This window comes from Homo sapiens, chromosome 3 (genome assembly GCF_000001405.40).
Source record: "Homo sapiens chromosome 3, GRCh38.p14 Primary Assembly".
Lineage (NCBI taxonomy): Eukaryota > Metazoa > Chordata > Mammalia > Primates > Hominidae > Homo > Homo sapiens.
In genome coordinates, this window is record NC_000003.12 from 197,360,302 (window position 1) to 197,500,449 (window position 140,148).

General features: G+C 47.3%; 2 long non-coding RNA genes across 4 annotated transcripts, besides 20 other annotated features; one reads left to right on the plus strand and one right to left on the minus strand.

Moving 5' to 3' along the window:
* Positions 3,597 to 4,165: an enhancer, noted in NCBI's record as "OCT4-NANOG hESC enhancer chr3:197090769-197091337 (GRCh37/hg19 assembly coordinates)". NCBI's record gives its function as "activates a minimal SCP1, AML or CMV promoter by ChIP-STARR-seq in primed H9 embryonic stem cells {active_cell/tissue: H9 hESC(primed)}" and the evidence as "EXISTENCE:reporter gene assay evidence [ECO:0000049][PMID:30033119]".
* Positions 17,670 to 18,183: an enhancer, noted in NCBI's record as "H3K4me1 hESC enhancer chr3:197104842-197105355 (GRCh37/hg19 assembly coordinates)". NCBI's record gives its function as "activates a minimal SCP1, AML or CMV promoter by ChIP-STARR-seq in naive H9 embryonic stem cells {active_cell/tissue: H9 hESC(naive)}" and the evidence as "EXISTENCE:reporter gene assay evidence [ECO:0000049][PMID:30033119]".
* Positions 18,184 to 18,696: an enhancer, noted in NCBI's record as "H3K4me1 hESC enhancer chr3:197105356-197105868 (GRCh37/hg19 assembly coordinates)". NCBI's record gives its function as "activates a minimal SCP1, AML or CMV promoter by ChIP-STARR-seq in naive H9 embryonic stem cells {active_cell/tissue: H9 hESC(naive)}" and the evidence as "EXISTENCE:reporter gene assay evidence [ECO:0000049][PMID:30033119]".
* Positions 33,455 to 33,504: an enhancer, noted in NCBI's record as "active region_21108". NCBI's record gives its function as "activates an Ori minimal core promoter by ATAC-STARR-seq in GM12878 lymphoblastoid cells {active_cell/tissue: GM12878}" and the evidence as "EXISTENCE:reporter gene assay evidence [ECO:0000049][PMID:35858748]".
* Positions 33,769 to 34,270: an enhancer, noted in NCBI's record as "H3K4me1 hESC enhancer chr3:197120941-197121442 (GRCh37/hg19 assembly coordinates)". NCBI's record gives its function as "activates a minimal SCP1, AML or CMV promoter by ChIP-STARR-seq in primed H9 embryonic stem cells {active_cell/tissue: H9 hESC(primed)}" and the evidence as "EXISTENCE:reporter gene assay evidence [ECO:0000049][PMID:30033119]".
* Positions 33,769 to 35,077: a biological region, named in NCBI's record as "P300/CBP strongly-dependent group 1 enhancer GRCh37_chr3:197121050-197122249".
* Positions 33,878 to 35,077: an enhancer, noted in NCBI's record as "P300/CBP strongly-dependent group 1 enhancer chr3:197121050-197122249 (GRCh37/hg19 assembly coordinates)". NCBI's record gives its function as "activates an origin of replication core promoter dependent on BRD2, BRD4, P300/CBP, MED14 and CDK7 cofactors, with strong dependence on P300/CBP, by STARR-seq in HCT116 cells {active_cell/tissue: HCT116}" and the evidence as "EXISTENCE:reporter gene assay evidence [ECO:0000049][PMID:35650434]".
* Positions 33,995 to 34,874: an enhancer, noted in NCBI's record as "active region_21109". NCBI's record gives its function as "activates an Ori minimal core promoter by ATAC-STARR-seq in GM12878 lymphoblastoid cells {active_cell/tissue: GM12878}" and the evidence as "EXISTENCE:reporter gene assay evidence [ECO:0000049][PMID:35858748]".
* Positions 34,397 to 34,691: an enhancer, noted in NCBI's record as "tiled region #14311; K562 Activating DNase unmatched - State 20:ReprD". NCBI's record gives its function as "activates a minimal TATA promoter and a strong SV40 promoter by Sharpr-MPRA in K562 cells {active_cell/tissue: K562}" and the evidence as "EXISTENCE:reporter gene assay evidence [ECO:0000049][PMID:27701403]".
* Positions 34,885 to 34,934: an enhancer, noted in NCBI's record as "active region_21110". NCBI's record gives its function as "activates an Ori minimal core promoter by ATAC-STARR-seq in GM12878 lymphoblastoid cells {active_cell/tissue: GM12878}" and the evidence as "EXISTENCE:reporter gene assay evidence [ECO:0000049][PMID:35858748]".
* Positions 49,392 to 50,591: an enhancer, noted in NCBI's record as "BRD4-independent group 4 enhancer chr3:197136564-197137763 (GRCh37/hg19 assembly coordinates)". NCBI's record gives its function as "activates an origin of replication core promoter dependent on BRD2, P300/CBP, MED14 and CDK7 cofactors, and independent of BRD4, by STARR-seq in HCT116 cells {active_cell/tissue: HCT116}" and the evidence as "EXISTENCE:reporter gene assay evidence [ECO:0000049][PMID:35650434]".
* On the minus strand, positions 55,286 to 97,987 carry LOC105374308 (uncharacterized). Of its 3 annotated transcripts, none has more exons than NR_189108.1 (5): positions 97,884 to 97,987; positions 97,327 to 97,482; positions 84,720 to 85,022; positions 60,679 to 60,777; positions 55,286 to 57,928 (listed from the first exon to the last, which is right to left on the minus strand). It is a non-coding gene; the product is annotated as an uncharacterized LOC105374308 (long non-coding RNA). The 3 variants fall into 3 exon arrangements; NR_189109.1 differs by lacking the exons at positions 55,286 to 57,928; positions 60,679 to 60,777 and adding an exon at positions 79,066 to 79,278 and having other exon boundaries at positions 84,720 to 84,863; positions 84,971 to 85,022; NR_189107.1 differs by lacking the exons at positions 55,286 to 57,928; positions 60,679 to 60,777; positions 84,720 to 85,022 and adding exons at positions 88,472 to 90,281; positions 90,843 to 91,007.
* Positions 57,610 to 58,125: an enhancer, noted in NCBI's record as "NANOG hESC enhancer chr3:197144782-197145297 (GRCh37/hg19 assembly coordinates)". NCBI's record gives its function as "activates a minimal SCP1, AML or CMV promoter by ChIP-STARR-seq in naive H9 embryonic stem cells {active_cell/tissue: H9 hESC(naive)}" and the evidence as "EXISTENCE:reporter gene assay evidence [ECO:0000049][PMID:30033119]".
* Positions 57,737 to 58,031: a silencer, noted in NCBI's record as "tiled region #1192; HepG2 Repressive non-DNase unmatched - State 23:Low, and K562 Repressive non-DNase unmatched - State 21:Repr". NCBI's record gives its function as "represses a minimal TATA promoter and a strong SV40 promoter by Sharpr-MPRA in HepG2 and K562 cells {active_cell/tissue: HepG2 | K562}" and the evidence as "EXISTENCE:reporter gene assay evidence [ECO:0000049][PMID:27701403]".
* Positions 87,603 to 87,803: a silencer, noted in NCBI's record as "peak4993 fragment used in MPRA reporter construct". NCBI's record gives its function as "represses an SCP1 promoter by STARR-seq MPRAs in K562 erythroleukemia cells {active_cell/tissue: K562}" and the evidence as "EXISTENCE:reporter gene assay evidence [ECO:0000049][PMID:32103011]".
* Positions 102,352 to 102,554: a silencer, noted in NCBI's record as "fragment chr3:197189524-197189726 (GRCh37/hg19 assembly coordinates)". NCBI's record gives its function as "represses an EF-1alpha promoter that drives an FKBP-Casp9 reporter gene in an ReSE screen in K562 erythroleukemia cells {active_cell/tissue: K562}" and the evidence as "EXISTENCE:reporter gene assay evidence [ECO:0000049][PMID:32094911]".
* LOC105374309 (uncharacterized) lies at positions 117,685 to 119,350 on the plus strand. The gene is made up of 2 exons (XR_924902.1): positions 117,685 to 117,807; positions 118,887 to 119,350. It is a non-coding gene; the product is annotated as an uncharacterized LOC105374309 (long non-coding RNA).
* Positions 117,997 to 119,196: an enhancer, noted in NCBI's record as "BRD4-independent group 4 enhancer chr3:197205169-197206368 (GRCh37/hg19 assembly coordinates)". NCBI's record gives its function as "activates an origin of replication core promoter dependent on BRD2, P300/CBP, MED14 and CDK7 cofactors, and independent of BRD4, by STARR-seq in HCT116 cells {active_cell/tissue: HCT116}" and the evidence as "EXISTENCE:reporter gene assay evidence [ECO:0000049][PMID:35650434]".
* Positions 129,659 to 130,204: an enhancer, noted in NCBI's record as "H3K27ac-H3K4me1 hESC enhancer chr3:197216831-197217376 (GRCh37/hg19 assembly coordinates)". NCBI's record gives its function as "activates a minimal SCP1, AML or CMV promoter by ChIP-STARR-seq in naive H9 embryonic stem cells {active_cell/tissue: H9 hESC(naive)}" and the evidence as "EXISTENCE:reporter gene assay evidence [ECO:0000049][PMID:30033119]".
* Positions 129,659 to 130,750: a biological region, named in NCBI's record as "H3K27ac-H3K4me1 hESC enhancers GRCh37_chr3:197216831-197217376 and GRCh37_chr3:197217377-197217922".
* Positions 129,937 to 130,231: a silencer, noted in NCBI's record as "tiled region #14551; HepG2 Repressive non-DNase unmatched - State 7:EnhWF". NCBI's record gives its function as "represses a minimal TATA promoter and a strong SV40 promoter by Sharpr-MPRA in HepG2 cells {active_cell/tissue: HepG2}" and the evidence as "EXISTENCE:reporter gene assay evidence [ECO:0000049][PMID:27701403]".
* Positions 130,205 to 130,750: an enhancer, noted in NCBI's record as "H3K27ac-H3K4me1 hESC enhancer chr3:197217377-197217922 (GRCh37/hg19 assembly coordinates)". NCBI's record gives its function as "activates a minimal SCP1, AML or CMV promoter by ChIP-STARR-seq in naive H9 embryonic stem cells {active_cell/tissue: H9 hESC(naive)}" and the evidence as "EXISTENCE:reporter gene assay evidence [ECO:0000049][PMID:30033119]".

Below are 140,148 nucleotides of genomic sequence, written 5' to 3' on the forward strand. Positions count from 1 at the left end.
GCCAGGCCCAGGGTCTCTGTGCTGTGTGCAGCCTAGAGACTGACTAAAAGGGGCCAAAGTACAGCTTGGGCCATGGCTTCAGAGGGCGCAAGCCTCAAATCTTGGCAGCTTCCACATGGTGTTGGGCCTGTAAGTGCACAGACGTCAAGAATTGAGGTTTAGGAACCTCTCTCTGCCTGGATTTCAGAGGAGGTATGGAAACACCTGGATGCCCAGGTAGGAGTTTGCTGCAGGGGTGGGGTCCTCATGGAGAACCTCTGCTAGGGTAGTGCAGAAGGAAAATGTGGCGTTAGAGGTCCCACACAGAGTCTCTACTGGGCCACCACCTAGTGGAGCTGTGAAAAGGGAGGCACCATCCTCCAGATCCCAAAATGGTAGATCCACCAACAGCTTGCAACGTGTGCCTGGAAAAGCCACAGACACTCAACAACAGTCTGTGAAAGCAGCCAGGAGGTAGGCTGTACCCTGCAGAGCCACAGAGGCGGAGCTGCCCAAGACCATGGGAACCCATCTCTTGTATCAATGTGACCCAGATGCAAGACACAGAGTCAAATGAGATCATTCTGGAGCTTTAAGATTTGACTGCCTTGCTGGATTTTGGTCTTGCATGGGACCTGTAGCCCCTTTGTTTCGGCCAATTTCTCTCATTTGGAATGGCTGTATTTACCCAATGCCTATACCCCCATTTTATCTAGGAAGTAACTAACTTGTTTTTAATTTTACAGGCTAATAGGTGGAAGGGACTTGCCTTGTCTCAGATGAGATGTTGGACTGTGGACTTTTGAGTTAATGCTGAAATGAGTTAAGACTTTGGGGGACTGTTGGGAAGGCATGATTGGTTTTGAAATGTGAGGATATGAGATTTGGGAGGGGCCAGGGTGGAATGATATAGTTTGGCTGTGTCCCCACCCAAATCTTATCTTGAATTGTAACCCCCACAATTTCCGTGTGTCGTGGGGGAAACCCAGTGGGAAGTGAGTGAATTATGGGGGTGGGTCTTTCCTGCACTGTTCGTGATAGTGAATGAGTCTCACAAGATCTGATGGTTTTAAAAAAATGGGAGTTTCCCTGCACAAGCTCTCTCTCTTTGCCTGCCACCATCCCCATAAGATGTGACTTGCTCCTCCTTGCCTTCCACCATGATTGTGAGGCTTCCCTAGCCACGTGGAACTGTGAATCCAATTAAACCTCTTTCTTTGGTAAATTGCCCAGTCTCAGGTATGTCTTTATCAGCAGCATGAAAATGAACTAATGCAACATGTTTATTGTTTTAAAGCTGCTAAGTTTGGGGGTATCTTGTTACACAGCATTAGATGACTAATACAAGTACCTAACATATAATAAGTACTCAATCAAGGTTAACTATTCTATCTGTGTTAATATTAATGAATATCTAAATTACTAAAAAAAAAATCCAATTGGCCCTAACATTAAAAACAAATTTAAAAGTTTACGGAAACCCTCCATGCATCAAAAGATCTTTTTTGTTATACAGGCTTTAAATTTTAACCATGTTAGTTCGTATTAAGCACATAGAGCCTCAGTTATACAAAAAGAGGTACATGAAAATGGAGTCTTTGCAAATTAGTTCATATTTTAATGAAAATAATTTTGCTGAGAAAGTCACTTTGTTTCCTCACCTAAGAATTGAGGAGGTTGAAATAGATCTGCTCTTCCAATATGACAGCTACTAGCTGTACATGGCTATTTACATTTACACCTAAATTCATTAAATGTAAATAAAATGAAATATTCAGTTTCCTAGTTGTACTAGCCACATTTCAAGTGTTCAATAGCAAAATGGGGCTAGTAGTTGCAGTATTAGCATATATAGAGAACATTTTCATCATCACAGAAAGTTCTATTGGATAGTGCTGGTCTCGATATCTAGTAAGAATTGAATATGTGGCTTGTGTAGACCATTTGGCACAGTTCCTAGAACATACTAGGTTCTCTTTCTTTCTGCTTCCTCACAGCTCTGGGACAGGGGCAGCTGGGCCTTTGTCCTGACATAAACAGCTGAAAGACACAGAAACTAGTCTTAGGGCAAACTTTCCCACCCTCACTTGCTCACCATCATCTCAGATTTCTATGTTTCTATTACAATAGTCTTATCGAAGACTGAGTCTTACACCTCCAATAACCAGTTGTACAATCCTGCCTGTTTGTCTAGATGACACCTCAAAAATGCACAAAATCAAACTCAAACTGTCTGCTCCAGTCAGCACATCCTTTCAACATCTGTATTTCTTTATTTTTATTTTTATTTTTTGTTGTTGTTTTTTGAGATGGAGTTTCCCTCTTGTTGCCCAGGCTGGAGTGCAATGACGCGATCTCAGCTCACTGCAACCTCCACCTCCCGGGTTCAAGTGATTCTCTTGCCTCAGCCTCCTAAGTAGCTGGGATTACAGGTGCCCGCCACTACGCCCGGCTAATTTTTGTATTTTTGGTAGAGACGGGGTTTCACCATGTTGACCAGGCTGGTCTCGGACTCCTGACCTCAAGTGATCCACCCACCTTGGCCTCCCAAACTGCTGGGATTACAGGGGTGAACCTGTAACCACACCTGGCCTACCTCTGTTTTTCATCCATGGGACCGCCACCCTCTCTTGGAGGACTTCCCTTTGCCTCCTCTCTCCCTTCTCCACCTTGTGTCTCTACTGACCACTCACTCCAGGTCAAGTTCTCCTGATTTAGCCTTCAGACTACTTTTCATTCCTGTTCTCTCCTCTCCATCTCCCCCGCCAGCACTCTACTGCATTAGAGGGCCTCATCGTCACTGTTGCAGGAGAGGCCTTATGGGTGTCTTGCTTTGTTAAAGATTTAGTGGAAAAGAAGGAATGGAGCTTGGAAAGGCCTGTTTTTGTTTGTTTGTTTGTTTTTTGTTTTGTTTTGTTTTGTTTTTCCAAGGACCAGTCTGGGAAAGATTGGTCTTGTAGAGAAGGAAATCGGGCATCTGCGAGGAAGCCAGACACAGGAGAGTGACTTCACGACCAGGAGGTCTTTTCTGAGAGCAAGTCATCTGAGCAGTTGCCAGGGAGAGTGAGACTCCCTAGGGGTCTTCTCGTCTTTTCCTGCTGCTCAGCAGCTCTCCTCTCACCCCTAGAAATCAAACCCTACTCTCCTAACATTTATTCATGCATTCACTCAAGTAACACTTCCTGAGCCTTTACCTTGCCTAGGGCCCTGGGTTGGACTCAGTCATAAAGGACCCAGAGATTAATAAGAGGTGTATCCTGCCCTCTCAGAGCAAATGATACAGTTGGGAAAGGTAGGTGTGTTGTTGGGAGACCAGGGCTCCCCAGAGAAGCAGGCCTCATTTTCTTCTGCCTCTATCTTGCCCCGTCAAAAGGAACCCAGTGAACTCAGCAGGAACACTGACTGCCACAGCAGGAACCTGAGGGAAAAGGTATGGTCTCGGGGCTGAAAGGCAGAAGGAAAATGCGCAACCTGTGCAACTGTTCCTAAAGACCCTGCTGCTGACGCATGCAGAGAATTGACCCTGAGCTGCCTGGAAGAGCAGAATCAAAGTGGTGGGAGGCTATGAGGAGGGAAGTCAGGAGCCAACGCTCGAGGGGAATCAAATCCAAGTGACTCTCGCCGACCTGTGGTCAGAAAACCAGCCCAGGAGTCAGAAGCTGGGAACAGGAAGAAGGCAAAGAATGGCAAAGAATGTAATAACATGGGCAATAGGAAATGCTTAGCTGGGAGTATTAAGGGCGTTTCTTATGGGGTTTGACTTCCTGGTGCAGACAAATGAGTGAGGCAAGAAAGGAATAGCTTATTGTGGAGGGGCTATTTTTTCTGTTTCTTCTTTTCTTACCTACAAATCTGTAGGGCAACAGGGGGCAGAAGCCGAATCAATAGTGGAAGTTACAGGGGTCTAATTGCAGCTAAACAAAAAGAGGAGATTGCTAGAACAACCACAGCTCCCTCACAATGAAGAGGCTCTCGGGGCCCGTCAGCTCTGTCATTCCTTTAAAGTGCTCAGACAGAAGCTGGGTAGCTCCCGTCAGGGATGGCGTGTGGTGGGGGAGTCAGGGGGCTGCTGATCATGGGCTCTGAGGGGATTCCCACTCTTACATTGCATTGAAGTGGGTTTTTGTTTGTTTGTTTCAGACACGGTCTTGCTCTGTCATCTAGCCTGGAGTGTAGTCACGAGATCAAGGCTCACTGCAGCCTTGACCTCCCAGGCTCAAGTACTCCTCCCACCTCAGCCTGCCAGGTAGCTGGTACTATAGGCACAGGCTCCCATGCCAGGTTAATTTTTCTTTTTTATCTTTTGTAGAGACGGGGTCCCACTGTCTTGCCCAGGTTGATCTAGAACTCTGGGGCTCAAGCGATCCTCCTGCCTCAGCCTTTCAATGTGTTGGGATTACAGGCAGGAGCCACTTTGCCCAGACACGTTAGAGTTTTGAGTGCCGTGTTTGACACAGTCTCACAGGATCGTCAGAGGTCTGTTCGACAGTTTGATGGCAGGGCCAGACTCAATAGGTGCTTAGAGTATGTGTGTGAATTCTTCTTAGTCTTTGATCTAGTTTAGCAAACATTTCCCTCTGCCCTTTCTCAGATCTCCAGCCTAATGGAGCACAAACAAGCTAGGGATGAGGGTAGAGGGCTGGGTGGCTGAGAGTCATCTCCATGCTGGCACCTGGCCCAGGGCATCAGGCTGGAAGTGTTTCCCATGTGCCGTAGTGGGAAGTAGTGGGAGGGTAAGGCTGGAAAGCACTGTCTAGAGAAGCTGTTTAGTTGCATCTCTGTCAGGACCACAAGCCCACAAAATGCCTTTGCATGGACTAGAAAAAGCACCCTTCTCACCGCCATATGGACACAGCTCATTTTGACTCAATGAGAGGAGGAGGTCTGGATTTCAATTCTTACTTGCCACTTCTCGTGCAGTAGATAACCTGCACAACGGTACTCAGTGGGCCCTGTCCACCATCCCACTGTCCCCTCCAATCTGTGTTCCTCCATGTGCTACAATCTCAGGACTGGACTTAAAGGAGAGCTGGAGCAATGAATAAGAATGAACGGGAGGCTCCAGGAATTGTTCCTTCTCAGAAATCAGCCATCTAGAAGGCACAAAGCCACACTAAGTCAGTGTCTAATATTAAGACTGCTATCTCTGCTTTTCTGGGCCTTTCCCAGAGCTGCCGAACACAGGGGAGGCTGAGGATAGAGGGATCCCTTCCAGGAACAAATTCCCAGATGCCTTCTTCCCTCACTAGTCCATTAAATGCACTTGCCCCTTTACTTCTACTGAAATACTTACGTGTTAAATAGCTTTCATTTATGTATAATATAGAGCTTCAATATCTGTCCATAATTTTATTCTGTCCTAAATTTCAAGTTCCTATAAAGTGCAGACTCTGCAATACATGAGTAATCGTGCTCAGTAACATGCCTGACAACTTGCCATTGGTGCTTTTAAATGATAATGATGATGGTGAAGCTCAAATTCCTCACCCTGTCATTCCATACCTTCCATCATCCAGCCCCGTAACCGACTCCCCTTCCTACCCCCATCATTTAGTTTCAACATCCTATATAACAGCCAAACTGGCCTGCATTCCTTAGACATCCCATCTCTGCTGTCTTAAGCTGTTTCTTTTATCTGCATATCCCTTTCGCCTTTCTTCTCTCCCTGAGTGTCTAAATCCACTCCTGAGTGTTTCTCTGGAGGGTCAACTCTAATACTGTTCCCCATGATATCCTTCCAGATTCCTTGTGCAGGAATGACCTGGTGTCTTTGCTCTCCCACGATTCTTCATTTCAACTTTTTTTTTTTTTTGAGACAGAGTCCTGCTCTGTCGCCCAGGCTGGAGTGCAGTGGCATGATCTCGGCTCACTGTGATTTCAAGTGATCCTCCTGCCTCAACCTCCTGAGTAGCTGGGATTACAGGCACCCGCCACCACGCCAGGCTAATTTTTGGATTTTTAGAGAGATGGGGTTTCTCCATGTTGGCCAAGCTGGTCTCAAACTCCTGACCTCAAGTGATCCACCCGCCTTGGCCTCCCAAAGGCCTGGGATTACAGGTGTGAGCCACCGCGCCTGGCCATTTCAACTTTTTATGGATAGAATTACATTTTCCCTTGTATCGTTGCTCTCTGAGCAAGTGACTGCTTCCCCCGGTAATCTGGGGCTCTGAGAGAAGAGGTTGTGTCTCTTCCACCTTCCTCTCTATAGGGTTCACCCCAGGGCTGGGCACCTGGTATTTAGTTCTGTGACCTGGACAAGTCCCATCCCTGCTCGTCAGTTAAGTGAGGGGTTGCATGAGATAATCTGTAAGGTGCAGGGTGGCTCTCTGGTCTGTAGCTCGCTAAATGCTCACTGAATGAATACAAGGTTGGAAGAGGGCAGCCCCCATCAGAGGAGGGAGCACTGGAGGATTTGCTATTTATAGAAGCCTGAAATTCTTGGATTGCCAAGAAGTTGGAAATTCAAACTGGTTAGTCCTGTGTACCAGATTTTTCTCTTCTCGTGAATGGGAATGGCATTAAGTGACTCAGAGTAGTTGGCACAAGGACACAATCTCTGTTCTTCAAAGTTGGCACTAAGAGCTCCTCCTGCGGTTCCCCTTCCTCTCCTCGAGCAGCAAAGGCGTGGTCCACAATGCCCACCCTGTGGGGTCTAGGGGTGCCCGGCTTGCTGACCTCCAGGCCCCCTCTGTGGCGAGGTTTGGACTGCATACATGGTGCAGGCCCCTCATCACTGGAGCTGCCAGGACAGCACTGGAGACCCTAAGCCAATACCTATTTTTGGCAATAATTATCAAGCATTTGTAAAAGCCCGGGTATGCTGGCAAATCTTTTTAAAATAAGAGCTTATTGTCTCCTCAGATTCCTGGCAGTGACCCAGCACGGTACAGTAGCTGTGATTCAAAGTGTGTAGGCACCCAGGGCCTGCGATGAGTCTTGGCAGCTGTTTAGTTCTCCCTCCTTGAACCCAGAGGGTCACAGCCACCGAGAGGAGGCATCCACACCCCATTCCCTCAGTCTTCCAGAATGCCACTGTGACCACATAGCTGCGGGCTTCTCTGCCTTGTAGACACGGGCAACCATCAAGGCCAAGGCATTTGGCGGGAAGCTCCAGAGCTGGGGTCGGGGCAGGGAGGGGCCACGCTGGGACTCTGCTGGCCCAGTACGGGGGCAGATGCTGTCTTAAGGGCTGGCAGAATGGGGAGAAGGGGTCCAGAGGGGAGAGGAGATGAGGGATGCCCCAGCTGACAGAGGCCCAGCTGGGCTACTGACTCACTGTGGCTCTTAATCTCCTGTGGAGGGCAGGCCCAGCTCCTGGGAGCCTGGAGGGCTTAGCAGTGTTTGCACAGCTACAGAAGTAGGGCCTGTGGGCTGGCACGAAGCCCTGCTGGGCCACAGACAGGAGGGTAGGAGAGCGGAGCAGGGCAAGAGAGAGGAGTGAGACGCAGGATGAGTTCCCTGGAGAGGGAGAAGTGAGCCTCACCAACCTGCAAAGGGAGTGTTTGCAGAGAGACTGACAGAGAGATGAAGCCTGGGTGGGGGTGGGTGGGGGCGGGTGGGGGGGAGAGTCAGGTAAATCAATATGCATGAGGCCAGTCCAGACTGTGCACCCCGGTCTAGAAAGAGACGGGTTGTGCATTTTTCAGCTTTTCATAACTGGGCCAAAGACTTCAATTTTCCCAATAAAATGTATGGGACCTGCTCAAGAGCCTAATAAGTTGAATACATAAACAGAAACTCCAGGTCCACTTCTGAACCCTCATTCTCTCCCTTTCTGTCTCCTTCACTCCACCGCCTGCCCTCTGACGGCCCCTGGTCGTCACTTAGTTCTCTCCTCTGTCTCATTGTACAAAAAAGAGATGGGAATAAAAATGCCTCCCTTTTACCTTGCTCTCCAAATGCTGAGAGAGTGATGAGTAGAGACCCAGAATGGAGCACGTGTGTTCCAAGGCTCTGTGTACAATGCTGAGCTTTGGCACAAAATGTGTGGCATGGAGATGATGTTCGAAAGAGTTTCAGGAGGGTTTCTCTTCTTCAGGAGGGTTTCTCTCTCCTATACATCTTGTTGCTCTGGGGCTTCCCATTCAGGGGGTTTCAATGCTTCAGGGAAGGAGCTCAAATCTGCCATTGCTGAGGTTTCACTGTCGAATTAAATTTTCGTGAATCCCAAACATGACAATAGGCTCAAAAGCCAAGTGCTAAGGAGAGGGGATTTTCTAGAAGCCTGGAGGATTAGATCACAGAGTTTTGTGTATGGGAGATCCCTGCAAGGCAGGAAGGGGGAGGGGGAGGCAGCTCTTTTATTTCCAAGGATGGTGGGAAAGGGGGAGGTGGGCATTCAGATGAGCACGGGTCTTCCTGGGTTCCAGTCTGGGAGGAGATGTGTTCAATAAGTTGAGGGGAGCACTCTGTTCTCGGGTATTTGGGGTATTATTTGCAAAGGATATTTGGTCTATTTGCCAAGGTATTTGGGGGTATCTGTGGCCACATCAAAGAAAATGCAGCATATACCATGGGAAGTCTCTGCATACTCTAGAGGCTGATATGGAACTTAGCTGACAGCCCGGCTGGTATCTTGGGAGTTGGGGGAGAGGTTTGTGCCTGGTATTGTAGCCAAGAGCAGACGGCCTGAGTAAGTCTGTATGGAAGTTCAGCCAGACCTCGGGACCTGTGGGGCACAGAGAAAATCCTGAAGGAGACAAGTCAGAGACAACTGAGCCCTGGCCAGACGGCAGCAGAACATCCATCTATTACCTGTGGCCCAGAGCAAGCCCTTGGGCTAGAAGCTGGTAAACCCAGCTGCACAGTTGACTCCCCTGTGGATGAGTCCCAGATGCCCAGGCTCCATGCCTAAAGGTTTGGATGGAATTGGCCTGGCACTGGTATCTTTTTAGAAAGCTACCCAGGGCTTACACACCAGTGAAGTGAACTACTTCCTTCAGGAATAGAAATATCCTCCAAACCGGCTGGGTGTAGTGGCTCACGCCTGTAATCCCAGCACTTTGGGAGGCCGAGGCAGGTGGATCACTAGTCAGGAAATTGAGACCATCCTGGCTAACACGGTGAAACCCTGTCTCTACTAAAAACACAAAAGCAAAATTAGCTGGGCATGGTGATGGGCGCCTGTAGCCCCAGCTACTGGGGAGACTGAGGTGGGAGAATGGCGTGAACCCAGGAGGTGGAGCTTGCAGTGAGCCGAGATCGTGCCACTGCACTCCAGCCTGGGTGACAGAGCGAGACTCCATCTCAAAAAAAAAAAAAAAAAAAAAAAAGAAATATCCTCCACACCAGGGCAAACATGAGGGTGAGGCAAGTGAGGCACCTAGGATGCAAAATTGACAGATGCACTTACTGTCAAGGTCATGTAAGTGCTGTGGTCATGGGACCTTGAGATCACCTCCTTACCTATTGAGGTTAGATGCCTCACTGCCTCGTCCAGCCCTGGCCCTGCTCCACTCTCCTCTCCAGGTAGGTCCCTTCCCTGGGCCCAATTTTTCTTTTTCTTCTTTTCCTTTCCCTTCCCTTCCCTTCCCTTCCCTTCCCTTCCCTTCCCTTCCCTTCCCTTCCCTTCCCTTCCCTTCCCTTCCCTTCCCACCCCCCTCCCCCTTCTCTCCCCGCTTCCCTTCCCCTCCCCTTTCCCCATCCATCCTTCCCTTCCTTTTTCTTTCTTTCTGACAGGATCTCACTCTGTCGCACAAGCTGAAGTGCAGTGGCATGATCACAGCTCCCTGCAACCTTGACCTCCTAGGCTCAAGTGATCCTCCCACCCACCTCAGCCTCTGAGTAGCTGGCACCACTGTGCCCTGCTAATTTTTTATTTTTTGTAGAGATGGGGTTTCACCATGTTGCCCAGGCTGGTCTCAAACTCCTGGGCTCAAGCCATCTGCCCGCCTTGGCCTCCCAAAGCACTAGTGTTAAAGGAGCCACCGTGCCTGGCCCCTGGGCCCAGTTTTTAGAAGTAACCCCAGCTATGAGTCCCTCTACTTTGGAAGCCATCTGAAGAGCACAGATGAAAGTTTCATGGGGCCAAGGGACCAGCTGGGGAATCGGTTTGGGAAAAGAGTTGGCAGAAAACCAAAAAATGAGCAGATTAAATTACTACCTTAACCACTTTGCTGGTTTCTGGGATGAGAACGACATGACATGACTATTAGCTGCCAGATGCAGCTTCGTCATTTCTACCAGCTCTCCAAAGCCATGACATTTTGGTTTACTGACTGTAGGGGAGGGTGGACTAGGTCCAGGGTTCTTTAGAAAGGAATTCAAGTTACACAAACCAATGTGTGTTCACGGTCTGTTGCAGTCTCAAAGAAAAAGTGTGTGTGCCTGCCTCCAAATAGCATGTGGGTGAGACTCGGGGGGCCTTGCATGGCTCCTGGTTGCTCATCATCTGTCTCACCCAGAAATCCATCCCAGCCATGGTGAATCAGAATTGTCACCATGGAAGGCAGACCTTTGAGAAGCATTTGGAACCGCTCAGTTTGTTAGTGTGAGCTCAGGGCTCCAGTGAATGGTCCAGTACTGTGCATAAGCCCAGGGCTTGACACGCTAGAACAAATGTGTCCTTTGTAAATAAGAAGTGACCTTTGTTTCCCTCTGCCCCAGCGTCCCCCTACCCTTGCTTCATCCTGGCCTCAGTACTGACCCTGGATCCCCCAGACAGAAACCTGACCTGGCCTTGCCAATGGAATTGGACACCCTAAGCCACGAGAGAGCTGGGATGGGGGCATCACTCCGTGTTCGAATACAAAGTCCTTCTTATTGGGATAAGAGCGAGGGCCCTGGCCTGTAGGAGCAGAACTGTGTTCTAAACTGCCAGAGCACCTTCTAAAGCCTGGTTTTGGCCGGGCACGTGGCTCATGCCTGTAATCCCAGCACTTTGGGAGGCTGAGGTGGGTGGATCACCTGAGGTCGGGAGTTTGAGACCAGCCTGACCAACATGGAGAAACCCCTTCTCTACTAAAAATACAAAAAATTAGCTGGGCGTGGTGGTGCATGCCTGTAATCCCAGCTACTCAGGAGGCTGATGTAGGAGAATCGCTTGAACCTAGGAGGTGGAGGTTGCAGTGAGGTGAGATCACGCCATTGCACTCCAGCCTGGGCAACAAGAGCAAAACTCTGTCTCAAGAAAAGCCTGGTTCTGTTTCTATCACCCCTTTCTCAGCTTTGGCAGTGGTAGGAAAGTTATCGCAGAGGAAGGGTTGGTAGACAGGGGACTAGCATCTGGTCACGCCACTGACTCCCAGCTGCTGCTTAGGGTCCTGTCGGCAGCCTCTGGCCCAGGTCACAAACCTTCAAATCCTGAAGCAATTTCCTTTAGAATAATCAATCATTTGAGGTCTGACTTCCTTCAGATCTGATGGCTTATTCAGGTCTACTGTAGAGGGGATCTGCCTGTTCTCTGGGCTCTGGAGGTGATTAACATGTGAGCAGCTGTGGAAGCTCTCTAATGAACTAGGCCACTTAAGCTCAAGGAGTTCTTTCTCTCTCTGCGGTAATTTCTGCTGAGAGAAGCAGCATCAATGACCCATAAAACTCAAGAGCTTTTTCCCTTACCCATTTGCTGGGATCTATTAATCTCATACCATAGCCAGCAGCTAACCCATCTGCAAGACACCTGGTCTTGATTTAATTAATGTGCAAAGCCAAAGAACATCAGGCAGGTAAAAATCTGCAATTAACAACTGTCTCTCAAGATTTTCTTTGTTGGGTCCTGCTTCTCCCCCTTTCAGGCAGAGGGAGGGATGAGAAGGAATCAAAGGCAAATACAGTTTAATTCCATCTTGAGTAATTGCTCCGGAAAGGCTCTAAAAGAATTGCTGGCTGTTTAACTCAGCAATTTGAACTTGCATTTAGGAACATCATCAAACTGTAAGTGCTTTGATCTTTTTTATGCTTCTGTACATAAGAAAACCAAACACGCCCAATTCCTATGCTGTGTTGTCATAAGAATTAGAAACTCTTGGCACACAGCTGTCAGTAAGAGGTTCGGGAGGGGCTGGCTTTTCTTGAAGGAGGAAACAGCTGAATGCCTCAGAGTGAGCATCAAAAGACAGGCCAGGAGGCTGGAGCTCTGGACTCTGTTCCCAGTGGCTCCCGAGATGACACTGGGCAGGACATGCCCCTTCCTGGCCTTCATTTTCTAGTCTGTAAAAGAAGGGAGTGGAACCAGATGGTTTCCATATTTTGAAGTCCTCCCTCCCCAAACCCCTAGGCTCTGCCATTCTTTGCTTCTAGGAAACACATTCCTTTCTCACACCGCAAACCCAGAGGTGAGGGAGGTTAGGCAATGGCAAAGGTAACTAGGCACAGAAACTTGCTCTGCGGGCTCGATTAGCAACACATTTCAGGAAAAGGTCAGCAACTGTGGATTCTGAGATTTCTTTGAACAGTTACACCTTGGATAGAGTGTAGAACCTGTAGCCACAGAGGACAGCAAAATTAACTGGCCTGGGTCGGGGATGTTTGGGGCACCTGTGAGCTCAGCCTTAATCAGCGTCACATGCTCTGCAGAAACACTAGAAACCCACCAGGGTTTTAGGCAATCAAAAGCAATGCCATTGCTTTCCGTGTTATTGTACGCTCTTCTTCTTTTGGGGTGGGAGAGCAGAACTGGGACAACAGGGGCAGTAACCTGTTCATTCATTTCTCTGCTCATGCATTCACTCAGCAGATGCTAAACACCTACTATACACAGGCCCTAGGGATGCGTAGGAACTGGATGAAGCATGGCCCAGAGGCTGCCAATGGTTCTCTGAGCTTCGCTTCTTTGACACTTTCGGGTTATGTATTAGATCTGTAATAAGAGGCTGGGCGCAGTGGCTCACACCTGTAATCCCAGCACTTGAGGAGGCTGAGGCAGGAGAATCGCTTTAGCCCAGGAGTTTAAGACCAGCCTGGGCAACATGACGAAATCCCATCTGTAAAAAAAAAAAGCTTTTTTAAAATTAGCCAAGTGTGGTGGCACGTGCCTGTAGCCCCAGCTACTCAGGAGGCCGAGGTGGCAGCATCACCTGAATGTGGGGTCGGGTTGGGGTCGAGGCTGTAGGGAGCTGTGATTGCACCATTGCACTCCAGCCTGGGTGACAGAGTGAAACCCTGACTCAAAAAAAAAAAAAAAATCTGTAACAAGAGAAAGCCATTCACAAGGAAACGTATCTTTTTTCTAGCTCTTAATGAATAATGAGCCGGACAACCACAGGTCCTTAACTAAGTACGCTTATCACTGTCGGTAGAGTTCCTATTTGTCCTTCAGAGTCCACCTACTTCCCCTGGAAAGCCTCTCCTCGTATTTCCGGGCAGACATGATCTCTCTGTCTTCTGGTCATCAGTAGCATTTGGTTGGTCCCACTCAGCTGGCTGACGCTCAACTAGCACGATTTTTTATTGTGCCTGTGTTTTTCCTCCTTTAGACTGGTAGCTCCTCAAGGGCAGAGACTATTGAGGCAGAAGAAGAATGAGACCATGAGGAAGTGGTCAGTATCCTGGCTATGAGTCTGTATTAGTCTCTAAGTTTTACCATGCAGGGAAACTGGGTAAAGAATACAAAGGATCCCTCTGGGTTATTTAGTACTACTGCGGATTCATCTACAATTATTTCAGAAAGTTTCATTAGAAAAAGATGCATGGACTCATAAAGCCTCAAAGTTGAAAGCAACTCAAGAGGTCACTTAGCCCTGTCATTCTCCAACATGTGAATTTCTGTGACTGCGTCTCACCCACAGATTCACCCAGCCTCCTTTTCAAATTCTAGTAAGGGAGAATTCACTGTCTCATGAGAAACAGCATTACTTTTTAAGACAATTCCATTTTGAGACAAAATTGGCCAGGCTGTAACTTCCTTCTTGGGCCCACGTGAATGCATTGGTCTCTTATCCCCATGACAACCCTTCGGGTATGTAAAGGTGATCGTTATGGCCTTCTGGGTCTCCTCCAGGCTGCAGGGTTTCAGTTCTCTGAATTTACCTCCATAATTTTGAGTTCTTGTAGCATCCTTGAGTCTTTTTATCTGCATGCATGCACTTTTTTTTTTTCAGACAGAGTCTCACTCATTCGCCCAGGCTGGAATGCAGTGGCATGATCTTGTCTCACTGCAGCCTCTGCCTCCCGGGTTCAAGCAATTCTCCTGCCTCATTCTCCCGAGAAGCTGGGATTACAGGCGCCCACCATGATGCCTGTATTTTTCTATCTTTAGTACAGATGGTGTTTCACTATGTTGGCCAGGCTGGTCTTGAACTCTTGACCTCAAGTGATCCACTTGCCTCAGCCTCCCAAAGTGCTGGGATTACAGGCGTGAGCCACCACACCCAGCCTATCTGCATGTTCTTTATATGTTACTATGATCCGAAGCAGGATTCTGTTTCAGATCATAGTAACGTTTGAACTTGCTAATGTAGTCCTTACCTGTATTCAAGCCAGTAGCATCAGTAGCGTTCTGGCCAGTAAAACACTACTGGTTTGAATACAGTTAAGAACTACATCAGCAAGTTCATACTAACTCTATACCATTGACTCATATTAAATGTGAAGTCCACAAAAACCTTTCAATCTTTTAGTTACACCAGCTGCACTCAAACTCTGCTTCCCTTATGTTGGTGATTATTGTTTCGTTTTATTTTGTTGACTCAGATGTGGGACTTTATATTTCTCTATACCTGGCTGCAGTGCCACAGATTCATCAGCTGAAAACATGCGGGAGGTAAGTCTGTGTACATGCTGCGTGGGCTGGACTGCACCCACAGCAGCGTGCCCAGAGACATATGAGTACTTCCAGCGCTGGCAACCCTGGGGTATCGCTCATTGTTGTCGAATAGCAGAATCAGTTTATTTTTATTGCAACTATTGACTGTGGAACAGCTTAGCAGAACCTCCTGGGTTTCACAACTCTTCCGGCTCTATTACATATGCGTAACGATGCCAGCCTGGCTCCCATCCTCTCTCCCCATCCCCACAGAGATGCCTACGGGGAATGAGAGCATCGGGTTAAAGCCCCGTGTTAAGCATCTGGGCTCAGGGAGACAGGGAGGATGTGTCTGTGGGAACTTAGAGGGCACAGCCATCTCACCCACAAATAAATGAGAGGAGAAGGCAAGGATTGTAGCCTGTTTGGAGCACAGCGGGAAACATCACCTGCTTATGTAAAACCTGTGAGATTCAGCTCTTTCTGGGAAGGCATAAACTCAGTCTAGAGCCCCAAGCTTCATCTTACCCTGTGTTCTTTTCCTTTGCTTATCTCAGCATCAGAGCACTGTTGTGTTGGCCCATGAGAGAGCAGGGGAAGTATATCCTCATCTCTCCCCGCATTTAAACACCTGCAAATGCATTTGAACCAGGGCCTGAAGTAGAGGCGGGATTCTGACAACAGCTAAAGAGGAAGGGCACACCAAGAAGACAGGTCAGTTGTGTCAAGATTGTGGCAGGAATGGAATCCAGGATAATAGGAGCCTGGGAGGCCAAGGCTGCAGTGAGCCAAGATTGGACCACTGCACTCCAACCAGGACAACAGAGCAAGACCCTGTCTCAAACAAAAACAAAAGCCCCAAATGCATGCCTACATGATGCCTTCCTGAGTTCTTTCGATGAGTGTAATCTCTCTCTTCTCTGTGTTTCTCTCTTCTGTCTGAGCAAAGCCATCATTTGCAAGCTCCACCATCCTGACAGGGTTCACAGAGGAGTGTTACACTTGGTATTGGGACTTGCCTCATGTGGACCCTATTTTGTCCCGCTTCCAGCTAGTCTATGTCTGTGGCCTACTGCTTGGTGTCCCCCAACATCCATTCTTCCCTTTTTCCATAGCAGTAGACATTTTAGCAGAGCACATGGTCACCCAAAATAAATAGGATTCCCAGGCTTCCCAGCTAGGTGTGGCCATGTGACCAAGTTCTGGCCAACAGGATGTGAGGTGCCCGCATGGGGAAGGGGCCTGTCCAACCTGGTTCCCTTCTGCCTGTCCACGGGTGGAATGCGGATGTGGTGGTGAGTTATGCTGAACAATGCACATGAGGGCGACAATCTAGACATGCCAGAACAAGAAGAGAAAAGAAGCTTGAGCCTCCAATGACTTCACTGAGCAGGGTCATTTTATCAGACTTCACTTAATAAATACATGTCTTTTTTTTTTTTTTTTTGAGATGGAGTCTTGCTCTGTTGCCCAGGCTGGAGTGCAATGGCACGATCTCAGCTCACTGCAACCTCTGCCTCCCGGGTTCAAGTGATTCTCCTGCCTCAGCCTCCCAAGTAGCTGGGACTACAGGTGCCTGCCACCACGCCCGGCTAATTTTTGTATTTTAAGTAGAGATGGAGTTTCACCATATTGGTCAGGCTAGTCTCGAACTCCTGAACTTGTGATCCACCCGCCTTGGCCTCCCAAAGTACTGGGATTACAGACATGAGCCACCGCACCTGGCCCACGTCTATCTTTTTAAAACCACAGTTACTCTGGGTCTCTGTGCCATGTAGCTGAGCCTGTATCCTAACTAATATAGCATCCCACCCCACTTACGCTTGGCCTCCATGGGCTTCCCCCTCTCCGTGCCTCTCTACCCTCCAGCCCACTGCCTTAGCTCCCAGCCTCTTGGCTTGTCCCTCCTGCCTTGCCCTGACCCAACCTCCTGAGAGGCTTTTCTGGCACTGCCCTGACAGGCAGGCATGTCAGGGGCAGAGTACTGGGGGTCAGGCTGGCATTTCCAGATTCTGTTTGCTTTCAGCTCCAACCCTTGCTCGTTGGGTATTAGACACTAAGCACTTCGTGTCTCCTGAGCCATCATCTCGTCAACTTGGTCTCCCAGTAACTTACTCATAGCAGGCCCTTAATCAACGTGTCTAGATCCCCATCCCAGGATTCCTAGAGCTCCACAATGAGTCCTGAATGGTGCCAAATGCTGTGGGCTCATTACTAGCTTTTCCCAGTTATTGAAGCCTATCCAGCTGGAAAACGCAATTGGATCAATAAATCAACTTGCCAAATGCTTCCCAACTGGGGCTCTTCCAAGAAGTTTTTCTCTCCAGTAAAACGGGGAGCATTATGGCATCCAGTCCTACTCAGTCCCAGGCACCTCAGCTTCCCTGAGATGAGCTATGCCCACCTACGACCTTGAAGTGTTAAGTGACACACCCAGAGCAGGTTAAGTCTTAATCACTGATCCGAGAAGAAAGACTTGGTTAGTACTGTAATTCCAGTAACACTTAAAAATAACTTCTCCTGGGGAACTGAGTGGGAAAATTGACTGGGAAATACAATGGAACCCCTTAATTAAGCAGCTGATAAGAGAACAGGTGCACCCCCTGTGCTAGACTTTCTAGGGCGAGGAGAGCTGGAAGACTTGCTCCTGTGTACCAGAGGGCATGGTTTCACCTGCAGCATCAAATCGGGGGAAAAGGAGACATGTTTGGGTGGGACTTTACCACCCCCTCTTCCAGTGACTAGTGTGGAGAAGATGCAATAGAGACTCAGAAGTCATTGGATATAGGCCAGGCATGGTGGCTTACGCCTGTAATCCCAGCACTTTGGGAGGCCAAGGCAGACGGATCACTTGAGGTCAGGAGTTCAAATCCAGCCTGGCCAACATGGGGAAACCCTGTCTGTACTAAAAACACAAAAATTGGCTAAGCGTGGTGGCACATGCCTGTAATCCCAGCTACTCAGGAGGCTGAGGCAGGAGAATCACTTCAACCCAGGAGGTGGAAGTTGCAGTGAGCTGAGATTGCGCCACTGCACTCCAGCCTGGGTGACAGAGCGAGACTCCGTCTTAAAAAAAAAAAAAAAAAGGAAATCATTGGATATAGAGGACAGAGCATCAACTCAGAAGTGAGAAAACCATGTCCCGAGTAGCAGCTCCGCACTTCCTGCTTCCTGGGTGGCCATAAGCAAGTCCCCGAAGCTTCCTGGCTCATTCTCCTCATCGTCCTAGTGGGAGGAGGCGATGACGTGTTCTCTGAGCCCCTTGCAGTTGCAGCATTCTGGGAGGCTGGTGCTTTTCCATGGTCATCTGCTTCATGGTTTCCTTCAGCAGCTCTCTGCCTTTACCCCAGCCTTGCTATCCACACTTTCCGATGACTCCTCACTCCTCCCTGCCGTCTGCTCCTCCTGTCGCTGAATTAGACATTCAAGCACACTCAGAGTTTTCCATAAACACAGAATCGCATGAACAGCAAACAGAGAGGGCCTGGAGGCGGACGCAGCACGGAGCCAGGTCGCTGTGAGCCAGGCTCTGTCGCTGCCTCTCGGGCCTGTTATTTATTGGCGCCGGCTCTGAGCCCAGCCCCGTGCCGGAGCGTAGGGAAGGCAGGGAAAGGTGCTGGGGTTCCTCTGTTCATTTCAGTAATTTCTTCAGGACTCTTGAGTTGTTTTCGTTCTATTTTTCCAGCCAGTTCCAAAGTCTTACCACACATCCTCACCACCTCATTCAGTCATTGACATGGTCCTTCTCTTTTTTTTTTTTTTTTTTTTTTTTTTTGAGATGGAGTTCTGCTCTGTCACCCAGGCTGGAGTGCAGTGACGCAATCTCGGCTCACAGCAACCTCTGCCTCCCGGGTTCAAGCAATTCTCCTGCCTCAGCCTCCCGAGTAGCTGGGATTACAGGCACCCGCTACCATGCCCGGCTAATTTTTGTATTTTTAGTAGAGACGAGGTTTCACCATCTTGGCCAGGCTGGTCTGGAACTCCTGACCTCGTGATCCACCCTCCTCGGCCTCCCAAAGTGCTGGGATTACAGGCGTGAGCCTCCGCGCCCCGTCCACAGTCCTTCTTTAATTCCTCTTTTTCCCACCTGACTGAATCATTGTAAGCTCTCCAATAATGGCTTATGAGCCGGTAATAATAGTGACTGGCTCCCAAAGGAAAGAGTATCAAAATGATCAGTATCTGGATGCCGCCTGCCGGCTCCGAGCGCACTTACTCAGGTTCTCTGTGCCACAGCAACAGCTTGGCTTTATTTCATTAAATCCCTGTTTTGCCCGTGGCAGATGGCAAAAATAGCCACAAGAGTTTCACCTCGTCTCATCAATAGGGGAGCCTATTTCCCCACTCCTTTTTTTTTAAATTGTGATAAGATATACGTACCATAACATTTACCATCTTAACCATTTCAGCACGTACCGTTTCGTGGTATTTAGTATGTTCACACTGTTGTACCATCGTCACCACCATCCATCTCCAGAACTTTCTCATCTTGTGAAACTGAAAGCCTGCACACATTAAACAGCCTCTCCACTTCCCCCTCCTGCAAGGCAGGAGAACTGCTTGAACCCGGGAGGCAGAGGTTGCTGTGAGCCGAGATCGCGCCACTGCCCTCCAGCCTGGATGACAGAGCAGAACTCCACCTCAAAAAAAAAAAAAAAAAGAGAAAGACCATGTCGATGAGTGAATGAGGTGGTGAGGATGTGTGGTAAGACTTTGGAACTGGCTGGAAAAATAGAACGAAAACAATTCAGAGTCCTAAAGAAATGGAATAATACAATATTTGTCCTTTGGTGTCTGGCCTATTTCACTTAGTGTAATACCTTCAAGGTCCACCTATGTTTTAACATGTAGTAGAATTTCTTTCCTTTTTAAGGCTGAATAATATTCTGCTGTTTGTATACAACACCTTCTGTTTATCTATTTATCTGTCGATGGACATGTTGATGGCATCCACCTTTTGGCGACAGTGAATAATGCTGCCGTGAATGTGTATGTCGAATCCCTGAGTCCCTGCCTTCAGTCCCTGGGGTACACATCCAGAACTCGAATTGCTGGATCATATGGTGATCCTATGTTGAATCTTTTGAGGATTCACCATTTTCCACAGCAGCTGCACCATGTGACATTTCCCACCAATAAGCATTCCAAGTTTTCCATATCCCTGCCAACACTTATTTTCTGTTTGTTGTTGTTGTTTATTTTTTATTTGAGTTTTATTTTTTTCTGAGACAGAGTCTCGCTCTGTCACCCAGGCTGGAGTGCAGTGGTGTGATCTCGGCTCACTGCAACCTCCACCTCCTGGGTTCAAGCAATTCTTCTGCCTCAGCCTCCTGAGTAGCTGGGATTACAGGTGCGCGCCACCATGCCCGGCTAATTTTTGTATTTTTAGTAGAGACGGGATTTCACCATGTTGGTCAGACGGGTCTCGAACTCCTGACCTTGTGATCTGCCCGCCTCGGCCTCCCAAAGTGCTGGGATTACAGGCGTGAGCCATCGCGCCCAGCCTGTTGTTTATAATAGCTATCCTGGTGAGTGTGAAGTGGTATCTTGTGGTTTTGGTTTGCATTTCCCTAACAATTAGTGATGTTGAGATTTTCATGTGCTAGTGGCCATCTATATATCTTCTTGGGAGGTTTATAAGTTCCCCACTCCTTGGGGAGTGTGAGCCACTAGAGTGACCAACCATCGTGGTTTGTCCAGAGCTTTATCAGTTTTTGTATTGAAAGTTTTGCATCTTGGGAAACCCCTCCGTTCTGGGAAAACCGGGATAGTTGATCACCCAGCTGGCCTGTACCTTCCTTGATCAACAGAGTGCATTAGAAATGACAGTGTACAGGTTCCCAGCCTAGGCCTCAAGGGGCTTTGACGCTTCCTCCCTTGCTGCTCTTGGGAATCTGCTGCTGCATGAACAAACCTGTGCTAGCCTGTGCTGGTTGATGAGAGACATGTGACTGGCCAGCCCATAACTCTTGCTAACAGCCTGCTAGCGGCCAGACATGTGAACGGGGCCATCCTCAATCATTCAACTGCCAGCCGACCTGCCAGCTGACTGCAGGTGCATGAGAGCCCAGCAGCACTCAGCCAAGCTGGCCCAGACCAGGAGACCTGCCCAGCCAGCCCACAGAACTGAAAGCTAAATAAATGACTGTTGTTGTAAGTCGCTATGTTTTGGAATGATGTGTTACTCATACAGGCCCACATAAAAGATGCTTTGGCCATTGTCCCCATAAGATCTTTGCTGTAGACAGGATACTCCTGCCCCACCATATTCCTATTCAATCATTCTTCATGAGAAAATCTTTACCTACTTTTTTATAATAGCCTGGCCACGGAAGCAGCCAAGAGACCATTCACTATCTCTGCCAAAAGCCGACAAAATCCTTCCTCTCATCCAAGCTCTTTGTCCTTCCCTCATCATCCACTTTTTACTGAACAAAGAGAGATGTGCTCACTACATTTAAGGGCTGAAATGGCAGGAAGAGCCCTTTCTGGCAGTGTTGCCAGACACTGTTTCTGACAGGGTCTATTTTTCTCTTGCCTCTATTTTTCTTCCTGATTACAACACACCTGGGAGAATTTCTGACTTGCTTGAAATGCTCTTTCTACAGTTGGCTGCAGCTTCTGTGCCAATACTCCTGTTCAGCCTGCATGGTTCCCTGCACGGTTGTGATGGAGATGAACTGTTTTCACACAGGAGCCTGATCATTGTAGCTTCTGTGACTGTTTCAGAGCTCTTCACAGTGTCTCACTCGGGAAACTTGAAGTCAAGCAAGAGTCTCAGGAGTCTTCTTCTGAAGGAGATCTGCTTTCTGCTGGAAAGTTCCGGCTCTTAACCCTTTCAAGAAACACTGAATTGTTACTTATTTATTTGATAATGAGGGCACAAAATATGCAGAATGTTTCGTTTTCCTTTTTTTTTTTTTTTTTTTTTTGAGACAGAGTTTCACTACTGTTGCCCAGGCTGGAGTGCAATGGCGCGATCCGGGTTCAAGCGATTCTCCTGCCTCAGCCTCCCGAGTAGCTGGGATTACAGGCATGCGCCACCACGCCCGGCTAATTTTGTATTTTTAGTAGAGATGGGGTTTCTCCATGTTGGTCAGGCTGGTTTCAAACTCCTGACCTCAGGTGATCTGCCTGCCTCAGCCTCCCAAAGTGCTGGGATTACAGGCGTGAGCCACTGCGCCTGGCCAGAATGTTTCTTTTTCTTCCTCTATTCAGCCCTTGAGGGACCCTTTCACCTGCAAACTAGCTGCAGCACTGCCCTGGCCTCATGGACTTTGGATGGTGGAACTGATTCTTAGCCTCAGAGTGATAAGAATTCCATTCCAGGGTTCTTTCCCTAGTCCTGGATCAAGAAAGATAGAGCCATACAAAGTCAGAATTTCAAGAACTTTTGAAATCAACTGTCCCAATATTGCCACATTACAGATGGAGAAACTGAGGGCCAGACGTGCTCAAAGTCTGGAAGTGACCTGCCCAAGGCTGCCAGCAAGGTGGTGATGCCTAGAACCATGACCCTCTGACCCCCAGTTTGTACCATCTCAACTACCAATTGCTGCCTGCATTCTCCAGTTTTCCAATAGTGCTTTGGTTGATTTTTGAAAAATGGATTAGGAGAAGTAAAAGGAAGCCAAGGGTTTTCTGCAGACCAGCCTGTTGGGCAGCAGAGCAGAGGGCAGTGCCACCAAGGTGAGAGACCTCAGAAAGCCTCCTTCCATCTTCTCCTTGATGTGAGAATATCCATAGGACAGAAACTCAGAAAGGAAAGGGAACGAGGTCCTTCACCCACGCCAGCATATGAACAACTGTAAGGAGGAGAACACCTTCGCCTCCTTGCCTTTTAATTTTATTTAGTAAACACATTTCTTATGAATGGACACAACTTTTCCAGAGGAAAACCCCTTAAAGAGTAAATGTCTCTGTTTCTGTTCCTTTTTTTTTTTACTTTTTTTTTGAGACGGAGTCTCACTCTGTAGCCCAGGCTGGAGTGCAGTGGCGTGATCTTGGCCCACTGCAAACTCTGCCTCCTGGGTTCAAGCGATTCTCCTGTCTCAACTTCTCAAGCAGCTAGGATTACAGGTCCCTGCCACCATGCCCAGCTAATTTTTGTATTTTTAGTAGAGACAGGGTTTCATTATGTTGACCAGGCTGGTCTCGAACTCCTGAACTCGTGATCCACCCGCCTCGGCCTCCCAAAGTGCTGGGATTACAGGCGTGAGCCACCGCACCCGGCCTTCTGTTCCCTTTTGACTCTTCTCAAGTTTTCATGTTGTGTAACCAGTGTGAATACTTTTCAGCTACCTTTTTTCTTTAATATCATTTCATACTCAGAAATTGTTGTGTGAATACAGTCCTCATGTTTATGAGGTTTTTTGTCTGTTTGTTTGTTTCTGAGATGCAGTCTTGCTCTGTTGCCCAGGCTGGAGTACAATGGTGCGATCTTGGTTCACCGCAACCTCTGCCTCCCCGGTTCAAGCAATTCTCCTGCCTCAGCCTCCCAAGTAGCTGGATTTACAGGTGCCCGCCACCATGCCTGGCTAATTGTTGTATTTTTAGTAGAGATGGGGTTTCACCATGTTGGCCAGGCTAGTCTTGAACCCCTGATCTCAGGTGATCCTCCCATCTTGACCTCCCAAAGTGCCAGGATTACAGGTGTGAGCCACTGTGCCTGGCCTGTGAGTTTTAATTATAATACTGTATTTATTATGTGAGTGCATCCTAATTTGCTTTCCAATTTGCATCAGGTTGAATATTTGCAGTAGTTCTAATTCATTAGTATTAATAACACCAATATGATTATTTTTGCATCCATAGCTCCTTTATCCCTTTGGGTTTATTTATTCAGGGTGTGCTTCTGTATCCGTAGGTAGAATGATTCAATCAAGGTGAGGTCTCGGCTCTTGCTATTACCTTGCCAGATTATTATCCGGAAAGATGCAACCAATTTGTAGGGTCTCCAGTACCATTTATTTATTTATTTATTTATTTATTTATTTATTTATTTATTTATTCATTTATTTTTGGAGACATCTGCAAAGCATTTGGAATAGTTCACGATCCATAGTGTATTTGTGATAGTTTACCATCTACTATCTGCAGCTCATTTGGGATAGTTTACCATCTGCAGCGCATTTGGGATAGTTTACTATCTGCAGCGCATTTGGGATAGTTTACCATCCGTAGTGTATTTGCGAGAGTTTACGATCTGCAGCGCATTTGGGATAGTTTACCATCTGTAGTGCATTTGTGATAGTTTACCATCCGTAGTGTATTTGCAATAGTTTACTATCTGTAGCACATCTGGGATAGTTTACTATCTGCAGTGCATTTGGGATAGTTTACTATCTGCAGCGCATTTGGGATAGTTTACTATCTGCAGCTCATTTGGGATAGTTTACCATCCGTAGTGTATTTGCGAGAGTTTACGATCTGCAGCGCATTTGGGATAGTTTACTATCTGCATTGCATTTGGGATAGTTTACTATCTGCAGCGCATTTGGGATAGTTTACCATCAGCAGCGCATTTGGGATAGTTTACTATCTGTGGCACATTTGGAATAGTTTACTATCTTCAGCACATTTGGGATAGTTTACTATCTGTAGCACATTTTGTATAGTTTACTATCTGTAACACATTAGGGATAGTTTACTATCTGCCTTGCATTTGGGATAGTTTACTATCTGCATCACATTTGGGATAGTTTACTATCTGTAGCATATTTGGGATAGTTTACTGTCTGTAGTGCATTTGGGATAGTATACTATCTGCAGCACATTTGGGAGAGTATACTAACCATAGTGTATTTGTGATAGTTTACTATCTGCAGCACATTTGGGATACTTTACTATCCATAGTGTATTTGCAATAGTTTACTATTTGCAGTGTGTTTGGGTTAGTTTACTATCTGCCTTGCATTTGGAATAGTTTACCGTCTGCAGCGCATTTGGGATTGTTTACTGCCTGCCTTGCATTTCGGATAGTTTACTATCTGCAGTGTATTTGGGATAGTTTACTCTTCATAGTGTAGTTGCAATAGTTTACTTTCTGCAGCACATTTGGGATAGGTTACTCTCCATACTGCATTTGGGATAATTTAATATCTGCACCACGTTGGGGGATAGTTTACTATCTGTAGCCCATTTTGGATAGTTTACTATCTGTAGCATATTTGGGATAGTTTACTATGTGCAGTGCATTTGGGATAGTTTACTATCTGCCTTGCATTTGGGATAGTTTAATATCTGCCTTGCATTTGGGATAGTTTCGTATCTGCCTTGCATTTGGGATAGTTTAGTATCTGCACTGCATTTGGGATAGTTTACTATCTGCAGCGCATTTGGGATAGTTTACTCTCTGCACTGCAGTTGGGATAGTTTACCATCCATAGCACATTTGGGATAGTTTACCATCTGCAGCGCATTTGGGATAGTTTACCATCAGCAGTACATTTGGGACAGTTTACCATCTGCAGTGCATTTGGGATAGTTTACCATCCATAGCACATTTGGGATAGTTTACCATCTGCTGTACATTTGGGACAGTTTACCATCTGCAGCGCATTTGGGATAGTTTACTATCTGCAGCACAGTTGAGATACTTTACTATCTGTAGTGTATTTGTGATAGTTTACTATCTGCAGCACAGTTCAGATAGTTTACTATCTGTAGTGTATTTGTGATAGTTTACTATGTGCAGCACATGTGGGATAGTTTACTCTCCATAGCACATTTGCGATAGTTTTCTATCTGCAGTGCATTTGGGATAGTTTACCATCTGCCTTGTATTTGGGATAGTTTACTATATGCCTCGCATTTGGGATAGGTTACTGTCTGCCTTGCATTTGGGATAGTTTACTATCTGCAGGGCAGTTGCGATAGTTTACCATCTGTAGTGTATTTGTGATAGTTTACTATCTGCAGCGCATTTGGGATAGTTTAGAATCCATAGTGTATTTGCGATAGTTTACTATCTACAGCGCATTTGTGATAGTTTACTATCTGTAGCACATTTGGGATAGTTTACTGTCTGCAGCACATTTGGGATAGTTTACTATCTGTAGCACATTTGGGATAGTTTACAATCTGCAGCACATTTGGAATAGTTTACTATCTGCAGCACATTTGGGATAGTTTACTATGTGTAGCACATTTTGGATAGTTTACTATCCATAGTGTATTTTGATAGTTTACTATCTGTAGTGCACTTGGGATTGTTTACTATCTACAGCGCATTTGTGATAGTTTACTATCCATAGTGTATTTTGGTAGTTTACTATCTGCAGTGCACTTGGGATAGTTTACTATCTGCAACACATTTGGGATAGTTTACTCTCTGCAGCACATTTGGAATATTTTACTATCTGCAGCATATTTGGGATAGTTTACTATCTGTAGCACATTTTGGATAGTTTACTATTTGTAGCACATTTGGGATAGTTTACTATCTGCACCACATTTGGGATAGTTTACTATCTGCAGTGTATTTGGGATAGTTTACCATCTGCACTGCATTTCGTATAGTTTACTATCTGCTCTGTATGTGGGATAGTTTACTATCTGCAGCGCATTTGGGATAGTTTGCTATCTGCAGCAGATTTGAGATAGTTTACTATCTGTAGTGCATTTGGGATAGTTTACTATCCATAGCCCATTTGGGATAGTTTACTATCTGCAGTTCATTTGGGATAGCTTACCATCTGTAGTGCATTTGGGATAGTTTACTATCCATAGCACATTTGGGATAGTTTACTATCTGCCTTGCATTTGGGATAGTTTAACATCCATAGTGCATTTGGGATAGTTTACTATCTGCAGCACATTTGGGATAGTTTACAATCTGAAGTGTATTTGTGATAGTTTACTGTCTGCAGCACATTTGGGATAGTTTAATCTCCATAGCACATTTGGGATAGTTTTCTATCTGTAGCACATTTGGGATAGTTTACTTTCTGCCTTGCATTTTGGATAGTTTACTCTCTGCATCACGTTTGGAATAGTTTACTATCTGCAGCACATTTGTGATAGTTTACTGTCTGTAGTGCATTTGGGATAGTACACTATCTGCAGCGCATTTGGGATAGTTTACTATCTGCACCACATTTGGGATAGTTTACTATCCGTAGTGCATTTCCAATAGTTTACTACCTGCAGCGCATTTGGAATAGTTTAGTATCTGCAGCACATTTGGGATATTTCACTATCTGTAGCACATTTTGGATAGTTTACTATCTGCAGCACATTTAGGATAGTTTACTATCTGCAGCGTATTTGGGATAGTTTACCATCTGCACCGCATTTCGGATAGTTTAGTATCTGCACTGTATTTGGGATAGTTTATCATCTGTAGGGCATTCGGGATAGTTTACCATCTGCAGTGCATTTGGGATAGTTTACCATCTGCACCACATTTGGGATAGTTTACTATCTGCTCTGTATTTGGGATAGTTTACCATCTGTAGTGCATTTGGGATAGTCTACTATCTGCAGCACATTTGGGATAGTTTAGTATTTGTGGCACATTTGGGATAGGTTACTATCTGCCTCGCATTTGGGATAGTTTACCATCCACAGTGCATTTGGCATAGTTTACTATCTGCCTCGCATTTGCCATAGTTTGCTATCCACAGCGCATTTGGGGTAGTTTACTATCCACAGTGCATTTGGGATAGTTTACTATCTGCTCTGTTTTTGGGATAGTTTACAATCTGTAGTGCATTTGGGATAGTTTACTATCTGTGGCACATTTGGGATAGTTTACTATTTGTGGCACATTTGGGATAGGTTACTATCTGCCTCGCTTTTGGGATAGTTTACTATCCACAGCGCATTTTGGGTAGTTTACTATCTGCAGTGCATTTGGGATAGTTTACCATCTGCCTTGTATTTGGGATAGTTTACTATCTGCCTCGCATTTGGGGTAGCTTACTATCTGTCTTGCATTTGGGATAGTTTACTATCCAGAGCACATTTGGGGTAGTTTGCTATCTGCAGTGCATTTGGGATATTTTACCATCTGCCTTGTATTTGGGATCATTTACTATCTGCCTCACAATTGAGGTAGTTTACTATCTGGAGCGCAGTTGGGATAGTTTACCATCTGCCTTGTATTTGGGATAGTTTACTATCTGCAGTGCATTTGGGATAGTTTACTATCTGCAGCACATTTGGGATAGTTTACCATCCATAGTGTATTTGCGATAGTTTACTATCTGCAGCACATTTGGGATAGTTTACTATCCGCAATACATTTGGGATACTTTACTATCTGCAGCGTATTTGGGATAGTTTACCATCTGCACTCCATTTCGGATATTTTACTATCTGCACTGTATTTGCAATAGTTTACCATCTGTAGCGCATTTGGGATAGTTTACCATCTGCAGCACATTTGGGATAGTTTACTGTCTGCCTTGCATTTGGTATAGTTTACTATCTGAAGCGCATTTGGGATAGTTCAGCATCCATAGTGTATTTGCGATAGTTTACTATCTGCAGCACATTTGGGATAGTTTACTCTCCGTAGCACATTTGGGACAGTTTACCATCCATAGTGTATTTGCGATAGTTTACCATCTGTAGCACATTTGGGATAGCTTACCATCTGTAGCGCATTTGGGATAGTTTACTATCTGCCTTGCATTTGGGATAGTTTACTATCTGCACTGCATTTGGGATAGTTTACTATCTGCAGCACATTTGGGATAGTTTACTATCCATAGTGTATTTTCGAGAGTTTACTATTTGCAGTGCTTTCGGGATCGTTTACTATCCATAGTGTATTTGCAATAGTTTACTATCTGCAGCGCATTTGGGATAGGTTACTATTAGTAGTGCATATGGGATAGTTTTCTATCTGCACCGCATTGGGGATAGTTTACCATCCATAGTGTATTTGGGATAGTTTTCTATGTGCAGCGCATTTGGGATAGTTTACTCTCTGCCTTGCATTTGGGATAGTTTACTATCTACACCGCATTTAAGATAGTTTACTATCTGTAGCATATTTGGGATAGTTTACTATCTGTAGCGCATTTGGGATAGTTTACTATCTGCCTTGCATTTGGGATAGTTTACTGTCTGCACCGCATTTGGGAAAGTTTACTATCTGCCTTGCATTTGGGATAGTTTACCATCTGTAGCGCATTTGGGATAGTTTAGTATCTGCAGTACATTTGGGATAGTTTACCATCTGCACCACATTTGGGATAGTTTACTATCTGCTCTGTATTTGGCATAGTTTACAATCATTAGCACATTTGGGATAGTTTACTATCTGTGGCACATTTTGTATAGTTTACTATTTGTGGCACATTAAGGATAGATTACTATCTGCCTCGCATTTGGGATAGTTTAACATCCACAGTGCATTTGGGATAGTTTACTATCCACAGTGCATTTGGGGTAGTTTACTATTCGCAGTGCATTTGGGATAGTTTACAATCTGCCTTGTATTTGGGATAGTTTATGATCTTCCTTGTATTTGGGATAGTTTACTATCTGCCTCGCATTTGGGATAGTTTACTGTCTGCCTTGCATTTGGGATAGTTTACTATCTGCAGCACATTTGGGATAGTTTATCATCCGTAGTGTATTTGCGATAGTTTACTATCTGCAGCACCTTTGGGATAGTTTACTATCTCTAGCACATTTGGGATAGTTTACTATCTGCAGCACATTTCCGATAGTTTACCATCTGTAGTGTATATGCGATAGTTTCCTATCTGCAGCACCTTTGGGATAGTTTACTATCTCTAGCACATTTGGGATAGTTTACTATCTGCAGCACATTTCCGATAGTTTACCATCTGTAGTGTATATGCGATAGTTTCCTATCTGCAGCACATTTGGGATAGTTTACTATCTGTAGTGTATTTTGATAGTTTGCTATCTGCAGTGCCCTTGGGATATTTTACTATCTGCAGCACATTTGGGATAGTTTACTATCTGCAGCACATTTGGGATAGTTTACTATCTGTAGCAAATTTTGGAGAGTTTACTATTTGTAGCACATTGGGATAGTTTACTCTCTGCAGTGTATTTGGGATAGTTTACCATCTGCACCGCATTTTGGATAGTTTACTATGTGCACTTTATTTGGGATAGTTTACCATCTATAGCACATTTGGGTTAGTTTACTATCTGCTCTGTATTTGGGAGAGTTTACCATCTGCACCTCATTTGGGATAGTTTGCTATCTGCTCTGTATTTGGGATGGTTTACTATCTGCGGTGCATTTGGGATAGTTTACTATCTGCAGCACATTTGGGATAGTTTACTGTCTGTAGTGTGTTTGCGATAGTTTACTATCTGCCTCACATTTCGGATAGTTTACTGTCTGCAGTGCATTTTGGATAGTTTACTATCCATAATGTATTTGCGATAGTTTACTATCTGCAGCGCATTTGGGATAGTTTACTATCTGCAGCACATTTCGGGTAGTTTACCATCTGCAGCGCATTTGCGATAGTTTACTGTCTGCCTTGCATTTGGGATAGTTCACTATCTGCAGCACATTTGGTATAGTTTACTATCTGCAGTGCATTTGGGATAGTTTACTGTCTGCCTTGCATTTGGGATAGTTTACTATCTGCAGCGCATTTAGGATAGTTTACTATCCGTAGTGTATTTTTGATAGTTTACTATCTGCAGTGCATTTTGGATAGTTTACTATCCATAGTGTATTTGCGATAGTTTACTATCTGCAGCACATTTGGGATAGTTTACTATCTGCAGCACATTTCGGATAGTTTACTATCTGCAGCGCATTAGCAATAGTTTACTATCTGCCTTGCATTTGGGATATTTCACTATCTGCAGCACATTTGGTATAGTTTACTATCTGCAGTGCATTTGGGATAGTTTACTGTCTGCCTTGCATTTGGGATAGTTTACTATCTGCAGCGCATTTGGGATAGTTTACTATCCATAGTGTATTTTTGATAGTTTACTATCTGCAGTGCATTTGGGATAGTTTACTATCCATAGTGTATTTGCGATAGTTTACTCTCTGCAGCACATTTGGGATAGTTTACTATCTGCAGCGCATTTGGGATAGTTTACTATCCATAGTGTATTTGCAATGGTTTACCATCTGCAGCGCATTTGGGATAGTTTACTATCTGCAGTGCATTTGGGATAATTTAGTATCTGCCACACATTTGGGATAGTTTACTATCCATAGTGTATTTGGGATAGTTTACTATCTGCAGCGCATTTGGGATAGTTTACTATCTGCAGCGCATTTGGGATAGTTTACCATCCATAGTGTATTTGCGATAGTTTACTATCTGCAGCGCATTTGGGATAGTTTACTATCTGCCTTGCATTTGGGATAGTTTACTATCTGCAGCGCATTTGGGATAGTTTACCATCCATAGTGTATTTGCGATAGTTTACTATCTGCAGCGCATTTGGGATAGTTTACTGTCTGCCTTGCATTTGGGATAGTTTACTATCTGCAGCGCATTTGGGATAGTTTACCATCCATAGTGTGTTTGCGACAGTTTACTATCTGCAGCGCATTTGGGATAGTTTACCATCCATAGTGTATTTGCGACAGTTTACTATCTGCAGCACATTTCGGATAGTTAACTGTCTGCCTTGCATTTGGGATAGTTTACTATCTGCAGCGCATTTGGGATAGTTTACTGTCTGCCTTGCATTTGGGATAGTTTACTATCTGCAGCGCATTTGGGATAGTTTACCATCCATAGTGTGTTTGCGACAGTTTACTATCTGCAGCGCATTTGGGATAGTTTACCATCCATAGTGTATTTGCGACAGTTTACTATCTGCAGCACATTTCGGATAGTTAACTCTCTGCCTTGCATTTGGGATAGTTTACTATCTGCAGCGCATTTGGGATAGTTTTCCATCCATTGCATATTTGCGAAAGTTTACTATCTGCAGCGCATTTGGGATAGTTTACTATCCATAGTGTATTTGCAATGGTTTACCATCTGCAGCACATTTGGGATAGTTTACTATCTGCAGTGCATTTGGGATAATTTAGTATCTGCCACACATTTGGGATAGTTTACTATCCATAGTGTATTTGTGATAGTTTACTATCTGCAGCGCATTTGGGATAGTTTACTATCTGCAGCGCATTTAGGATAGTTTACTCTCCATTGTGTATTTGCAATAGTTTACTATATGCAGCGCATTTGGGATAGTTTACTATCTTCAATGCATTTGGGATAGGTTACTGTCTGCCTTGCATTTGGGGTAGTTTACTATGTGCAGCGCAGTTGGGATAGTTTACTGTCTGCCTTGCATTTGGGGTAGTTTACTATCTGTAGCACATTTGGGATAGTTTACTATCTGCAGCGCATTTGCAATAGTTTACTATCTGCAGCGCATTTGGGATAGTTTACTGTCTGTAGTTCTTTTGCCCATTAGCTTGGATTCCTTGTCGTAGGGTCTCTTTTTGTCTGCTTTGCAAGCAAAAATCAGAGCCCCTGAGTCACAAAAGTGTGTAGGTACCTTTCCACACTAGTTTCTCCTCATTCAGGGACCCCATGGCTTATAAGAAGGTAAAGCTGAGTGGCTCTCAAGTGTCCCAGGAAAACAGTCCTTTCTGCATGTTTGATCTGCCAAGTTGCCAATATCTGATCTGAGCTCCTCAGAAGCTCCTAGGAGAAAGAGGTGACTCAGGGAGCAGAAATGATGGGCCAGAGAGAGAACCCTAATAGCTAGCTTCACAGGCCCATCTCTGTCTTTGCCCACCTTTCCTCACCCAAGTACAACAGTGTTTGGAGTGGCTTAGTGTAACCTAACTTTCAGTGGTCCCCTCAGGACTGGTAGGCCAAATTTAGAGCCCACACAAGGAAGTCTATTGGTCATGTGGTGTGCCTTGAAGCCTGCAGCATGTAAAAAGTTATATTTAATACCCTGGGAGAGACCAAATACAGGAAAGCCAGTTTGTGGGATACAATTATTTTTTCATAAGAAGCCTCTCTGCCTATGTGTTTGGTAAACTGTTAGCCCTCTAAGAGTTGGACTGTGGATTCTCTAGTCTTATAGTTAGACACGTGGACAAGCAGAACGTTTAAGAGTCAGAGGAACATTCCAGGATCTTCAACAGCCCTAAACAAGGTCATTGGCATCCTGCTAGATATGGTTGGCACAGAGCACACTCTGTGACTGACCCTCTCAATCAGCCCAGCATCCTGTCCAGTGGCCTGACCGAGGGCTGCACTGTAATCCTTGTTTCCTTTGAAAGTCTGGAATTCATAAGGAAATAGGGTGGGGGTAAAGAATGGATGATCTAATTTTCCAAGGGAGTATTGGATTAGTCAACAACTTGATCCCCACTGCTGAGATAGCTCCTTTTGTGAATATTTTACCTACCCACCTGCTAGGTCTCAAGGCTTCTGAAAGTACTCTTCCTAGACAACTACACTGAGCATCTTAAAACAGCACAGTCTGCTTCCTTCCCTCACTGATTCTGAAAAACGGAGCCGCTCCCAGTCCCTTTCGTATCCACCCTGACTCCAGGCAGGATAACACTGGATAAAGTCCCCTATATCCTTCAGCATAAAAATCCCAAAAGTCCACTCCAAGGCCTTCTGCCTGCTCTTGTTTAAGACACAGTGGCTGGTCTCTGAAGCAGCCTCTAGAGGCTCTGATGCCAGCCAGTACATTTAAAGATGAGCTAAAGGAAACAGAAGGGTAGTTGGTACACTTCTTTATCTCCCGACATTTGCCTGGAGCAAAAGAAAGAGGAGAATGATGCTGAGATTAAAGCCTCTCCCCTGGAGTGATTCTATGTGGCCTGTTGCGTTGGTGCAGAGAGGCAAGGCAATAAGGCCTTCTGGGGTTCAGCAGAGAGACAGGTCAAACAAGGGTACTGCCCAGGCTGCTGGGGCCCCAATCAAGATGTGACTCTTCTCCAAAGGGAGCAGATGACACGGGCCTCCTTGTACCAGTGTGGCAGCCAGCATGTGTGCAGGATGGGGACAGACACTCAGGATAGGCAGAGAGAGCCACATTACCAAGTAATCAGACTTGTTTACCACTCTTGAGGTAAATGTGGGAAGCCAACAACCAGCATTTTGTAGAGTCACTTGGCGGAAGAAACACCATCCACACAAGTCAATCAAAAATATATATTCTTGGCTGGGCGTGGTGGCTCACACCTGTAATCCCAGCACTTTGGGAGGCCGAGGAGGCGGATCACCTGAGGTCAGGAGTTCAAGACCAGCCTGGCCAACATGGTGAAACCCATCTCTACTAAAAATACAAAAAATTAGCTGGGCATGGTGATGGGCACCTGTAATCCGAGCTACTCAGGAGGCTGAGGCAACAGAATCGCTTGAACCTGGGCGGCGGAGCTTGCAGTGAGCTGAGGTTGCGCCACTGCACTCCAACCTGGGCCACAAGAGTGAAACTCCGTCTCAAAGAAAAAAGGTCTATTTTTAAAAACTACTAACTGAGAAAGAAGTAAGAGCCTTGAAGAAACAGAAAGAAGGAACCTGAGCATGCCACGGCAGGAGAGGATGAGAACGGCATGGAGAAGGGGGAGGCGCAAGCAGCTGGAAGCCCACGGCGGAATGGGCCGGTGCTCGGAGAGCTGTTCGGATGGCACGGGAGCTGATTGTCTTGACGTTAAGTTCCTCGGTGAGGAGAGAACAGAAGTTAATGGCACCCACCGGGCCTGGGTGGAGCCTCAGCACCACCAAAGAAAGCAGATTCTGCATTTGGAAAGCCTAGGCCCTCTCCTTGAACCTGGTTCTCAAGGTTTCGGTGATGAGTCACCTCGTTCCCCCTCACCAGCTTCTGTCTTTAGCCACAGCACTGACGTGTCTGAACCCGCACGCACCTCCTGAGCTGGAGCACCCGTCATCTTCACACCACAGATGACTAACCATGGCCTGCTCACAGTCTCCTCATTATCACGGAATGAAAATGCTACATGCCTGAAAGCTGAGGTTTTGGGAACAGGATGAGAAGAGCTGCGGAAGGAATGGAGATGCAGGTGGCAATGAGCTAAGCTTTTGACAGGCCCTCGCAGTCCTCGGGAGCAGGGGCCAAGTGACCACAGATCCAGAGAGAGTGCTCTCCTTGGCAGGGCCGCATGAAATCTCATTCATTACAGCCTCCGATTAGGTTCCCAGGCTCATTAAAATCTGTGTGCCATTCACTGTTTCTCTTGGATCAGACTGGATTCTACTGTGCAGAGAATTGCCAGGGCTTCCAAGTGTCCAGTGCAGGCCAGATAGCATCTCTTGGCTTCACTTCTTCCTGAAGTTTCTCCCTGTGCTTCTGTGTGCTCACTGCCAAGAACACAAGTCAGCATTCAGGCCCACGGCTGCCAGCTGAAACAAGGGCTTCTGACCCAGACAAAGCCCGCAGATAAAGTCCAAAGCACTTGAGCTAAACTTACTCTAAAAACTATGGCAGTACAGGACAAAGGAAGACACTCGGGTTAGACACAAAGAACCACAGCTAAGGCAACCTTTAAAAAAGGAGAGTGGGCTGGGCGCAGTGGCTCATGCCTGTAATCCCAGCACTTTGGGAGGCCAAGGTGGGCGGATCACTTGAGCTCAGGAGTTCGAGACCAGCTTGGGCAACATGGCAAAACTCCATCTCTACCAAAAAAAAAAAAAAAAGTTAGCCAGGCACAGTGGCATGCACCTGTGGTCCCAGCTACTTGGGAGGCTGAGGCAGGAGAATTGCTTGAGCCAGGAGTACAGAGGTTGCAGTGAGCTTCTCGTGCCATTGCACTCCAGCATGGGGGACAGGAGTGAAACCCTGTCTCAAAAAAATAAAATAAAATAAAATAGGAGAGTAAAGAGGAGCTTTTACTCTATCTGATAGAAAGACATATTATAGCCAGGTGCGGTGGCTCACGCCTGGAATCCCAGCACCTGGGGAGGCTGAGGCAGGAGGATCACTTGAGGCCAGAAGTTCAAGACCAACCTGGGCAACACAGTGAGACCCCATCTCTACAAAAAATAGAAAAAAATAATTAGCTGGTCACGGTGGCACGTGCCTGTAAGTCCAAGCAACTCAGGAGACTTAGACGGGAGGATTTCTTGAGCCCAGGAGGTTGGGGCTGCAGTGAGCCGTGGCTGCACCACTGCACTCCCCAGCCTGGGTGACAGAGTGGGAACCTGTCTCAACAACAACAAAAAAAGACATATTAAAAAGCCATCATAATAAAAACAGTAGTTTAAAAACCATAAAAATAGATCACCAGAACAGAATAGAGAGCTCAGATTCAGTCCCAACTTAATGTAGGATGAAGGTGAGGCCGGGCGCGGTGGCTCACATCTGTAATCCCAGCACTTTGGGAGGCCGAGGCAGGTGGATCATGAGGTCAGGAGTTCAAGACCAGCCTGGCCAAGATGGCAAAACCCCGTATCTACTAAAAATACAAAAAATTAGCCAGGCGTGGTGGCATGCACCTGTAATCCCAGCTACTCTGGAGGCTGAGGCAGAGAATTACTTAAACCTGGAGGGGCGGAGCTTGAAGTGAGCCGAGATTGCGCCACTGCACTCCAGCCTGGGCGACAGAGTGAGACTCCATCGCAAAAAAAATAAAAAATGATTAAAAAATAAAAAATAACATATAGGATGCAGGTGGTCCCGCACATCACGGGGAAGGACAGATTATTTAGTAAATGGCATTTGGGAAACAGGCTCATTGTATAGAGAAAAATAAAACTGGACCCCTACTTAACACTAAATACAAAAGAGGACTCTGCATGCTTTAAAAACCTAAGTATAAAAGGTTAAAGAAAAATAGTGGAAATAAAATGGGCAGAAGAGAGTGCAGGGACGTATCTTTGTGATCGATCCTCCTCAAAACAAAATTTCAAAAGCATAAGGCAAATTTTTACGAATATGATTAAATTAAAATTAGGGGTTTCTAATCAACAAAAGTCCCCATGGACAAAGTTAGTAGACTGTTAACAGAACAGGCGTAGATATTTGTAACATCTAAATCAATGAGGGATTGATACGAAGAATATGGAAAGATCTTGAACATTTATGACTGTAATTAAAAATGGGGAAAGGGGCCGGGCGTGGCTCACGCCTGTAATTCCAGCACTTTGGGAGGCTGAGGCAGGCAGTTCATGAGGTCAGGAGTTCAGGACCAGCCTGACCAATATGGTGAAACCCAACTCTACTAAAAATACAAAAATTAGCCAGGTGTGGTGGCATTTGCCTGTAGTCCCAGCTACTCAGGAGGCTGAGGCAGGAGAATCACTTGAACCCGGGAGGTGGAGGTTGCAGTGAGCCAAGATCGTGCCACTGCACTCCAGCCTGGGTGACAGAGCACGTATCCATCCCCCCACCAAAAAAAGAAAAAAAATTGTGGAAAGGATATAAACAGATTTATACAGAAGATGAAATTCCAAAAAGCGAACAAGGTGGCATAGGTCAGTTGTGCTGAAGCAGACTCGGAGCTAGGGAGTTGTGAGCAGGAGGTCTATGTGGGAGTGATCTCAGCAGCAACGCGGTGAGGGAGTGAGGAAATCAGGATAGGACTGGGCAGAGCAAGAATCTGAACGGTGATGTGGGTACAGACAGGCCTTGGCTGATCCCACTGGGGAACGCTGATGCTGGCATGTCTTTTCAGAGATGTCCTGAATGTAGGCAAGGGACTGGGGCTTTGTACCCCTTCATTGACTAGCCTCTGGATGGACACTGCCCCCACGGAGAGCTCATAAGTGTGGGTGAAGCTGCTTACTTGGACTGAGGGCAATTCCCAGGGAGGGTCTCACCTGTGAGCCATTCACAGCCGGCACTCTGGCAGGGAGGGGTGGAGAGGGGTAAGGGGAGGCATAGCTTTTAGTCCTGAAGCAGGAACCGGAGCGGTATACCATGCATCTACCATGAAGAGAGACTCAAAAGTTTTAGTAACACAAAAAATGAAAATTAAAACAACAGCCGGATGTCACTGTATGCCTTTTATATTGGCAAAATATAGAAATACAGGTAGTGCCAAGTATTGGCAGGGATGTGGGACATAGCCACTCCTGTACCCTGCTGGCGAGAGGACAGATTGAGAGGAGTCGGCATTGGCAGTGTTCCGGGGCACACACAGGCATTGTTAGTCACATTCGGTATAACATGCTAGCAATGCCTCCACGAGGTATACATCCCAGGCCGCTCTTATGCAATTCTGTAAGGAGAGGTGTATGCAAATGTTGCCTGCACAGGAATTAGTGGTGGGAGCTGGAGACTCCCTGAGTTTCCATCACTGAGATGGAGAAATAAAATACAGTGAATGCACGCCAGGGAGTACGATGAAACAGGACTGAGGCAAAATAATAGACGTACACATAGCAGCATAGACGGATCTTAAGAACAGTGAAAAATGGGGGAAAAGCATGTAAAAGCGTTAGAAATAATGAGATAGAATATGTACATAAATTTAAAATACTGCAAATGCTATTTGTATGAAAATATGCGAACAAAACGATACACATGAAAGAACTAGGAATCATGTGCAGTGAGAGAAGGAAATGGAATTGCAGGATGGGGACTAAAAGGAATAAGGAAGTAAATAATTCACGAGGGGGTTTCCCAGGGACCAACGATGCTGACATCCAGGGGCCAAGGAGTAGGAGTAACTCAACTCTGTACATCTGACTTCTAAGACTAGCAGCAGCAACCACCACCATTTGAGCCCCAAGAAAGCAAGCTCAGGTTCTGCACCTTCTCTTTCTCTGAGATCTCCCCTCAAAGGTCACAGGCTGAGTCACTGGAAAATGGCAGAGCCCTGCCCCACATCACTCCCCACTCTTACGTATAAATGAAATGACACACACCTCTGATCTCCAGTGGGCTAAAGAGGTTGGCACCTGCATGGAGGTTCATGCCCCTTGAGGCAGAATTGACTTTGCTGCAGGGAAGGATGCTTTCCATTCTCTTTCCCACCAACTCTCCCACCTTTGATTCCAATCAAGTCACCAACCAAACTGAAATGCAATAGGCATAAGCTCAATGCTTGCCTTTGATCAAGACCCTCATGACAGACGGAGGAAACACAACCAACTCAGAGTGATGTCTTAGATCTTGCCCACCTGGGCCAGGCGCGGTGGCTCACGCCTGTAATCCCAGCACTTTGGGAGGCCAAGGTGGGCGGCTCACCTGAGGTCGGGAGTTTGAGATCAGCCTGAACAACATGGAGAAACCCCGTCTCTACTAAAAATACAAAAAAAAATAGTTGGGTGTGGTACACATGCCTGTAATCCCAGCTACTTGGGAGGCTGAAGCAGGAGAATTGCCTGAACCTGGGAGGCAGAGGTTGCGGTGAGTGGAGATCGTGCCACTGCACTCCAGCCTGGGCCACAAGAGCGAAACTCCATCTCCAAAAAAAAAAAAAAAAAAACAATTTTGCCCACTGGGAGAGGGCCCAAAACAGTGAGGTGACATCTGGCCTGACACTTGCCTGACAAGTTCTCTGGGCTGATGGAGAATGAGCTTGAACCCTCTTATGAAATCTATCCTGCCTGAACTCTCAGTCCCAGAAACCCTGGAGGCCCTGAGAGAGCCGGAAAAATCATGAGGCTTATCAGTTGTTCTTGGGTCCCATTTCCCACCGTGGCTATTCCAACCCCCAACTGCTACCCCTGACATCCCCAACCCTATCCCACAAACAATTGAGAACCAAGGCCAGGTTACCAGTCCAAAGTGAGGAACACAGAGATTGAGATCCAGGGATGCAGAGGAGAGCTGGGGTGGGAAGAGTGAGGGAGGCCCTGCCACTCAGGCTCATAAATGTGTAAAAGGAAAATAAATCTTGGGACCCAAAAATCACTAAGCCAAGAGAAAAGTCCAGCCGGGAACTGTCAGGCAAACCTGCCTCCCATTCTATTCCTGGATAAGATAGCTACAAAGACAAGAAGCTACAGACCTCCCTCACAATTTGCCCGTGGGAAAATTCCCTGTGGACGAAGGCCAGGCAGAGCTCCAAGTCTCCCTCTGAGGCCCACCAGACACAAACGCACATCTGATGGCTGCCTCTGCCCTACCGTTTATGTAAAAATGCAGATTCACTGAGCCAGACTAAATTGTGTATTCAGTGGAAGGCTGATCAAGGACTCAAAAGAATGCAACCTTTTGTCTCTTATCTGCTTCCTACCTGGAAGCCCTCACTTCCAGTTGTCCTGCCTTACAAAATTGAACCAATGTACATCTTACACACATGGATTGATGTCGCATGTCTCTCTAAAATGTACAGAATGAAACTGTAAGGCCGAGTACGGTGGCTCACGCCTGTCATCTCAGCACTTTGGGAGGCTGAGGCGGGCAGATCACCATTGGTTGGAAGTTCGAGACCAGCCTGGCCAACATGGAGAAACCCTGTCTCTACTAAAAATACAAAATTAGCTGGGCGTGATGGCGCATGCCTGTAATGGAGAATCGCTTGAACCCGGGAGCCAGAGGTTGCGGTGAGCCGAGATCACGCCACTGCACTCCAGCCTGGGCAATAAGAATGAAACTCCGTCTCAAAAGAAAAAGAAAAACGGTATCCCCGACCACCTGGGGCACATGTCGTCAGGACTTCCTGAGGCTGTGTCACAGGCGTGTCCTTAACCTTGGCAAAATAAACTTTCTAAATTGACTGAGACCTGTCTCAGATATTTGGGGTTCACAGATGGAAACAGAAAGTCAAGTGGTCATAATAGTGCTGCGAACCCCCTGGCCAGCACCGGGCCCTGACTCCCAGGCCAACTCTCACTTTTCCTCACTATCATGGTGATGACTATACAGTTATTACTATATAAGGAGTCTCTTCTAGGACACCAGCATTGCATTCCACAAACAAGTCTGTAATAAATAAGATCCCTAGGAAAAAGGAGAGTCTCAGGATCCATGGTAATGGAGTTTGTGTAGGTAGAATTTTTTAATCATGTTTTCCTTCTGGGTCCAGAAAGTCAGCTTCTGTGCCTGCCTTAATGCTTCATCCTGGAAAGCTCAGGGTAAGCTGGGTCTTGCTGCTGAAAGGTGTTCTAAGGACAGCAGTTGGTCAGTGATGGTATAAAATGCCTGTGCACAGTAGGCCTCTCCAAATGTTAGCTCCCTTCCCTACCTCCATTTTCCTTCTCCCGCGTTGTTTTCACTGAGGAGTCATGCTGGACCCCAGGAGATCTGGCCTCTGGTCTTGGCTCAGGTGTCTTTTTACAGCCTGGTCTTAAGCAAGAGGCTCTCCCTCCCTGTAGCCTTCTGTTTCGCTGACTCTAGTTTCTCATGTTTAGAAACGGAGCTAGTATCATCTATCTTGGTGGTACCCAGCTTGGTCCCCACTCCCTTTTTTCTAGCCTTTGGAAAATGAAAAATATTAAATTTTAATTTTTTAAATAGAAAACTATAAAAAGAAGCTATAATTAACCATGATCCAGGTAAGCTGTGTTGGCATTAAAAGATGGGAAGGAGGCACATGATTAGAAAATAGAATCAAGGGCAAGGTGTGGTGGCTCACGCCTGTAATCCCAGCACTTTGGGAGGCCAAGGTGGGTGGATCACCTGAGGCCAGGGGTTCGAGACCAGCCTGGCCAACATGATGAAACCTGTCTCTACTAAAAATACAAAAATTAGCTGGGCATGTGGCGTGTGCCTGCAGTCCCAGCTATTCATGAGGCTGAAACAGGAGAATCACTTGAACCCGGGAGGCAGAGGTCGCAGTGAGCTGAGATCGCGCCACTGCACTCCAGCCTGGGTGACACAGTGAGTCTCCGTCTCAAAAAAAAAAAAAAAAAATAGCATCAACATGGAAACATACTAAATGAAAATTGAGGAGTTACCTTCTCCCATTCCCACTTTCCATAGTAACTACCTCCCAAAAGTAAACTATTAACAGTTTCTTATCATTCCATCCAGAAAAATTATGCATATATATTGACATGCCCTGTTTTTAAAAAGTACACAAAATTGGTCATATCCTAAATAGTATTCTCTAATTTGTTATTTTAAACTTAATAATATATCTTTTATACATATATATAAATCTATTTTATTCTCTATAACAGCTAAATAATATTTTGTGAAATGGACATACGATTCAGTCCAGGAAGATTTTGAAGTTTCTCTCTTTTTTTTTTTTTTTTTTTTTGCGAACACTCGCTCATCCTCTTGCCCCTTGATTTTCTCCTGAGAGTCTGACTTGGCCAGGAGCTGTGATTCAGGTGACAAGTAAGATAGAGAAGTTTCTGTGTACCCAAACGTCCGCGGCAAAATTGCTGTGAAACTGTTATGGGTGACAGTGTTTGCTTGTTTCCCTTACTAGAGAAAAGTTCCAAAGTCAATAGCCAGTTTGCCATATATCTTGATGGCTGAACATTTTGGACAAACTTCAATGTTTTCAACAATAAAATTCCAGATTTGGAAAGGACCTGTAGGTCATTTGGCTTAACCTCCTTGAACTCACTGTAGAAATTTCTTCTACAAGCCTCTGTGTTATCTTTTTTTTTTTTTTTTTTCTGAGACGGAGTTTCGCTCTTGTTACCCAGGCTGGAGTGCAGTGGCACAATCTCAGCTCACCACAGACTCCTTCCCCCAGGATCAAGCTATTCTCCTGCCTCAGCCTCCTGAGTAGCTGGGATTACACGCATGCGCCAACACACCCAGCTAATTTTGTATTTTTAGTAGAGACGGGATTTCTCCATGTTGGTCAGGTTGGTCTCGAACTCCTGACCTCAGGTGATCCACCCACCTTGGCCTCCCAAAGTCTGGGATTATAGGCATAAGCCACCGTGCCTGGCCTGTGTTATCATTTACTGTCACTATATCATAATATCGAACAACTTTTACTAACAGAAATTCTTCCTCATTTCCCCAGACCAGTCACCATGCAATGTCCCCGCACTGGCCCCACTCTGCCCTTTAAAACATCCTTGAACATGTGTGTTCCTCTTCCCACACAGCTCTCCAGATGATTGAGGACCACACTCACATCCCTCTGAATCCACTGTTTATTCCTTTAACAAATATCTCTCTAGAGCCTGCCATGTTTCCAGCACGGAGGCAGGCACCTTGTAAACTCCACGAAGGCAGAGAGGTCAGTCTAACTTGCTTCATGTGGTAACCACAGCACCTAAAAGGGCTTTCTGTGCAGTAGGCATTTAATACATATTTGTTGAATAAATGAATGAATACGAAGGTGGATAACATAGTCTCTGTCCTCAAGGAACTCTTAGTGTAATGGGAGTGGGGGAACAGAACTATAGGCAATTCTAATCTAGGAGCCATGAGAGAATGTGAGTAGCAGAACCTCAAAGGACAGGCCCCTAACCCAGCATTCGTTACCTTCCCTTCTCCACTGTGAGGGATCATCCATTACCTTCCCTTCTCCACCACCTCCCTCATGCACTGTGATGTCAGCCACATCATTCTGTCATGGTATGTCTGCGTGTCTGTTTCCCAATGAACTGTCAGCTCTTTGAGGACAGGGACTGAGTTTTATTTAGCTTTATAACCCTAATGCTTAGCACAGGGTCTGGCCTAGAGGATGCATTTCTTATTTATTTATTTACTTAGATTCATTTTATTTATTTATTCGCTCTTGTTGCCCAGGCTGGAGTGCAGCGGCATGATCTTGGCTCACTGCAACCTCCACCTCCTGGGTTCAAGTGATTCTCCTGCCTCAGCCTCCCAAGTAGCTGAGATTACAAGTGCCCACCATATGCCTGGCTAATTTTTGTATTTTTTAGTGGAGACGGGGTTTCACCACGTTGGCCAGGCTGGTCTCCAACTCCTGACCTCAAGTGATCCGCCCACCTCAGCCTCCCAGAGTGCAGGGATTACAGGCGTGAGCCACCATGCCCGGCCCATATTCGTTAAATGAAGTGACTGACGGATGAATGGATGGCTAAATGAATTAATATATTAACACTCCCACAGAAAAAAAATGAAGTATCTGCTTTCATGGGATTAAATTAGTCTTGCCTGATATTTTATCAATACAAAAACTTAGTGAAATAGAAGTGACAGCAATCTTGGGAGGAAACGACCATGACACCTAGGGCTCCACAGAGCCTCACTGTTTCAACCAACATTGAATGAGCACCTACTCTGTGCCAGGTGTGCTGCCAGACTCTAGGTCAAGACAAATGAGACACAGCTCCTGCCTTGAAGGTGCTCCCCGACTAGATGAGGAGATGCACATGGAAATCACGAGGCCGCAGGTGACTCTGACAGGGTGACAAGGGTGCTGTGCAGGGTGGGATGGTCAGGAAAGCCACTTGGAAGAGAAGACGCCTGAACGGGGTCCCGAGGAAACTGTCCGGGTAAGGAGATGAAGGAAGGCCATTCTAGGTGGAGGGAGCAACAGGGGCAGAGCCCGAAGGGTGAGGACAGGCCGTTTGCAGGTACTGCATAGCACCTGGGGAGAGCAGGGAGTGGAGGGAGGGGGAGCGGTGGAGGTGGGGCCAGATCGGGAAGGGCCTTATAGGGCTGCTAAGGAATTTGGACTTGACCGTGATGAGGCCATGAGGGAGCCATTGAAAGAATTCCAAACTCCCAGGATAATCAGATTTTTTGCGTTTTAGAAGATTGTTCTTACAGCACTTTAGAAAATGGATTAGGCTTGCACGGTTGGTGGCTCACACCTGTAATTCCAGCACTTTGGGAGGCTGAGGTGGGAGGATCACTTGAGGCTAGTCGGCCTCCCCAAGTGCTTGGATTCCGGGTGTGAGCAGCACTGTCTCCCTGGCTGCTTCAGTCTTCTGCAGACAAAAGGCTCTGTTAAATTTGCAAGTTACAAGCACCTGAGCCACACAATGGGCCAATCAACCAAATCATGTGTAAAGCTATCTCCTGGCTGTGAGGAATAAAATCAATATTTTAAGACCTTAATTTTTCAAATGCTATACCCCAGAGGTGATTCATAACTTGAGGAGCGCCTCAGTAGGAGAACACGGGCTAAGGATTTGTGTGAACATGGCTTAGCCTGCAATTTCCCATATGCAATCGGTCAAAGGGCTGACAAAAGATAAAATCACAGAACTGTTCTGACACAGCTTCCCAGGGAGATCCCAGAGGAGCCAGGCTGCTCCCGCTAAGAAGCCTAGACTCAAAATAAGGAGAGAAGAAACTTGCACTAAGGAAGGAGCTGCGGCCCCCAGGGCTCTCCGAGTGCTGGTGTCTTCAAGAATTCCTGCATCCTTTGCACAAAGTGGGGCTGGTAAAGTGGCAGGGGTGGGGTGGGAACGGGGGAGAATGGGACTCTTCCAAACACTACCTTTAGAATAAAGTGTAAAATATTGGCCGGGCGGGGTGGCTCACACCTGTAATCCTACGAGGTGGGCGGATCAACTGAGGTCAGGAGTTCGAGATAAGCCTGGCCAACATGGTGAAACCCTGTCTCTACTAAAAATACAAAAATTAGCTGGGTGTGGTGGCGGGCGCCTATAATCCCAGCTACTTGGGAGGCTGAGGCAGGAGAATCATTTGAACCCAGGAGGCGGAGGTTGCAGTGAGCCGAGATTGCACCATCGTGCCATTGCACTCCAGCCTGGGGGACAAGAACGAGACTTCGCTAAAAAAAAAAAAAAAAAGTAAGCTATTTTCTGAGAAAGTGCCAGTCGTCTTGTATCCCTGCCCCTAAATCATCACTTCATGCAGGAAATTAGCCTCCTGTCCGTGGTGCATGTGCCATTAGGACCATGTGTCACTGAGTGGACTGGCATGGGGGTGGCGGATCAAGTTAAGAGTGTGGATGGAGGCCGGGTGCGGTGGCTCACTCCTGTAATCCCAGCACTTTGGGAGGCTGAGGCGGGCGGATCACTTGAGGTTGGGAGTTCAAGACCAGCCTGACCAACATGGAGAAACCTCATCTCTACTAAAAATACAAAATTAGCCAGGTGTGGTGGTGCGCGCCTGTAATCCCAGCTACTCGGGAAGCTGAGGCAGGAGAATTTCTTGAACCCGGGAGGCGGAGGTTGCGGTGAACCAAGATCGTGCCATTGCACTACTCCAGCCTGGGCAACAAGAGCGAAACTCCGTCTCAAAAAAAAAAAAAAAAAAGAGTGTGGATGGTTTGGTAAAAACTCACCTCACTAACGGAGGAAGCAACCAAACCCAGCCTAGAGAAATGGAGGCGGCGTAGCATCGTGGATGCTCCTGGATTGGCATGAAGAAGCCTTGAGTTCTGAGTCCCGGGCTCTGCCACTGTGTGACCTTGGACAAGACAACGATCCCTCTCAGCATCAGTTTCTGTAACACTAAAATAATGATAATAATCTCCTCCGTACTGGGTTCTTGGGAAGATGAAATGCGGTTAAGAAGATTTGCAGGAGCACTTTGCTGTTCCCTCAGACTGTGTATTAGTCAGGACACTGCTTTGGTTTCTGTAACAGAGACCAAAATAATAATGGCTTAAACGAAATAGAATTTATTTTTCTCTCACATGAAGCCCCACGCTGGTGTGGCTGCTCTGGCCTGTGAGGTCATCAGAGCCCCGCTTCTTCTGTCTTACTGGCTTCCTTAGCCTGCTCCAAGATGGCTCCCTGCCAGGACCACATGCCAGCCAGCAGAAGGGGCGGGGGGCCGAGGGAGGGCAACCCTGTCCACATAACCCAGCACTGTCTACACGCTTCCTCCCTCTTCCTGTTAGGGTCCAGCGTCACATCCACCTCTAAGAGAGGCTGGGAAATGCAGCTGTTTTCTGGGAAGCCTATACTCAACTAAAAATTCTGTGATTATGAAAGAAGAGGAAATGGACTTTTTTTTTTTTTAGATGGAGTCTCACTCTGTCGCCCAGGCTGGAGTGCAGTGGCGCGATCTCAGCTCACTGCAACCTCCACCTCCTGGGTTCAAGCATTCTTCTGCCTCAGCCTCCTGAGTAGCTGGGATTATAGGCGACTGCCACCACGCCTGGCTGATTTTTGTATTTTTAGTACAGACGGTGTTTCACCATGTTGGCCAGGCTGGTCTCCAACTCCTGATCTCAGGTGATCTACCCGCCTTGGCCTCCCAAAGTGCTGGGATTACAGGCTTGAGCCACCATGCCTGGCCCGAGGAGATGGACTTTGAGGGACAATTCAAAGTCCGCACGATCTCCCCTATTTGTTTGTCTAATTCCCTTACATCCTCAGGTCTCGGGTTTATGTCACTTCCTTGGGGAGGCCTTTCCAGACCCTCAGTGCTCCATGAGCCGCCCCCATTGCTCCCTCACGCCTCCTTCACAACACTCGCTGCGCCTGTAATTTTTGACTGACTGTCTATTTTCCCATGAGAAGGTAATTCTGTACCCATGGACTGTGCTTCCTCCCGAGGCCTGCCTGTGGAGGCACAGAGTGGATACTCGATACATCACTCTGACGGGTAGCGAGGTGCGATCCCCAGAGGGCTCTGGGAGCTCCTCGGGCAGAGCTTCACGGCTTCGGGCCACCACCAAGTCCTCTCCAACCCAGGATGTGTTTGGAAAGAAACTGGTGCCTGCTACTGCTTCCTCAGTGGTGGGCGTGCCGGCACCGTGTCCTTTTATCTGCTAGTCCTCTCTTTGTGTGGGCCTCTAGAACTGCTCAAGTCCAGCCTCAGATAGTCCGTGAGGGGGTAACTGTGCCTTTTCGTAATCTTGCTTCTCAACTCTGTTGTTCAGGATCTGGGAATGAACAGAGGGTGTTGTGGGAAGAGCTTTTCCCAGCACAGAGGCCAGAATGAAGGACACAGGGAGAGATTTGGTTTTCCATTCCCGGTCTCTATAATGCAACTAATGGGCCCGAAGCCTGCCCTGTGAAGAGGTGGGGAAGGAACCTCAGTAGAGGATGTCACCAGGGAGTTGACCCCCACCCCCTCTGTGGGGGCAGATGGCTCCCCAGGGTCTGGGCACTGTTTGGCTCCTGGGCAGCTCCCTGGTGCTCCACTTCAGTAACCTCTAGCTCACTCTGGCTTTTTTCTTTCTTTTTTTTTGAGACAGTCTCACTCTGTCGCCCAGGCTGGAGTGCAGTAGTGTGATCTTGGCTCACTGCAACCTCCACCTCCTGGGTTCAAGCAATTCTCCTGCCTCTGCCCCTGAGTAGCTGGAATTACAGGTGTGCCCCACCAGGCCCAGCTAATTTTTGTATTTTCAGGAGAGGCAGGGTTTCACCATGTTGGCCAGGTTGGTTTCAAACTCCTGACCTCAGGTGATCCACCAGCCTTGGGCTCCCAAAGTGCTGGGATTATAGGTGTGAGCCACTGCACCTGGTCTCACCCTTGTTTTGACATAAAACGCATCCTTTTCTAAGAAATCTTCTTAGCTCATTTTCTTTGTTCCGAAGAATGTCTTTTGGGAATTTCGTCAAACATGACTCTGGTTCTCGTGTTGAGTGGAGGGCTATGCCCTGGGGTTGACCTTTATCCCATTACATTCTCGGCACCCTCCATTTTTCTTTGATTTAAACTAGAGGGAAGCTTGGCTTGGGCTTGGAGCAGTCAGCTCTTTCTGGCAGTCTGCAGAGCTGCTGAAGGGGAAGTCACCAGACACCAAGCCCTGGCGGTTGCTAGGTGCTCAGGTTACACTGATACACAAAATGAGCGTATTCAAGACCCAAGTTCAAGTTTCCCTGCTTATAATTTTCTGGAGAGTCAGGGAGGGAGCAGCCATATCCTACCCACAGCCCCTGGGAACTCTGCCTCATGTCTGGCATCAAGGGAATCTTTCCTCCCAACGGTGGCACAGGACTGACCTGGGAACCCACACAATTGCAGCTTCATTCTGGCAGCTGGGGTTTTTGCCCCATAAAATGGCAGTGTCCCTTTAATTCCCTGCGGGTCTCCTCTCCGGGCTGGCAGTAGGTTAAATGGATCAACTGACCAGCCCTTTCTCACTGGGGGTTGTGGGATGGAAATTCTTCTTACTTGCTTCAGCTTGTGTCCAGGAACAAAGAACAGTTAAGCAGGGATTAACTTTTCCCTCTGTTGGTTTCTCTGTCCTTTCTCAGAAGAGTACACGTCTAATTCAGGGACATAGGTTCCTCTTGGAGCCCCACTTCTTTCCTTCCTTGACCATCCATGGAGCTATTGACTGTCCCAGCTGTTCTAGTCTTCTATACTCCCACTGTGGGGAGCAAAGTGTCTCTCTGGGTTGATTTCCCAGCGTGGCTCCTTGCAACTCTGATTTTAGCTTCACCTATTTCTCTCCAGCACATACCCTGGACTGGCCCTCTACACATTCCAAAAACTTTCTATTAGTGATGTTATTTCCCCAAGTAGCCTTCTTTTCTGAAAAGAGAATATATTGAACATCTTATACACACATTCTTGTTCTCATTGAGATTTGACAGCAAAGGGTGGTAGAAAGCGCACTGATTTGAGAGTTGGGGTTTCTGGGTTCTCATTCTACCTTTGGCATTAACTAGTGTGTGACATGGAGAAAGTCGCTTCCCTTGGCTCACGGTCCCCTCTATAAGGCCAGTGAGTCCTTCCAATGCTAACTCTCTAGTGTCTATATTGAATAATCTTGCCATCTCTTGTGGGTTTGATCAGCATTTTGTCAATCCCCATGACAAACCAGTTTCCAGTTTGGCATGTTTCTGGTGGAGCTAAGGCTGTTGGAACGTGGGAACTGGTCATGATCCATTCTTCATTCTCTCCATTGAGGGCACCCAAAATAAAAGCCAATGGTTTAACGACAGTACTCGGGATGGGGACAGCTGAGATTAGGCCCAGGACGCAACCTCCTCACACTGATATTGAGACCACAGGAGACTGTGGTATCTTGTTCTTGCGGATTCCATGACAACCTGAAGTGTCCATCTCAAAAATGTCATCCTACCACACCATATCCCTCGCCTCCTAAACTCACACCTTAGGCCAATCCTGAGGGCAGCATAGTAACTGGACATGACCCACCAACCATGCTCCAGAAGAGACATCCTGGCTGCCACAGGTCTGCACCTTCCCTGCTGAGGCAGAGCCTTCTTTCCTGAATTTGTTTGCCAAATTCATGTGTCCCCAAATGGTCCTTCTTATAGAGATGTCTGATTTGCAATCCTTACAACACCTTCATTGCTTTAAAAGAATGCAGGAATGGCTGAATAGGAACAGCTCCGGTCTACAGCTCCCAGCGTGAGCGACACAGAAGACGGGTGATTTCTGCATTTCCAACTAAGGTACCGGGTTCATCTCACTGGGAAGCGCCAGACAGTACGTGCAGGACAGTGGGTGCAGCGCACCATGTGCGAGCCAAAGCAGGGCGAGGCATCGCCTCACCCAGGAAGCACAAGGGGTCAGGGAATTCCCTTTCGTAGTCAAAGAAAGGGGTGACAGACAGCATCTGGAAAATCGGGTCACTCCCACCCTAATACTGCGCTTTTCCAACAGGCTTAAAAAACAGCACACCAGGAGATTATATCCCGCACATGGCTCCGAAGGTCCTACGCCCATGGAGTCTCGCTCATTGCTAGCACAGCAGTCCGAGATCAAACTGCAAGGCGGCAGCAAGGCTGGGGGAGGGGCGCCCGCCATTGCCCAGTTAGTTGTTTGATTAGGTAAACAAAGCGGCTGGGAAGCTCCATCTGGGTGGAGCCCATCACAGCTCAAGGAGGCTTGCCTGCCTCTGTAGGCTCCACCTCTGGGGGCAGGGCACAGACAAACAAAAAGACAGCAGTAACCTCTGCAGACTTAAATGTCCCTCTCTGACAGCTTTGAAGAGAGTAGTGGTTCTCCCAGCATGCAGCTTGAGATCTGAGAACGGGCAGACTGCCTCCTCAAGTGGGTCTTTGACCCCCGAGTAGCCTAACTGGGAGGCAACCCCCAGTAGGGGCGGACTGACACCTCACACGGCCGGGTACTCCTCTGAGACAAAACTTCCGGAGGAACAATCAGGCAGCAGCATTTGTGGCTCACCAAAATCCACTGTTCTGCAGCCACCGCTGCTGATACCCAGGCAAACAGAGTCTGGAGTGGACCTCTAGCAAACTCCAACAGACCTGCAGCTGAGGGTCCTGTTTGTTAGAAGGAAAACTAACAAACAGAAAGCACATCCACACCAAAACCCCATCTGTACATCACCATCATCAAAGACCAAAGGTAGATAAAACCACAAAGATGGGGAAAAAACACAGCAGAAAAACTGGAAACTCTAAAAATCAGAGCGCCTTTCCTCCTCCAAAGGAACGCAGCTCCTCACCAGCAACGGAACAAATCTGGACGGAGAATGACTTTGATGAGTTGAGAGAAGAAGGCTTCAGATGATCAAGCTACTCCGAGCTACAGGAGGAAATTTGAACCTATGGCAAAGAAGTTAAAAGCTTTGAAAAAAAAAATTAGACAAATGGATAACTAGAATGACCAATGCAGAGAAGTCCTTAAAGGACCTGATGGAGCTGAAAACCAAGGCACGAGAGCTACATGACAAATGCAGAAGCCTCAGTAGCCGATGCGATCAACTGGAAGAAAGGGTATCAGTGATGGAAGACAAAATGAATGAAATGAAGCAAGAAGAGAAGTTTAGAGAAAAAAGAATAAAAAGAAACGAACAAAGCCGCCAAGAAATATGGGACTATGTGAAAAGACCAAATCTACGTCTGATTGGTGTACCTGAAAGTGACGGGGAGAATGGAACCAAGTTGGAAAATACCCTGCAGGATATTATCCAGGAGAACTTCCCCAATCTAGCAAGGCAGACCAACATTCAGATTCAGGAAATACAGAGAACGCCACAAAGATACTCCTCGAGAAGAGCAACTCCAAGACACATAATTGTCAGATTCACCAAAGTTGAAATGAAGGAAAAAATGTTAAGGGAAGCCAGGGAGAAAGGTTGGGCTACCCACAAAGGGAAGCCCATCAGACTAACAGCTGATCTCTTGGCAGGAACTCTACAAGCCAGAAGAGAGTGGGGACCAATATTCAACATTCTTAAAGAAAAGAATTTTCAACCCAGAATTTCACATCCAGCCAAACTAAGCTTCATAAGTGAAGGAGAAATAAAATACTTTACAGACAAGCAAATGCTGAGAGATTTTGTCACCACCAGGCCTGCCCTAAAAGAGCTCCTGAAGGAAGCACTAAACATGGAAAGGAACAACCCATACCAGCCACTGCAAAAACATGCCAAATTGTAAAGACCATCAAGGCTAGGAAGAAACTGCATCAACTAACGAGCAAAATAACCAGCTAACATCATAATGACAGGATCAAATTCACACATAACAATATTAACTTTAAATGTAAATGGCCTAAATGCTCCAATTAAAAGACACAGACTGGCAAATTGGATAAAGAGTCAAGACCCATCAGTGTGCTGTATTCAGGAAACACATCTCACCTGCAGGGACACACATAGGCTCAAAATAAAGCGATGGAGGAAGATCTACCAAGCAAATGGAAAACAAAAAAAAGGCAGGGGTTGCAACCTAGTCTCTGATAAAACAGACTTTAAACCAACAAAGATAAAAAGAGATAAAGAAGGCCATTACATAATGGTAAAGGATCAATTCAACAAGAAGAGCTAACTATCCTAAATATATATGCACCCAATACAGGAGCACCCAGATTCATAAAGCAAGTCCTTAGTGACCTACAAAGAGACTTAGACTCCCACACAATAATAATGGGAGACTTTAACACCCTACTGTCAACATTAGACAGATCAATGAGACAGAAAATTAACAAGGATACCCAGGAATTGAACTCAGCTCTGCACCAAGCGGGCCTAATAGACATCTACAGAACTCTCCATCCCAAATCAACAGAATATACATTCTTTTCAGCACCACACCACACCTACTCCAAAATTGACCACATAGTTGGAAGTAAAGCACTCCTCAGCAAATGTATATTATAACAAACTGTCTCTCAGACCACAGTGCAATCAAACTAGAACTCAGGATTAAGAAACTCACTCAAAACCGCTCAACTACAAGGAAACTGAACAACCTGCTTCTGAATGACTACTGGGTAAATAATGAAATGAAGGCAGAAATAAAGATGTTCTTTGAAACCAACGAGAACAAAGACACAACATACCAGAATCTCTGGGAAACATTCAAAGCAGTGTGTAGAGGGAAATATATAGCACTAAATGCCCACAAGAGAAAGCAGGAAAGATCTAAAATTGACACCCTAATATCACAATTAAAAGAACTAGAAAAGCAAGAGCAAACGCATTCAAAAGCTAGCAGAAGGCAAGAAATAACTAAGATCAGAGCAGAACTGAAGGAAATAGAGACACAAAAAACCCTTCAAAAAATTAATGAATCCACGAGCTGGTTTTTTGAAAGATCAACAAAATTGATAGACCGCTAGCAAGACTAATAAAGAAGAAAATAGAGAAGAATCAAATAGACGCAATAAAAAATGATAAAGGGGATATCACCACCGATCCCACAGAAATACAAACTACCATCAGAGAATATTATAAACACCTCTACACAAATAAACTAGAAAATCTAGAAGAAATGGATAAATTCTTCAACACATACACCCTCCCAAGACTAAACCAGGAAGAAATTGAGTCTCTGAATAGACCAATAACAGGATCTGAAATTGAGGCAATAATCAATAGCTTACCAACCAAAATAAGTCCGGGACCAGATGGATTCACAGCCGAATTCTACCACAGGTACAAAGAGGAGCTGGTACCATTCCTTCTGAAACTATTCCAATCAATATAAAAAGAGGGAATCCACCCTAACTCATTTTATGAGGCCAGCATCATCCTGATAACAAAGCCTGGCAGAGACACAACCAAAAAAGAGAATTTTAGACCAATATCCTTGATGAACATCGATGCAAGAATCCTCAATAAAATACTGGCAAACCAAATCCAGCAGCACATCAAAAAGCTTATCCACCATGATCAAGTGGGCTTCATCCCTGGGATGCAAGGCTGGTTCAATATATGCAAATCAATAAATGTAATCCAGCATATAAACAGAACCAAAGACAAAAACCACATGATTATCTCAATAGATGCAGAAAAGGCCTTTGACAAAATTCAACAACCCTTCATGCAAAAAACTCTCAATAAATTAGGTATTGATGGGACATATCTCAAAATAATAAGAGCTATCTATGACAAACCCACAGCCAACATCATACTGAATGGGCAAAAACTGGAAGCATTCCCTTTGAAAATGGGCACAAGACAGGGATGCCCTCTCTCACCACTCCTATTCAACATAGTGTTGGAAGTTCTGGCCAGGGCAATCAGGCAGGAGAAGGAAATGAAGGGTATTCAATTAGGAAAAGAGGAAGTCAAATTGTCCCTGTTTGCAGATGACATGATTGTATATCTAGAAAACCCCACTGTCTCAGCCCCAAATCTCCTCCAGCTGATAAGCAACTTCAGCAAAGTCTCAGGATACAAAAATCAACATACAAAAATCACAAGCATTCTTATACACCAATAACAAACAGAGAGCCAAATCATGAGTGAACTCCCATTCACAATTGCTTCAAAGAGAATAAAATACCTAGGAATCCAACTTAGAAGGGATGTGAAGGACCTCTTCAAGGAGAACTACAAACCACTGCTCAATGAAATAAAAGAGGATACAAACAAATGGAAGAACATTCCATGCTCATGGGTAGGAAGAATCAATATCGTGAAAATGGCTATAGTGCCCAAGGTAATTTATAGATTCAATGCCATCCCCATCAAGCTACCAATGACTTTCTTCACAGAATTGGAAAAAACTACTTTAAAGTTCATATGGAACCAAAAAAGAGCCCGCATTGCCAAGTCGATCCTAAGCCAAAAGAACAAAGCTGGAAGCATCATGCTACCTGACTTCAAACTATACTACAAGGCTACAGTAACCAAAACAGCATGGTACTGGTACCAAAACAGAGATATAGACCAATGGAACAGAACAGAGCCCTCAGAAATAATGTCACATATCTACAACTATCTGATATTTGACAAACCTGAGAAAAACAAGCAATGGGGAAAGGATTCCCTATTTAATAAATGGTGCTGGGAAAACTGGCTAGCCATGTGTAGAAAGCTGAAACTGGATCGCTTCCTTACACCTTATACAAAAATTAATTCAAGATGGATTAAAGACTTAAATGTTAAAACTAAAACCATAAAAACCCTAGAAGAAAACCTAGGCAATACCATTCAGGACACAGGCATGGGCAAGGACTTCATGTCTAAAACACCAAAAGCAATGGCAACAAAAGCCAAAATTGACAAATGGGATCTAATTAAACTAAAGAACTTCTGCACAGCAAAAGAAACTACCATCAGAGTGAATAGGCAACCTACAGAATGGGAGAAAATTTTTGCAACCTACTCATCTGACAAAGGGCTAATATCCAGAATCTACAATGAACTCAAACAAATTTACAAGAAAAAAAAAACAACCCCATCAAAAAGTGGGCAAAGGATATGAACAGACACTTCTCAAAAGAAGACATTTATGCAGCCAAAAAACACACGAAAAAGTGCTCATCATTACTGGCCATCAGAGAAATGCAAATCAAAACCACAATGAGATACCATCTCACACCAGTTAGAATGGTGATCATTAAAATGTCAGGAAACAACAGGTGCTGGAGAGGATGTGGAGAAATAGGAATACTTTTACACTGTTGGTGGGACTGTAAACTAGTTCAACCATTGTGGAAGTCAGTGTGGCGATTCCTCAGGGATCTAGAACTAGAAATACCATTTGACCCAGCCATCCCATTACTGGGTATATACCCAAAGGATTATAAATCATGCTGCTATAAAGACACATGCACACGTATGTTTATTACGGCACTATTCACAATAGCAAAGACTTGGAGCCAACCTAAATGTCCAACAACGATAGACTGGATTAAGAAAATGTGGCACATATACACCATGGAACACTATGCAGCCATAAAAAATGATGAGTTCATGTCCTTTTTAGGGGCATGGATGAAACTGGAAACCATCATTCTCAGCAAACTATCGCAAGGACGAAAAACCAAACACCTCATGTTCTCACTCATAGGTGGGAATTGAACAATGAGAACACATGGACACAGGAAGGGGAACATCACATACCAGGGACTGTTGTGGGGTGGGGGGAGAGGGGAGGGATAGCATTAGGAGATATACCTAATGCTAAATGAGGAGTTAATGGGTGCAGCACACCAACATGGCACATGTATACATATGTAACTAACCTGCACGTTGTGCACATGTACCCTAAAACTTAAAGTATAATAATAATAAAATTAAAAAAAACAAAGAATGCAGGAGATATCTCCTTCTAATTACATTTACAGCTCACTTTCTCTCCTATAGCAAACAGACCCAGGTGTTGTCTTTTTTTTTTTTGACTTGCAAATATTTCGGATTTGTTTGGACAGCAGATTTCTTTCCAGGTTTTTGGAACGCTGAAGTCACTGACACATGGCTATGGAGATATACTGTAGCTGAGTGCAAACATCCCTGATTCCTAGTACAGTCAAACCTGCGTTTTAGGCCATGGTGGGTACAGGGAGGGATGAGCCTGACGTGGAACTGTCCCGGGGGCTGCCGAGAATGGCACTTTTCTGTCTGCAGAGACCTTGAAGAGGAGATCTGAACAAGGTGTATCATCATTTGTCTTGAGCCCTCTCACTCCCCACCTCTCCCCTTACCCTGTCCCAGGGACAGGCTGATTCTACTTCAGATCTCTATTCAGCATTGTTCCCCTTTTGGGAATAGTAATGGAACAGCCTAGATCCCGGGGCATCGTCCTGCCAAATTTCTAGTCTGAGTCTAGCCCCACTTACCATTAGGCTCCCATTAGCCTGTTAGGCCCTCTTATCTAAAGGGCACATATGAAGCAAGACGCAGTCTGGGGAGAACTGGCTGCCAAAGCCAGACACCTTGGGATCCTGCTCATTATTGTGACCTCCCTCATCCCTGAGTTAAAGTCTTAATCTGTGCATACTCGGTGGAAACTTATTTGTCCAAAGTTGTTTGTCTATGTTATTGCTTTAGGGCCTCCAAAGATCTGGCCAAGTTAGGTGGCATTAGAACAAGTATCTTGGCTGGGCGCAGTGGCTCATGCCTGTAATCCCAGCACTTTGGGAGGCTGAGGCTGGCAGATCACGAGGTCAGGAGATCGAGACCATCCTGGCCAACATGGTGAAACCCTGTCTCTACTAAAAATACAAAAATTAGCCAGGTGTGGTGGTGCGTACCTGTAGTCCCAGCTACTAGAGAGGCTGAGGCAGGAGAATCCCTTGAACCTGGCAGGTGGAGGTTGCAGTGAGCCAAGATCGTATCACTGCACTCCAGCCTGGTGACAGAGCAAGACTCCATCTCAAAAAAAAAAAAAAGAGCAAGTATCTCTATTTTTGTTCTCTTCCTGTGCAACTTGGTTGCACTATATAGTTGTACCTTTCTGTTGGTTTTATTTGATTCCAAGAGTGATGATCTTAAGTTTTATATAAATATTAAATATTAAATTTGCCTGCTTGGTGTGCAAGCAAAACCTCTAATCATTAATTTTGGTCAAGTTTAAAACAGAGATTCCCATTTATGGCGCACGTCGGTATAAACACGGCAGCTTTATAAAAATTCCCATGCCTGAGGCCCATCCCCCCAAAATCTATTTTAATTGATTTGGAGTAGGGCCTGGGTATTGATTTTTTTTCTTTTGTTTTTAAAAAGCTCCCTGATGATTCTGTTTGCAGCCAGAATTGAGAGCCGTTGTTCTGAATGATGCCTGAGAAGAGTGTTAATCTGGCGTGTGTCGGGGCAAGGGGAGGCACGGTCGAGGGAGGTGTTAAACTGAGTTGGCTGACTTGTTTTGTCTGTCTTCAGCCCAGTAGCTGGACAGGAACAAAGTCAAGACTACAGTGCAGTTATGTAAGGCTTGAGGATAAGCCTCTTCCACTAAAACTGACTCATTACTGTGTGTATATTCCATTTAAAGCAATCTAGAGCAATAATGTGGAAATACTGGGTGAGAGCCACGTTTTGTGAATATGGTTAGGGCCCAATAATGGTCAATAATCATTCTATGACCAGAATGGAGAAGTGACAGTAAAAAAGAACTCTCCCATTTAAAATAATCTGCACTGGAAATGCCCCAGTGTTTCTCGTAATACCGGCTGATACTGAGCCCAGTAACACACTCATATTGCCTTGAATTTCAAGACAGCACTGTGGTGATCTCTGATGATTCGAGGCTCACATTTTGCCATCTCTTGCACCCGAGCTGAACTTCTGGCTCAGTGTGTCTGAAGGCAGAGTGGGAAGACAATTCAGGTAGCAGAGAAGTGAACAAAGGACATTCCCTGAATAGGCGAATTCAAGCTCGTTAGCAGTTAGTTAGCCTGGAATGAGGCTGATCATCTGTCGGCGGAATTTTTCAGGAGCTGCAAATGGTTGGAATCTTTGTTTTCCTTTTCCTGGGAAAGAGAGGTCCATTAGCTCTCCAGCTGCATTAGAGCTTAATTTATTTTGTTTTGTTTTGGTTTTTAACACTGTAGAGGGGACAGTACATTCCAAATGTTAGAGGACAGCTAAGGGAGATTCGTCCTCTTTAGAGGGTATCATTAAGCATATGGTGCCTCACAGGGATGGGGAAGGCAGTGCACAGGCAGGAGCCAAGACAGGGATTAGCTCATAGAAGGCGGCTGGCTGGATATAGGAAGAGCTGCCAGGTAAAGGGACCCAAGCTTGGGACTTAAAGCTCAGGTCTAGTCGTGTTTTTAAAGAGTTGTCATCTTTCAAACATACAAGGGTAAAGATTTAGGAACTGCCCTCAGGAATGAGATGCATGAAACTCACAGACAAACCGAAATCCCAGAATCTTTGGTACCTAGTGGACATTTCCCTGGGGCTGACTCCTGGGCGGGGTGTCTGCTGCCCTCCACTAACAGCCAGGGAGCCCAGCCCTTGGTATAGGATTCCTGGGCAGGGTGTCTGCTGCCCTCCACTAACAGCCAGGGAGCCCAGCCCTTGGTATAGGAGTACAGGCTGAAGTGCCCAGGGGTTTACCCGATCCCACAGTTTTAGAGGCAAGAAGCTGACATTTAAGGCTTGAATAGTGCTCCTTTTCTAAGTAAATGACAACCTGGAGAAAGGTCTAACTGAGCCAGGTGTTCGACATTTTCAAACTGACTTTCTTTTCAAAGAGACCTGGAAGATTGACTCCCATCGTACTCTCTCCCAGCCTCCCGGTGGAAAGGGAGTCCCTAGTCCCATTGTGGCTCCAGAATGTGACAAAGGCACAGGCACAGGCTCAGCTTGGCTTAGCCTGCTGTCCCTTCCCGAAGGCTGTGTCTTCAGTGGGATGAGAAAGACTTTGGCAGAGGCTTTTAGGCTATGAACAGGCCAGGTGCATTTAGTCAGCAGTGTAAGCTAATACCAGAAAAGATGAAGTAGAGAAAGGCGCTGTGAAATTGCCACCTGAGGCAGAACCATATGAGGCTGAATCCAGGGGAGACCCTGTTTCTCATGGCCCTTGCCTGATGGTCATGATAAATTAAATACAAACACCTACCCATATGCTAGAAATTGATTTCAACTCCTTTACCAAATAAGCAAAATATCGGCATCGATTATGTATAGTTAGATCTCTGTTTGCCAATCAATCTTCTTCTGCAATCCCCGATCTGCGCTAGACAGAGCAAACCCCTTCTCTGTGCCACCTGAGCAGTGCTTTAGTTGGACTCTGCTATGCTCACTGCTTCGGACAGGGAAAGTGACTCTCCCAGGCTACAGTGGACCTGTAACTTACTCATCTTGCATCCTCAGCAGTGGAAGGCTCTTGGTGAACGTCAATGGAATGAACCTGTGTGTGCATGTAGTCCATCTATTATCTCTAATAAACACTGAAAGCCAAAGAACAAGGATGGAGTAATCAGGAAACAGAGAGAGAGGTATCATCAGGTAACCAGGAGGAGTAATCAGGAAATAGAGAGAGAGGTATCATCAGGTAACCAGGAGGTAGAGGCGTAAGGTTGAAACATATGAAATCATTCATAGCCAGTTAGTTTCTCTTCTAACTGACCTTCTAAGTGACCTTCTAAGTGACCTTCTCCTGGTCACCTCACTCCCCACATCCCCAAAGGAGGAAGTGCAGTGGACAGGTGTTGGCTGAGAGTCCAGAGGACCTGGATCAAGAGTCAGGAGGGTGGGCTTCTCTCTAATTGAACGTGTGGCTTGGAGTCAGTTCCTCTCCTTTTCTGGGCTTCAGTTTCCCCTTCTCTAGAAGAAGAATAGACTAGGTGGCCTCTCAAAGTCTTTACAGCTCTGATATTTTGTAATTTTATGTATCTAATGCTATAATTCCAAAGTATTAAAGAAAAGGGCAGTGCCCCATGGTTTGAGGGGCAGAGACTATAGCACAGATTGCACCAAACCCTGAATTTACCCAGCAGCCTTTGGCCCTGGAGGACCTAAGTGAGTTTCAGCCTGAAAACACTCAGTGTTTCCAATGCCAGACCCCAGCTGCACAAAATAGGAAAAATCTTGTTAGGAAATGACCACAGTCCCCTAGAGCTGTGGAAAACATTGCCTCAGACAAAAAGGACTTTTCCATTGGGAAAAAAAAATCAGCAGTATTGTGTCTGCTGATGCTGTCTGCCCAGGCGGTTCTCATCGAGTCCTGCCTACTCAGGTCCCTGGCTCTGGGGCAGTTCTTTTCCACTTCATGTTGGTCCTAATGGTAAATGCAGGTTGTTCTCCTCTTCTGGCCCCAACTGTCCCAGGAATCAGACTTGGAAGTCATTTTAAAATTCATCTTTGGACTGTCTGACTTTTCAATACTTCCTCCAGAGGCAAAAATCACAAAATGCTTTCACCGCAATGGGTCTCAGAAGTTATCTCGTGATACCTATTTAATCCCCTGTCTGTGGAGGAACATGACGTCCCAGGTAGGGAAGTGCATTGCTCAAGGTCACATAGAGAGGTCAGGGGACCTGGTCCTGAGCCCAGTTCAGGGTTCTTTCCATTTCCAAGCTGTCTCTAGCCACAGGGCCAATTCTCTTCTACCTTCCCACAGCAGATGTTTCCCAACCAACCAACTAGCCAACCAGCTAACCAACCTGCAAGTATTTCCTATAAGCCTTGGACTGTGCATTCTCTGATGCTCTGCTGTAAACGATTATTTTTTTACTGTTCCAAAATGCAGCAGTAAAGAGTAAGCACTCACCTTTGGGGGCAGAGCAGAACTGGCCTGCTTCTTTGAGTCCTGCTTCGATTTCTGGAGCTTAAACATAGTGTCCCATCATTCCTTGAAGACATGCAGCTGCTAAGAAAGAGTTGCATATTTGTAAGTGGGGGCCAGTGAGAGATGTCTGGTCAGACCCCAGTTCTGGGGCGGGGTGGCTTTGGTCTGAGTGGTGGTCAGACCTATGCAGGAAGCCGCACCAGGCAGAGAGGAGGCCTCGGCCCGCCCAGGTTCCCACCCAGGTGTCCACCCTGGTGCAGTCCCCTCTGTCTGCCACCACGAGGACCTCTTCCTGAGGTTCCAAAGTTGAGCCGAGTGTAGTCCTTGCCCAGTCGATGCTTTCTGGGCTCACTCTCTCAAAAAGGAAGTAGCCCCTTTTATTCTTAGACCACCACAGATGCAGACAAAGCCCGGATTTTAAAGAGGAAATTTCTACTAAAATAAAATAGAAAATAAACAAAACCTAGATAAGATTATATTTATAGACTATAATTTTCTAAATAAAATGTAAAATGCACATTTATGGTAGAAAACGTGGAAATATATGTTTTAAGAATTCATAAGCCCACCCATCGCCTAGCCCAGTGCCGCCTCTGACACGGTAGCAAGTAAGCATGCGCTGCTCCCGAGCATTGGAAATGCGGCTGATCTGAACGGAGATGCACTGTAAGTATAAAATATACACCGGAGTGGAAGATTTAGTTCAAAAAATGTAAAATATCTCATTAATACTTTCAAAAATACTCATTACATGCCTGAGATGATAACATTCTGGATATATTGGACAATACATAATTTTTTTTTTTTTTTAGAGTCCAGTGGCATGATCTTGGCTCACTGCAACATCTGCCTCCCAGGTTCAAGCAATTCTCCTACCTCAGACTCCCGAGTAGCTGGGATTACAGGCATCCGCCACCACACCCAGCTAATTTTTGTATCTTTAGTAGAGACAGGGTTTCGCCACGTTGGTCACGCGGTCTCAAACTCCTGACCTCAGATGATTCACCCGTCCTCGGCCTCCCAAAGTGCTGGGATTACAGGTGTGAGTCACTGCACCCATCCAGCCAACAAATATATTATTAAAATTAATTTGACCTGTTCCTTTTTACTGTTTTCAGAAGCTACTAAAAACCGTAAAATCATATATATGACTCACATCACATGTCTGTTGGACGGCCCTGACCAAGAGAAACCACGGATAACATTCTGGCGCACCTGCTCCATTGTGGGGTGTATGTATTTGACGAGTCTGGCTCCTGGTCAAACACCTATGTGTGATTTTTCAGGTCTGACTGCAAGCAATGGCAGAGGCTTGACCTGGCAGCCCTCCTGGGGAAGCTCCCCTCCCCACACCAGACCTGGTGCCCAGCCAGCACACAGGAGGCTCTGAGGGGAGTTAAGGACTCAGCCCTGCTATGCTATGCTCTTCACATATTTGCATTCCTAGCCCAGTGTCTTCATTCCTAAATCTCTTTCTCTGAGGCCTTCGGCTGAGGTTTTTTTTCAGGTGCCTCTTCCGAGGCCTCTTTACCAGGGGGAGGAGGGCGAACCCTGAAGACATGCTTCCCCACTCTGAATCAGCACCCAGGATTTTTCCACTCTACCCCACACCCCGACCCCAGGGTCCATAAAACTGCTGGAGCCTTTGGTTGGGGGCTCCCTCAACAGTGCAATGTCCGCCACATCTGCACGGATCCACCTGACCCTTGAACGGTGCACTGTTTCATGGGGAAAATGAAACAGGAGAGCCAGCGGCTTCTCTGGCTTTAGCCTCCTGTTTATATTAACACTGTTATAGCAAGTGATTAAAGGCTGCACTGTTACTTTTTTTTTTTTGGCTCATTCTTGCTGTGATGGGCTACTCTGACACCTGACAGCTCAGCTCTCTCTCCCAGCTTAGCAGAACTCCCAACAGTATTTTTTAAATTTTTTTGGGGGGGCTGGACAGAGTCTCACTCTGTTGCCCAGGCTTGAGGGCAATAGCGCAATCTTGGCTCACTGCAACCTCCACCTCCCAGGTTCAAGTGATTCTCCTGTGTCCGCCTCCTGAGTAGCTGGGATTACAGGCACCTGCCACCACGCCCAGCTAATTTTTGTAATTTTAGTAGAGATGGAATTTTGCCATATTGGCCAGGCTGGTCTTGAACTCCTGACCTCAAGTGATCCGCCTGCCTCAGCCTCCCAAAGTGCTGGGATTACAGGCATGAGCCACAGCGCCCAGCCCTCCCAACAGTATTTTTAAAAACAAAACAGTAATCATATTGAAATACAATTATATCTGTATCAGTCAGGATCCCAACAGGAGACAAATGGCACTGTCAAGTTAGGGTAACTCAGGGAGGTTTTATTTATAAAAAGCTAACTAATAATAAACTTAAGGTTGGAGTGTAGGAGAACGAAAAAAATAGCTCAGAACCTCAGGGCTGGCGGCGGCAGACCTATGACCATCCCTAAGTCCTAAGGGACCCGAGGAGGGATGGGCTCCCAGAACCAGGAAAGCGAGGCAGCTGTGCTTAGGACCCGAGGAGGGATGGGCTCCCAGAACCAGGAAAGAGAGGCAGCTGTGCTCAGGACCCGAGGAGGGATGGGCTCCCAGAACTAGGAAAGAGAGGCAGCTGTGCTCAGGACCCGAGGAGGGATGGGCTCCCAGAACCAGGAAAGAGAGGCAGCTGTGCGGAGCTGGGGGGCACTTAAAGGAAGAAAACGACCAGCCCAGGGCACGGGCATAGGAATGCAGCCAGGGAAATAAGCACCCTGGAGTCCCTTTTCTCCTTCCCCCTGATTTGCTAAGGCTCTTCATTGGCTGAATCCAGTCAGAAGCTGGAGGAGATGGAGTCCCTGTTGCCCTAGTCCTCTTTCAGTGCAGGAGGCAATGGAGGTGGCCGGAGATGGGAGTAGGAGGATGGGGTGAATCTATACAGGCAAAGAGCTGACTGTGACCAGCCTGGACAACACGTCGAAAACCCGTCTCTACTAAAAATACAAAAACTAGGCAGGTGTCGGGAGGCTGAGGCAGGAGAATCACTTGAACCCAGGAGGCGGAGGTTGCAGTGAGCCAAGATCGTGCCATGGCACTCCAGCTTGGGCGACAAGAGTGAAACCCCATCACAAAAATTAGCCAGGCATGGTGGCGCGCCTGTAATCCCAGCTACTTGGGACGATGGGGCAGGAGAATCACTTGAACCCAGGAGGTGGAGATTGCAGTGAGCCGAGATCGAGCCACTGCACTCCAGCCTGGGCGACAGAGCGACAGAGGGAGACTCCATCTCAAAAAACAAACAAACAAACAAAGAGCTGTCCGCACTTCTGCACTTTTTCCTTGCAGCATTGCCCTAAGTCGTAGCCTAATTGCCCTATTTCCTTGTTAATGTAACAAGTCTTAGTCCCTACGGTGACCGAGTGGGCGCAATTTACCAAACACCCCACCCAATGCCTCTATCCTGTCTGGGTTTCTAGCCTGAGCTAGATTCAGAGGGCACTATCTGATGGGGTGTGTCTGCACACACACATGCACGCGTATTGTACTCTTAGTCCCTATCAGAATACGCTTCCTTCAGTCTTAGCGGTGGGTGTGAGCCCCCGGGCCTCTGTGTCTCTAGCCTTGTAGAGCTCATCCACTGTGTCTTCGATGGGCTGCTTCCTTTGAATCCTGCCCTCATTTCCACTGTCCTCAGCCTCTGCTTTATTGAGATGAGTCCCACACCTCCCACCCACTCCACCCCACTCCTTGCTGGCTAAGCACAAGTGCCTGGTACCCTCCAAAAAAATCGTTAGTCTACGAAAAAGGGGGAATCTGGAAAAGATGGGAGTGACCTCTGTAAGCTAAGATTTCCAGAGCTAAGTGCACTCCCCTGGGAGAGCACGCAGACCTCCACTCCCTAATTGAGTCTTCAATTGTCTAGTTTAAGTTTGCTGGAAAATTAGATGAAAAAACTCCCCAGGCTTCACACTCCTGGAGCCAAGGGCCGGGAGAAGGAAGGTTGCACAGACTCTTGTCGTCTACATAAAAGGCAAGGGGGTGCTGAGCTGGGGCTGAGATCCACCAAAGACCAGGTCAGGGTTTAAGGGTGAGTTGGGGGACCTGTGCTCAGGGACAAGGAGGCTCATTTGCACAGGAAGAAGGAGCCTAAGAGAGGGGCATAGAAAACACTGAGAGAAGGTAATGCTGTGGCAGGGATGTGGCGAGCAGAAGGGAGTCGTTTTATAGAACAGGAAACAATCTGTTGCGGGGATTATTATACCTCCTGAGGAAGAAAAGGCAATTTAATTTTTTGGGAGAAGGCGATTGGAGTGTAAACTGACGAGGATGCCGTCTGAAAGAGCATTCATTCTCTGCTTGTCAAGACTCTGGAAATGCAGAGGGCCCCGGTATCCTACCAGAAGCAAGCCCCAGGGTGCAAGCAAGTCTTTCTGGCTGGAAGGAAGGTGCAGGCGCAGCAGTGATGTCCTTCCAGCACTGTGCCTGGCACAAGTGGGCGCCCAGCATGTTCATGCCCACCTGGCTGTTGCTGTCTGCCCTGTCACCCGCATCCACATCAGATGCATCTCCAGACTCCTTCATTCATTCCCTCATTCGTTCACTTGTCTGACAAATGCTTACGGAGCTCCTTGCTCTGTGCTGAGCATAGCGCTAGGCACCGAAGGAGATGAAAGAAAAATAAGTTAGGGTTTTCACCTCCGGAGAGCTGATAGTCTAGTGGAGAAGCAAACCAATGAACACATTTCTAAGTCTCCAACGCAGTCAAGGACGGCGACAGGGAAGAGCTCGATGTGATGGTGTAAGGACTAAGGAGGGGTTGAGAAGGCTTCTCTTACAAGTGGAGAGCCGAGAAAAAAAAAAAACAGGGACTGAAAGAAAGTCCTAAGAAGGAGGAAGAGAATTAGAGGAGATTTATTCCCCTAGTCCAGTAGGCAGAAGCTCAGCAAATATTTTTTGGCCCACACCCAATAAAAATTGAATCCATAAATCATAAAGATTTAATAATTAGTCTTGTGAATCCTGTGACGAATACAGCTTTTCTCTTGAATTTATGGAGGAAGATGGAGTTTCCGTGTTCAGTTTTCCATGGATAAGGATAAGGGACCCTGGGTTCCCTTTGTGTTCCCCACTCCCCTAGGGACGGTCCTTGAGCAGCTGCGGAAGAGTGTACGGATCTGAGGAACTGGTAACAGTGAAGAGCTGTGGAATGATCCCTGGGTGGGGAGTCCAAGTTTCCAAGCCAGGGCGACTGAGAAATTGCCAACCACAGTTCAGGGTCTTTGAAGCATTCCTGAGTAAGAACCTGAGAAGCCGGTCCCGCTAGGCCTTGAGATTTCTCTTGGATGGGAGGCCTTTGCTTCTGTCTCCCTTGTCCAGCTTCACCCTCTGGTTTAGACTCAAATTTGCCTCCTCCACCTGGGAAATCTGCTCCCCCTGGAATGGGGCTCAGAGCACCTCCCATTCCCAGTCCCTCCACCCTGTCATAATCCGCTTCCTGGATGTCTAGCAAAATACCCCCACCTAAGGCAGAACTGGCATGGCTCCAGGATCCACTTCTGTTAAGCTCAGAGGAATCTGGCCACAGCAGAAATAATGGCCTCTAAAAAGTAGTCCCTTTTTCTTTTTTTCTTTTTTTCTTTTTTTTTTTTTTTTGAGACAGAGTTTCACTCTTGTTGCCCAGGCTGGAGTGCAATGACGCGATCTCGGCTCACTGCAACCTCTGCCTTTCAGGTTCAAGTGATTCTCCTGCCTTAGCCTCCCTAGTAGCTGGGATTACAGGCACTCGCCACCACGCCCAGCTAATTTTTTGTATTTTTAGTAGAGAGAGGTGTTCACTATGTTGACCAGGCTGGTCTCAAACTCCTCACCTCAGGCAATCCACCCGCCTCAACCTCCCAAGTGCTGGGATTACAGGTGTGAGCCACCATGCCCAGCTAGAAGTCTGTTTTTCTAATATATCCTCCCATTCTCTTTCCCACAGGACTGGGCCCACTGGCCTTCCCACTGTCATTCACCACCACCAGCCCTTTGAGAGCCTGCCATTCTGGAACCTTCTTTTCCAGCCACAGTCTTAAGATGATGAGCAACCTCTGCAGAAAGAATGTAAAGTTACAACACGCACACAGATCCCATCAAGATGAGAGTGAGTGGAGATGATGCCCTATTTCCAAGCAGCTCAGAGTGCATGTGTGCCAGACACGAGCGGACTGCCGGAGATAGCTGACACAGATCCGAGGACACAGAAGGAGGCTCTTTAAAAAGCCAGAGCAACAGCTAGCATGTGAGAGGTCTGATTAATCCACCAAGGGCTTATCTATGCATCAACAAACAGCGATGGTCTGTGTCTTGTTCCCTGGATACTTCCTGGCTCATGCAAGACACTCGGTATTTATTTGTTAGATGAGCGATAAATACATGAATACTTAGACTCATTTGTCTCAAATTGCCTGAGGTTTTAACTACCCCAACCAGATATTTTGGAATCATAAACACCCAGGCATTGAATATTTAAATACATATGCAAACACCTGGAGTTCACTAATTTCCTTGTGATTTGTCCCCTGGGAGGCTGTGCACCGCTAGGCAGAGAATGGAAGAAAATCTCTGGTGCTTGTTGATAATCACAGAGAAAGATGAACTTGTGGTATATGTGTATGATAGTGTGTAGCCAAGGACAGGAAAAACGAGACAATGATTCTGTAATGGAAAAAAATCTCAAGTCTTCAATATTTGTCTTTACGAGGACTCCCCTGATCAGCTCCTGTGAGCAGGGCCCCATCCCTTGCTGTCAGTATCAGCCTCCAGGAACCTGCTGTAAGTTTAAATGGGCCCTCCAGTTCTCAAGAGGTTGCTGTCCACTTTCCCAGCCCTGGGACCCTCGCATATGGCTGTCGGTGACTTGTGCAGGAATTTAGTTCTGTCGCCATCTCACCGCAAGAAAGAATGTCCTAACTGTCCAGCAGATGCTGGTTGTCCCCACTCGGAGACAATGATGGACTGGGTAATTCTGTAATTGGGCTAGACCTGCTGCCGACCCACTCTCTGGGCCCCATGGCTCAATGTTGGCTAAGGGAGTAGTGGATTCTGCTTCCACCTTAGTGAGGGCCAAAGATGCTGGAGAAGGAGGTAGGTACCAAGAATCATAGAACAAAGGTGCTTATTAGACAAGGAAGAGATTGCTCCACGTGACTCCAGTGGGCTTGGAATGGGCCTGGGTGGCAGCTGAAATGTGACAGATGCCAGGCAAGCTTTCCAGCTTCACAGAGATCTGACTTAGCCTTCCAGCTGATGCACACGCAGGGGAAGCCAGGGCTGTGGCAGGAAAAGGGGCGTTCCCAGGGTGTGGCAACTAGTGCGGCTTGGGGACAGGGCTGTTCACAGCTATGCTGCTTGAGAGAGCAGGGCTCACTGAGCAAGGAGAAGGGCGGTGGCTACAACCAGCCACATTGAAAAGACGCTTGCTTCTCCTAAATCACAAACTTTCCCTCAACACTGGCGGGAAGCTGTTTATATTTCCCAGCAAAAGACTGAGCAGAGTTTAAGATGAACAACAGATTGCAAACTTTCCTTCTCTTTGAGTGGTGATGGAGGTGGGAGGGGATAGAGACGTGTGGAAACACACAGAGATACAGCCATGATGAATCAGTTTGTCTGCGAAGTATTTGACCACACACATTAAACAAATTGGAAATTAGCAGTCAGCTCTAACATCTCTTTATACCCAAGTGACAAAACTCAGACAATTAAGCTTCTGTTTCTCTGACGTTTTAACAGCAGGAAATAAAAATCTAGCAATAATAGACAGCAAATTCCTTCTTTTGTCTGGAGGGCAGGGGAATGGGGAATAAAAATATATCTTGTACCTTCATCATTTAATAGATTTTAGTGGAATTACCAGGCCAGAAAGTATCCTATTACATGGAAAGAAACAGACTGGGTTTCCAGTTTATTACTAACTTAGGGATCGCTGCATGATTTGAGCTGATGTTTTCTTTTTCTTTTTTCTTTCTCCTTTTTTAATGAAAACGAAAGTCCTTTGTGTGCAGTCTCTCTGAACTTTCAGAACAATGTAAGAACTTTAAGAACAATGTTCTTAAGTCACACGATTCCTTCGGGGACACACGAAGCGCACTTCTAAACCCATAATCCTGGGCTATAAAAAGGATCTGGGGCGGGTGATCAAAGGTGAACTGCCCATTTACAACCTCTCTTTCAAGCCCCCTTCCCATCTCCCTGACAGTTTTATAGAAGTCCTTCTCTTTTGCTCCAACCCAGATCAAAGACTTGGATAGAGGGGTCTCCCCACCCTCCTGCCTGGCATGGAAGGAAGGGATTACCCCCGAAATTAGAAACCCCAGTGCAGTGGGCTTACCCTCCTACCTGGGGGATAGGGGGTGAGACCTGGAGCCTCTCTTGTCAATAGGAACAGACCAGGACAAAGATGGGATAAACTCAGGGTGCCCCGCTCTGTTCTGGCAGCAGAGGAGACAAACTTGCTCTCTCTTCCCTTCAGCCTTCAAAAGAGAAATTCTCTGATCTTCTGTGCACAGGTTTTAGTTAACATCTACAAGTTGCTAGGATCATGTTTATGTTATCAGTAAACCTTCCCTTCCCTCCCACCCAAGTAATAGTCCCCATCCAGAGCATCAGAAGCTCCCCCTAAACTCTGAGTCTGAGATATCGGGGAGCTGAGGGAGGCGGGAAGAAGCTGCAAGGTGTGTGGCATCAATTCAGGTCACAGCCTCATCCATTTGTTCATTTGTTCTCAATACGACTCCCTACTTTTGCCTGGACATGCTGGGATCTGCTTAGGACTTGGGGGTGAAGGTACATTTCCTGGGAATACTTATTCGAGGGCTGGAAGTGCCTCAGTCCCCAGAGACTCCCCACCTAGTCCTGAAAGGAGACACCAAGAGTTAGGTAGGAGCAGGAGCACCAGGAAGCCGCCATTACTCTGAGACTCTCCAGGCCTACTTCCCTCTTCTATTCAGCATGGACCCAGCACACTAGTTAGTGCAGACCCTCCATGACAGGGTGTTCACAGAGATGAAACACACAAGCTCTCCAAATCCTGGCATCTTCTCCTTTGAAGGGACTTGAAAAATTATCTAAGACTCTCCCACTGTGGTATAAAAGAATCTTAAACAGAGAAGCAGCACAATCCCAGTTCACCCAGAGTCACCTGCTCAAGCCACATCCTGAAGCCAGATACCCTGACTCAGCAGGACCTCTGCGGCCAGGCGCGGTAGCTCATGCCTGTAATCCCAGCACTTTGGGAGCCCAAGGCAAGCAGATCACGAGGTCAGGAGAACAAAACTTTCCTGGCCAACACGGTGAAACCCCATCTCTACTAAAAATACACAAAAAAATTAGTGAGGTGTGGTGGCAAGCGCCTGTAATCCCAGCTACTTGGGAGGCTGAGGCAGGAGAATCACTTGAACCTGGGAGGCGGAGGTTGCAGTGAGCCAAGATCGTGTCACTGCACTCCAGCCTGGGCGACAGAGCAAGACTCTGTCTCAAAAAAAAAAAAAAGAAAAAGAAAAAGAAAAGAAAAAAAGAAAAAAGAAGGCCCTCTGCTACCCCAACTGCTGCCTTAGGTCTCCACATACGTTGCCCCACAAAGGAAATTCGGCTCCTAGAGAGCTTCGTCCCTCTGGGGCTGCTAGGGAACTCATTTGACGTTCTCTCTGTCACTTGTAGGAAATGTTACAAAATTGTGTTTGCATTGAAGCTTTTCTTTCTTCCAGACGTATTGTGTCATCATCTAGTAGGCTAACTAGTTGTTTTAACAGATGATATTATGGTTTGAAAGTGGATTATGCCTGTTCTTTCCCTGTTCTTCTACACACAGTCAAACGGGTCTTTTTGATGATTTATCTTTAGCTTCCCTCAACCCTTGAAACGTCAACCTTCTCTATGCTTTTGATTTCCTCTGAGATTCGTAAGAGTTTGTGACATTCTTCTGTATACACCCTTGATTTTGTGCCCCTCCTTCCATCTTTGTGTGTGTTCTCTTCAAATTGGCGCTCATCAGCAGAAATGCTGTTTTCTTTGGATGTCTCTTTTCTTCCTCATTAGGATCATTTGCAATTTTAGGTTCTGAATTTTATTTTTAGAGCCATCCTTTCTTAGCCATACTCCCTTTCAGAGGTTCTCACTATGAGATCATCTGTTTTGAATGTTTTGAAATCTGCTTTCCTCAAGTCTGTAAGTCTGAAGACACACATCCTGCTTTAATAGGATGGACACTGGCCCAAGCTGTTATTATTTTCACATAACTCACAGTTCTTTGCTGGTCCTCTTGCTGTTACTTGTTTCTTTCAAGTGATGAAAATTATAATCAGGCTACTTAAAACTTTACCAAGTGCTCTGCTTTTTAAAGAAATAGGAGGCTTATAGGCTTCCACACAATGTATTTTTTTAAGTCAACATTTGTCATTGTATTTTGCCGTGATGCTAGTTTCCAAAGATGTCTGCAACAACAACTCCCATCCAATGTTATCTTCTAACTATGTGACTCTGACATTTCTCCCCTCAAAATGTGGGATCTCCACTCCCACCTCCTAGGGTGGGCAGGCTTGTGACTGTGGCAGAAGGAATGCCATGCAACTTTCAAGGCTGGATCATGAAAAGTGATGCAGCTTCTATCTGGCTCTTTCTGGGGATGCTTGTTCTTAGAACCCAGCAGCCACGCTATGGGGAAGACCCATTAGGTCATGTGAGAAATTACATGAAGAAGTCAAATGTAGGTATTCTGGATGATGGCCCAAGCGAGGTCCCAGCGAACAGTCACACCAGAGCGAGACATATGAGCGGAAGGCAGCCCCCAGATTATTCCAGCCCTCAGCCACACCCAACTGAGGTCCCAGATATTGTGGGGCAAAGACAAGCCATCTCTGCTTTGGCCTGTCTGAATTCCTGATCCACAGAAACCATGAAAGATAATAAAATGATTTTTTTAAACCACTGAGTTTTTTGAGATGATTTGTAATGCAGCAATGGAGAACTCATGCAATAATTAAAACCCATTAACTAAGAAATAAAAATTAAGACTCATTACGGATACATCATCTATACTCTTCTTCTGATTGATTGGTTCTTAATTTACTCCCATTCCAAAATTCTATCCCTGTAATTCAGTTCCAATTCCACCAGACGGAAGGGCAGCCATGACTGCATTGGTCCCAGTCATTGGACAGAGACAGGACAAATTGGAATCACTTACTCTTGGCTATAAAAGCAATTAGATCATCCTTGCTTAGTATACTGTGTGAACTTTTAAAAGAGCAAAATTAAAACATCTCTCACATACTTCTGTAGCTGATTAACATAACACAATTCTAGCAGACCCCCTATTGGAAAATATTCCTTCATTTTCCAACTTCTTGAGTCAGAGAGCATTTAGTTGCAATGAACAGAACTCATTCAAGCTAACATAAGCAAAAAAGAACATTGATTAGAAATAGAGGGATCTGGTGGAGCCCCAAGACAGGAAATGAGGCCAGGCTTCATAGGAATTAATGCCAGAAACTGCAAAGCTGACAAGAGCCAGACTGGCTTGTCTCTCCAAATCTCTTTCTCTCTAGAGCTATATTGTCTTTTATTTCTGGCTCTCTAAGGCACATGCCTTCTCAATCTCTCTCTCTCTCTCCAGAGAACAGTTTAGCATGTGGTATGTGATTAAGGGCAGTCTCCAAGCCAGGGTGCTAAATGCCAGCCCCACGACTTAGTTATTGGTGACTCTGGGCAAGTTCCTTAAGCTTCTGTTCTTCAGTTTCCTCATTTGTAAAGTGGGAATAAAGATAACAATGGTACTTTTACCTCATAAGATTGTTGTGAGATTGAATCAATATATGTAAAGTTCTTTGAACAGTGCCAGGCACGTTGCAAGCGTTTGCTTTCATTATTATCTTTCTTTGCTCACTTAACCATGTCTGAACATGGGTGCCTTGATACTAGCTTTTTATCTGTCTCAGTCTGTTTGTGCAGCTGTGACAAAATATCTTAGACTGGGTAATGTGTAAATAATAGGAATTTGTTTCTCACAGTTCTAGAGGCTGGGAAGTTCAAGATCAAGATGTCAGCAGATTAAGTGTCAGGTGAGGGCTCACTCTCTGCTTCCAAGATGAAGCCTTGTTGCGTGGTGGAAGGCAGCAAAAGCGATGAACTGTGTTCTTATACAGCAGAAGAGATGGAGGGGCAAAAAGGGATTAGGGTGCCCTCTTCAACCTCTTTGATGAGAGCATTAATCCCATTCATGAGAGTAGAATACTCATGACTTAATCACTTCCCAAAAGACCCTACCTCTTAATACGATCGCGTTGGGTATTAGATCTGAACAGTTGAGTTTTGGAGGTACACATACATTCAAACCATAGCAATAACCAACCCATAGTTCAAGTGCTTATCAGAAACCTAAGTTTCCAGCCGGGCACGGTGGCTCATGCCTGTAATCCCAGCACTTTGGGAGACCAAGGCTGGTGGATCATGAGGTCAGGAGTTCAAGACCAGCCTGGCCAACATGGTGAAACCCTGTCTCTACTCAAAATACAAAAATTAGCCAGGTGTGGTGGTGCATGCCTGCAATCCCAGCTACTCAGGAGGCTGAGGCAGGAGAATGACTTGAACCTGGGAGACAGAGATTGCGGTGAGCAGAGCTTAGATTGTGCCACTGCACTTCAGCCTGGATGACAGAGCGAGACTCCATCTCAAAAAAAAAAAAAAAAAAAAATCTAAGTTTCCGCGACCCAAATTTACATTCCTAGGTCAGAACGTGTCTGACTGGACCAGCTGGAGTTACGTGCCTGCCCACGATCTAATCAGCTGTGGCAGACGGTTAAGGGAGTGAGTGCTGAGGGGACTCAGCAGGGAGACAGGGAGTTGATTCTCTGAGAAGGGGCTGTGGGCTGGGCTGGGAAGAGGGCTTGCCCGCCACTACTCCCACCTCCATTTTCACATACGGCAGCTCTGCTATGTCAAACCTCAGCTTTAGCTCCCTGCTAAGCAGAAACTCTTCCTATTATTGACTGACCCAAACAGCATGAAGAAGGTGTCTTCCTTTAGCCAACGAGCACTTCTCTCTCCACATAACTCTCTCCACGTAACTAGTCTCCTCTCTCCACATAACTAGTCTCCTCTCTCCACATAACTCTCTCCACATAACTAGTCTCCTCTCTCCACATAACTAGTCTCCTCCCTCCACATAACTAGTCTTCTCTCTCCACATAACTAGTCTCCTCCCTCCACATAACTAGTCTCCTCTCTCCACATAACTCTCTCCACTTAACTAGTCTCCTCTCTCCACATAGTCTCCTGTCTCCGCTTGGCAATGAGGGCTCTAGTCCTCTGAGAAGCCAAAACACAAGTATCTCTTTATACTAGAAGATGACTTTTACAAATCTTCCCCTAGATTTTCCCCTCAGAAGTCAGCAAATTGTCCCTCTCACAGGGAAGACAAAAGGAAGAATCACTTCAGATCCCTCCCATTTGGTATTGTACTTTTTTTTTTTTTTTAATGGAGTCTCACTCTGTCGTGCAGGCTGGAATGCAGTGGTGCGATCTCAGCTCACTGCAACCTCTGCCTCCCAGGTTCAAGCAATTCTCCTGCCTCAGCCTCCCAAGTAGCTGGGATTACAGGCACGCGCCTCCATGCCCAGCTAGGTATTGTGCACTTAAGCTACTGATATTACACGTGGTGACTGTTAACTTGTTGAGTCTCCCACCAGTAATAGCAACTTCGAGAAACAACACTTAAAGTTATTGATCTCACCATACAGAAAAAGCAAATTAAGCAGAATGTTGAACAGAATGTGAATTGGCTAATCAAAAGGATAATGAGGTTTAAGGGAATACGGTGCCTTTCATTTCTATATATTATTCCAATCTCTATTCGATGCGGCCATTTGGGGTAAAATGCTATGAAACAGCATATTTCAAACCCTGTTCTTCAGAAATACTTGAATGTCACGGACAAATCGATAGCTCTTTAAATCACAGAGCTGCGCTCATTAGTGGTCCTCCCTTGGGGAGGAGATGGCTGCATCTGCCTACTCGGCGGGAATAGGCCAGCCTCCAAACTGGCATGAGCTGACCTTTCCTTGGGCTTGTTACTCTCTTATTGGTGATTCTTTCTGTAAAGTCTCAGAAACCTTAGTTTGCAATTGCCAATATGCTTGTTGTTTTAGGGTGTCACCATTAGACTGAGTGTCTGAGCAAGGCTATTAAGCATTGTGTATTCCTGAGAGGATCCTTTCAGAGAAAACAAGAGGTTGTTTTACGGGGAAATGACCCATGGCTCAGTATTAGCTCCATTAAATGACAGACAAGAAAGGAGGTATAATGTTCCCATCAAGTAGAATGAGAAGATTGCTCCCAACTTGTGGTCCCTGTTTCCTATATCCAATGCCCTCATTTCCTTTCCTCTGATTCCTCCTTTAGTGAATTGATTGCTTCCCCCATTTTTCTTCATGGAAATTGCTCTCTATGCAAGGTTATCAGACTTATTTGCAGTTTGAGCCAAAGAAGCAACATCTTTCACTCCATCCACTTCTACTGGAAGTAGACTGGACTATCTTAATCCAATATAATAGAAGCTTAAGAGAAAACAAGCGTGGCCTGTTATTAAATTATTGCCAAATACTTTACAAACTGTAAATGTCAGAAAAAACTACACACAAAAGCTCTAAGGCATGTGGAGACAAGTAATACAATTTACTTCAATAATAAGTATAGAGTTACTTATGCTCAACTCAGAAGCCCACAAGAAGTATATTTTTTGCCGAACTTCGCTGACCAACTCCTCCAAAGGGGCCACTCAACTTCTCTCTAGCCCATCACTCTATTTTAATTTTTTGCATAGCACTTACCACTCTGATATTTTTATAGTTCATGTTTATATTTGTTTTTTACTTATTTATTGTTTATATTTTCTACTAGAATGTAGTCCTTTTCTGTCTCTCTCTCTTACCACTGTATTCTCAATGCCTAGAACAGAGCCTAGTATATAGTAGGCACTCAATAAATACTTGTTGCATTAATGCACCGCCGAGTGCTGGGCCTCCTGGCTTCACCACCAGCTCCTAAAGAGAGTATCTTCCATCTTCCTTCCCCTCTTTAGCGTGGAGCCCTGCTGGCTCTTCATAATCCGTGTCTGGGGTTAGAGTGGAGCCCTGCTGGCTCTTCATAATCCGTGTCTGGGGTTACAGTGGAGCCCTGCTGGCTCTTCATAATCCGTGTCTGGGGTTACAGTGGAGCCCTGCTGGCCCTCCATAATCCGTGTCTGGGGTTGGAGTGGAGCCCTGCTGGCTCTCCATAATCCGTGTCTGGGGTTGGAGTGGAGCCCTGTTGGCTCTCCATAATCCATGTCTGGGGTTACAGTGGAGCCCTGCTGGCCCTCCATAATCCATGTCTGGGGTTGGAGTGGAGCCCTGTTGGCCCTCCATAATCCATGTCTGGGGTTAGAGTGGAGCCCTGCTGGCTCTTCATAATCCATGTCTAGGGTTAGAGTGGAGCCCTGCTGGCTCTTCATAATCCGTGTCTGGGGTTAGAGTGGAGCCCTGCTGGCTCTCCATAATCCATGTCTGGGATTAGAGTGGAGCCCTGCTGGCCCTCCATAATCCGTGTCTGGGGTTAGAGTGGAGCCCTGCTGGCCCTCCATAATCCGTGTCTGGGGTTAGAGTGGAGCCCTGCTGGCCCTCCATAATCCGTGTCTGGGGTTAGAGTGGAGCCCTGCTGGCTCTCCATAATCCGTGTCTGGGGTTGGAGTGGAGCTCTGTTGGCTCTCCATAATCCATGTCTGGGGTTAGAGTGGAGCCCTGCTGGCTCTTCATAATCCGTGTCTGGGGTTACAGTGGAGCCCTGCTGGCTCTTCATAATCCGTGTCTGGGGTTACAGTGGAGCCCTGCTGGCTCTTCATAATCCGTGTCTGGGGTTAGAGTGGAGCCCTGCTGGCTCTTCATAATCTGTGTCTGGGGTTAGAGTGGAGCCCTGCTGGCCCTCCATAATCCGTGTCTGGGGTTAGAGTGGAGCCCTGCTGGCTCTTCATAATCCGTGTATGGGGTTAGAGTGGAGCCCTGCTGGCCCTCCATAATCCGTGTCTGGGGTTAGAGTGGAGCCCTGCTGGCTCTCCATAATCCGTGTCTGGGGTTGGAGTGGAGCCCTGTTGGCTCTCCATAATCCATGTCTGGGGTTAGAGTGGAGCCCTGCTGGCTCTCCATAATCCATGTCTGGGGTTGGAGTGGAGCCCTGTTGGCTCTTCATAATCCGTGTCTGGGGTTACAGTGGAGCCCTGCTGGCTCTCCATAATCCGTGTCTGGGGTTGGAGTGGAGCCCTCTTGGCTCTCCATAATCCGTGTCTGGGGTTAGAGTGGAGCCCTGCTGGCTCTCCATAATCCGTGTCTGGGGTTGGAGTGGAGCCCTGTTGGCTCTCCATAATCCATGTCTGGGGTTAGAGTGGAGCCCTGCTGGCTCTTCATAATCCGTGTCTGGGGTTAGAGTGGAGCCCTGCTGGCTCTTCATAATCCGTGTCTGGGGTTACAGTGGAGCCCTGCTGGCTCTTCATAATCCGTGTCTGGGGTTACAGTGGAGCCCTGCTGGCTCTTCATAATCCGTGTCTGGGGTTACAGTGGAGCCCTGCTGGCTCTTCATAATCCGTGTCTGGGGTTACAGTGGAGCCCTGCTGGCCCTCCATAATCCGTGTCTGGGGTTGGAGTGGAGCCCTGCTGGCTCTCCATAATCCGTGTCTGGGGTTGGAGTGGAGCCCTGTTGGCTCTCCATAATCCATGTCTGGGGTTACAGTGGAGCCCTGCTGGCCCTCCATAATCCATGTCTGGGGTTGGAGTGGAGCCCTGCTGGCCCTCCATAATCCATGTCTGGGGTTGGAGTGGAGCCCTGTTGGCCCTCCATAATCCATGTCTGGGGTTAGAGTGGAGCCCTGCTGGCTCTTCATAATCCATGTCTAGGGTTAGAGTGGAGCCCTGCTGGCTCTTCATAATCCGTGTCTGGGGTTAGAGTGGAGCCCTGCTGGCTCTCCATAATCCATGTCTGGGATTAGAGTGGAGCCCTGCTGGCCCTCCATAATCCGTGTCTGGGGTTAGAGTGGAGCCCTGCTGGCCCTCCATAATCCGTGTCTGGGGTTAGAGTGGAGCCCTGCTGGCCCTCCATAATCCGTGTCTGGGGTTAGAGTGGAGCCCTGCTGGCTCTCCATAATCCGTGTCTGGGGTTGGAGTGGAGCTCTGTTGGCTCTCCATAATCCATGTCTGGGGTTAGAGTGGAGCCCTGCTGGCTCTTCATAATCCGTGTCTGGGGTTAGAGTGGAGCCCTGCTGGCTCTTCATAATCCGTGTCTGGGGTTACAGTGGAGCCCTGCTGGCTCTTCATAATCCGTGTCTGGGGTTAGAGTGGAGCCCTGCTGGCTCTTCATAATCTGTGTCTGGGGTTAGAGTGGAGCCCTGCTGGCCCTCCATAATCCGTGTCTGGGGTTAGAGTGGAGCCCTGCTGGCTCTTCATAATCCGTGTATGGGGTTAGAGTGGAGCCCTGCTGGCCCTCCATAATCCGTGTCTGGGGTTAGAGTGGAGCCCTGCTGGCTCTTCATAATCCGTGTCTGGGGTTACAGTGGAGCCCTGCTGGCTCTCCATAATCCATGTCTGGGGCTGTTTGAGCTCTAGCTGTATCTTAAGCTGTAGCTGTAGCTGTTGCTGCTGCTGTCAATGATGAAGCATCATTGCTGCTGTCAATGATGAAGCTGGGAAAAGGGGAGGTGAGCTCTGGGTTTTCAAAAGCCATTTTTGTCTTTTTGGCAAACGCTGAAAGAGTCAAGTTTTGCTATGGACTTGTTTTCTCTTTAAAAACCAGTCAGGCATGTAGGGGGCAAATCCACGCATCAGCCTCATGTGCACTGAACTCCGAGGAGCAGCCAGGAACGAGGCCTGGTGTGTGGTGAGCAATTAGAGCTACAATTCTAGCAGCAGAGCATACAAAACCAAACCAGATCACCTCCAAACCTCCATATGCCTGACATCCAGTCTTGAAATCCTAGTCATTTTAGTCATCTGTGACTTCTTCAATCCCCGTTCAATTTGCATCTCATTCAAAGCACACCAAGTCCTCTTGCGTCAGCTGTTGCACTGCACCATGCAAGCATTTACAATTCCTGCTGCACCTCCGTTCCTGGTTTACATTTATCACAGTTCATAGAATGTTAGTTCCTTGGGGGCTGAGACCATGTCTTATCATTTGTTTTCCCCTTCCCCAGTATAGTGACTTTCATAGAGTAGAAATTAAAAATATATATTATCTGCCTAACATTTATGTCTTCCTAGACAACAATACTCATCTGGAGAAAGACTAGGAATCATACATAAATGTAAAACATAATGGAGCTATTCGGGAGATAGTAAAGGAGTGCAATTGTGTCTTTATTTCCTGTTTGTTTGGCATCTCCCATACCAAAAGACTGGGGGCCCCACCTCATGATTTCTTCCATAGTTTAGAGAAGATGCCTGCTTTTCTTGTGGCCAAGCCATGAGGGTCACTGCCCTATGGACGATGGAAGACATAACAGAAAGCAAAGAGGTGAGAGCCTCCCCTTCTTGCTCCAGTGGACACTGCGAGAAGGAAAAGAGAGAAATAGGGGAAGGAAACAGACCTGAGATTTTTGGCCCCCCAGCCCCACCCCCAAGCTTGAAATCCAAGACTGTGGATTAGGATTAGGGGTTGTTAGGTAGTCTTGGGGGAAAGCAAAAGCAAAGATTTTTTTTTTTTTTAACACGCCTTCCATTCCACGGTGGCATTTGTGAGATCAGCTTGCAGGCCCCACCACTAAGAGGGGGTAGCCATACTAAGAGTGAAAAATGCTCACATACGGTGGTGAGGCGGGGAGAGGCCTGTGTCAATGCTCCCGCAAGGGAGCATAGGTTCCCTATGGAAGAGCCCAGAGGTTCCTATGTACCCCTTGGGACATAGAGATGGTCATTGAGGCAAAAGCCAATGGGCCTCACATGCGGGATCCACGTTGAGGAATAGGGTGGTCTTAGGCTGGAGGGGTATGTAGCTGAGACTCAGAAGGTGTTGAGTCAGCAAGGGGGTGCGCTAGGCACTGACTGAACCACAAGGTCCACTGTGGAAATCATAAACCAATCAAATACCTGGCCAGCAACAGGAACCCACAAAGACCCAGAGGCCAGCACAGGACAAGCAAGAACTCCAAGGCTACTCCCCATCCACCCTGCTGCCATCTTGGGGAAGAACAGGGGGACGGGAGAGAAATCAGCACTTCTGAGCATTTGCCCCAGTGAGCCTCTCAAAACTGAAGTCAAATGAGTTACTGTTCATTGTCAAGTGCTCATGATCTTTACTTGCACTGTACAACAGGGAGAGGACTCTCAAGAAAGATTAGGCCAGTCATAGAACAACCTCCACATACTCTTTTTCACCTCTGAGCAGTTGTACATAAATTTGCCACTGCATTACATATCTTTATCAAGTATTTGGTCTTTCTTTATCTAAGAGTTCCTTAAAATATGGTCTAGTGTTATGACTACTCGTGACACCAAATAATTGGGGTGTCTTCAGAACTAAAAATTGATATCTAGTCTGGGTGGCTCACACCTGTAATTCCAGCACCGTGGGAGGCCAAGGTGGGCAGATCACTTGAGGTCAGGAGTTCGAGACCAGCCTGGCCAACATAGTGAAACTCCATCTCTACTAAAAATACAAGAAGTAGCCAGGCATGGTGGCCCGCTGTAATCCCAGCTACTTGGGAGGCTGAGGCAAGAGAATCACTTGAACCTGGGAGGTGGAGGTTGCAGCAAGCCGAGATCACACCACTGTACTCCAGCCTGGGTGACAGAGAAAGACTCTGTCTCAAAAAACAAACAAACAAACAAACCAAAAAGATATCGAGCAAATGGATGTGGTTCCAAGATAACAAGAAGTTTGAAAGAATACTTCAGCGTATGACATCATAAGAAGACAGGACATCTCGCTGCTTGACTTAGGCAAAGTCATGGTGGGGGTCCCCATGTGTAATGCACTAAGTCCCCTCAGGGATGTCTTCCACCCTCTTACTGTCCCCTGTGAATTGCAGCAAGATGGGTTCTAGAGAGAAAAGGAGGGCAAGGTGGCCTGGAAAGACAGGGAGCTCAGACAGAAGGGCAAGCTGATAAATACACCTATTTATCACTGCACAATCCTTGGTCTTTCTCGTCCTATTGATTTTCATGCTTTGCTGTATATGCTGCTGTGTCGGAAGGAATGCGTGTACTTGCAAACAACCTTGCAATGGAGTGATCACAGCTTCAGCAAAAGGCTTCAGGCAAAACCTCCCCTAACCCTAACTCGGCCTCTAGTCCCATTTTTCCACCACTGTGTGTGTTAGAAGGGGATGGGCCCTGTCTCCAGATCTTCAGTCATCATTATCTGGAAGGCCAGGTCTTTGCACATACCCATCTTGGAATCCTTGAGCTATTTCCCCTTATGTTTGATGAGTGAGTGAATGCATGAAAGGATGCATGCCAGCCTGGGCAACATGAGGAAGCCCCATCTCTACCAAAAACACACAAAAAATAGCCTGGCATGGTGGCACACTCCTGCGGTTGCAGCTACTTAGGGGGCTGAGGTGGAAGGATAGCTTGAGCCCGGGAAGCGGAGGTTGCAGTGAGCTGACATCACACCACTGTGCTCCAGCCTAGGTGACAAAGTGAGACCCTGTCTGAAAGAAAGAAAGGAAGAAGGAAGGAAGGAAGGAAAAGAAAGAAAAAGAAAAAAGAAAGGATACATGAGTGAGTCTAGGCAGAGGTGGTAGCCTACAGTTCTTAGAAAAAAAGAAATCCTTGTGGGCTTGATTTGACAGGGGAAAGGGTGAGAGGCATAGCAATCTGCCATAGAAGAGATTTGTTGGTTCCTGTCTTCTCCTAGCCTAAGAAGCAGATCTGGGGAAGACCTAGAGGACTCTGGGGTAGCCTGTGATCCTGTGTGACCATGAGAGCTCCAGGGTAGCCCAGAATTACTCCTGATCAAGAGAAGCCCCAAGAATTTGAGGTGGTTTCAGGGCAAATCAAGTTACTTCAAAGCACTCGGCTTCCACTTACTTGATAAAAACCTCAGAGGATTGTGTGACTGAGAGGAGGGTCAGGAGAGGTCAGGAGAGGAGGGGAGACCCTGCATACCGAGAACAGTTGTTTCCATGAAGGAGGCTAGCAGGGTATGAACATTTCTTAGGAGAAAATGTATCTGAGAACGAACAGGGGAGAGAGGTGAGAGGTGAAGGCTGGGAGCTAGAGAGGCAAGAGGGGCTGGTGGAGGGTTGGGATCAGAAAGGGGCATAGTTAAAGTGGGGAGGGAGAAGGCAGATGGCAAAGGAATACCAAAGCCTTTGCAAAAACACAGATGTGAAGAACCAAAAGATGGCCAGGTGCGGTGGCTCATGCCTGTAATCCCAGCACTGTGGGAGGTCGAGATGGAAGGATGACTTGTGCCCAGGAGTACAAGACCAGCCTGGGCAACATAGTGAGACCCCCATCTCTACAAAAAAATTAAAAAATTAGCTAGCTGTGGTGGCGCATGCCTGTAGAATCAGCTACTTGGGAGTCTGAGGTGGGAGAATTGCTTGACCAGGGAGGTCAAGGCTGCAATGAGCTGTAATTGCCCCACTGCACTCCAGCCTGGGTGACACAGAAAAATCCTGTCTGAAAAAAAAAAAACAAAACAACTCAGAAGGCCTTAAATCTCCAACACTACTCCCTACCTCACTCCACCTGTCTTTTAACAAGAAAATGGAGGCTTTGAGAGTTTCAACCAGTAGTTCAGCATCACACAAGCCATGGAGACAGGTCAGGGTCCAGGCCAGGACCACTGGCTCCTGGTGTAGAGCTCCTTGAGTCTTGTGCAACACCTCTGGACCTCCCAAAAAGAGACGGTTTGACTGAGAAAGTTGAGGAAGTGGCCTGAGCGAAGAAGATGGACCAGGACAATGAAGATGTCGGGAAATCCATACAACTTTGCCCACTAGGAATAGACAGCATTCAGTGAATAGCGTTCAGTCCTATTAAAGCTCCTGTTTGCGAGGAACTGGCAAACCATGAAGCTCTTCTTGACTAGAAGACAATTACTGATGAAAAAAATTAATGGAGGCCTATGCCTTTCCTCATGTATGAGCTCAGAGCAGCCATGAAAATCAAGAGTAGCTCTTCTGAAGCATCAGCAGAACTCCCTGAGCCTTCTCCTCACTCCCCACTGACAAAAAGAGACCCAAGTCTCCTCAACAGGATTCCAAGGGCAGGGTGAATGTGTGGTTGATGAAGGAAAGATTCCTTATGGCTTTAGACTGTACTGTTTCTGAGGGGGGAAACGTGTTTGCCTTTGGAACACGTGCTTTCTTTATTCAATCAAACGAAGAAAGCAACCTGAGCCTGATACAAAAACTCACAGAAGAGGCTCTTATTGTCTGAGACCAGAGGTCTAGAAGCCTCTTCCCTGGGGCCCCAGGAGAAAAAAGGTGGAACAAACATTAACGCTCATTCCTATGCCGCCTGGGTGTTACTGTGGGCTTCATGACTCAAGAAAAATCTAAGAGAGAGAGAGCGCTTTGTGAGTTTTCAGACTCAAAAGTTAGAGACTGCACGGACCAACCTGAGAGCAGGTGAGTCCGGTTAGGAGGGAGCAGAAGTGCTTTTGGAGGGTGCTCATTGCCGTGTTGTTACTCGTGGCGGGGAAACTGAAAGTCACCCAGAGTGTGTCACGGGGAAAGTGAAGAGGGAAAGCTGGCTAGAACAACACACGGCAATGTGGATGGATCATAAAGGCAGAGTGCTGGGTGGAAGGAGGAGGGAAAGAATGCACTATGTGAGACAACACCATTTAGGTACAACAAAAACACATGAAAATACCACCATATGGTTTGCAAGAAATATACAAAAGGATATATACTAAATCCATAATTGCCTATGGGGGGAAGGAGAATGGGAGGGGTGCATGGAAGAATAAACATAAATAATGAACACAAAAGCAGGCCCTGCACAGACCAAAGAGGACAGCATGCCTTTGTACTTGAGGTCCAAATGTGTAGGAGTGGAGGGGGACTCCAAGTAGGCCCTCCTTATAAAGATCTAAGTCTGTCCTTGTGAGATTCAGGAAAAATTCTAAGTAGATGCGTGCTCTAGGTTCTGTTGCTACTCTATGAAATCACCCTGATCCTTCAGGAAAGAAATCTACATGTGCCTGATGTGTAAGCTTGTGGGGCCTGAAGAGTCAGTGGGTCCGGAGGAGAGGGCTCACTTCTACCCACTGGCCGCTAAGATGTCATCCTATCTGGGGGCCTTTGGCTCAGAATTCCAGGTGTTGTGGGGGGGGTACGGGAAGGCGGCCTACACTGAGATAGCCACAGTAGGAGGAAGTGCTACTATCTACAAGAGAGGACGCCTGGCCAAGACACTGATGGAACTTTCTGATATCTCAGAAACAACTGTTATCTTCAAGAAGCAGGCAGTGGCCCCCGGCAAGCTCTTGTGGTGTGTATTATCAATGTGCAGGTGAGCCAACTGAGGCTTAGAAAGGTTAGGCAGTTTGCCCAATGTCACACAACTATCTAAGTGGCTGGGGCAGAATGTAAACTAGGTGTGTATGGCTCTAAAACCTGAGCTCTTTTTTGTTTGTTTGTTTGTTGTTTTTGCTTTTGTTTTTTTGAGACAGAGTCTCGCCCTGTCGCCCAGGCTGGAGTGCAGTGGCGCGATCTCAGCTCACTGCAACCTTTGCCTCTGGGTTCAAGGGATTCCCCTGCCTCAGCCTCCTGAGTAGCTGGGATCACAGGCGTGAGCCACCACACCCAGCTAATTTTTTTCTGTATTTAGTAGAGATGGGGTTTTACCATGTTGGTCAGGCTGATCTCAATCTCCTGACCTCAGGTGATCCACCCGCCTCGGCCTCCCGAAGTGCTGAGATTATAGGCATGAGCCACCACAACCAGCCAAACCTGAGCTCTTAACTGCCATTTTATAACGGGCCCAAAATGTCCATACACACACGTGCACACTGTCACATGCACACTTACCGGGGTATGTTGCAAAAGGTACATGTCATGAAATGAATTCATACTCTTGGAACTTCCATCCTGCTCTTGAGGCGCTGTGGAAGGGGATTCTCACGGGCAGACAAGGGCAGCTGGGATGGCCTCAGAGTTCCCGTGCAAAACCAACTAAAAGTGACAAGAAGGAGACAGACGGGGGGAGAAGCAGGGTAGAGGAAAAGGGAGGAGTTTCTCAGGGTGTGATGTGGCTTCAGAAATAGCAACTGAAGACGAACTTGGAGAAAAGCTTTGACGCAGACATGTCCTTGAGTGCAATTCCATCCGAGGCTGGAAGAGATGGAAAAAATGAAGGTCATCGGAAGAGTTCTGATGAACCCACTCTTATCTCTCATGCACCTCTCATGGCAAATGATGATGGTAGAAGAAGTGGTAAGATTTCAGAGTCTGAAGGGACACCCAGAGGTTGTCTCAGCCGATGCCTTGGAGGGCAGTGGAGAGGACAGTGACTTGTTCCAGGCCACACAAAGACAAGAACGGAGGCCTCTGGCTCCTAGGCCAGTGCTGGCCGACCTGTGCCAGATTGCTGTCCTCCTAAGTCAACTTGGATGGACAACACCCTCTGCCTACCCAGCAGGCCCTGTTCCTTCTTCTGCTCCTTCTCCTTCCAGTGTTTTATTCTTTCCAGGAGCTGTTTCTTCTCAGGAGTAGGATAAGAGGCAGGGAGGCCAAATACTGCCTCCCAGGACTAGAGGGCAAGTGCTCAGGGGAGAAGTTCTGGACAGATGGGCAATTTGGCCATGGTTGAACTCTCATGGCTTGCCTTCTTTTCCGGCCTCTTCCTTATGTATCCCTGTCCAACTTCTAAGCCCTCCCATTCTTTCATTTTAAACCTGAGGTGGGGAGCTGTGGCCTTAATTTTGAAAATTTGGTTGAGTTTCTTCTTCAGGGAGAGACCTGGACCCTGATGCAACCACAGCGGGGCCTCCCTCAGCAGGAGAACCAGAGTCTGTCTCAACAGATTTTCTTTCTTCCCTCTGAAGCAAGAGCCACTCCCAGAACACAAAAGACACAGAGACTCCTGTCTCCTTGGGGGATTTAATTACTGACATTAGCTGATATCCTCTTCAGTAGCAGCGTCTCTGCCTCACTGCTTCTGAAGAAGAGGGACGTGGAATTTAAATTCTTATCCAGGCTGGGTAGGAGACATTCCCCCACAGGCACACGGAGAGTGTAGGATAAGTGGCCACCTACACAGTTTCAGAGGCTCTGAGCCCCCGAACACAGCCACCATTCACTAGCAGATGCCTGAAGTCCACCACCCAAGTTTTTGCAGGTTATTGGACCGTTAAAATTCAAATATTCCTGGAAGGGATGATAGTGATGACCAGCCACTTGCAACTTGGTATAATTTATGTTCAGATCACACTCCAGAAGCATTTTTTAGAGGGACAGGGGCTGGCGGGGGGAGAAAATCATCGGATGACTGACGAGGGAAGGAAGTGAAGCAAGAGCAAGGTCCATAGATTAGAAGGGGAGAGCCCAGGAAGAGGCCGGGGGCTCAGAGGGTGAGCCTGGCCGGCCCTGCCAGCTGGCCTGGAGCAGTGGGTCTCCGTGTGGCTCCAGGATCAGCAGCACCAGCATGGCCTGGGGTCCTGTTAGACACGCAGATTCTGGAGCCCCCCTCCAGATCTACTGAATCAGAAACTGGGGGTGGGGCCAAGCAGTCTCTCCATTTTACCAAGCCCTGCAGGTGATTGATGCATAGTCAGGTGTAAGAACCACTGGCTTACAGCCCGTTCTGTGTGCAATACGTCACCAACCTCCCAGCTCCCCATCCCCGGCCACTCATCAAGCTCCCTTCTCTGACCTGCCTTACGACGACTCCTTGGCTTTGCTAGAGGGAGGCACGAGAAACCACCATGGGCGTGGTTAGGAGAGTGGCAAAGTAAAGCTCTTTAGCCGTGAAAGCTCTGTGGCATAGGAGATGGGCTGGTGACAGAGAACATGGCTGCCTTTGGCTATAAGGGCAAAGGGTTTGGGGCGGAGCTGGGGGAATAGCTGATGAGGTGAAATTGCAAGTGAAAACGAGTGATCATCCGAAGGAAGCCCCCCAGAGCAGCCCCCTGGGCCTCCGAGACACTCAGGCAGGGATTGTACTACGTGAGCAGGTAGAAAAACAGAGACAGAAGCCTGCTGAAGAAGGCTGAAGGACTGACTGGGGCCCCAGAGGGTGTGGGTTCTGAGCTGGGAGGTACCATGGGGTGGGCGAGCTCACCTCCTCCCTCCCTCAGCATTTCCTCCCTCTGGGTGCTCAAGATGCATTTCTTAAGCCAATTCATTTCCTGGTTAATCCCCACCCCCATCCCCAACTCCCACCCCAATGCTTGGCCCAGGTAACCCTTGTGGCAGAGACAAGAAGGAGATCCAGGGACTCTGACGGTGAAGGCTGAACGAGTCCTCTGCAAGCTGGACACTTCCTTACCTGGCTCTATTTTTCTTTACAGCACTTGTCAGCATCTGAAATACCACATGTTTTTTCTATTTCCTTCCACTAGAATGTGAGCTCCATGAGGGCATTGTATTAGTTCATTCTCACACTGCTGTAAAAGAAATGCCTGAGGCTGGGTAATTTATAAAGAAAAGAGGTTGGCTGGGGGAGGTGGCTCACACCTGTAATCCCAGGACTTTGGGAGGCTGAAGTGGGCAGATTGCTTGAGGTCAGGAGTTCAAGACCAGCCTAGCCAACATGGAGAAACCCCGTCTCTACTAAAAATACAAAAATTAGCTAGGCATGGTGGCACATGCCTGTAGTCCCAGCTACTCAAGAGGCTGAGGGCGGAGAATCGCTTGAACCCGGGAGGTGGAGGTTGCAGTGAGCTGAGATTGTGCTACTGCACTCCAGCCTGGGTGACAGAGCGAGGCTTCTTCTCAAAAAAAAAAAAAAGACGATGATTTAATCATGTGATTATAGATGACTTTCTCTTCTCTACACTTTGTCACTGTAGGGAACAAAGAAAAACTTCCTCTTTGCTCTCTGAAGGTTTGCTGACAATCAACTGACAAAAGGCAGATGAATCAGAGACAAAGACAGTACAAATTCATTGTACTGTGCGTAGCATGGGGGACTTGCAGGAGAATGATCACCCAATAACCCAATGGAATCCAGATGTTTATATAACTTTCTTCATAGGGGAGGGAGCAAATGGGAAATGTAGGTAATTCTTTCTTATTTTTTTCTGAATCTAATTTGAAAAGCCATGTTATTTCTTTTGAGGATCAATAAATTATTATTAGGGAGAATGAGTGGATCAAAAGTTAATCTGTAAATGATTCTCTTTGGAATGTGAATGACCCTGAGAGACAGATATCTGATGAAAAGGTCCATCCTGGTGTGGTTACATTCCTCAGCCTTCATCTCTGTCATAGACATTGAGATTTCAGGGAGGGGATGGGAAGCAATTGTTCTCCTTGGTGGGTCCAGTTTTTATGTAGCTAAGAAAAAACCCATTCCTGCATCTGCTGATCTCTAAGAGCCTTAATTCAAAATACTCATCATACTGCGGCAATGTATTTTGGTGTGAAATTATTCTGGTTTCCTCCACCACCATTCCAAAAGGGCTCCAGTGTAATTTAGTACAGTGTATTACAGCTGAGAGATTTGAAGACACAAATTCTTTCTAAAGAGGAGACAAAAATAAGGACAATAGGAATTTGAAGCAAGGCCCTTGGCCCCCTAAAGGCTTGCTGAAAACCATCATTGACATGAGGCAGATTGATTAATGGGAGAAAAGGCATACAGATTTATTTAATGTGTATACATGGGAGCCTTCAGAATGAAGACCCAACCTCCCAGTGATGTACAAAAGCTTGTATACCATCTCGAGGTTACCGATAGAATGGGGGCTTGCATCCTGATCAAACAGGCTATGGTAGCGGGCAGAAGAGGAATTCTCTTGAGAGGATTACTAGGAAGAGTGAATCGATTCAGGACTCTGAGACAGTCACTGTACCTGTAACGTGTCTGTTCAGGTGTGCTTAGGTTGTTGGACTCATTTTCCACAGTAGATAGGCAGATAAAGGAACTTCAAGTTATATGGCAGAGAAAGTGATGAGGGAGGTCAGAGAGACCTGGAAGCTTCTTCAGCTCAGCATGTCAAAATGCCGTATTTTGGGGTATTGGTTTCTAAGCCCCAGCATACAGAAAACATTATACATGGCCCAACTTCTAGCCAGATTAACATAAATCTCACACTGATGGGCTATTTACATCAGTTTCTATTACTCAATTACATCATTTTTGGCTTTCAAAAAATGTTATAAGCTATGCTAAAAGGCAAGAAAAAGCAAAGTCTGAAGAAATGAGCAAGCACCAGAACCAGATCTGGATATGATGCAAATGCTGGAATGATCAGACAGGGAATTTAAAATGACTATGATTAATACATGCAGGATTCTACTGCAAGGACATAGAGTTAATGTAAGCTCAGAGATGGAAACTCTAAGAAAGAATCAAAAGAAAACACTAGAAATTGGCTGGGTGCAGTGGCTCACGCCTATAATCCCAGCACGTTGGGAGGCCGAGGAGGGTGGATCACGAGGTCAGGAGATTGAGACCATCCTGGCTAACATGGTGAAACCCATAAAAAATTAGCTGGTCGTGGTAGCACACACATGTAGTCCCAGCTACTTGGGAGGCTGAGGCAGGAGAATCGCTTGAACCCAGGAGGCAGAAGTTGGAGTGAGCTGAGATGGCGCTACTGCACTCCAGCCTGGGTGACAGAGCAAGGCTCCATCTCAAAAAGAAAAGAGAAGAAGAGAAGAGAAGAGAAAAGAAAAGAAAAAAAAGTTTAATTGGCTCATGGTCCTACAGACTGTACAGGGAGCATAGTGCTGGCATCAGCATCTGGTGAGGGCCTCAGAAAGCTTTTAATCACAGTGGAAGGTGAAGCAGGAGCTGGGTGTCACATGGTGAGAGTGGAAGCGAGAGAGAGAGGGGGCAGGTGCCACATGTTTTTAGACAACCAGATCTCATGAGAACGCACTCACCGCCTCTAGGACAGCACCCAGCCATTCATGAGGGTCCACCCACGAGACCCAAACACCTCCCACCAAGCCCCGCCTCCAATATTGGGATTACATTTCAACATGAGATTTGGAGGGGACAGTCATCCAAACTATATCAGGCATTATCGACTACTCTATCTGCTTTATTTACCAACCAGTCCCCAAGGGCCTAGGACAGGGCTGGCACATAGTAAGCACTCAATAAGTATAAATTTTTAAAAAATGAATGAATCTTAAAGTCATTCCAACCTTAAACTTTGCTCCTTGTCTATCAACATTTCTGCTAATATAAAAATGATTTTTCTCCAAATGGTAGAGTAAAAATCAATGTCTCGTGTCTTCCACAAAGCTGGGGTTTCAAATGACTGCATACATCACAGCTCCAGGCACCACCAGAGCAAAGCTTCCCTAGGATCAGGCAGCAAGGATGAAAGAGGATGGGGCTGTGAGGGCCAGGGCCCCTTTGTGGAGGAAGAATCAGTTTACAGAGGCTCATGTCTCCGTTCAGCCAGATGAGTGTTTCTGGGAGGTGGGAGAACAGAAAAGTTACAATCAAGTGTTAAGATGATGTCAACAAACTTGTCTACCCAGTGCCTGGCCCAATAAGGTTATCAAAATCTCCATTTCAATCTGAACTCCAGTGAAATTTTGATGAACAAGATATTCAGGGAACATTCCTTGCAAGACAAGGCTCTCCTTGACCTCAGGAACAGAGCCTTAGTCCCTTTGTTCTAGTACTGGGCACAGGATGTACCTAGAAAGCCCTAAATGAATGCCTGATGAATGAAAAATATTCATTTCAATTCATTTTTTTCTGATACGAAATTATATTTCAGGCCTTGTCTTTAAAAGTCATTCTAAGATGTATTCAGTAACATTTTTACATTAGCAAGTGAAGAGTACTGACTTCCTTGCATCTTCCCATGAGCATAAAACGTCACGCAAATGGCCATTTGCAAGCACCCTGACTCTCCCTGATCATGTGTCACTGTGGGAGGCTGTGGGCAGGATGCAAAAGGGGTATGAGATTGAATTTATTTTAATCCCCAGAAATCATGGACCATTAAAAGTATCTCTTGATACCTTTTTCCACAGCCTAATTTGACACATGGAGAACCCAAGGCTGAGAGAAGGGAAGCGGCTTCCCCAGGGCATTCGGTATGTGAAGGGCATCATCAGAACTAGAATCCTGGTCTCTTGACTCCCAAGTTCAACACTTTTTCCATTTTGTAGATTCATCTCTATCTCCTAAGAGTAAAAGGCAGGAGAAATTCAGATTAATTCATGTTTAAATTCTATACTAAGGTAAAGAGATATCAGTTTGTCTATAAGGATATGTTTATTGAGATTCTACTTTATATGGTACTCAGTTAGTACTATCTTTGTTACTACAGGGTAATAAGATTAAGCATATACAAAGTTGTTCCTATCCATTGCATAATGCTATCAATAATAATAGTAAGTTTCCATTTTTTGTCCCTGCTTATTTAGTCCCTGCTTATACGCCTTATAGGTATTACCACGAGTAATTCTCACAACAGCCTGATACAATATATTTCTGTATTAAGCCTCTTTGGGTTGCTCATGACAGAAACCCAACTCAAACAAGCTTAAGAAAAAAAGGAATTACTGGTGCACATGAATGAAAACATCAGGAGTTGTCCGGTTTCCGCCCAGGCTGGCTCCACGGGCTCAGGTAACGTCAGAAACCTCTCTGTCTCCCTTCATTTCCACTATGTTAGCGTCACTCTCCAGTATGTTCTCTCGTATATTGGGAAAGATGACCCCCAGTAGCTCTGGATTTCATGAACTTTACATCTTATGACAGAGTCTCGCTCTGTCACCCAGGCTGCAGTGCAGTGGTGCAATCTCGGCTCACTGCAACCTCCGCCTCCCAGGTTCAAGCAATTCTCCTGCTTCAGCTTCCTGAGTAATTGGGATTACAGGTGCCCACCACCATGCCCGGCTAATTTTTGTATTTTTAGTAAAGACAGGTTTCACTATGTTGGCCAGGCTGGGCTTGAACTCCTGACCTCAGGCGATTCGCCCACCTCAGCCTCCCAAAGTGCTGGGATTACAGGTGTGAGCCACTGCGCCCGGCCTTTTTTTTTTTTTTTTTTTTTTTTTTCTGATGGAGTCTCTCTCTGTCGCCAGGCTGGAGTGGAGTGGTGCGATCTCCACTCACTGCAACATCCACCTCCTGGGTTCAAGAGATTCCCCTGCCTCAGCCTCCCAAGTAGCTGGGACTACAGGCACACACCACCACGCCCAGCTAATTTTTTGTGTTTGTTGTTGTTGTTTTTGAGACAGAGTTTCACTCTTCTTGCCCAGGCTGGAGTACAATGGTGTGATCTTGGCTCACTGCAACCTCCGCCTCCCAGGTTCAAGCGATTCTCCTGCCTCAGCCTCCCGAGTAGCTGGGATTACAGGCACGCGCCACCACACCCGGCTAGTTTCGTATTTTTAGTAAAGATGGGGTTTCTCCATGTTGGTCAGGCTGGTCTCAAACTCCCGACCTCAGGTTACGCCTGCCTCGGCCTCCCAAAGTGTTGGGATTACAGGCGTGAGCCACTGCGCCTGGCAATTTTTTGTATTTTAGTAGGACAGGGTTTCACCATGTTGGCCAGGATGGTCTTGATCTCCTGACCTCATGATCCGCCCGCCTCAGCCTCCCAAAGTGCTGGGATTACAGGCGTGAGCCACCGCTCCCCAGGCTATGTCTTATGATTTTAGAAGGAGAGAGCCCTATTTTGACCCAGCATCCACATTTCCCCTCCTCACGAATCTTGACTGAGCATCTTTGGGTCTTGTGAGCGTGTCTTCATCAATTATTGTGTCTAGGAGAATTGGGATATTTTGATCAGCCGCTCTCTAGGGTGGGGGTGGAGAGTTTCTTTTATCAGTGGAATGAAAGAAGGGCAATTCATAATCCCATTCTACATAGGATGAAGTGGAAATTCAGAGAAATCAAGGACTGGACCATAATTGCCTAAAGGCCAGACGGCCTGTTAAGGGCAAAGCTGGGACATAAACTAGTTGTCTCCAAAGCCTATTTTTAAAATTTTTCCTGTTGTTGTCATTGAGCAGGGGAAGGACTCATTCACATACCTTAAAATTCACCGTTTTAAAGTGTGTAATCCAGTGAAAACCCTGTTTAATCAACAGGCCAAGTGTTTTCAACTTCGGTGTGATCACTGTTCACTTGTGAAGTATGTGGTAAGCAATGTGTTGCTATTAATAGCTGAATTACCAAAGTTATTAGAATGATTTACTTCAAAAAATGGAAATCAGAATTAACAAAAGATTACCCTGTTCATAATGCCATCCCCATTTCCAGGCCGGGCTTGTTGGCTCCGCCTGTAATCCCAGCGCTGTGGGAGGCCGAGGCGGGTGGATCACCTGAGGTCAGGAGTTCGAGACCAGCCTGGCCAACATGGTGAAACCCCGTCTCTACTAAAAATACAAAAAATTAGTCAGGCATGGTGGTGGGTGCCTGTAGTCCCAGCTACTCAGGAGGCTGAGGCAGGAGAATCGCTTGAACCTGGGAGGCGGAGGTTGTAGTGAGCTGAGATCACACCATTGCACTCCAGCCTGGGCGACAGAGCGAGACTCTGTCTCAAAATAATAATAATAAAACAATGCCATCCCCATTTCCTTGAACTCTGATGTCCAGCACAGCTCCTGCCTAGAGGCGTTGGCACCCATTTGGAGTGGTTCCAAGGAGAAAATGGCAGAGCACGTGACACAGCCTGCCATAAAGCTGTCTCCATCACAAGACAGAATGGGTAAGCACCCCAAGACAGTACAGAGTGTTCCAGGAAAACTACTTAGAAATGGCAAATCAGTTCAGCAACGTTTCAGATTATAAGAAAAAAATTAAATCAATACACCGTTTCTAGAGTCCAGTGATGAAGACTAGAAGGAAATGCAATAGAGAGAGCTCATTCCCTGAAGAATCCAAATCATTAAGTATTTTGCAATTCACGTAAAAGGACATGAAGAATGCATTCAAAGAAAATTACAAACCTCTAATAGAAAAATAAAAACGAATAAATGGAGCTTCTGCCTGGGAAGATTCTACATGGTAAATGGCACATTCAATCTGCAGTGTAAAAGCTCATGCAACCTGACCATGCCATCTGCTGTAGAAGGAGGGAGGTGACACTCTTGCTGTCCCCTGAGCTGATCACAGCACACTCCAAGAAAGACCTAGACAAACTCAAACAAGGTGGGACCAGGGGTGGAGTCGGGGGAGCAGGCTGGCAACAGACCTGGAAGCCAGTCACACAACACAAGGAATGAGCTGGTTGAATCTGGGCATTAGAGAACAGGAGGCATTTTTTGCAGGTAAGAGGAGATTTAGGGGCAGGGTTGAAGGGTTGTGGTATGGAAGAAGTATTAGATTTGCCCTATGGAGCAACAGTGAGTAAAAATGACAGGAAAAGAGATTTCTGTCTCAAACAAAGTAGCAACTTTTTGGAAGTCAGAAGTGTCATTGATCTAAATTAAATGACGCTATGAAGCAGGCAGAGTAGGCGATATTATCACCCCCAACAAAAAGATGGGGAAAAGGTCCAGCAGGCAGAAATGACTTGTCTATCATCACCCAGGAGGGGCATATGAGGCTGTGGACACCCCCTGTGCTGTGTCCAGTGCCCCAGGCTGCTTCTGGAGCCAGCACTGAGCTTCCACAGATGTGGCAAAACAGGTGTGAACAGCCGGCAGTGCCCTTCTCCTCTCCCAGCAAGAAAGTCACAAGAAAACTACCAAAGTCAAAGGATGACGAGCAACTCTGAATATTCTGGGGAAAGAAGGATCAGGCAAGGACCAGTGATTCCCTACGGGAAAGTAATGACTTCTGACTGGAAGCTCCTACCAGGAATTTCTGACAGGAGACCAGGGATTTCTGACAGGAGACCAGGAACTTCTGACAGGAGACCAGGGACTTCTGACAGGAGACCAGGGACTTCTGACAGGAGACCAGGGATTTCTGACAGGAGACCAGGAACTTCTGACAGGAGACCAGGGATTTCTGACAGGAGACCAGGGACTTCTGACAGGAGACCAGGGATTTCTGACAGGAGACCAGGGACTTCTGACAGGAGACCAGGGACTTCTGACAGGAGACCAGGGATTTCTGACAGGAGAGTAGTGGTTTATGACAGGAAAACAGGGATGTCTGATGGAAAATGTTGGCCTCCAGTGGGCTATGCATGGAGCTCTGACAAGAAAACAAGGATTTCTGAAAGAAACTGATTTTTCTCAGGACGGTGATTTCTAAAAGCAAAGTAGTGATTTCTCAGCCAGGCACAGTGGCTCATGCCTGTAATCCTAGCACTTTGGGAGGCTGAGGCGGGTGGATCACTTGAGGTCAGTAGTTCGAGACCATCCTGGCGGACATGGTGAAACCCCGTGTCTACTAAAAATACAAAAATTAGCCGGGTGTGATGGTGCGTGCCTGTAGTCCCAGCTACTCGGAGGCTGAGGCAGGAGAATCGCTTGAATCTGGGAGGCGGAGCTTGCAGTGAGCCAAGATCGCGCCACTGCACTCCAGTCTGGGAGACAGAGTGAGACGCCACCTCAAAAAGAAGAAAGAAAGAGAGAGAGAGAAAGAAAGAAAAAGAAAGAAAGAGTGATTTCTGATTTCTGACAACAATGATTTCTGACAAGAAAACAGGTTGCTGATAGGAGAGCGTGAATTTCTGACAGGACGCTAGTGTCCACCACGTAGCAAAGGGGTTATTCCTGACAGGACGTCTTCCACAGGAATGAGGGTTTCTGTTAGGAAGGACCAAAAGCAGCAGCACAGAACAAACTGAAAAATAACAGGAGGGAATGAGACCCCTTCAGGAAATAGCTTCTTGGGTGTGGAGGGAGGTCCTCAGGAATAAAAAGCCGGGTTGGGGGAGGCTGAAATTGGGGAAGACCTGGGGTCCAGTATCTCCTCTGGCAGAGTGGGGCTGAGTGGGCTGGAGGGAGAGTATCTAGAAGATTTACAAAATAGGTGTGAGCGTAGGTGACTAGGAAATACATTCTCATCGAGAGGCTTGCAGGAAGGGGGAGGGAGGGAGGAGAGGGAAATCGGGTCCTTCTTCAATCCCCTAGACCCAGAGGTAACAAAGCCTTGGTTTTTACTCAGCAAATTCAAAGGCAAGCTTTTGCCCTCTGAATGTATCGCCAATTCTTAGCAAAGGGGACAGGGCAATAGAGAAGTGATGTCATGAGGCTGTAGTTCTGAGGTTATCCGGGAACCAGGTCGGAGCCTGCTTGCAGAGAATGTAGCATCGTGGCAGAGAGGAAAAGGAACTAAGGGAAGCGGAAGTATCAGTAAGGAGCCTCCGACAGAAATGGTAGGCTGGCAACATCCTGATCAGCAGCAGAAGTGATTTTCCCGTGTCCCCGTGTCCCTGCTCACCACCCACGCTCCCGAGAGCTCCCAGGCCAGGCCTCACAGGGCTCCTTCCCTGTGGGAGCGGAGGTTTGCCGCGAGCCATCGCCCGGCACGGGACACGTCTCAGGGGGAAGGAACACGTTTTCTCTCAGACTGAGCGCTCGCTGACCCCGGCTCCCAGGCACCACGTCTACCACGTGACTGGATTCCTGCGGCCGCCGCGAGCCGGGAGAATTCTAATAGCGCAGATGCCCGGAACCGCTGCAGCAGCCCGAGCCGGAAGTGCCAGACTCCTACTTCCCACCGGATGCGGGGCTCGGCAGGCTCGGCAGGCTCCTCCGCAGGCCACACAGCCGGCGGCACAGGCCTCCTGCGGGGAACCCCACCCCACCGGCCAGCCCGGTGCTCTGCCCTCTCTGGGGGTCCCGACCACTGTCTCCCTCCACACCCAAGAAGGGGAGCCTGGTCTTGTCTTTCCAGCTGCCCCCACCTGTCCTCCCTCTGGGGCTTCCTTTCCATCTGAACTGGATTCAGAGGACACAGAGTTCCCCAGCTTTCTCCGCTTTTGATGCCCTATCTGGTCCTCAAGCTGTTTTTGTTTTGTTTTGTTTTGTTTCGTTTCGTTTCGTTTTGTTTGAGATGGAGTTTCGGTCTTGTTGTCCAGGCTGGAGTGCAGTGGTGCAATCTTGGCTCACTGCAACCTTCGCCCCCTGGGTTCAAGTGATTCTCCTGCCTCAGCCTCCCGAGTAGCTGGGATTACAGGCATGCACCACCACACCTGGCTAATTTGTATTTTTTTTTTTTTTTTTTTAGTAGAGACGGAGTTTCTGCATGTTGGTCAGGCTGGTCTCAAACTCCCAACCTCAGGTGAGCCGCCCACCTTGGCCTCCCAAAGTGCTGGGATTACAGGCGTGAGCCGCCGCGCCTGGCCCCTCAAGCTGTTTCGTGGCTGCCAATGCCAACTGGGAAAAAGACACAGTGGTAGAAAGAATTAGAGATGAGACGCAGACTTGAGAATTCTTTTCAAATTCAAGAGCAGTAGTTTGTCTCAGGAGATGCTGGTCCTGTCTCACTGTGAGAATCCCTATCATAGACCTTCCCGGGCAAAGCCCTTTCCCGGGTTCCTGTCTGAGGAGGGAGGTGAAGCCTCTTGGGTCCTCAAGCAGCGATTCTTACCCTTTCCCTGCCTGGGTCACTGCCCATCCACAGCTTCCCGGGGAGAACAGTGACGGGAACTAGCTGACCGCTCGGAGCCTCCAGGCCAGTCCCTTTCTGTGAAGACTCACAAGGCCTTACTCGTTGCGTAACATCCCAAAGCCGTAGTTACGTCATCTGTAAAATGGAGATAAAAATCCCACTTCACATGGTTGTTGGGGTGATTAAAGGAGATAATATAGGCCAGGCATGGTGGCTCACACCTGTAATCCCAGCACCTTGGGAGGCCGAGGCAGGCAAATCACCTGAGGTCGAACCCTGAGGTCGGGAGTTTGAGACCAGCCTGACCAACATAGAGAAACCCCGTCTCTACTAAAAATACAAAATTATCTGGGCGTGGTGGTGCATGCCCGTAATCCCAGCTACCTGGGGGGTTGAGGCAGGAGAATCACTTGAACCTGGGAGGCGGAGGTTGCAGTGAGCTGAGATCATGCCATTGCACTCCAGCCTGGGTGACAAGAGCAAACCTCCATCTCAAAAAAAAAAAAAAAAAAAAGAGGAGATAATATATAAAGTACCTGGCACCCAGCAGGTATGATAAATTGGTCCCCTTATTTCTGCTGATGCAGGAAAGCAGAACGCTTGAGAGCAAGGCTGTGGCGGGTGAGGCTGTTCAGTGTGTGCCTGTCTGTTCAGCAGCTGGGTGGAGGCTGAAATACCACATGCCCTCCACTCACCCTGTCAAGTGCCGAGGGTGGGGCATTCTGCACAAAAGCTTTGTCTCTCCTGCACACAGGCACCCTAAGGCTGAGATTCTGCACAAAAGCTTTGTCTCTCCTGCACACGGGCACCCTAAGGCTGAGCAGCACTCTCTGCCGGGTGACTGCGCCAGCGCCCAGACCACCTGCTGGAGAAAGAAAGCATGGCACGTTGAAGGCAAGCATTTGTACTTTGCTCTTTCCTCACAGTTAGACCAGGCTCCCCTCCTCTCCCGCTTGTCCTCAGAGGCCTTGGTGAGGTGGAGAACGGCTGCCATTGTGATGGGTTCCCCTTTTCTCATTGCGGGGGGTCCCTTGAAGGGGGTTGGCCTGCCTGCATTTGGGCTCTGGTAACCACTCTTCTTCCTAGCAGGCTTCCCATTGGGGCAATTTGCAGGGTCCTAAACTCAGAACCTCTACCTTTACATCCAGGGCCCCCAAGAGGCTCTCTTTAACATTATGGACAAACAGCCACACAGGGCCTTTTTTCCCCAGGAAGAAAAGACCAAATGGAGCTCAAGGCCCAGCTGTCCTGGGAGTGGTGCCTCAGCCGTGGCCCTCTGGGAAGGGGTTTCTGTGCAGGGCTGCCCTGAGGGTTACCCTTTTCCATCTTCATTTCTATCTCACATAGTAGGCAAGACAACAGACAGGATTCAGACAAGATTACAGCTCCAAGGGTTGATCTGTGTATTTCCCTTGCACGCTGCTCTCTTGCTGGCACCGAAGGGCACCCCAGTCCAGACTGGTCAGAAACAAACACTCACAGAACCCACAGAGCCAGGGCTAGACACAAAGGCCAGGCAGTGTGCTTGCAAAACGAGACTTTCCTCTCCCAAAGACTAGAAAAAACTAGGCTTGCAGAAGCAGGAAGAGGCCGCTGGACCTGGACGGGAGGACGACACCTGGATTACTGGGTGTGGCGCCTTCCACCAACAGTGCTGGCCACATGTGAACAGCACCTGGTAGCCTTGGAGGCTGTGAGTAGGGATTGGGGTCAGGAGGGGTGCGGTCAGGAGGGATGTGGTCAGGAGGGGATGTAGTTAGTGGGGATGCAGTCGGGAGGGGATGCAGTTAGTAGGGATGCAGTGAGGACGGGTGTGGTCAGGAGGGATGTGGTCAGGAGGGGATGCAGTTAGTAGGGATGTGGTCGGGAGGGATGCAGTTAGTAGGGATGCGGTCAGGAGGGATGCAGTTAGTAGGGATGTGGTCGGGAGGGATGCAGTTAGTAGGGATGTGGTCGGGAGGGATGCAGTTAGTAGGGATGTGGTCGGGAGGGATGCAGTTAGTAGGGATGTGGTCGGGAGGGATGCAGTTAGTAGGGATGTGGTCGGGAGGGGATGCAGTTAGTAGGGATGTGGTCGGGAGGGATGCAGTTAGTAGGGATGCGGTCGGGAGGGGATGCGGTTAGTAGGGATGTGGTCAGGAGGGGATGCGGTTAGTAGGGATGCGGTCGGGAGGGGATGCGGTTAGTAGGGATGTGGTCGGGAGGGGATGCAGTTAGTAGGGATGTGGTCAGGAGGGGATGCAGTTAGTAGGGATGCGGTCGGGAGGGGATGCAGTTAGTAGGGATGCGGTCGGGAGGGGATGCAGTTAGTAGGGATGCGGTCGGGAGGGGATGCAGTTAGTAGGGATGCGGTCGGGAGGGATGCAGTTAGTAGGGGTGCGGTCGGGAGGGATGCAGTCAGGAGGGGATGCAGTTAGTAGGGATGTGGTCAGGAGGGATTCAGTTAGTAGGGGTGCGGTCAGGAGGGATGCGGTTAGTAGGGATGCGGTCGGGAGGGGATGCGGTTAGTAGGGATGCAGTGAGGACGGGTGTGGTCAGGAGGTGTGTGGTCAGGAGGGGTGCGGTCAGGAGGAAAAACCTCACCCGGAGCAGAACCAGGTGTTCATGTCTCTATATAATTGGAGCCGTGATGGACGCTACTCTCCTGAGAGGCCTGACTGTGGTGGGAGTGCTCTCCTGAAACCAAGCAGTTTCCAATGGCAGAATCCTTTAGAAAACAGTAGAACTGTGGGAGCTCCAAAAGCAGATCTCATGAAGGTAGAAAAGAGAATGGTGGTTACCAGCGGCAGGGAAGAGTAGAGGGAGGGGGAGGATGAAGGGGACAAAAAGAATGTAAATGTATTACCACTGAACAGTACCCTTAAAAATAGTAAACATGGTAAATTTTAGATGTCTATTTTACCTCAAAAAGAAAATGCTGGAACAATTTCAGCCAAAAAATAAAAACCCTCAATTCATGAGCACAAAATAATTTAGTTTCTCAGGTGACTGGAATTTTTTTGTACTATTTTTAGGAAGAAGACCTTAATAAGAAATCAAAAACAAATCAAGGGTTTATTTTTTAAAACAACAAAATACCAGCAGCTTCCAGGGACTCCCCTGGAGTCCACACATGGCCGGTGCAGTCCAACCCCATTACACGTTTATGAAAGAACAATGGATGTTCAGAAGGATGACCCTTGAATCGCTAGGTCATCGAATAAAGTTTCTCTTCACTCAGTTGCCAGAATCCCTATTTCCTTTGCATTATAGTGAAGTGGAGCCTGGTCGTATTCCTAAATTAACTACAAGCTCCTTGAAATAGATTTTTCAAGAATTCTAACATCTTTCGGACAAAGGTGACACTGTGTATAAATTTAATGTATTGAGCATCCAGAAATGGTTTGGTCTTTGAGAGGAACCTCATGAGGCCGCATCCTGTAGATATTTGATGGGGATGGGTCATGATGGTGGTTCTCAACTGGGGCGGGGTCATTCCCCTTCGTCCCGGGAGCATGTGGCAACGTATGGAGACCTTTTTGATTGATATAATTGGGATGGGGAGTGGGATGCTACTGGCATCTAGTCGATAGCGGCCAAGGGATTCTGCTCAATATCCTGTAATGCACAAAACAGCCCTTCACAACAAAATTATATGACCAAAATGTCTAGAGTGCTAAGGTTGAGAAACCATGGTTCATGGTAACTCCAAAAGGTGAACCCCAGTGGAGACCAGTAGGGCGGTTGCTCCAGGGCTACTCAGAGGCCTCAGGGCCACACTCAGAAACCTACCCTGTCATCCACCACCTGGGTATTTTTTTTAACTCAAAAAAATGTCACCTTACTCGTCTTCTTAGGATGGTTCTAGGATCTAAAGCCAGGACATCCATCTGCAATGAAATACAACCTTCAGATGTCTGGCTGCTCTATGCTGGCAACAGGGATGCTCAGCGGAGCCGAGAGTAGAGCGTAAGGAGTTAGTTACATGAGTCACATGCCGCCTGATGAACCCAGGTCTACCAGGACTTGGGCTCTACTGGGAGGGCACTGCCAGTGCTCACCTGGGTGGTACTACCTCTTCTAAGTTTCTGCTGGTAACCAAGGTTCTTGTGACCAGTCTTCTTGCTTTGGATGTGTTAATGTTTGCCTGACTTCCACCTGGAGTCAGAGCCCACCTAAAATGATTGCATTGCTTGGCTCTTATCCATTTATTATGTTTATATTTTATAGTTTAATACAGGAATTCCCTGATCTGAGAGCAGAGGGAGTGATTTTGAGAAGCCACCTAATCCATGAGTGTCTAGAGTATCTGTAAGCAAACATAGTACATGCTAATCTGGTACCACTGTTTGTCAAAAATATTCATATGATGTGGCAATTTAAAGAGTAGTCATAATTCCTAATAGTTTGTTGTCAATATGTATTTCTTGGTCACAAACACTAAAAGTATAAATATGATCATGTGGAAATGGGTCTGGAAAATATTTTGAGGATAAAAGCAGGATTTAGGCCAGGTGCAGTGGCTCACGCCTGTAATCCCAGCACTTTGGGAGAACGAGGTGTGAGGCTCACTTGAGCTCAAGAGATCAAGACCAGCCTGGGCAACATGGTGAAACCCCATTTCTACAAAAAATACAAAAATTATCCAGGCATGGTGGCGGCCGCTTGCAATCCCAGCTACTCGGGAGGCTGAGGTGAAAGGATGGCTTGAGCCCAGGAGACGGACGTTGCAGTGAACTGAGATCACACCACTGCACTCCAGTCTGGGCGACAGAATGAGACCCTGTCTCAAAAAAAGAAAAAAGAAAAAGAAAGAAAGAAAAAGAAAAAAGGAGGATTTACACTGGAAAAAGTTGGGAACCACTGGTTTGACTCTCAGAAGGTTAACTTTCATATTTCCTAGTTCTCGAGCAGGGAAGCCCAGCACCCCGGGGTTGCCGCCCCCACCCCCCATGGCATGTGTCTGCTTGCTCTACCCCAGGGACAATCTTAACTCCTTGTATTGGTGTGCTTTACCGTTTCCAAAACATTAAGGAAGGCAGAACAGAGGCTACCACTTCTATTCAGGGATGAGGATGGGACTTGGGCAGCTGATTTGTCTCAGGGTCTATGGCCAGCACAGCTGGAGCCAGGGCCCCAAACTCTGACGTGGGACCCAGAGCTCTTTCCACTCCCCCGAATTAGTAATGGAGCCCTTGGGGGGTCTCGGAGCCACCAAATACCAAACTCTACTCCACAGCAACTAGTGGATGAAGAGAGCCAGGAAGTATTTAAGAGCTTTCAGGAACTAGTCATTTTACGTCCTTCTGAATCCCAGTTAGTTCATGAGAATTTCACGAAGGTAAAGGCGACAGAAAGCAATGAACAAGCCCACGTTCGGTTGCCATGGAAACCCGTGTTTACCTTTGGGTTCATATTTGGTACAATTTCCTGAAATTCCCAATGAGGATTTCAGGTGATCTGGGGGTTCTCTGAACCTCAGTCTCTAAATCTGAAAAGTAAAAAAACACTGAACCAGATTATGTATTTCTGGGTAATTTTACCTTTGACATTCTATTAGTCTAAAGAACCAGATTATATATTTCTGGGTAATTTTCCCTTTGACATTCTATTAGTCTAAATCTGTGGGTTCTATCAGCGTCATCAGAGGGAGAACTCTGTAAAACAATGTTTTCTCTTTTTTCAAGAGACATCTATTCGTTCATTCATGTGTTGATTCAACAAGCATTGATTGCATATAAGGCACTGTACTAGGCTCTGTGCAGATTATAGGCTTGAAAACAGAAAAAGCCCATTGAATACGCCCATGTAGCTAACCTCTATAAGGAAATCAAGAAAAACAAGAAAGTCATTATGACTAGCTTACCTTTGATGCTTTAAACCACTTCTGATAAAAAGTTAAGGACTTTTATATTGGAATGTAAAATATGTAGACTAAGAAAATTTCCTGCAAGTGAGTCAAAAATTCTCTGAATTACAACAGGCTCTCGAATGGCTATAAAGTTTAGAGAAAACTAGTAATACAATACCTTCAGTTTTTTGTGATGAGAATCTAAAATCTTATCATAGAAGCTTCAAAACAGTTTCCAGTACAACTGATCCAAGGGCAGGGAAAAAATATTTGTTTGATTTAATCTAGAGTCTAGAATTGACTGCTGTTCATTAAGGAACTTTCTTTCTTTCTTAAAGAGAACTTTTTTATACAGTACAATTTCATTAGTTACATAATATCTTTTCATTTGATCAAAAAGTAACTACATTTTATTTCTAAGAGAGATGGAATTGATTTGGCAAATGGAAACTAAGAAATATTTCTAGATGGATATTTTGGCTTTTACTATTACACGGAAGATGACAAAATTAGGCAGGAAATTATAAAAGTCTGCAGCTCAAAGAAGGAAATTACTTGTGTGGTATCTGTGGGAGGATTCACCGGGGTGCTACCAGCACAGATAAAGTGAGGGGCTTGGCCAGATTTTTTCTTTTCTTTTCTTTTTCTTTTCTTTTCTTTTCTTTTTTTTTTTTTTGAGATGGAGTCTCACTCTGTCGCCCAGGCTGGAGTGCAGTGGTGTGATCTTGGCTCACTGCAACCTCCACCTCCTGGGTTCAAGCCATTCTCTTGCCTCAGCCTCCTGAGCAGCTGGGATTACAGGTATGAGCCACCACACCGGGCTAATTTTTTATATTTTTAGTAGAGACCGGGTTTCACCATATTGACCAGGCTGGTCTCAAACTCCTGACCTTGTAATCCACCCCCCTTGGCCTCCCAAAGTGCTGGGATTACAGGTGTGAGCCACCACGCCCGGCACGGCCAGCTTTTTTCTTTAGTTTCTGAGCATTGCTGCTTACACCACTACCCTTGCACCACTACACCATGCCCTGAGCAGAGGGCAATAAGGTGGGTAAGATGTTGTCCCTGCTTTTGAGATGTTTATAGTCCATTTGGGGAAGACTCAGGCAAATAACTAGACAGTTCCAGCCCAGGAACCCTAAAGGAGCCAGTAGTTGGGAGCACCTGGGAGGGCTCTCACACCCAGGCTGGGGGACTGGGGATGCTGCCTGGTGGCAGAAAGACAGGGGTCCCTCTAAAGTGCCTTCTAGGTCTGATGTCTTACATGTGGCTCTGAAGAGAAAAAATAAGTACAGAATCACAAGAGTGTGGTAAAAAAAAAAAAAATCCTTCGGGGGAGAAAAAGACAGTCCATGAGAATACTGTCAAATTGTCTAATACCTTTATTCAATCGTGCTTGGAAAGAGGAAGCGAGGCAGACACGGGGCCCTGGAATCTGTGAAACACCTACCCCAGGTTTGCTCAGGTTGTTAAGGAATCTCCAGGGACATCCCTCTTCCCATTAGCATGGATTGGGCCTGCGAAGACACCGCAGCTGACTGATATCTGCTCTGTTAGATTACAAAGCCACGTAATTGCTGTTTGAGGTTCGAGTCATGGTGAGGGACTCATCTGCGTTTCTGTTCATTTGTATAGCAATTAATTTGTACCTAAATTAACAATAAAAATGGTTATGTGATCCAATAAAGTAGACATGATGGCAGAAAAAATAACCTCATCTGTTTTACCGTACTAGCAAGGCCAAATCGTCCTTTTCCCCTCCCACTGTTGTTTGTCTCTCTGGAGAAGGTTATTTTCAGGCAGGCAGAGCGGGAACCGGGTGTGCATGCTGGCCCCTGTCAGGGGTCCAGCCTCAAAGGCCACAGACAGGAAAATGGGATTTGCGTGATGTCAAGTATTGTTGACTTGTAAGGGTTCAGGAAGGTCACCACTGCAGCGTGCTCCCAAGGAAGGCCAGGAAACAGGCTCCCTGAAATTGTTTAAGGCGAAGACAGACACAAACTACCCGGGAAGATGTTAGCACACTTGGGCAGCATATGGCTAGCAGACACATTCTGTTTGGCATGAAAGGGTTTTTAAGTCTTTGGGTTTGTTTCCAATGTTTAAAAATTAGGATATTTCACATGAATATTCAGATTCACAATTCTCTTGAAAAGTTGGAAGATTGTTGACACTGTATCTACATTCCTGCCCAACAACATGTGGCTGGAGGTGAGTGGTCACTGTCCCTTTTGAAGTCAGGCAGTGTTTGCCAGTTTGCTTCAGTCCCCGCCTGGCTCCTGCAGGATTTCAGTTTGTGACCCTTGTTTTAGGATTTGCCTGGTCACTTACAGGAGTAACTTGCTTTGGTTGCTGTTTAGGTCGACTTCACTTTTTAACTTCCTGGAGTATTTTCCTTTCTCAGAATTTGAATCTCGGGCATGGAGGCTGCTCTCGGAACAAAGGTGTTACACTTGCTGCTGTGTTATTTCGTTCTGGCATTGAACCTGTTGCCATAGAACCATAGACCTCTCCAGAGGGAACTTACTTTGGAGAATAGCTTGTCCACTTGCCTCTTTTAGGAACTAAGGCTCAGAGAGGCCAAGTGACTTGTTCAAGGTCACACAGCAACTTGAGACAGAGCCAAAACTGGAACCAGTTCTCGTACTTTTCCTACTATCTTTCAGCCTCTTCTGGGGTGCTCAATCATGATATTGCATGACCCAAAGAAAGAATATAATTTCCCAGGTCATTGTGCAATCTTTTCACCTTGGAAAAGTTTGAACATTTGGAGGCCTGTGGGGCATGGCTGTCTGCTCTCCAAGATGACCCCTGGTCACGGAATGCAGTGTTCAAAGCTAGTTTCTGATACCATCTGTTGATTCTAAGAGCCTTGAACTGGGAGTGAGGCCAGCGAGGTTCTAGTCTATCTCTGCCTCTTACCAGCTGTGTGAGCTTGGGCAAGTTTCCTCACCTCTCTGAGTCAGAATTTCCCAAGTGAAAGACAGGAGTGCCTGCCTCACAGGATGTTATCATGATCACAGGACAGAACAAAAATTAAAGTTCTCAGAAAAATGTAAAAAGTTAGATAAATGCAAGTTACTATTATGGGCTATTAAGCTGAGATATTAGAGACTCTCAGAATTCTCTCTTTTCACAGGTGAGAAAATGGAGGCTCAGGAAACAGGGTCATCCAGCCAGTGACCAGTTCAGATTAGCAAGCAGGTCTCCTGTCCTCCCTGCCACAGCCACAGTTGGAATCACGGATCTCAGTTAAAGCCATCTGGCCCCAAGCACGTGGGCAGCTGGTCATGGGGTGAAATGGGAAATGCCCTAACCTCCCCTTACAAGAGTCTGTGGAAGCAGAGTCCCAGCCTCAGGAACAGAATCATTAAATCCTGCTCATTTTAAGGGCAGAGGCAGAGAGGGAAGGAAGGCTCTGTCCCTCCTCATCCACCCAAGACTGGGATTCTGGGTAGCACTGACTCAGAAGAGGCTTGGAGACCCCCAAGAGCAGGCCCCCGCACTTGCTGGTGGCTGATTCCCAGCCTGTGGGCATGGATTTGGGAGGAATTACACTGTGCAAATGAACACGGTTTTTGCAGACTTGTGGGACCTGCCAGCTCTCTCAGTTTAACTAGATCTCTGCAGTGACACCCAGGCATGTTCCGCATTAAATCAGAGCTGGTAATTTCAGAGGGAAACAGCTCTGAAATGGCATGAAAGACAAAAATCTGTTCCTTGCAAAATGACACCATATGTGCCTGCATTGCTGCAGTTAGGGTAAAAGGCTTTTCCTCCCTCGGTGACTCATCAAGCTGCCGATGTTAATGTCAGATTTGCAACAGAACCATATACTAATGGAACCCAAATTAGCTCTAAAATTAGCTCTTAACAAGAAACTCAAGGCCAGCTCAAGGCAAGCAGATTTCTCTGACTGTGAGAGACAGAAAGCACTTTAGCAAAGCAGCCACATATTGATATTCTCAAGCTTCAAAAAAGATCACTCTTTGCTCCGGGTGAATTGCCCAGGAAGAATTGTGCACAGCCTGCTGTCTGCCTATGCGTCAAGAATGTAGCAGCCAACCTGCAGTTGTAAGGAAACCTTCCACAAAACAAAGAAGCTATTGAGAGCTTAGAGTGTGAGTGAGAGAGAGAAGGACTCGGGGGATTGGATCTGGGTGGGGAACGGGGTCCTGGGAGCGGCGGTGTTCAGATTTACAGTATGTTCCAGCATCACTGTTTATCTAACACCTTTAGAGAGCCCAAGGATTACGGAGAAATCAGTTATGGCAAATATCTACATGGATAAACGATATTTAGCAGCTGAAATGGATTATTGTGAGTTCTCTTCCACCATCCTTAAAAATTATGAACTGATTTTTTTTTGTTTTTTGACATGGAGTCTTGCTGTGTCGCCCAGGCTGCAGTGCAGTGGTGTGATCTCGGCTCACTGCAGCCTCCACCTCCCGGGTTCCAGCGATTCTCCTGCCTCAGCCTCCCAAGTAACTGGGATTACAGGTGCCCATCACCACGCCTGGCTAACTTTTGTATTTTTAGTAGACATGGGTTTTCACTATGTTGCCCAGGCTGGTCTGGAATTCCTGACCTCAGGTGATCCACCCGCCTCGGCCTCCCAAAGTCCTGGAATCACAGGTGTGAGCCATCGTGCCTGGCCCCTAACTGAAAAATTTGTTAAAGAGTGTCCTTTCAGTAGCACGTTTCTAAGATATTCACAGAGCAGCAGACTCTATTAACAGGTCTCAGTCTACCCAAGTTTTTGCTGCTCCTGACGGCTCGGCAAGCCCCTCAAGGGCCCCGGCGGGAATTTGGAAGTCAATGAGTCAGCACTGTGAAGGCCACTTTGTTTTTGGAGTTTACTCCAGGGTTTGTGGACCAAGGCTGAGAAGGGGCGGAGGGTGTAGGAGGTAGGATGGGTGATTAGAGCCACTGAAACCTACCCAAGAGGGAAAAAAGGATTAAGAAAATAAAGATGCAGCTGGGGAGTAGGAGGAGGAAGATGGCATTAGTTTAGGGGCAGCTGGCTTGAATTAGGCACCTCCCATCGGGAAAAATGCATCCAACTCTTGTGGATGAAACATTGACATTCCCTTGCACTCAAGGAAGCAGCGCACTCCTGTTTGGCTAAGGAGTACCTCTGAACCTGACGTTTTGGGGCATGTGAGTTCCATTTAGTTTCACACTCTCACCACTGAGCATTTTTGGTTGGGCATTGGGGTTGGCTGCACTGAATAAGCCCTCCTCTCAGTCTACTGGGATGATAAAATAGGTACAGAGATAACCGAAATATAAGCTAGTGGGGAGGAGTGCTCTGAGGAAGGACCCAAGAAACTGCTCTGGGGCTACAGATGAAGGAGAGATCAGTTTTATGTTGCATCAGGAGGAGTCCTCACGGAAGAGGTGGCATCTGAACAGGGCCTGGAAGGATGAGTAGCAATAAGTTATGGGACCTTTAGACCAGTGGAGATCATTAACCCAACATACAAACAAGTCCCTCTGGGACTCAATCCATTCTGGCCATGACTCAAAGCCAGGCTGAGCTTTCCTCTCCAGCTGGCTCCCTTCTCTTGAAGTGTGCTAGAGAAGAGGCAGTGAAGCAACAAGACACAGGGCAAGGACAAGTCTGGCAACCCAGGGTTGCTCTGGATGAAGGTGAGAACAGGGGAGCAGAGACAGCGTGTCCTTAGACAAAGTCCTGGGTGGAAACGAACACTGAGCCTGCCAATGCAAACAGCAGCAGCAGCAGCCACCGATGGCTCATGACTGTGCCTTCCCAGAGCGACTGAAACCTGCCTGTGATTCCTCTGTTGCCTCTTCCTTCTGTCCCTAGGCTTCAACCTGGCAATTAACCCCTTCATTTAGGGGCAAAGAGAAGTCAAACTTAATCAGTTTTCTGACAGCTCTGATACTGAATTACAACAGATTACTTAGAAAGATAAGAAGTCGAGATATTTATTTGCATAGTTGACTCCTACAAAATGATAGTTTTTTGGACTTTGCAATCACACACGAAGAGTTTCTAGGATTACTATGGGGTGTGATTCAGTTTCAGGGTTGCAGTTGAACCATTGCTGACAAATGGCACCCCTTCATTAAGACCCATTTGTCTCCCACTCTGTCCCTCCCGCTGGGTAACTGTGGAACAACAGAAACTCTAAGCCTGGATGAAGAGATGTTGGTTAATGGGTGCAAACATGCAGCTAGGTAGAAGGAATAGGCTCTATAGTTCAGTAGCATAGTAGGTGACTAACAATAACTTATTACACATTCCAAAATAGCCAGAAGAATTGGAATGTTCCTAACACAAGGAAATGATAAATGGTTGAGGTGATGGCTATCCCACTTACCCTGATTTGATCATTACACATTGCATGCATGTATCAAAATATCACAGGTACCTCATAAATATGTACAACTATTATGTATCAATTAAAAATTATCTAAAAATAAAATTCACCATTTTAACTATTTTTAAAAACCTCTGTTTGTGAAGAAAAATGATGGTGTTGTGGAAAAAGCTCTAGCTTGCATTGTAATCCAAGCTCAGCATGAAAAATTGCTGTGTATCTGACTGATTCATTTAATTTCTTTGCATTTACCCTCTTGGGCAATGAAATGAAATGGTGTGTATAAATGCGCTCTGTGAAAGATACAGTACTATACAAGTGCTAGTTGTTAGTAATGATATATGTACCGCCTCACAGGGCTGTTATGAGTCTTCTTTAAGAGTGCTCTTCCAAAGAAAGTTATTGTCAGAAATTCTAGAATCTTCTAGCTTCAGAAAGAAGTGCAGCTGCAATAAAGGTTTATCGAATTATCAACAACTGAAGGAAAAAGTAAAGCCCAGAACACATTGTATTAGGTTAACTAGAATCACAACTGGCAGAAACATATTTCTTATTAAATAAAAAAAAAATCTCTTCAGTGAGACAAATGTCAAGTTCTCTAATGATGTTTATAAATCAATTTTTAAGACGAATAACTTGCTATCATAATCACTCATTTTTCCTGGCACTGCTTGGCAGGACAAATCTCATAAATGCACAACCTTTCGTGTCAGTACAAATAGATCCATCTTCTCTGATTATCTCTACAGTTTAGGACCTGCAGTGCAAAGATACCAACATTAGCGGGCATGGGCTTTATTTGTATCTTTTTCTAAATTGGCCAAGAGCTTCATGGGGTGGTTTGCAATAAACCTTACTCAATAAAACAAGCCCCCTTCGAATATATCTCTCGAACTCAAGAAAAGGACTCCCAATTTTTTTAAAAAACAACAACAAAACTTGTACATAAATGGAAAGTGTATTAGTTCGCTGAGGCTGCCAAAACAAAGTGCCACAAATTGGATGGCTGAAACAACAGAAATTTATTTTCTCACAGTTCTGAAGGCTAGAAGTCTGAGATCAGGATGTTGGCGGGTTTGGTTTCTTCTGAGGCCTCTCTACTTGGCTTGCAGACGGCCACCTTCTCGAGGGTCGTCACATGGCCTGTCCTTGGTGTGTGTGCACCCCTGCTGTTTCTTTGTGTGTCCGAATTTCCTCTTATTATAAGGACAGCAGTCAGATTGGATTAGGGCCCACCCTAACAGCCTCGTTTTAACTTAATCAGCTCCTTCACACCCCTAGCTCCAAATAGAGTCACATTCTTAAGTACTGGGGATTAGGGCTTTAGCTTATGAATTTGGGTGGACACAATTCAGCCTATATGAGGAAGAGAGTATCTGTGTAACCTCTGATGAAACAAAATGCCCATGGATATCATCCACTAGACCAGTCAAAGACAACTCACTCAGACCCTTCTCTTGCACAAATTGCATGCCCCGGTCACATGTGTTTTGCCCACCCGTGGGGCTGTGTGTGGCCCATGCATGGGCACAAACAGCGCAATGCAGCACCCTCCCGTCAAAGCGGCCCCATGGGAAGGCGGTGGGGCTTATCTGTCAAGGTCAAGGTCAGCTGTGCTGGCATCTGAACAGCAGCTGCTGAAGCAGTGGGAAGCAATGGGGATAGGGCGGAGAGGACCATGAAGCTTTTCCACAAACCCCGTGGGTTCTCCTCCCCCTGATAATTTTTTTTTTTCTAAAGGAATTTATCCTAGCTAGTTATGAAATCAGGAAGCCAACCTAGAGTTTCTGGAGACCTGATCCCTTTCCCCCAGCCCCAAATCTAATAGACAACATCAGATGGGGAGGACAGAGATAGAAAACATTGTCTCCTTAGCAATAGCCTCTGCCCTTTCCGATTTCCAAAGAAATCCACAAAGCAAAACAAATGTGCTCAAACACCACCTCACCCCACCCTGCACATGGGAGGCCTGGGCCCTGCAGTCTGGAAGCTTCCTGATTTTCCTGTGGGAACAGTGGGTGTGCTTTGAGGCATGCTCCAGAATGCCTGGAATTTTCCACCTGTGGCCCTCCCTGCCAGCTACAAGCCTAGGCCAGAGTGACAAACAGAACCAAGGGAAGCATAGCTTTTAGTCTAATGCACAAGGATCATGCAGAGACTCAGAACTAAATCAATCACGACAATGATCAGAACTATGGTGTGCCTTCTATGTGCCAGGCATTCACATGTATGATACAATTCAACCCTCGTCCCTGCCACCATGAGGCTGAGACCTTTACCTTCATTTTACAGGTCAGGAGGCCCAAATTCAGCAAGGCTCAGCAACTTGCTTCTTCAACCTCAACACCAGAGTCTGTGAGTGGCAGAGCTGGGGTTCGAACCAAAGCTAGGACATCTCTCCTCCACACTATGCTGACTGCCCTGTGCCCAAGCCACAAATAACATAGAGCCATGGGACCCACAGGGCCACAGTCACTGAAGTCAGCACCAGATGGTTCTCTTCTGCCTCTGCCAAGTGTAGCCTCAGGACTTAGCACATGGAAGGCTTTCAACAAAGGGGAATTGAACTGAAGTATCACTAGGTCATGACACAAGCCACACAGGTCATTGGGGCAAAGGCCAACACCCTGATTCTGAACAAAGGTACTGATCGGAGGCCCAGGGGAGCCCTTGCTGGATGAGTAGAGTGCTGGCCTGTCAGCCACAGAGGGGTGCTCAGCTTTGGTCCCGCAGGGTGAGGGGGCAAAGCAAGTGAAAAAAAAAACATATTTCCAGGCCCTGAAGGAATGAGCTACGGTGCCACTCTTCTTCCCCCTTTCCAGTGAGTGGTGCTTAACCCAGGGTTTTTTTGTTTTGTTTTGTTTTGTTTTGACAGAATCTCACTCTGTCGCCCAGGCTGGAGTACAGTGGCATGATCTCTGCTCACTGCAACCTCTGCCTCCTGGGTTCAAGTAATTGTCCTGCCTCAGCCTCTCAAGTAGCTGGGATTACAGGCGCCCACCACCACGCCTGGCTGATTTTTGTGTTTGTAGTAGAGATGGGGTTTTGCCATGTTGGCCAGGCTGGTCTTGAACCCCTGACCTCAGGTGATCTGCCCCACTCAGCCTCCCAAAGTGCTGGGATTACAGGCGTGAGCCACCATGCTCAGCCCATCCAGGGTTTTTACAGTAATTTCTATTCTGAAACTGCAACTTCGCCAAGAAGACAGACAGTGGAGAGAAGTTACGTCTAACACTGTCCCTGTGTTCTTCTGGACAAATCGTTCCCCATCATTTGCCTTTTGCTTCCTTGGCTGCCAAACTGGGCCAATAGTGCTGACCACATTTTCCCTTGGGGGAAAGCAGAAAGTGTTTACATCCAGCAGAGCTCAGAACTCCTGGAGAAAAGTGCTGGATAAACATGGTACCTGTACCACTCAAATGGAATCCCGCGTTGTTTTTACTTTCACTGCCAAGCTAAAAGTATGTTGCATTTCAAATTTGTCCTCTAAAGCTTTAAAAGCCTTTTTCATTTCCTGAGTGCTTTGGGAAGGAAGGTACTAATCTGTTTTAGAAAACAGTGTATTTTCTCTTTTGGAATTTGGGATCTCTCAATCTAGTCATTAATTTCTACTTACAGACCCTCTTCCTTGGCACGTGTCCATCCAAAGGTTATAGAAACACTATTAATCTAGGGGGAAGTTCTGCCTCAGCCTTTCATTCCTCATGGAGAGCAAGTATTTGTAATTCCTCCTTTTTTAAAGAAATCTAAACTCACTTCTTCCTTGAAGACCTTTCTAAATAGCTATTGATCTTCCCCACCTTGGGTCGGCCATTAGTGCTGGGTCCTCAGGAGTGCTTTAATGCCTTGCCTTTATTTGGGATTCTATTTGCTCCCTGAGGCCCTCTGGGGGTCTGCCTCCCAGTTAAGGATGAGCAGGTCCCAGCGGGCTTTCCGGTGGGTCGCAGCACAGCCACATCTCAACCCAGGCCAGACGGTGGGGAAGTGAGCTCGCCTGAAGCCCCCACTGCCTCCTAGCATCTCCACCCACGGCCGGGTTCCATCTGGCTCCTGCTTTCGGTGGTTTGCCAGCAGGCAGGCACCTGTGAAGAGCTAACTGGTAACTAAGGGGACAGCTGCTTGTAATAAGATGCAGGACTGCCCTTGCACCCTTGAACCAGACCCCTCTCAGGAACCTGCAGGTACTCTTTGGCCTCTCCAAAGGCCGCTCGTTTCAGTCCCTCCTTCTCTCCCTTGACAACTCCATGTAGGTGCCAACAAGCCAACAAAACCAACAAACTTCACCTGAGCCCAGCCCAACAGTGTCTCACCTCAAGGCCACACCATTCACCACTGGTCATGAGGCTTCCCTGTTGACCCTGTGATATGGTGTGGCTCTGTGTCCCCACCCAAATCTCATGTCGAATTGTAACCATGTCAGGGGAGGGATCTGGAGGGAGGTGCTTGGATCATGGAGGCGGATTTCCCCCTTGCTGTTCTCATGATAGTGAGTGAGTGCTCATGAGACCTGATGGTTTAAAAGTATGGCACTGGCCAGAGGTGGTGGCTCCCACCTGTAATCCCAGCACTTTGGGAGGCCGAGTTGGGTGGATCACCTGAGGTCGGGAGTTGGAGACCAGCCTGACCCACATAGAGAAACCCTGTCTCTACTTAAAATACAAAAAATTAGCTGAAAACTTAGCTGGGCTTGGTGGCGCATGCCTGTAATCCCAGCTACTTGGGAGGCTGAGGCAGGAGAATCGCTTGAACTCTGGAGGCAGAGGTTGCGGTGAGCTGAGATGGCACCATTGCACTCCAGCCTGGGCAACAAGAGTGAAACTCCGTCTCAAAAAAAAAAAAGTGTGGCACCTCCCCACTCGCTCTCTCGCTTTCCTGCTCCACTGTGGTAAGACGTGCCTTGCTTCTCCTTCGCCTTCTGCCATGATTGTAAGGTTGCTGAGGCCTCCCCAGCCGTGGGGAACTGTGAGTCAAACTTTTTTTCTTTATAAATTACCAGTCTCAGGTAGTTCATTATAGCAGTGTGAGAATGGACGAATCTACCCTGACACATAAAGGCCCTGTGGCTTGGCTGGTGTTCATGGATGTGTAATCCAGAAGAGTGGAGTCTTTGTGCCCCATGCACCAAATATCTCCAGTAGGAGATAGGGGCCAGCAGAAAAAGTATCTTTTCCTCTCCAGACCAAGGAGTGTTTGATATGGTTGTTTTATGGCTGCTCAGAAGATGGCTTCATGAAATGTGCAGTTGTGGTCAATATCAAGTTGTGGCCAGCTTGAAGACATGCCCTTCTGATATATATATATATATATATATATATATCTCCTGTCCTTCATAAGGATATGAGCTTGTTAGAAGGTCAGTCTTGCCAGGTGCAGTGGCTCATGCTTGTAATCCCAGCACTTTGGGAGGCTGAGGCGGGTGGATCACCTGAGGTCAGGAGTTTGAGACCAGCCTGGCCAACATGGAAACTTTGTCTCTACTAAAAATACAAAAACTAGCCAGGTGTGGTGGTGGGTACCTGTGATTCCAGCTACTCGGGAGGCTGAGGCAGGAGAATTGCTTGAACCTGGGAGGCGGAGGTTGCAGTGAGCCGAGGCTGTGCCACTGCACTCCAGCCTGGGCGACAGAGCAAGACTCAGTCTCAAAAGAAAAAAAAAAAAGGTTGGGGTGGGGGTAGTCTTGAAGGAGGAGCTATTAAGACTCAAAGAAAGGCATTCTAATGATGGAATTATGGACACTGGGGTTGAAGGGGGTAATGTCAATCCAGATTTGCAGAGAGAGGAAAAGAGAGAGGGAGAGCGTGAGCATGTTGGGTGGGAAGGGATTGCTGCTGTCTTTTGCTGCCTTGTCTTCTCACGCCTCCTCTTCCTTCTGCCCTTGCCTCGACCCAAGCTTTTCTCTGCCTGGCTGTGCTGTGACATGCTTTTTTTTCCACTTGTACATTCTGTTTCCCAAGGTGTTTCATCCCAGAGAAACACCTGCTCCCTCTGAAGGAGGTTGCCTGAATTATAAATGAGCCTCCAACAGAGAACATGTGCTCTTTTCCTTCTTTTTCAGAAGAAAAAGGCCCAGACAAGTGTCTACTGAATTTCCTTGTTTTTCAGAAGGAAAAGAGAAAAAGAGGTAAACAAGTGGCCAGAATGTTTCTCTGAGCATCCCAGGACGATGCAAACCTCACTTCCCTTTACCTCAGACCCCTGGTTTGAATCCTGAAGCCAACCTCAGGGGGGTTGTCACTCATTCTGACCACCAATACTTTTGTGTGTTCTGGGCCTCCCCAGCCCTGTTCCTTGCCCTCCCTCTTCCTCTGTGTGGGTGTGCCCTCCTTCTCCCCTGTCTCTACATGTCCAAATACTATGTATTCAAGACTCAGAACAAAATGCTAGCTCCTCCAGGAAGCCTTCCTGGGTTCTCGAATTGGACATGATCTCTCCATCCTCAGTCCTTTTCCTTCCTAATTTCCCTGCCTCCTACGAGTGGGACTCTGGCCAATTTCCCTTAGTCAGTCAGGTAAAAGGCCCTGCTCGTGGTAGCTGGTCAGGAAATAAAGAAGAAAGGCAGGAAGGGTGGAAAGAAGGGGAGAAGGGAGACTCTACGGGCCCAGACAAGTGTCTACTGAATTCAGAACATGGCAGGGTCAGCAGACGATTTTCCTTTCTTCTCCTTTGTGTGCACTTCTGGGGCTGCTAATGACAAGTCACAGCACAGAGTGTGAAATCTGCCGCTCTCCCAGGGGGCTCCGTCTCAGGTCATTCTCCTCACTGCTTCCCACTCCCTCACTGAAAAGCCTGCATCCAAAGCCCATTACTGGCTCCAGGGTGTGGACCTTGCAGGGAAGAACTGTGTAAGGACAAGACAAAGAGCAGGGCTGAGTGCCGAGTGCCCGGTCAGTGGGGAGGGGGATGTGCTGTGGGATGAGGAGCCCCTGGTTCCTCATCTCCTGGTTTTATCCTCGTCCTCCCCGCCCAGCGAACACCCTCCTCACCCTAACCGTCTATCTTGTTGTTTCCTGTGAGTTTGGTGTCCTCTCCTTCCATTAAAGCTTCCATTAAACCTCTCTGAGGTTCAAGTCTCTGGTGGCCAGACCTATTGTCTTACACATTTAGACAATGCTCTTCTGCTCATGGGCAGCCATCAAATATATGTGTTGACTTATAAAAGATATACCATCTCTTTTTTTTTTTTTTTGAGACAGTCTATATGTGTTGAGTTATTAAAGATAGACTTTTTTTTTTTTTTTTTTTTTTTTGAGACAGAGCCTCGTCTGTCACCCAGGCTGGAGTGCAGTTGCACGATCTTGGCTCACTGAACCTCCACCTCGCAGGTTTAAGTGATTCTCCTGCCTCAGCCTCCTGAGTAGCTGGGACTACAGGTGCCCACTACCATGCCCAGATACTTTTTGTATTTTTAGTAGAGACGGGGTTTCACCATGTTGGCCAGGCTGGTCTTGAACTCCTGACCTCAAGTGATCCACCCACCTTGGCCTCCCAAAGTGCTGGGATTACAGGCGTGAGCCACTGCGTCCAGCCTATAAACCATTTCTTAATCCAAAGAGCTTGAAGTGCAAGGAGACCCTCCCCTGAAGGCAGGGCTGTCTCCTGGAGACATGGGTGAGGCATATTGGGGATTCAAGTGGCCGAGTCTTCTGCTTCATGCTGCCCAGGCATCCTGGAGAGCTGCCGGATGAAATAGAAGACACCCAGATAAATTTGAATTTCGGGTAAACAATGAAAGTAGTATACGTTTATCCCATGCAATATTTGGGACATACTCATACAAAAAATTATTCATCATTTATCTGAAATTCATTTTAAGTGGATATCCTGTTTTTTGTTTGTTTGTTTGTTTGTTTTTGAGACAGGGTCTCCCTCTGTCACCCAGTCTGGAGTGCAGTGGTGCAATAATGTTTCACTATAGCCCCGACCTCCCAGGCTCAAGTGATCCTCCCACCTTAGTCTCCTGAGTAGCTGGGACTACAGGTTTGCACTACCATACCTGGCTAATTTTGTTTATTTTTTGTAGAGACAAAGTCTCACTATATTGCCCAGGCTGGTCTCAAACTCCTGGACTCAAGCAATCCTCCCATCTCAGCCTCCCAAAGTGCTGCAATTACAGGCGTGAGCCACTGTGCCTGGCCCATCCCGTATTTTTATTTGCTTAATCTGGCAACCTTTCCTTAGAGGCTCCTGGAACGCGCCGCTGCAGTCATTCCGGCGCACCCAGTTAGAGCTCCTGCTCTGGGCCACTGAGACCAAAGAGAAATGGTGTCAGCTGTGAGAAACTTGGTAAGTTTGTAGATTGTTGACTTATTCCCTCCAAACAATTTTGCAACTAAAAAAGAAGGAATACTTTTTTAGAATTCCTTTTAAATGTAGGTTAAAATGTGTTTTGTCATATTGTATATGTTAGATATCATAGAATCTATTAAATTTAAACAGGAATTTACAATTTACAAGAGTGTGGCCACATACATTCTTTTTTTTTTTTTTTTTTTTTTGAGACGGAGTCTCTCTGTGTCACCCAGGCTGGAGTGCAATGGTGCAATCTTGGCTCACTGCAACCTCCACCTCCTGGGTTCAAGCGATTCTCCTGCCTCAGCCTCCTGAGTAGCTGGGATTACAGATGCCTGCCACCACGCCCAGCTAATTTTTGTATTTTAAGTAGATACAGGGTTTCACCATGTTAGGCAGGATGGTCTTGATCTCTTGACCTCGTGATCCACCCACCTCAGCCTCCCAAAGTGTTGGGATTACAGGCATGAGCCACCGCACCTGGCCATACATTCTTTACTCTCAAGATTATTCCCCAAAACACCTGGACAGGAAGGTAGACAATCACCACCTGTTTCATAGTTGAGGCACCCAAGGCCCAGGGAGTTAAATGATTTGCTGACAGTCCCAGGAATAGTTACAGTGCAGCCAAAGCAGGTCCTGAGGCTTAGGCTCCTGGTTCAATGCTCCTCACTCCTGTACAGCTTGCCTCCTGCTCAGGCTATTGGACTCCAAGTTAATTAGGCAGCAAAGAACTCTGGGAGGAGCTGAAAATGAGGGGAAGTGCCTGGAGAGGCTGGCATAGGGTGAGCAAAGCAGAATGGCATGTTTTAATTGATTTTTGATTGTGCCAACGACTGCAGGCTCCTAGGGCAAGCAACTGCTGCTTCTGAGTCAGCACCCTTGCGTGAGGCTCAGCCTTCCCAGAGTGCAGGCATTGCTGGCTCTTTTTGTTCTCCCCCGAGCTCTTTGTGTGGGAAGTGGGTCTGTACAAAGCAGAAGGTTTCTTCTTTAATTGGCCAAACAGCTGGGAGCCTGGAGTCCTGGGAATACGGTCCAGGGTCACCTACAGCTCTCCCCATCCTTCCACCCAGCTTATCCTGGAAGCCCCAAGAGACGCAGCTCTGCTGATGCAGCTAGACACAGCTCCGAAGACACCACAGGAAGCTTTGGAAGCACAATATACTTTGTGAAGAAATTTGAAAACTTCAGTGCTACTTAGCAAGTTTCTTGGCATTAGCAGTTATCCAGGGACTCCCAGCGGGTATCTACCCAGCTGGAGAAAGAAATATTCCAACAGGAAGGAAGAAACTCTCCAATCTCACTGCAGGCCTGGATATTTGGAAAGATCTCATCACCAGACAGGGTGAAGGACACTGGACTTTGACTTTTGGACTCACATAGCCAATGGCTTGCTTGGCGTCTTCACAAAGATATCTAACAAGCATCTCAACCCTAACAGAACTCTCGGTTCCTTCCCTCTCATCCCCAACATACGCCCCCACTAATGTTCCCCATTTCAATAAAATAAATGGTTTTGGCTTAAGCCAAAAGCCTAGACTCCTCCTCGATTCCTCTCTTTCTCACATCTCCACAGCCAACCTATCGGCAAGACCTTCTGGCTCAGCCATCACAAGGTATCTCGAATCTGTCCACTTTCACTCCTTCTTCATTGCTGCCATGTGCTTCCAAGCCACCAGCATCCATTCAAACAACTCAGTTAGGTCTGTCCGTGGCCACCCTGGCTCTATGACAACCCATTTTCCCATACAGCATCCCGAGACCCTAGGCGACCTGGCTGCTGTCTACCTCTCCCACAATGAGCTTCTCTTCCTTCAGGTAAGAACTGGAATGTTACATGACCCTGTTCAATTTCATCAGTGTACTTAGAAGAATCAGCCATTTTAATACTCGTTCATTTGTGTTTGTTGTCACGCCTCCCTCATTTGATGAGGGTGGACCATGTCTTATTCTCTGCTAATTTGCCAGTTTGCATGTATGTTCATTTCCCAGGACACAGTAACAAAGTACCACGAACTAGGTGGCGTAAGATGATAGAAGCTTAAGCCAGGCATGATGGCACGCATCTGTAGTCCCAGCTACTCAGGAGGCTGAGGCAGGAGGATCTCCTGAGCTCAGGAATTTTAACTTAAAAAAAAATTTATTTCTTGCAGTTGTAGAGGTTAGATGTTGGAAATCAGGGTGTTGGTGGAGCCATCCCCTCTCTGAAGCCTCTAGGGTAGGATACTTCCTTGTCTCTTCTAGCTTCTGGTAACTGCAGGCTTTCCTTGGCTTGTGGCAGCATAAATCCCATCTCTGCCTCCATCTTCATATGGCAATCTTCCCTCTGTATGGATGGCTCTGTCCCTTCTCCTCTTCTTATGAGGACGCCCAACCATATTGGAGTCAGGCCCGCCCTGCTCCAGCATTACCTCATCTTAACTTGATTACATTGGCAAAGACTGTATTTCCAAATAAGACAAATTCACAGGTACCAAGAGTTAGGGCTTTTGGCGGGGATACAACTCAACCCATAATAATGTAGCATAGTAGACCTCAAAAACCATTTTAGAAATGAAGGAACAGTTTCAGTCAATAAAAATACAGTGAGCTCACTTCCAGAGCAGCAAATACAAGAACTTGGGGCTCAACATGCAGGTAGAAGGAAGACTGAGACTGTATAAAGCCTAAGCAACTCACTGGAAAGGGACATCCAAAGTAACCAGTTATTTGGCATTGCACGATTTTTTAGGCTCTTAGAACTGAATTTAAAATTTTTCCTAGTGATCTCAAAACACTAGCCATCAAGGCAGCCTGTAGCTTATAAATGCCTCTAACGATACCCTGTCTTTGGCTCTTCACAGAGGAGTGGGCATGTGTAATGGCTGAAGATACAAAAATGCTGAGAAATGATGTGACTTTCCTAGGAAATGGCAGGGCTGGGATGGGGACCCAAGCTAGGCTGACTCCAGAACTTGGGTATTCAGAAAGGAAAGTGATTCTATACATAGATTCCATTAAACACACACACACACACACAAACACACACACACACACTACAAAAAAAGACTCTGTGATGAGGACCCTGTCACAGAACCCAAGAAGGATGAAATCTCAGGGGTGAGATTAAGTCTCAAATGACTTTAAGACAAAGCAGAACGTCCTAAGAGTGTCGCCACAAGTTCTAATGAAACTCAGATATGGGACTGTAAGTCTGTCTAGCTATGACCCTTAGGGAGAGCTTCATGGCAAAGGAAGGTGCGGAGTGGGGGAGGGAGATCTCTTTGATCTGGGTCTGGAGGGGAAAATGCAAATTTCACAGGTGAAAATGCATTCTGAGAAGAGGAAATAGCTTGAGCAAAGGAGATAGAAAGGATAAGATATATTTAGAAATATGGGGAACAGAGGAAAACATGGGCAAAAAGTGAGTTGGGACCATCAGCTGATTCTTCATGAGGACCCTTTAATGGGAGTAACACTGGTTTGGGGTTCCAGCCCCAGCTCAGGTCCCCCCGCCCTGGGCCTCTGGGCCTGTTTTCTCATCTGTAAATGAGAGCGTTTCCCAAAGATGCTAAGTGGGGCCTCATGTTCTTCAGAAAAGCTGCTTTAATAGGTTTTCCCATTCAACTGCCTGGTAAGACTTCATCTTAATGGCTGGCCAGGTGCGGTGGCTCACGCCTATAATCCCAGCACTCTGGGAGGCCAAGGTTGGTGGATCACCTGAGATCAGGAGTTCGAGACCAGCCTGGCCATCATGGTGAAACCCCCATCTCTACTAAAGATACAAAAAATTATCGAGGCATGGTGATATGCACCTGTAATCCCAGCTACTCGGGAGGCTGAGGCAGGAGAATCGCTTGAACCTGGGAGGCGGAGGTTGCAGTGAGCCGAGATCGTGCCATTGCACTACAGCCTGGGCAACAAGAGCAAGACTTAAAAAAAAAAAAGAAAGAAAGAAAAGAAAAAAAAGAATGGTTTTCATGCCTTAGAAATGTCTAAAAGCCATTGGTCTCAATAAACAAATTCCCTCTAACTGTATAATCCTATTTCTTTCTGCTGTAGGCCTGAGCGTTTGTCTGGTTTGTTATTCAAATGAAGCATGACTCATTTAGGATTTACCAGCTTGCTCCGAATTGTCTGTGGCTGTATTAAGTCATTTGACCTGTTTCCAGTGGAAAATCCATTTTTATTTACATCCTTAGGTGAAAGAGCCTGATGGGGCCAAAAGAGTGCTAGGGAGCAAGTCCGAAGCCCTGGCTCCGTGCTGTGATAACAAACATCATTCATAAAGAAGTATAGACCAAAGAATATTTGAATACATGCTAACTAGCAACACCATCTTGGGCAAGCCTCCTTGTCTCTCTGACCCATCCCTCAAATGGGAACAATGCCTACCTGGTCTGCCTCACAGCATTTCTGTGAGACTCATATGAGAGAATGCATCTGAAAGTTCTTTACAAACCGTAGAGGGTGGTGCTAGGGGAATCAAGGCTTGGGAGAGCAGCTCTCCTGGTCGACTGTGGCGGGGCAGTTTGAGACCTCGGGAAGTGACTGATTTTCTCCAACAGCATTTCTCGGCTTGCGTGTTTGAAAGAATAAGCAAGAAACAATTAATGCATCTGCTGCCTTTCTTAGATGTTTCACCTCACCCCAAGTCCCGTCTAGCCTTCTCAAGGTCACTGAAATGAAGCTTTGTCATGAAAACTGGCAGAAACCTACTAGAAAGAGCCCTGGCCAAGATAAACCCCAGGAGAGACAGAGGCAGAAGGTCTCTCGTAGCTTCCGCAGATGTTGATCAGTTCCTCACATCATTTGGCCAAGGAATGAACGGGCATAATTTATGCTGCAGTTTAAGGAAGCACTGATTCTTCCATCGAACTTATTCACTGTCAGTTCATCTATTTACCAAAACTTAACCGAATGACATCTCCCTCTTGAGCCCAAACCACCATCCCTACCAGTTTTTCTAACCTTGCATTGCTAGAGCTATTTCTCAGGTGATTTCAATATGCTAGTCTTCTCAGTGAAAGAATTGAAACAGGCCAGGTGCAGTGGCTTGTGCCTGTAATCCCAGCACTTTGGGAGGCCAAGGCAGGTGGATCACCTAAGGTCAGGAGTTTGAGAGCAGCCTGGCCAACATGGTGAAACCCCGTCTCTACTAAAAATACAAAAATTAGTCAGGCGTGGTGGTGCATGCCTGTAATCCCAGCTACTCAGGAGGTTGAGGCAGGAGAATCTCTTGAACCTGGGAGGTGGGGGTTGAAATGAGCCGAGATTGAGCCATTGCACTCCAGCCTGGATGACAGAGCAAGACTCTGTCTCAAAAAAAAAAAAAAAAAAAAAAAAATTGAAACATCAAGAGATTGCAGCACTAGCTGGGCTGTCAAACCGGAATGACAGAAAAAATGCCTTTGTCCAAACACAATCCAACGTTCTCCATCTTATGGAAGCTACATCCCTTAGCCTGGCTGAAAGTGGCTCCAGTCTGGCCTCATTCAGGAGGCAGCAAGGACTGGTGGAAAAAACCCTGAGCTTGAGCTTGTCTCTTCTGCTCTTTATGCCTCAGTTTCCCTTCTGGTCCAATAATGAGGTTGAACTAGTCCTGCTATAAAGCTTCACTCATTTTCTGAGGTGGCGGTGGGGCTGAGGTGTAACACTGGGGTAGGAAGGAAGCTGAAAGGATACAGCAGTTCTGCTTTTAGCAGGTTGACACATTCTGAGTAGAGTTTCCTTTGGCAAAGGATTACTGTGCTGATTAAAAAATGCTTAAAAAACACAGGCCTGGCTGGGCATGGTGGCTCATGCCTGTATTCCCAGCACTTTGGGAGGCCGAGGCGGGTGGATCACCTGAGGTCAGGAATTTGAGACCAGCCTGGCCAACATGTTGAAACCCCGTCTCTACTAAAAATATAAAAATTAGCCAGGCATGGTGGTGGGCACCTGTAATCCCAGCTACTCAGGAGGCTGAGGCAAGCGAATCACCTGAACCCAGGAGGTGGAGGTTGCAGTGAGCTGAGATCTTGCATTGCACTCTAGCCTGGGAGACAAGAGTAAAACTCCATCTCAAAGAAAAAGCAAATCAAACAAACAAACAAAAAAAAACCATAGGCTTTTACCTGATGACTCTGAGGCTGCCCTAACAACTTTCCTTCCCTCTACCCTTGCGAGAAAACGTGTGTATTCTTACTGCAGTGACTTTACTCGAAACTCCCATCCCAGCACGTAATGCTCAAACTCCAGTTCCAGCCTCATCTCCTCCAAAAGCCAACGTGCCCATGAGGCTCTTCTCTGCTTCTTCTAACAACCCACTGGTTATACCAGGAGCCATGCCTGCCTTAGAGTGCCTTGTGCTGGGTGCCTCAAATGTCCCCCTACTTCCCCAACAAGATCATGAGACTGCTGCGGCAGGGACCCAGCTTGGGTCCGGCACTAATTGAGGACACAGGGATACCCAGTGAGTGACTGGATGTTGCAGAAGGCCACATCACTGACAGGGCCCTGAAGCTGAAGGTTGTTTAGAAGAGGGTCATACCCAACTCGGAGCCCCTCCCCATTTCCAAAGTGGGGACTGTGCAAAGAGCAGAGAGCAGGTGAATTCCCAGAGCTGGTAGAAAGTGGAGCGGGGTCTAGGACAACGCAGAATGATCCAGACGGGCTCGGCTCCCTTAATAGCTCCCCAATACCCTCTGTCCCTACTCCCAGCATGCTTTGGGTAGGCTCCATTGCCTCAGGGATTTACATAGGTTCCCTCTCCTCCTCTCTCTTCCAGTCCAGCCATTCCCTCCTGTGAAGAGACCAGATCCTGCCTCTGATCTGTCTCTGTCCCTGACACTGGACGAGATTGAGTGGGTCCCCTCTGCTCTCTGGCCCTCAGCTTCCCAGGTCTTTTCCAGAAACCTGCCACCCCATTGCATGAATGCCTTGCTAGGGTGGCCTGTTAGGTCGATCCTGCCTGTACCCTGGGGGCCTCACCATTGACTCTCCCGGGCTCCGCTCCCTGTGGGGCCATTCCCCACCCCTGGGTCCTGCCAGCCACAGATGCTGAGCTCCAGTTTTCTTATCTGTAGAAGGCCAGCATCCCAGCCCTGATACTCTGAGATCCACTCAATTCAAAAGGATCTTGAATCTGCTCTGTAATGCTCTCAGCACATTAGACCACCTGTTCCCAGCCTGAGTGGATATCCCAGGCTTAGCACCCCCGGCAGGAGAGTTGAGACAAAGACAATCTTGGCTTCTCTGATATCGTTCACATTACAGACCAGGGGAGCCTGCTCTGGAACAGCAGATGCCTTGGGGTCTGATGGTATCAGTGACACTTTCTGGGAAATAGACATAATCAGCCTGACCCGCAAAAGAACATCCACTAGAGCTGGGTGCTGAGGGGGACAGTGGCCAGCATGCCTCCACTGTCGGGGGACGTCTGCAGTGTGACCTTGGAAAGAACCCACTCCCTCTTTCCCTCCTTTTCTCTCATTCACAAACATTTATTGAGCATTTCCATGGGCCAAGCCCTCTGCTAGGACTTCGGGCTTCGAAAGCATAGTCCTTGCCCTAGAGAGCCTTGTAATCTAATTGGAGAAGCAGAAATACGAACCTGTAACTATAGTATTTTCCCCCCGCCAAACCCCAGTTTTCTCAATTCAAGTGTTACTCTGTGATACTGTCAGCACATTAGAGCACCTGTTCCCACCAGTTCTGCTGAAGTGGCAGGCCACAGTCAGCAGGTGACCCGCAAAGAAGAGTTAGTGATAAATGATGACTTGAATGGCATTGAGAGCGGTCCACAGTGTGGCTTGCTATGGCCAACAGACTGCTGTGGTTTGGTTCTTGCTCTCCAAATTTCCATTCCCTCAGCTACTGCCACCAGCAAAGCACTCGAAAGCTGTAAAGATTATTTTCAGCATGTCCAGGGGCTCTAAGAGAGACCAGGTGAAAGACAGATTATACTGTTGGTACTAGAGCCAGCACGAAACTCAAGCTCCTCTGATTGTTGGTCCAGGCTCTCTACAGCCCCACCGACTCCACATCCTTCCCTTCCTTGGCTAGAAATTGAGGAATATGAAATACATGTCTGGGTGAATAACAGGCTGTCAGGTTAAAACTGTTCCACAGGATTTCAAACGACCTGGAATTAGGTGGCCTGGGGTAGTACTTAACTAATGTTTTTCTGGCTGGTGGAAAATCTCAGATGTTAGTTGGGCAATTCCTTCCTTTTTTTTTTTTTTTTTTTTTTGAGATGGAGTCTTGCTCTGTCACCAGGCTGGAGTGCGGTGGCACGATCTCGGCTCACTGCAACCTCCGCCTCCCAGGCTCAAGCAATTCTCCTGCCTCAGCCTCCTGAGTAGCTGGTACTACAGGCACATGCTACCACACCCAGCTAATTTTTGTATTTTTAGTAGAGATGAGGTTTCACCATGTTGGCCAAGATGGTCTCAATCTCTTGACCTTGTGATCTGCCCGCCTCAGCCTCCCAAAGTGCTGGGATTACAGGCGTGAGCCACCGTGCCCGGTGAGAATTCCTTCCTTTCACATCCACATCTTTCTCTGTCTCACACATGCCCCATACTAGCCATCCTCCTTCCTCTCTGTTTCTCAAATTGAAACACAATTAAGGACAAAGAAAATACTCAGGTTATTGGACACATTTGCAAATCTTCACAATCCCACAGAGGGCCTTTAGCCCCCGATGAGAACCAGTGGCATAATAACCCCTCTTGGGAACCAGCGTCATTCTCCCGATTCTCTGTTATGCATCAGTCTTGGTCACCTTTCTTTTCTTTTCTTTTTCACGCTTGTCTCTGCTTGGTATCCTCTAGAATTTGGTTTTCAATGTCCTTGCCTTACATTTGCAACATCTTCAGAGAAAGTGGTCCTAGCCCATCCCAGCTCCCACAGGCTGGTATTTCTAGTTTCCTGGCCAAGGAGGGCACACCTTTCAGGTACACAGAGATACAAAGGCTGCCAAATATTTCTCATTGCATTGTTTAGCTGGAGTATCTCAGGCCAGAGACAGGGACATGACCAGGCAAACTTCAGAGGAAGTTGTGAAGCTGTGAGAGGTCTTGGAATAAAAAAATGGATCTAGAGCTCTTCTATTGCTGAATGGGCCATGTGACTGCTGCCCATTCTATCAAAGTGGAAGCCAAACCAGTCCCTTCCCTTAGAGCTTCCATAGATGAGAGGGTACAGGGAAGCAGGAGGGATGGGGTTGTTTTTACTCTTGCACACCAGCTAAATATCAGCGCTGGTCTCCAGAGTAGAGAAGCCGTCTACGAGAGACTTCCAGGGTATCTGTGCTGTCTCTGATACCAAAGCATCCGGGCACGGCACAGCAGCTCATGCCTATAATCCCAGAACTTTAGGAGGCCGAGGAGGGCAGACGGTAGCTCACGCCTATAATCCCAGAACTTTAGGAGGCCGAGGAGGGCAGATTGCTTGAGCCCAGGAGTTCGAGACAAACCTGGGCAATGTGGCAAAATCCTATCTCTACAAAAAATATAAAAATTAGCCAGGTGCGGTGGCGCGCGCCTGTAGTCCCAGCCACCTGAAAGGCTGAGATGGGAGAATTGCTTGAGCCCAGGAGGCAGAGGTTGCAGTGAGTGGTGATCCCGCCACTGCACTCCAGTCTGGGCGACCGAGTGAGACCCTGTCTCAAAAACAAACAAACAAAAAATGTAGTTCGACCCACAAAATATCTCAAGATTGTATTTGATTGGCTTTAGCTTGGGAATCAACTTTCATCTTCAATGGCACTGCTGTTTTGCAGGACAGCTTTTGACTCGACATAGAACAATATCCAGCAGTTTCTTCCTGACATTGCTGGATGAACACTGAGGCACATGATGAATTGTTGTGCTGAGAAACTCTGAGATGTTGCATGGGTCACGGCTGCTGTGAGAGTGACTCACAGAAGCCCAGACCTGCCTGGGAGGCAGGAAGGGCAGCATTGAGGGACTGACGGGCCCTGGGCCATGACAAACAGAAGCAGATGGGATGAGGCCCACAGGGACATTGTGTCATTCACTGGGTGACCTGAGCATTACCAGAGGCAGACGAGACTGCCAGGAAGAGCACTGTTCTCTCATCTGGTGGGTTTGCAAACCTTTTTCTTTTACTATTTTCTTAAAAGAAACCTCTTCTGAATTCTGTCTGTGGCTTTGGTTGGGATCCAGCCAAGCTTTAGTTTAAAAATAAGACATATTACATTGTTACGGAATTATCAAGCTTTGGTCAACGTCGACATCAACATCATTAGCAAAACATGATTCAGGTGTTCGGCTGGGCAGACCCTCGCACATGGCAATCTAAATGAATAAGCACACTTCCTTCTCATTTTTGAGAATGTAGCTGAGAAGCAAAAATGAATACTGATGTGGATGAAAATGTAAAAGGCTTGCAGACACATACCGTGCACACCAAATTTCGGCACACAACATTAAGAAGGAATAAAAGGTAAGGTGCCTGATCCTTCGTCACACGTGTACCCACCTGATGGCATGCTGATGCCCATCAGTTGAGGTCGGTGGCGAGAGAAGGGTGGATTTGAAGGGTCATTTCAAATTCTTCTGAGTCAAAGTGGCCTAGACCAGGAGCCCCCGAGCAGAGACCATGGCTTTTAATTTTGAATCTTCACCATCCAACCCGGGGCCGAGTAGCTAGGCAGTAGTTTGATTGTAGTAACTCTTATCTTACTGTCATTATAATCTCTGCTGTTGAATGTCCCTGCATCACCTTCTAACTACCCCACCATACGAGGCTGTCATAAATGAGGGTTGATACTCACAGGTGTCTTCAGCTTGTCTCATTTTGTGGGAAGTGCACCATATCACTGTTCTGGAAGCTTTTTTCTCCAGAATTCCATAAGCTGGAACAACTATTTATGAACCTCATTTATAAGAGATGACAGTTGCCAGTAGTACAATGAAATACATGCTGTGAGAAAATGAAGTGTTCTAATCAATTAAACATACGTACAAGGCAGAATGAACTTTTATATCCCTCTAACCGGTACCCCAGTCCCCTGGCCTTTCCTGGGGCCTATGATAAGCCAAAGCTAGGCCAGCTCAAAGGAGAGGGAGAGTAGCGATTCTGTAAGAATATCCATACACAGGAACTGCGCCAAGGGGAGGCCAGCTGGACAGAGAGCAAGGTTAGCCTGCCTTCTAAAATCCACCGGCCTGCTTCTCCCACCGGCCCCCAGCACAGTTCCTGCCCAGGTAAAGCAGAACCCAATGTGACCAAAAGCCTGACCTGGACCCAAGGCATGGCCTGGGAGTGGGAGCAGTAGGTTGAGGAGGTCCGAAGGGGCAGGAATTGGGGTGTGGGTGGGGAGTGAAAGGAGAGAAGGCCAAATGTGGGGGGAGGCCCTCAGGCCAAGCTGGAAGGACCTGGGGCTGAGGAGTGCCCAGGGATTCCCCGACTGGACCCCTGACCTTCCCATACTCTGACTGGGAAGACACAGTGCAATCTTTTCTTCGAGACAGAGTCTCGCTCTGTCACCCAGGCTGGAGTGCAGTGGCGTGATCTCAGCTCACTGCAAGCTCTGCCTCCTGGTTCAAGCGATTCTCCTGCCTCAGCCTCCCGAGTAGCTGGATTACAGGTGTGTGCTACCACACCTGGCTAATTTTTGTATTTTGGGTAGCAACAGGGTTTCACCATGTTGGCCAGGCTGGTCTCAAACTCCTGACCTCGTGATCCGCCCATCTCGGCCTCCCAAAGTGCTGGGATTACAGGCGTGAGCCTCCGCGCCCAGCCCGACACAACTCAATCTTGAAGGGCTGTTTTGTACATCCTTCTGGATGCAATGGTGCATGGATAGGCTAAGAGTACACTTGTGTTATAAATTGAAAACCACTGCTCCCGTCCACTCTTCAGATGGACGTTCTGGGTTTGTTTTACATGTGTTTTTCCTTTCTTTCATAAAAGAAAAGGAATCATGTTGTCATCAGTTTTTTAAAGTTTGTCCCCAGCTCCCTCTACTTTTTCTGTGTCTGATGGGGGCCAGCCAGTCACAAGGACCTCACCATACTAGCAGGGTGCGGCCTTCTAAATGGGCATTTGTGAAGCTCTGGGTGCTGGCTGGGCGGGGCAGGGTCAGAGAAATGCAAAGTATTCCAGGCATTAGCCCCGGAATTTACTCCCAGCCTCTCCTCTGCCCACATCATAGCCCCACCAGGCTGCAGTCTTCTCCCCTTGGATCAGAAGGTGCCCCAAGGCCTCTCTTGGAGATTTTACCCTGTTGGCTCATCAGGAGAGAGGAAGAGAGGCTAGGATCAGAGGAAATGCCTAATGAATTACCATGAGGAAAGAAGAAGCAGAATGTGAGCAGCTGCCTCTGCTGGTTAGGTCCAGAGAAAAGATGTTTCTGGATCTATGATTTAGGTGGGCAGGCAAGCAAGCAATAGGAGAGCCCGCAGCCAGGGGAGAGAAAACTCCTGGGAGTTTCTGCTTTCTGAAGCCGGGGGCAGTTTGCCCAGCCAGGCTGGAGGTGATGCCAGAGGGCCTCGATTTGGGGGTGCCACCTCCTGAGTACAGCAAATGGACCTGACACCCTCAGTGAAGTCAAGATAAGAGGAAGGCTGGATGCCAAATGGGGACAAAGGATTAAAATAGGCTTTGGGGGCTGTTCTAACCCAAGGAGAGGAAACACGAGAGAAAAAAACATCCCTGAGTGACAGCCCCACAGATTCCCAGAAGTGGGATGGGAGTGGAGAGGGCTCATTATAAGCTGTTCCTTTTGCAAACCTGGGTGAGCTGCTAGAGCTTCTAGAGAACGAACATCCCAGGACATCTGGAATGAAGTGGGCGTGGGGAGACCCTATGATATCAACTCCACTGACAAATTGCAGTTTACCAAGCATGGTCAAAACCAGCATCCCACAGCACGTGACAACGGTCCTGGGGCAGTGTCATCATCACGCTGCACCTGTTTTACAGATGAGGAGACTCAGACATGTGCGAGGACTTGGCCTGCATAGGTGGGCTTCAAAGAGAGGTGTGAGGACCACTGGTCAGTACGAGGTGATTTCGTGCTGCAAGGGTAAATTATTATGCTAATAGACACATATTTACTGTAATGAGCTTTTAAAAATATAATTAGAACCACGAAACCTGTGATTTCAAGGATACTGTTATTTTTTTTTTAGGCAGTCTTGCTCTGTCACCCAGGCTGGAGTGCAGTGGCGTGATCTCAGCTCACTGCAGTCTCTGCCTCCTGGGTTCAAGCGATTCTCCTGCCTCAGCCTCCCGAGTAGCTGGAATTACAGTTGTGTGCCACCATGCCCAGCCAATTTTTGTATTTTTAGTAGAGACGGGGTTTCACCATGTTGATCAGGCTGGTCTTGAACTCCTGGTCTCAAATGATCCACCTGCCTCGGCCTCCCAAAGTGTTGGGATTACAGGTATGAGCCATCGCACCCAGCCGAGGCTACGTTTTAAAAGTGAGTTTATTTAAAGTTGGTTTCAACAAAGTGGTAAAGAAATCATATTACATATGGCAATGGGTTTTCCTTTTTTAAAAGTGCAAAGGTGGGAAACTATGTACTGAATGGTGGTAGTGATGATGGTGATGATGATGATGATGATAGCAAACTATCATCATCATCAAGTTTTATAACACTCGGTGCCAAGCACCTTGCATATATTAAATTATTTATTCTTGTGACATCTCACGAGGTAGGGATAATGATGACTTCATTTGACACACGAGGCTTTAGGGAGGCACAGGGTAAGGGTGGAGGGCTACATCCAGGTGCTCAGACCGCAGTGCACTCACTCCTGAAGGCGGCTATGGAGGCCCCTGGCCAGAGGCCCAGGTGCAGGGGTGTTGAGAACATGCCTGCTGGAATGGGGAGGGAGTCCGTGTATGCCCTCTCTGCTTCCGATGCAGAACTACAGGAGATGCCATATTTCACAATGGCATTGCTTTCCAAAGCAAATGGGGACAATCTGGTGGCCACAGTAAGGTGGTTTCATGAGCAGCTCCAGCAGCATTCTGCTTTGCACTTTGGGCAGAGGCTGCATTGCGCAGCTAATGGGAGGGCCTCGGGCGGAATCTAGCTAAGTCCATTTCAGACTGGCCTTGCTGCCAGCCCGCTAAACTCTTCCAGATGATTCTGGCTGGGTTTGAGAGGCTTTACCAGACAGGTTGTCTCTGTGTTAGAGGAGGGGAGGAGGATGTCTGCAAAATGTCTGAAGAGAGGGAAGAAGAGAACTCTGAGATCAGGTGGCTGCTGCAAAGGCTCACATGACGAAGGCGGATTGGGGAGAGGAACGAAGAGACAATAGGGCTAGTGGGTCCTAAGAACCTCTCAGCCAAGAGCACAAAACACAGCTGTGCTAGATGGGTGTAATGGCATGCACCCAGTCCCAGCTACTCAGGAGGCTGAGGTGGGGAGGGCCAATATGCTGCCAGCCTGGGCAACACAGCGAAATTCCATCTCTAAAAAGGAAGCCACAAAGGCCACAGTTGTGCTTCTTACTGTTCACACAATTGGTCAAAAATCTTCCAGCGCATCCTCTCATTCAGCGTAGCATTTAAGAGCAAGAGCTCTGGAATCCTAGATTCACCTCTCATTAGCTAGATGGCCTTGCTGAGGTCATTTAACCCCTCTGGGACTCAGTTTCTCCATCTGAAAAGTAGGAATAATAAAAGTGTCTCTCGTAGGGTACAGTAAAGATTACATGTGATGGTCTTGGCGCAGTACGGGACGTGTGTGAAGTACCTGCTGGTGGTAGCTGTCACTGTTGGCATCCCCCAGGTCACTGCCCCTCTGAGGAGACCCCATCTGGCTTGGATTTGTAAGTCCAGGCTGACCTACCACAGCAAAATTTTAGAAAATTCTTACTTTGATTAGTTAATGTCCCTTTTAATTTTTTAAAAAAGGTGTACATGGGCAAACGTACTGATTTCATGGGATATTTAAGCCAAAGTTAAGATATCAAAGTGGCCAGAAAAGGGTTCCAAAGTTGAATTCATGGTTTTTCTCTCTCAAACCCTGCTTTTCCTCCCGTGTTCCCTGTCTTAGTAAATAACTCCTCTAAGTGCTGGGAGGGTCTAGAAAATGACACCTCTTTTCTGTTTCCAGGTCCTGATCAGACTGGCTACGCCCTCCTTAGCTGACACTGCCTCCCACATTGCAGGCTTCTGAGGGGTGTGGGGTGGATACAGCCGGCCCCACCAAGCTCACTGTGTGGCCCAGAGAGCAGAGAGATCACATCTGTCTGTGGCAGGCAGGGGTGATCTGAAAACCCAAAAGGCACTGAGCCACCCCAGTCCAGTTCCTCCTCCCTAATACACCATCATATAAGGAGCGAGGGGCTGTTACGCTAACAGAAGACCCTCCACCAGGAAACATGAGGAGTGGGGAATGAGTGTTCCTCTAACACCATCCACCACAAACCTCAGAGTCACCTTAGACACACAGTCTCCCTCACCCCTACCTCACTCCATATTCTGCCTGTCACCAAGTCCTGTCAATTTCACTTCCAAACTAGGTCTTGACTCTGCTCTCTTGACTCTATTATACAGCCACTAGTCCAAGACAGTATTTATTAACTCTCACCTGGACTGCTTACAGGCCCCCTCATCCACTTTTGCTGTCTCTGATCTGTTCACACTGCAGGCCCCAACTCTCCTGACATGATTTTTAACAGTTCTTTGTTGCTCTTTGGTAAAAACTAAAATCCATCATGTGTGCCTGATGCCCTGCTGGTCTAGCCCCTGCCTACCTCCCCAGCCTCGGGCAGCACCACCATCCCTCTCACCCCCAGTGGGAGCTCCAGCCACCCTGCTTTGATTTCACGGAGAAGACAGGCTTCATTCTACTCAGAACCCTTTCTCGTGCTTTCTCTCTGCGTAGAATGCCCACCCTTCCTTTCTTCCAACCTTCCTTCCTCCCTTTCCCTCCCTCCCACCGACTCTCACTCATCCTCCACATCTGAACTCAAATGTCACCTTTCCAAGGAAGCTTCCCAGACAAGATCAGATCTCCCTACTAAAGATTCAAGGTTTTGTGATCATTTCTTTCATAGTATTGAGAGTTGATAATAAGATAATTGTTTGATTCTTTGATCAATCTCTGTGTCCCCATGATACTCTAAGCTCCATGAAGACAGTGGTTTTTTTCACCCCTCAGCCCCTGGCATAGTAACTGGCACATAGTAGATGCCTGGTAAATATTTGTTGATTGATTGAATTAGACAGAAAAATTATTGTAGAAAAAAATGTGATCCCAGTGAATGGTTCTGGAGATCAAATGTCCCTTTTCCAGGAAAGTGGGGCAGGCTAGGGAGACATGGGATAGGTTGTTTGTGTGTGAGTGGTGGAGGGTGCAGGGGAAAAGGGTTTGTCTGGGATCAGAGTTCAGCAGCTGGCAGCTCAACTGGTTGCATGGGAAACGTGATTATAGTGTCAGGAGGGATTAATGGAGTGGAGCAAAGGAGGTGGTTCCTGGTAGAGCCCTTCCCAGATCAGATGCATATGGGATTTGAAACCTGGAGGGAGGAACAGGAAAATGCAGTTGTTGGCAACAGCCACAGCAAACATCACCAACGTTTCTCTGGGGTGTAGGCTCCTCCAGGTTGCCGCACCCACATGTGAGAGGCCTTTGTCATTTCATGGGATGCACAGCACCTGCATTCCCTTTTTAGTCTTGGGAAATCCCCATGGCATGTGTCTTTCTGGGAGGCAGCCAGATTTGTTTTTCAAACCTGGTTCTCCAGAACTTTGTGGTGGGTCTCAATGCTACCCAATATCCTTGAATAAATTCCTTTTCTGCTTAAGTCAGCCAAAATGAGTTTCTCTTGTTTGCAGCCAAGAACCATGACTGGTTTAGTCTGGGGCCAGCAGGGAAGTGATGTTCGGCTTCTGCACGTAGCCAAGCACGTGGGTGCCACACATGCAGACACTCCGAGAGTGGACGGCGCCACTTTGGCGGCCTGAAAGTTAGGGGCTCCTCAGGAATGCGGCAGGGGGATGGTGACCATCTAGAGCCAGGAAGAGTCTTTAGATGGACTTGGGTGGAGGCCACAGCAGAGAAATCATTCTATTGTTGAGACATGTCCGTGGGTGGGACACCTGGTACACCCCAGACTGGGGCCTGGGAAGCACCTTTCAGTCGGAGGCCCAAGAACCCACAGCTGGCTCACGGCCTCGTGGGAATGCAAACCCTACCCCTCCCGGGACTTCTGGTACTTGTTGTGCTTTTCCTGAACAGACTGCACTCTAGTATCTGTTCAAGATACTTTTCCACTTCCATGACCCTGAGTCTACTACAAAGACTAAAATACGGGAGGAAATCATCAGAGCCAGAGTGCACTCACCACACTTCCCACACCTCAAATAATCGGATGTCAGAGCAGGGAAGGCCCCTGGGACCATCAAGTCTTGGGGTCTCAGATGTCAGTGGGCCTCAGAATCACCCAGGAGACTACTTCACATCATGGGTTCCCATGGATTTCCCCAAGCCCAGAGCTGATCCTCTCGGCCTGCTGTGAAGCCCCAGGATCTGGGTTTTGTACAAACTTTTCAAGCGATTCTCATATGAGTTGTTTAAATACAGTGATTTTCATCCTTCATCTCATCTTACAGAAGAAGAAACAGACTCAAAAAGAAATTTCCTCCTGACCAAAACCCCCCAGAGAATTGATTGCTGAGCTGAACACTGACCTCAGGCTTCCTGACACCCACTTTCCTAGGCTGGCCGGGCTCGGCTGGGGCATGGAGAGTGTCAGTTGCATGATTTTTCTTCACTTACAGGGCCCCCCGTCCCTTTCCTTTTTTTTTTTTTTTTTTTTTTGAGATGGAGTCTTGCTCTGTCACCCAGGCTGGAGTGCAATGGCATGAGCTCGGCTCACTGCAAGCTCCGCCTCCAGGGTTCCAACAACTGTCCTGCCTCAGGCTCCTGAGTAGCTGGGATTACAGGTGTGTGCCACCATGCCTGTCTCATTTTTTTACTTTTAGTAGAGACAGGGTTTCACCATGTTGGCCAAGCTGACCTCATGATCCACCCGCCTCGGCCTCCCAGAGTGCTGAGATTACAGGCATAAGCCACTGGCCGCCCTCCTTGCTTTTATAAGACGGGCTGCCTGTCATGGGAAAATGCTGAAAATAGGGACAGATACCCAGTGCTTATCTTGGCCAGAAAGGCTGCTATGGCCTTAGTGGAGCCGGAAACCCCGTAGACAAAGCCAGAAATGGATACAGCAGGACCCTCAGCCCAGGTTCCAGTTCTGGGTCTCCCAGTGATGTGCTGTGACCTTGGACAAGTCACCCCACTCCCTGAGTCTCAGTTTTGTCCAGTTTATAAAATAGGGACAACCCTGCTGTCTGCTGTCTGTCCTGCCTACCTTGCCGGCCTCTGATGTGAGTGTACTTTGAAAACTCCCAAGTACTGCCCAAGCAGAAGGGATTACTGACACTGGAGGTGTGACTAGAATACTAATTTCCACCCAGGGTCCCCTGAGGACATGCTGGGCCCATCTTGGAAACAGTAGAGGAAGCTAAGAAGCTGCCAGCAAAGCTGGAGGAGATTGTCAGAGCCTTATGGGCTGGCTGGCAGGGAGAGCCCTTCTGCTCACACAGCCCATTTTCTTCATGCTCCTGTGTCAGGGAAGGTGCCATGGATGAGGACACTCACGGCGGCAACTGTGTGTGTGTGTGTGCTGGATGAGGGTGGGGTATGGGAAGTCACTGGATCAGGGCCCTCCTGCCTCTGGCCTGGTGCTGCCAGGACCCTCCCCCCATCTCTTACAGTGTCCTGACTCAGGAGCCCTGGGAAGTACTCAGAGGATCCCCAGGGAACCCCAGGAAGTCACCCCCCACCCTTTCATGCCTGTTTTGGCTGTTGCAGCAGGTTTGAGAGAGTGGATGAGCTCAGTCACCCTCTTTCCTTCCTACCACATCAGAACCATTCTCCCAGCTGGTGGGAGTCCCTATTCTCTTTACGTTATGAGGATGCCAGGATGCTCACACAATGCTGCAAAACACTTGCTTTGTCACCTGGTCCAAGTCCCTTTATCTCTCTGAGCCTTTTTCTCATCTGTAAAAGAGGGGAGGCCGGGCGCGGTGGCTCACGCCTGTAATCCCAACACTTTTGGAGGCCAAGGTAGGCGGATCACGAGGTCAGGAACGGAGACCATCCTGGCTAACACGGTGAAACTCCGCCTCTACAAAAAATACAAAAAATTAGCCAGGCATGGTGGCACACGCCTGTAGTCCCAGCTACTCAAGAGGCTGAGGCAGGAGAATCGCTTGAACCCAGGAGACGGAGGTTGCAGTGAGCCGAGATCGCACCACTGCACTCCAGTCTGGCAACAGAGTGAGATTCCATCTCCATAAAAAAAAAGTGGGGCGGGAGTGCGGGGAAGCAATTCCTGTGCCTCCTTCCACTATAGGGCTGCTGTGTCGAATGAGAGCAGGTGAAGGCGGGCTTGTTACACTGGAAGGATTTCCACTCTCTTGTAGAAGAAGTCAGGACAGAGGAGGCCTGGACAGAGGACCCACGAGAGGGGATGGTAATAGAAATGTCCTCCACTCCAGGAGGCAGGAGAGCTCTGCAGAGTAATTTCATTCCCGTCTCTAGCTGGGCTGTCCCAGGGCGGCAGGTCCTTTGCCTCATGATGCACCCCGTTCTGCCGTGCTGGGCTCAGCCTAGAGGCTCTGAGAGAAGACGTGTCAGACTCAGGGGCATCACGGTGGTGAAACCCGGAGAAAAGTTTTCAGAGACCTAAGCAGACACATTCCTGGGCCCAGGTGTGAAGTCGTCTAGGCCAGTGGGTCTCAAACTCAAACATTTTTAGCAGAACGCTTCCGTGTCAGATACTTTTTTTTTTTTTTGAGACAGGGTCTCACTCTGGGGTCCAGGCTGGAGTGCAGTGGTGTGATCATAGCTTACTGCAGCCTCCAACTCCTGGGCCCACCACAGCCTCCTCAATAGCTGGGACTACGGTGCCACCATGCCCAGGCTAGATACTGCTGAAGAATCACTGGGACTTTAGGAAGTTCCGCTGATTTATGGCACAGATGGGGAAATGAAGCTCAAAGAGGGGATGGAATGTGACCAAAGCCAGGCAATAAACCAGTGGTTAAAACAAACAAACAAACAAACAAACAAGCAAACCCACTTCAAACGCAGAGCTAACCCTCGGCACAGGTGCGCTTCAGAGAAAAATGGAAAGGTTCCTTCATTGAGGGGTCTTTTACACAGCCAGAGGATGGAGGCTCACAAAGGGGCTAGCGGATAGGTAAATAGGGGCCATTTATTGACATAGTTGCAATAAACAAATCTTACTGGGCAAGCAGGAAACTCATGGTCTCCTTTGAAAATGGAGGTGTTTCTCAAGGTGTGCCTGAGGCACTGAGCCCCTTTCTGAAATAAAGCAGAAGCAGGTGAAGCAGAACAGGACAAATGGACATTCCTTCCAGCTGCTTCAGCCCTGGCCCCCTTCCAGTCTCCCCAGAGCACTGGTGGCCAGGCTTTGCCAGTGGCCAGCGGGAGACTGACCCAGCCGCACAGAGGGCCCCAGGTGTCTCTCAGCGGTGGCCATAGGACACCTGAATGAGCCTCGAGCCAGAGAGAGTGACTTTTTGGCGGGGCTCTGCAAGTGGCTTTCTGCCCACAGCTCAGGGGTGGGAGTGAGGAGTCAGACCTCCAGATCCCTCCACCACGTTCACTCGGGACAGGTGCATGAACGGCGGCGCGATCCGCACAGGCGAGGAGACGACCGATGGGGGCGGACAGCCGGACGCACGGCTGCGTCACTCACCCTCAGCGACCAGGGCCCCACGTCCCTAAGCGCGGAGCTGGGGGAGGGGTCGGCCAGCTGCAAGGCCGCGGGGCCGGGAAGGGCCGGGAGGAGGCGCCGGGGCGGCCGGGGCTCCCAGGGAGCCGCTGAGTGGGGGAGCCGCGCGCAGCATCTGGGCCTGGGGCGGGCGCCCGGGGAGCGCGGGGTGTCGCCAAGGGGGCCGCACGACCCGCCCGCGGTGAGCGCAAGGCCCGCGTGCCCCAGCTCTCCTCGGTGGGGATTTTCCTCACCTGGAAAACACACGGGTTATGGAGGGGGTGGTGGTTAATCGTCGCACGGGGAAACCGGCAGACAGGTTCTGATCGAGCCCTTCATCCCAGTCACAGGTGGCAGGTGCCGGGCGCCACGACCTCACTGTGCAGGGCGCACGCTCTCTCCCCGCCCTCCCACACCCCAGCGGCCCCAGGCCCTGGGGGATTCTCAGAATGTTCCACGTGGAGCAGCGCTTGGAGAGCCCCTCCCCTAAGGGCGGGTGGGGGGAGGAAGGGCGAGGGTTTAGACCCCCACCCCCATTCCACCCAAGCACCCCCACTTTGTCTTTACTGCATTGAGACTTTGCCTGAGAGGTCATTTAACCCAGGGCCGTGACTAAACACAGCTGCCAGGTCCTCTTTCAAGTCTCATTTTGACTTCGTGGTGCACGCATGACCTTGGGCCACTTAGAAACCTCGGTGTCTCAGGTTCCCCACCCATAATAGTAATAGTACCTCCCTCATAGGGTCCTGGGAAGGATGAGTGAATAAACGCTTGTGAAGTGTTTAGAACATAGTGAGTCTGGATGACTCAACAGATTGTTTGCTGGTGAGCTGGGTGTGGTGGCCTACGCCTGTAGTCCCAGCTACCTTGGGAAGCTGAGGTGGGAGGATCGCTGGAGCCCAGGCGTTCAAGGCCAGTCTAGGCAACATAGCCAGACCTTGTCTGTGAGGAAAAAAAAAAAGATGTGTTAGATGTTGCTGTTATTATTATTACTATTGTTTTCCAATGAGGAGAGTGAGGCCCAGAAAGGATAAGGCGTTTGCTGCCTGGACGATGTGGCCAGTTGGTAGTAGAAGAGGGAATAGTAACAAGGCTTCCTGGCTGCCCAGATGGAATCCATTATTTCTTGGACATTTAGTGGTTGCTGCTTCATGGATATCTTTGAAGCTAAACAGATTAACAAAAGCCCACTTGGTGGTAGGCCATGCTGCGTAAGGAGCCTCTGGTACCACCTCCATGATCCTCAGGAACAGGAGGAGTGAGGAGAGGAGGAAGAGGGAGAGAGAAAGGAAGGTGGGGATAGAGGGAGGAGGTGGAAGAAGAGGAGTCTTGAGTCTTCTTAGCTCAGCCACTAAACGGGAGGTGGTCTCACTGGGGATGCTTCTGAGAGGACACTTTCATTAAGAAGAACTAAGCCAGGCATGGTGGCTCACACTTGTAATCCCAGCACTTTGGGAGGCCGAGGCAGGTGGGTCACCTGAGGTCAGGAGTTCAAGACCAGCCTGGTCAACATGGTGAAACCCCGTCTCTACTAAAAATGTAAAAATTATCCTGGTGTGGTGGCAGGCACCTGTA